Source organism: Scyliorhinus torazame, chromosome 4, assembly GCF_047496885.1.
Source record: "Scyliorhinus torazame isolate Kashiwa2021f chromosome 4, sScyTor2.1, whole genome shotgun sequence".
In the NCBI taxonomy this organism is placed as follows: domain Eukaryota; kingdom Metazoa; phylum Chordata; class Chondrichthyes; order Carcharhiniformes; family Scyliorhinidae; genus Scyliorhinus; species Scyliorhinus torazame.
In genome coordinates, this window is record NC_092710.1 from 68,717,284 (window position 1) to 68,861,462 (window position 144,179).

General features: G+C 47.9%; 1 protein-coding gene across 1 annotated transcript; it reads left to right on the forward strand.

Annotated features, from left to right (window-relative positions):
* The first annotated feature begins 20,849 nt into the window (after positions 1–20,849).
* LOC140410290 (NACHT, LRR and PYD domains-containing protein 3-like) lies at positions 20,850–92,774 on the forward strand. Its single transcript, XM_072498269.1, has 8 exons — positions 20,850–20,940; positions 24,394–24,560; positions 32,500–32,671; positions 32,775–32,840; positions 49,585–51,322; positions 62,801–62,887; positions 85,923–86,090; positions 90,841–92,774. Exons 1-8 carry the CDS (start codon positions 20,925–20,927, stop codon positions 90,926–90,928), a joined length of 2,502 nt encoding a protein of 833 aa, XP_072354370.1. The 5' UTR covers positions 20,850–20,924; the 3' UTR covers positions 90,929–92,774.
* Positions 92,775–144,179: the final 51,405 nt, after the last annotated feature.

A 144,179-nucleotide genomic window follows, 5' to 3' on the forward strand; every position in this document is an offset into this window, starting at 1 on the left:
TGGCCTGGCCTCATTCACCTTACATGTTTCAATTGTACCCGGGGATCGCTCATTAGTATGCAGATGGCTGTGAGTTTCAGTGCTGTCTGGGTTTTTGCAAGTTCTAACACACGATTTTTGCACTTGCTAGTTTTTGCCTGTGTTGGCTGAATTTCCCTGTAGTCTTTGCGGACCTCCATTTTAAGTCGGGAAGTGGCCTACCCAGGTGGCTACACATCCTCCTTGTGATCCTTTACGTGAAGCGTGAAGGATCACATAACTGTGTTGTCTTCACTTCCTGACCCAGCGAACACACTTTCCATGGCCTCGACACTGACCATAACTATGTATGAAATTTTTTTAGCTAACAATTCTAAGTGGCGCTATGTCACAACAGGGACATTCATTACAACATAAATAAACGGTACCTCTAACTATCCTCAATAAACTATCCTCACTCAAACAATCAAAAATAATCTCCAATACTTTCAATGTACAAAAAGCAGCAATACAAGTTTCTCTGGCTTGGCAGTCAACCACAGAGGTTTACATTCTTTATTGAATAAAAACAAACATCAAGAAAGCGGATGCACTTTAATTCACGCGAGGGGTTGGGGGCTGAAAATAGGGGACCTAAATGTGTATACCGGGGTGCGAGAGCGGTAGGCTCCCCTTCACCATTTCCTCATGCGGATAGTCTGCACAATGCTGCAGAATATCGCCAATACTAGGAGGGATTCAATTACGTATGATAGTGAATACCAGGTTAGAAACTTGTTACACCAGGTCGGGGTGTTGGTAACTATCTCGGGGTTAACTATGTCAGGGTGTAGTGTATAGTAGGGGTGGGAATCATTCACGGCCTGTGTGGTAGGGGTCATGGGGGCAGCATCTGCGTGCAACTGAAGGGATCCTGCTTAGATCCAGGTGAACATGAAGGTTGTCTTCATCTTTCCGTCTTTCTGTCTTCTTCTCTTTCTTCCTCTGGAGTTCCTGAGGTTCCGGAATTCTATGGACACAAGCATATCTGTTACTATCTTGTGTAATATCTTGAATGTTAGCATGTGTGTCTTTATAGTGCCAATTTCCCTTTATAATTGGTCACCATGTGTGACTCCCTCATTTAAAAAAAAAAAAAAAAAAATGTTTTTTTAAAAAACCGAATATTCGGACAAGACATCTAAGAACATCCTGCCGTACTGCGAGTCATTTACCATCCTAGTGTTTGAGGATGTAAATAGTAGACGGAAGCAACCAGAGGTTGCCAAAACCAAACAAAAGAATTTTGAACATAATGAGCCAAAAATGGGGTGCGTATGGGCCGCGGGGGGGTAAGATTTGGATGGAATCCACGGGTACGACGGTGATCAATGTCGTATGTGCCCTACCCGAGCGTAGTTGACCAGAGGGGGGTCCTCAGGCAGGGCGGGGATCAATGCCGTTTCTCCACTGCCTGAGCAACCGACAAGAACGGGCAAATATGTAGTCATCGTGGGAGGTTGCTGTAAAGGTTCTACCGTCGAACCAGAAGAGCTGTTCTGAACGGGGGCTGGCAAGCTCTCAGTGATTTCTGCTGATAAGCGTGCTGGCAAGTTTACACAGGTTTCTGCTGTAGCCACCTGAGTTGGCCAACTCCCGATGTAAAATGGAGAACAGCAAAGGCTGCAGGGAAATTCAGCCAACACAGCCAGAAACCAGCAGGTGCAAGTTTACTGTGTATTAAACTCTGCAAAAGCCCAGACAGCATCGATACAAGCAGCCATCTGCATAATAATGTAGCAGCCATCTACATACTAATTTGCGATCCCCGGGAACAATCGCAACATTTGGGACAAACAAAGCTAAGCCAGACTCCTCGGCGCCAGCAGGAGCCAACACAAAAGAGGTTAACGGACACCTCAAAACCGCCCATCGATCAGGGAACCGCTCCAGTATTGGAGAAATCGACCAAGCGATTGGAACGGAGTCCAATCACTTGGAACCAGGTACAGGGTCCACCCCAAAAGGCGGGAAGCCCTTGGGGACTATAAAGTTAAGCCCCCAAGTTCAAATCTATCTTCTTGACAGGGTCACTCAGCAATGCGAACCAACCCTTGAGAGTGAACTGTCCAAGCTGCCGCATCACTGAAGTAAGTCTCAAGTCGATGCTCGCTACGAGATAGGCACTCCTTGCTACCAGTCCATACCGGTTTTGAATCCCGCAGTTTCAGAATCCGAACGAAAGGCCGTTTGTTCCCCTGACCTGGTGGGCCAGTCCAAAGCTAAGTATAGGCCTGTTAGTTATAGAAGTAGCATAGAAGTAGAATTTATGCATGAGTAGCGATTTACTGTGTATAATAAATGTGCTTTGATTTGAATCTTACTAACTGGTGTGTTGAGTTATTGATATTACTTGAACCTGAACCTCGTAGCAGTATCATAAAGATACCTGGCGACTCGAGAGCAAAGGTTATAAAACAGAACCAATTGAACCAACCAAATGTTAGCAACACTGCCGACAAATATGGCGTGTGGCCGTGGAACTTCCGAGTTTACAAACAACACTTAACGATAACATTAACGAACAAACATTGAACATGCTGCAGGTTCCATCAGAAAGAACACCGTTTCTCCCAAGCGGTTCCTTTGTAAAACATCATCTGGACACATCAGTTATCAGTTGCGAACAGGGTCGCAAAGGGGTTCTCGTTGTGGGAGTCAGACTCAAAGTCATCCTCTTCTCCCGGATGCCATACTCTGGAATGGATGAGGGTTGATAAAGCTGCATGGTGTGACTTAGGGTCCATCTCGTCGTTTCGGACGAGCCTGTATGAATTGTCACGGTGCCAAAAAGTTGTATATAATTCTGTGGGGACGGAGTCGTCATCGTAGGGCGGTGGTCTTTGGTGAGGTTTGTTGAGGAATGTGATCAGGAAGGGATCACTCGAATAGTGTTCAGATTCGCTGGGTGTGGGTCCTGTTGCATGGGGATAGTAGGAGGCGTGCTGTGGCTGCTGTCTGTGTCACAGTCACTGTCGCTGCTGTCTGTGGGCGTTCCGGGCGGAGTCTAGAGTTCGGGGGTGGTGTCGAGATCGAGTCCATGGATGGGGTGGACGTGTTGGGGGAGGGTGGGGATACATTGGCTGTGGGCGGGGTGTGATCTGCTGCGTTGAGCATGACGTGGTGTGTGTGGTTAGACTGTGAGCCAGATGCCTTGAGCTGGTTAATATGGAACTACGCGGTCTTCCCGTTGGGAGTACTTAATTTTAAACACGGAAGGGCTTACTTTGTCCGCAACGTAGTACGGACCCGAATACCTGGGTGGCAGGAACGTGCTGGGGTTGTAAAGGAGAGCATGACCTGCTGTCCTACTTCAAACTCAGCCGCGTGCACTGTCTTGTCGAACCAGGCCTTCCTCTGTTTCCTCCTGGTGCCTCATCTTACTGCGGCTGCTAGCTGAGCCGTTTTTACATTTTCCACTAATTGTTTGACTACGTTCTCGTGTGTGAGGGCCGTCACTTCGGGGCTGGTCAAGTCATATCTGAATAAAAATTCTGTGCCTTTCATGGGGCTTCCGGTCATGAGAGTGTGTGGGGTGTATCCTGTGGATGTTGAAACAGTGTTACGTAAAAACATTAAGGCAAAAGGGAGGACTGAATCCCAAGTGGTGCTGTTTTGTTAGACCATTTTTCTGAGGGTTGCCTTTAGGGTCCGATTCATTCGCTCCACGATACCACTTGACTGGGGGTGGTATGCGATGTGGAATTTTTGGGTAATGTCAAATATCGTGAGGACGTTCTTCATGACACATCCCGTAAAATGGGAACTTTGGTCGGATTCAATGCTGCGGGGGAGTCCCCATCTCGTAAAGATGTGGGTTAAAATCTTCGCGGTAGTCTTTGCCATGTTAGTTCTAGGTGGGAATGCTTCTACCCATTTTGTAAATGTGTCTATGACAACTAAGACATACTTGTAACCATTCCTGGAAGGGGGCAATGGTCCTATAAAATCAATCTGGAGGTTAGTCCTGGGGCCATTAACGGGGCGGGTGTGGCTAAGCTGAGCTTTCTTTGCATATCTGTCCAGATTGTTTTGGGCACAGATAAGGCAATTTTCAACGTAGTGCGTGACGCCGTCCTTTAAATTCAGCCACCAACAGAGCTGCCTGAGGTGGGCTGTAGTGGGGTCAATTCCCTGATACCCATGACTATCATGGAACAAACAAATAAGTTGATTCCTGTCCTGTTCAGGAACCACATAAAGGGTGTCTTTTAGGACCACACCGTCATTTGTGGTAGTGCATTTTTAAAACCTATCGTATGGGGCTAGAAAGCTTCCTTTTAAAATCTCCCTGAGATTACTGTCTTGCTTCTGGGCCTGCACTAAATCCTCGATATTAGTCTGTGAGACCTGAACTGAATTCAATGGGGCGCTTTCGGTGGGGTTCCAAAAATGTCCATGTCTGGAACGTGCTTTAGCCAGTGCGTCGGCTTTTACATTTCCAGGTGGGGAGGAATGGTGGTGACTTCGAACTTTAACGCTGCCAAAAATCCTGTCCTGTGCTTTGTCAAAAATGTGCCGGAGCAATGGGGCTGAAGGAGGGGTTTTCCATCTGCGGAAACAAATCCTCTTGCTTTCCACAGGGGTAGGAATTCTGTGAGGCTGTTACAGACATAGAGGCTGTCCGAGTATATGTCTGCTGGGCTGGGGAAGGAATCTGGGTGATCTATGATGTACGCATTGGCTGCTAGTTCTGCCTACGCGCCTAAGTGTCCTGGTAGTTTTAAGGAGATTTCTTTTAGGGCGCGTCCCTGCGCGTCCTCAACATAGATGCCGCATCCTGTAATTCTCTCTCCGTTTAACACTGGTTGAGCCATCCACATAGATCCTTAGGGGGACGCACGTGTCTGTGGGCTGGGGTCTCTGGGGGGAACTACCTATCTTTCTGGGGGGTGTTTTTGCGATAGAGGGGCCTGTGTTGTGGTGCAGTGAGATGATTTCACATTCGTGGGGGGTGCCTGGGTACTGAAGGTTGTCGGCTAGGAAAGTGTGGGTCTTGGTCCTTTTTACAGTGATGTCCCATCCCTGCAAAAGAAGGGTCCATCTGGCTGCTCTAATCTGGCTTACTGTACCATCCTTAAATCGTCCGGCTAGTAAAAGTTGGGTGGGCGTGTGTTCCGTGAGGATTGTGATGGGGTTTAGTCCGGTGATGTATGAAAAGTGTTGGACTGCCCAGAAAACTGCGAGCAGGTGCCTTTCACAGGCCGAAAATCCCTGCTCCACAGGATCTAAAATTCTGGAGGCGTAAGCCACGGGTCTTAATTGCTCATGCGGTTCCTGGAGGAGCACGGTCGAAAGGGTGCGGTCTGTGCTAGCTATCTCTATAGCATAGGGAGAAAGCGGGTCTGGAACCTGTAGTGCGGGGGCTGCAATGAGTGCATGCTTTAAAGTATCTACAGCATCCGTGTGCTGCGCAAGCCATTCCCAAGGGGCTCCTTTCTTTAGGCGTTCCGAGAGGGGTGCTGCTTTGGTGGCAAAACCATCAATATGGTTTTGGCAGTAGCCAACCAGTCCTAAAAATGACCGGAGGGCTGAAACATTCTGGGGAAAGAGCAATTTGACAATTGAGTCAATTATTTTATGCTCGATCTCGCGTTTACCATGTGTGATAATCGTTCCCAAATATACCACTTTGTCTTTCAAAAGTTGGGCTTTCTTGGGGTTTACTTTGCATCCAATCTGCTGTAGGAGTTCCAGGAGTTTGGCCAGAAGCTCGATGTGCTCTGCCTTGGTGTCTGTCTGCAGTAATAGGTCATCCACATACTGGACCAGACATTCGGGGCGAGAAAATTTTGATAAACCATTTGCCAGCTGTCGGTGGAAAATGGAGGGGGAGTTGTGGAATCCTTGTGGAAGGCATGTCCACAGGGACTGCTGACCTTTAAAAGTGAAGGCAAATTTATACTGCCACACTTTTGCCAATGGAATGGACCAGAATCCGTTTCTGATGTCCAAAACTGTATAATATTGTGAGTTGAGTCCCTATTTGAGCATGGTCTCGGGACTTGTGGCTACCGTGGGTGCTGCTGCGGGGGTGACTTTGTTGAGTTCCCAGTAATCGATGGTCAGTCGCCATGATCCATCAGGCTTTCTCACTGGCCAAATCGGGGAACTATTAATAGAGGCGACCGAACACCGTACGCCTTGTTCTAATAAGCTGTCAATAACCTTTGAGATTTCTCCCTCTGCCTCTTGGGGAAATCCATATTGCTTCTGGGGTCTAGGGTCAAGTCCTATAATTTGAACCGAACCAGCCATTCTGCCGCAGTCATGTTTATGACTTGCAAATGCGGTCCTGTTTTTCTGAAGAACTGCCCTAACCTGTTTGGCTGTGCTAATCGTGGTCGGGTCAAACCAAAAATCGCCGACTGCGCTAATCCTGTTTACATACTCACCTACTGTGAGCGTTACGGGGGCTCTTGCTGACTTTGTCATTTTCCAGACACATTGGTTTACTGGGTCAAATGAAAGGTTGTGGGAGTTCATGAAATCAATGCCCAAAATGTGTTCTGCTGTGTGGTCCAGATCGACTAAAACTATGGGGTGTTTTGTCGTAATGTTGCCAATTTGAATGGGTACAGGGGCTGTGATGTGTCCCTGCTGTGAGTGGCCTGTGAAGCCGCTGAGGGTGATTGTGGCTGTAGTGGGCCACGTGTCTTTTTGGAACATGGTGGAGGAGTTAATTGTGGTGCGGGACCCTCCTGTGTCCCCGGAAATTCGATGGGCTGACCCCGTATTTTTGCTGCAACGTTTGGTCGGCCAGACCTATCCCAAAGGGTGTCGCAGACCCAACTGGAGGAGCCCGAACAACGTCAGTCAGTTCCGTTCAGGTCTGTCTGGTCTGAACGGGCGCTCACACTATGTATGGGCTTTGTTCTGTTATTATTCAGAGTGCCTGCCTGCTGGGCTCTCTGTGGCTTTCGTGGGGCATTGCATTCTCGTGCAAAGTGTCCTAAGTGTCCACAGTTGTAACACTCCTGTGGTTTCTGTGGGGGGCTGTTCATGCCTTCGTTCACCCATGCGGCGTTCTGGTGCGTTTTCACTGCTTAGATATCTGCCTCTGATATAGGAGGGATATCAGAGGTAGGTTCTTTACCCAGAGAGTAGTGGGGGCATGGAATGCACTGCCTGTGGAAGTAGTTGAGTCGGAAACATTAGGGACCTGCAAGCAGCTTTTGGATAGGTACATGGATTACGGTAAAATGATATAGTGTAGATTTATTTGTTCTTAAGGGCAGGACGGTAGCATTGTGGATAGCACAATGCTTCACAGCTCCAGGGTCCCAGGTTCGATTCCGGCTTGGGTCACTGTCTGTGCGGAGTCTGCACGTCCCCCCCATGTCTGCGTGGGTTTCCTCCGGGTGCTCCGGTTTCCTCCCACAGTCCAAAGATGTGCAGGTTAGGTGAATTGGCCAATGATAAATTGCCCTTAATGTCCAAAATTGCCCTTGGTGTTGGGTGGAGGTGTTGAGTTCGGGTAGGGTGCTCTTTCCAGGAGCCGGTGCAGACTCAAAGGGCCGAATGGCCTCCTTCTGCACTGTAAATTCAATGATAATCTATGATTAATCTAGGACAAAGGTTCGGCACGACATCGTGGGCCGAAGGGCCTGTTCTGTGCTGTATTTTCTATGTTCTATGTTCTCTGTCTGCTGTTCTTCGGGTTTCCTAAATTGCGGGTTTGTTTTGGACAGATTGCTCCCAGGAGCGGGACAGCCTCTTTAAAAACCATTTTTCATTGTGCGCTTCTTCCGAGGGGTCATAATTTGTACAGGCTGTTTGTCCTGCCTCTGTGGCATGGGAGGTAAGGGTGTGGGTCCATTTGGCCATGTTGTCTTGGGACAAATGTTCGCGGTCTAAGGTTCCAAAAACTGCTGTAAAACGGATCCACAGGCGTCCAGCAAACGCTGTGGGGTGTTCGGTTTTCTTCTGCCTGCACTTATTCAGGCCTTCTACTGGGTCACCTCTGTTGTAACCGATCGCATCTAGGATCGCCGTGTGCATCTCTGCAAGGGTGGCTCCTCCTCCATTCTGTGGGTCAGGAAGAGCTGCTACTACCGAAGGGTCTAAGCTTAAAACTGTGAGCTTCACTTGCTCACGCTCATCAAGGCCGTACATGGTCGCCTGCTGCTTCACTCTCACAAAGAAGTGGTGGGGGTCTGAGGTGGGGAGGAACGGTGTGAATTTTTTGTACGCGTCCCGTAATTGGGTCACGGTTAAGGGGGTGGTGTAAAGGAATTCTGCGTCTCCTTCCGATGTGACTGTGCGGTGAGTAGTGACTGGATTCATGGGTGCCTGATCTATCTGCTCTGTGGGGGTTTGGGGTGGGTTTCTCTTTTGGGGCTTTCCTTGCGCACATGTACCCTGAACATATCTATGCGCAGTTTCATTTAATTCTTGCCAATCAGGGCCATCTTCCTCATCTAATTGGGATCCAAAGGTGCTCTGAAACCCATTTTGCACTTCCTTCTCAAATCTATATTCTCTCTCTCGATCTCACTAACATCGACCTTGCTCATTCGATGTCTCTCTTCTATCTCTTTGTGAAGCATCGGAACGACCTCCTCTGTGCCTCGCAATTGTGCCAAACAGGACACAATTGCCATCGGCTTGCGAGCTTTGCCAAAGCTTTTCTTATGGATTTCTGACAGGTTCTTCCACCAAGTATGTCCTATACTTGCGGGTCCTGTTTCCTCATTATCACAGAATTCACTCCAAAGGGGCCATCCTTTCCCTTTGAGATATTTCCTGATCTCTTCTTCCCAAACAGGACACTGTCCTACTCTACTGCTGGTCGCTGTGACCTCAAATTTCTGGGGGTTCATAAGGCGTTCCATTGTCTTCATTGCCATTTTTCTCTATCTGAATGCTCTTTTAAAATTTGGAACGAGGGGTGCTAAGGCGGTGCTGTAATCATGGGTACGGCAAGCGCTATTTTCCGGAATACAAACTCCCGACAGTTTTTCACAACAAAAATCTTTTTTTTTTAATAAAATATGTTTTATTGAAATTTTTTTCCCAAACAACAATTTTTCCCCTCTTACAAAGCAAACGCAACAATAACAATACAAAACTTTTTAACAATACACAAGTAACAAAACCCCTTTATCTTTGACCTAAACTAAACTAAAGCCCTCCCCCTCCCCCCCCCCCCTTCCCCCTGGGTTGCTGCTTCTGGTCATCTGTCTTCCCTCCAACGTTCCCCGAGGTAGTCGAGAAATGGCTGCCACCGCCTGGTGAACCCTTGAGCCGATCCTCTCAGGGCAAACTTTATCTGCTCCAGTTTAATGAACCCCGCCATATCATTTACCCAGGCCTCCAGTCCGGGGGGTTTCGCCTCCTTCCACATGAGTAGGATCCTGCACCGGGCTACTAGGGACGCAAAGGCCACAACGTCGGCCTCTTTCGCCTCCTGCACTCCCGGCTCTTCCGCAACTCCAAATAGAGCTAACCCCCAGCCTGGTTTGACCCGGGCCTTCACCACCCGCGAAATCACTCCCGTCACTCCCTTCCAATACCCTTCCAGTGCCGGGCACGCTCAAAACATATGTGCGTGGTTTGCCGGGCTCCCGCCACACCTCCCACATTTGTCCTCCACTCCAAAGAACCTGCTCAATCTTGCTCCCGTTATGTGTGCTCTATGTAGCACCTTAAATTGAATCAGGCTAAGCCTGGCGCATGAGGAAGAGGAATTTACCCTGCTTAGGGCATCAGCCCACATACCCTCCTATCTCCTCCCCTAGTTCTTCTTCCCACTTTCCTTTTAGTTCGCCCACCGACTCCTCCCCCTCTTCCCTCATCTCTCGGTAAATCTCTGACACCTTGCCCTCTCCGACCCACACCCCTGAAAGCACCCTGTCCTGTATCCCCTGTGTCGGGAGCAACGGAAATTCCCTCACCTGTTGTCTAGTAAACGCCCTCACCTGCATACATCTCAAGAAATTTCCCCGGGGCAACTTATACTTTTCCTCCAATACTCCCAAGCTCGCAAAAGTCCCATCTATAAATAAGTCTCCCACCCTCCTAATTCCCAACTGGTACCAGCTCTGAAATCCTCCATCCATTCTTCCTGGGGCGAACCTATGGTTGTTGCTGATTGGGGACCCCACCAGGGCTCCCCGCACCCCTCTCTGTCGCCTCCACTGTCCCCAGATATTCAATGTTGCCGCCACCACCGGGTTCGTGGTAAACTTTTTAGGTGAGATCGGTAGCGGCGCCGTCACCAGCGCCTCTAAACTCGTCCCTTTACAGGACTTCCTCTCCAGTCTTTTCCACGCCGCTCCCTCACCCTCCATCATCCATTTACGTATCATTGCTATATTGGCGGCCCAATAGTAATCCCCCAAGTTCGGTAGTGCCAATCCTCCTCTGTCCCTACTACGCTGAAGGAACCCCCTCCTTACTCTCGGAACTTTCCCTGCCCACACGAAGCTCGTGATGCTCCTGTCTATTTTATTAAAAAAGGTCTTGGTGATTAGTATAGGGAGACATTGAAATACAAATAAGAACCTCGGGAGGACCATCATCTTAATTGCTTGCACCCTGCCCGCCACCGATAGAGGCTGCATGTCCCACCTCTTGAAGTCCTCCTCCATTTGTTCTACCAACCGTGTCAGATTAAGTCTGTGCAAGGTTCCCCAGCTCCTAGCGATCTGAATCCCCAGGTATCGAAAGTTTCTTTCCACTTTCCTTAGAGGCAAGCCTTCTATCTCTCTACTCTGGTCCCCTGGATGTATCACAAATAATTCACTCTTCCCCATGTTTAGCCTATACCCCGAGAAATCCCCGAACCCCCTCAAAATTCGCATAACCTCTATCATCCCCCCGCTGGGTCCGACACGTATAACAATAGGTCATCCGCGTATAACGAGACTCTGTGTTCTTCTCCCCCTCTAATCACCCCTCTCCATTTCCTGGGGTCTCTCAACGCCATGGCCAGAGGTTCAATTGCCAACGCGAACAACAATGGAGACAGCGGGCATCCCTGTCTTGTTCCCCTATATAGTCGGAAATACTCCGATCTATGTCGACCTGTAACTACGCTTGCCGTTGGAGCCCCATAAAGAAGTCTAACCCAGCTAATAAACCCGTTCCCAAACCCAAACCTCCTTAACACTTCCCATAGATACTCCCACTCCACCCTATCAAATGCCTTCTCTGCGTCCATTGCCACCACTATCTCTGCCTCCCCCTCCACTGGGGGCATCATTATCACCCCTAATAGTCGTCGCACGTTAACATTCAGTTGTCTCCCTTTTACGAACCCTGTCTGGTCTTCGTGCACCACCCCCGGGACACAGTCCTCTATCCTCGATGCCAGTACCTTTGCCAACAATTTGGCGTCCACGTTCAATAATGAAATGGGTCTATAGGACCCGCACTGCAACAGATCTTTATCCCTCTTCAAAATTAACGATATCGTCGCCTCCGACATCGTCGGGGGTAGAGTCCCCCCTTTCCTGGCCTCATTGAACGTCCTCACCATCAACGGGGCCAACAAATCCACATATTTTCTGTAATATTCCACCGGGAACCCGTCTGGTCCCGGGGCCTTCCCTGCTTGCATGCTTCCCAGTCCCTTAATAACCTCGTCCACCCCAATCGGTGCCCCAAGGCCGACCACCTCCTGCTCCTCCACTTTCGGGAACCTCAATTGGTCCAGGAACTGCCGCATCCCCTCCTCTCCCTCTGGGGGTTGAGACCTATACAGTCCCTCATAAAAGGTCTTGAACACCTCATTTATCTTTCCTGCCCTTCGCACCGTGTCTCCCCTTTCGTCTCTAATTCCTCCTATCTCCCTCGCTGCTGTCCTCTTTCGCAATTGATGAGCCAACAGGCGACTGGCCTTTTCCCCATACTCATACCTCCTCCCCTGTGCCTTCTTCCACAGTACCTCCGCCTTTCTGGTGGTCAGAAGGTCAAACTCCGTCTGGAGTCGTCTCCTCTCCCTGTACAGTTCATCCTCCGGGGTCTCTGCAAATTCCCTATCCACCCTTAAAATCTCCCCCAGTAATCTTTCCCTTTCCTTGGCCTCTGTTTTCCTTTTGTGGGCCCCAATGGAGATCAGCTCTCCTCTGACCACCGCTTTTAGTGCTTCCCATACCACTCCCACAGGGACCTCGCCATCGTCATTGACCTCCAGGTATCTCTCAATACACCCCCGCACTCTTGCACACACTCCCTCATCCGCCATTAGTCCCACATCTAATCGCCAGAGTGTTCCCTGCTCCCTTTCCTCTCCTACTTCCAGGTCCACCCAATGTGGGGCATGATCCGAAACCGCTATGGCTGAGTACTCAGCTTCTTCCACGCTAGAGATCAATGACCTTCCCAAAACAAAAAAATCTATCCGGGAGTACACTTTATGGACATGGGAGAAGAAGGAAAACTCACTAGCCCTAGGTCTAAGAAATCGCCATGGATCCACTCCCCCCATTTGGTCCATAAACCCCTTAAGTACCTTGGCCGCTGCCGGCCTTCTTCCGGTCCTTGAGCTGGATCTATCTAGCCCCGGGTCCAGCACCGTATTAAAGTCCCCTCCTAAAATCAAGTTTCCTACTCCAGGTCCGGTATACGCCCCAGCATCCGTCTCATAAATCCCGCATCGTCCCAGTTTGGGGCATACACATTAACCAACACGACCTACATTCCCTCCAGCCTGCCACTCACCATTACATATCTACCTCCGCTATCTGCTACGATGTTCTTTGCTTCAAATGCTACCCGTTTCCCCACCAAAATGGCCACCCCTCTCTTCTTTGCGTCCAGTCCTGAGTGGAACACCTGTCCCACCCATCCTTTCCTTAGCCTAACTTGGTCCGCCACCTTTAGGTGCGTCTCTTGGAGCATAACCACGTCTGCCCTTAGTCCTTTCAAATGCGCAAGCACTCGGGCCCTTTTTATCGGTCCGTTCAGGCCTCTCACGTTCCACGTGATCAGCCTCACTAGGGGGCTACCTGCCCCCCTCCCGTGTCGACTAGCCATTACCTTCTCTAGGCCAGTCCCATATCCCGCCTCCGCGCTCCCGCTCGCTCCCCCAGCGTCGCACACCATCCCCGCCCACCCACTCTTTAGCCATTTCCTTTTGGATTTCCGCAGCAGCAACCCAGTTGTCCCCCTCCCTCCCCCGCTCCCCGCTAGATCTCTTTCTAGCATGATTGCTCCCCCCATATTACTTCCGTAAGTCAGCTGACTTCAACTGACCCCGGCTACTCCTGCTCACTCCTCGACCCCCCCCCGTGTGGGGAACTCCCATCCGCCTTGCGCCTGTCTACCCGCCTTATTCTTTCTGGCGCGGGAACATCCCTTTACCTGACCCGCCTCTTATGGCGCAGCTCCCTTTCCCCTCCCCCTCCCCTTTCCCATTCTCCAACTATGTCCCGTCTTCCCAATTTACTTCTCAATTAACTTCAACCATAACATTAACAATAACATTTCCTGCAGCATCAGTCCCTCAGTTCCGATCCAATTTCTCTTCTTTGATGAAGGTCCATGCTTCCTCCGCCGTCTCGAAATAATGGTGTCACTCCTGATACGTGACCCATAGTCTTGCCGGCTGCAGCATCCCGAACTTCACCTTCCTTTTATGCAACACCTCTTTGGCTCGGTTGAAGCTCGCCCTCCTTCTCGCCACCTCCGCACTCCAATCCTGGTATACCCGTACCACTGCATTCTCCCATCTGCTACTCCGCACCTTTTTAGCCCATCTCAGGACCCCTTCTCTATCTTTAAGGCGGTGAAATCGCATGATTGTCGCCCTGGGTGGTTCTCCCGCTTTTGGTCTTCTCGCCGGGATCCGATTTGCCCACTCCACCTCCAAGGGGCCCGTAGGGGCCTCAGCACCCATCAGTGAGCTCAGCATCGTACTTGCGTACGCTCCAGAGTCCACTCCTTCCACACCCTCCGGGAGACCCAGTATCCGAAGGTTCTTCCTTCGCGCTCCATTTTCTAGGGCTTCGATCCTTTCAGTACACTTTTTATGAAGTGCCTCGTGCATCTGTGTCTTAACCGCCAGGCCCAGGATCTCGTCCTCAATATCTGTCACCTTATGCTCCACCACGCGGAGCTCTGTCTCCTGGGTGTTTAATGTCTCCTTGAGCCCCTCAATTGCCTGTAGCAATGGGGCCAGCACCTCCCTCTTCAGCAGCTCCACGCACCGTCTCACAATTTCATCCTGCTCAGGCCCCCATGTCGCCTGCGCTTTCTCCGCTGCCATCTTGTACTTCTCTCTTTCTGACCCTTTGGTCGACGATTCCTCGCGCTGCAGCCGCCGCCGCCGGTTTTTTCCTCCTTTGTTTGGGGGGGACTCCCTTCTCACACACCCCACACCGGGTTGCGTCGTCGAAAAATTCCCCGTTGAGGCTCGTAAAAGAGCCCGAAGGTCCGTCGGAGCTGGAGCCACCGAAGCGTGCGGCTAGCTAGGCATCACCGCAACCGGAAGTCCCTTCAGTGGCCTTGATGAGGTCTTTTCACAGTTGTTCCCTCTGCTGCTAGAATTCACCTTTGATACAGGCCCTCAGGTCAGCTTGCAGCTTTAAGCTTGCCCTTCCCCCACCTGCATGCTGGAAGAGGCCCTGTTTATCCTGCAGTTGCAGCCAAATCTTTTACTGTTTCTGCCGTGTCTGGCAACCCAGAGACATACCCTTCCTGGGGGACACTGTCAGGGGAATATTGCAGCCTTCTTCCCACACCGGGAAATGTCAAACAAATGCCGTGGGGGCCCTGTAAAAGAGCCCAAAAGTCCGTTCCAAGCAGGAGCTGCCGAATATGCGACCTAGCTCTGCATAGCCGCACCCGGAAGTCTCCCACAACAAAAATCTTATCAGTTTTACCTTATAGCCCTGTTTGTTACGCATGCATTAATACACTTCCGAATTATGAGGATTGATCAGAACTGCTTGAACACTTGTGGTTTCTCTGTTTCTAATTGGATTCTAATTCATATTTTTGGTTCTCCCAGAGTGGATAGGCCACTTCTAAGTCGGGTCCCGTCAGGATGTCGGCAGTAAATGTTGCTAACTTTGGTTGGCTCTTAATTTGTCGCCCGTTGTGTCTTTACGGAATTTGCTCTGTTTCTATAACCTTTGCTCTAGAGTCGCCAGATATCTTTATGATACCGCCACGAGGTTCAAGTTCAAGTACTGATCAATAACTCAACACACCAATTAGTAAGATTCAAATCAAAACACATTTATTATACACAGTAAATCACTACTCATGCATAAAACTCTACTTTCTAGGCTATCTCTATCACTAAAAGGCCTATACTTAGCTTCGGAACTGGCCCACCAGGTCAGGGGAACAAATGGCCTTTTGTTCGATTCTGAGTCTGCGGGATTCAAAAGCTGGTATGGACTGGTCGCTAGGAGCGCCTATCTCGTAGTGTGCGTTGAATGGAGACTTACCTGGTTGTTGCGGCAGCTTGGCAGTTCACTGTCAAGGGTTGATTCGAGTTGCTGAGTGACCCTGCCAAGAAGACCGATTTGAACTTGGGGGCTCTACTTTATAGTCCCCAGGGGCTTCGCGCCGTTTGGGGCGGACCCCGTATCTGGTTCCAAGTGATTGGACTATGTTCCGATCACTTGGATCGATTTCTCCAATACTGGAGCTATTCCCTGATCGCTGGGCGGTCCCGGAGTGTCAGTTGGCCTTCCTTTGTCTTGGCTTCTGCTGTCGCCGAGGAGTCTGGCTTGGCCTTATTCACCTTACATGTTTCAATTGTACCCGGGGATCGCTCATTAGTATGCAGATGGCTGTGAGTTTCAGTGCTGTCTGGGTTTTTGCAAGTTCGAATACACAGGATTTTTGCACTGCTAGTTTTTGCCTGTGTTGGCTGAATTTCCCTGTAGTCTTTGCGGACCTCTATTTTAAATCGGGAAGTGGCCAACCCAGGTGGCTACACCAGTGAGTTAACAAAGACAGGACATGCACAATGTCAAGTGGACACTGTGTGATTGTGGTAAAGTGAATGTAGTTTCTAAATTGATTATTCTTATTTCTGTGTTGTTTGTTTCTTCCCATTGAAAGCTGTTTTCTCCCAGGGAAATTATGCTCCTCAGCTTCCTGCGGTAAATCCACCCTTTGTGGCTATAGCCATTGTCTCACTGTGAGCCCAGACAGTAACTGGGAAAAAACTTTCTTCAACTCTGGGACCCTCGCGGCTCAACCCATTTGTTTGCCCCCCTACCCCTCTCATTTCGAATAAGAGGTGACAAGATTAACAGGGGCAGGGAGCACAGGGGTTCTACTAATCATAGGCAGCTCAGAGTGATGAGATTGTGAAAGCAGTTACTTGGGGCACAATGTGAGATAATACACTTCAAAATTACAGCTTGAAATAGAGTAGGGAACTAATGACAGATGGTCAAAGTGAGTTTGATGCTTGAAAGAAACCTCAGTAAATGTCACATTCAGTTCAAAATGTTCTTAGTTTAGTACTGGTCCATGCAAATGTGGAGCAGTCATAAAGGCACCTGGGGAGTCTGTCAGGCCACTGGAGACCCCATGGTGGCCATGAACAGAGCAGGGTTACACCATGGAACTCACCCAAGCAGTGCCAACAGGGCAGCTTAGCAGTGCCACTCTGACACTGCCAGAATGTCTGGGTAGCACTTCCAGGGTGCGAGGGGCACTGCCCGGGTGCATGGGCACCAGGTTAGCACTGCCAGAGGTCGGACCCGGGTGGGTTGGGGGGGGGGGGGTAAAGACCTTGCCAGGTAACGAGAGAGTTCACAGAGGCCTCCTCAAGCTTGGGGGGGACAGGGGTCAGAAAAATGGGGGGGATGGGGGGCCCGAAATGAGGCAGGAAGATTATTCGGGGCAGCCTTCCAAAATCGTGGCCCGATCTACGCGGAGCCTTTCCTACTGGCAAGCTTGAGCTCACCATTAGGAAATTCCTCTAAGTCTGGCCTTGGCAGAGACAATTTTCCCAAGGGCAAAAAAACCCGGCAACGTGGTATTGGATAGCGAGGTGTTTCTCGATGCTGCAGCTGCAGAGCAACACTCCTCTAAATGCACCGTTCAGCGGACGTTAACTTGAGTCCGCTGAATCTTCTTTCTTCAGCTTGGCTTTATGATGGAATCACTCTTCTTTTCTTCAATGAATTAATAACCTAAATTCCTCTTTCCTCCGCTGCCACAGTCTGCCCCAGCTTCCGGGTCTGCCTCCCCACTTCTCTGTTGGACCCAAAGGCGCTGTCCTGCCAGTGACTCAATCAATTAGTCCAATGTTCGAGGGCCAGTCACCCTCCACTAATTTATGTCTGCAGAAAACCTACTGACATTTTTAATCATTATGCCTGAACCTATTCTCATGGGATGGTCTGAACCGAGTGTGAATGCTGATTCCGTGGCCTGTGTTTAATTGGCTGCGCAGCCCTGAAGAGGCTCAGCAATTACAACAGAGTTCTGTTAGTATCAGAAAGTACTGATGTGGGATCAGAGTGAGTATAACCAGCACACTGGGAGTGCAGAAGGCTCAGACCATCACACTGCGGGCCTAGACCTGGGATTTGGATGGATGTAGCATGGAACTGAGTGAGTTTGCTCTTCCCTAATCCTCAGCATCAGCCACTGGATTAGCACTGATTGGTGGTGAAATTTCATCAGTTCACAGAAGGTTCACCAGGATGATTCCTGTGAGGTTGTCTAAAGAGCAAAGTTTCAGCAGGTTGGGCATATACTGAGGACTTTAGAAGAATAAGAGGTGATCTTATTGAGAGGTTGAATAAACTCTGTTTGTTCTCTCTGGAATGACGGAGGTTGAGGGGAGACCTGATAGAGGTCTACAAAATTACGAGGGGCATAGACAGGGTGAATAGTCAGAGACTTTTTCCCAGGGTAGAGGGTCAATTATTCGGGGGCATCGGTTTAAGGTGCGAGCGGCAAGGTTGAGAGGAGATGTACTAGGCAAGTCTTTACACAGAGGGTAGTGGGTGTTTGGAACTTGCTGCCGGAGGAAGTGGTGGAAGCAGGGACGATAGTGACGTTTATGGGTCATCTTGACAAATACATGAATAAGATGGGAATAGAGGGACACAGACCCTGGAATTGTAGAAGGTTTTAGTTTAGATGGGCAGCGTGGTCAGAGCAGGCTTGGAGGGCCGAAGGGCCTGTTCCTGTGTTGTACTTTTCTTTGTTCTTTATTGCTCTTTGTTATTAAAACATAAGATTTGAGTCAATTGGTTAAGGTGAGTGCTGAGAGGATGTTTCCCCTTGTGGGAAAACCAGAACTGGGGGCAGAGTTTCAAAGTAAGAGTCTGTCATTGAGAACTGAGATGAGGGCGTATTTCTTCTTTCCGAGGGCCTTTAGTACGTGGAATTCCCTTCTCCAGAGAGCATTGGAGGCTGTGTCAGTAAATATTTACAAGGCGAAGTCAGATAGATTTTTGATATACAACGGAATCAAGAGTTATAGAAAGGAGGTAGGAAAATGGAGTTAAGACCACAATTGTCTGATTGAATCGGGGAGTGGGCTCAATTGACCAAATATCCTACCCCTGCCAATATTTATTGCCAGTGGCCTGGGTTCGATTCCGGCTTGGGTCACGGTTTGTGCTGAGTCTGCATGTTTTCCCTCTGTCTGCGTGGGTTTCCTCCAGGTGCTCCGGTTTCCTCCCACAAGTCCCGAAAGTCATTCTGAATTCTCCCTCAGTGTACCCGAACAGGTGTCAGAATGTAGCGACTAGGGGATTTTCACAGTAACTTCATTGCAGTGTTAATGTAAGCCTACTTGTGACACTAATAAAGATTATTATTATTTCTTATGTTCTTATTGGCCTGGTCCATTGGTTGCTGCCCAATCTTTGTACCTCTGCCGCTCCTCTCCCACTGACTCCTGAAACGCATTCTTACTTCCACCTTCTCCCCAAGCTCACTTCCCCGCCCTACCCCATTAACCCCTTAATCTAACCTACTCATCTTTTTGGATACTGAGGGCCAATTTAGCACAGCCAATCCATGGAATCTGCACATTTTTGGACTGTGGGAGGAAACCAGAGGAAACCCATGCAGGCACGAGGGGAAAGTGCAAACTCCACACAGTCACCCAAGACTAGAATTGAACCAGGGTGCCTGGTGCTGTGAGGCACAGGGCTAACCACTGTGCCACCATGCCACCCATTGTTGGACATGTTGGAAAACTTATACAGACAACTGGTTCAGCTGTTAGCCATCAGATCTGGCTGGTTGACATAAATCAATACCGTGTTTCCTGCTCCAGGATCTCGGAATGCTGAAATAAACCCGGCTTTTCATCTCAGCTGCAGCTGTCTTTTTGCACCCTTTGGGTTAGCACAGTTGCTTCACAGTTCCACGATCCCAAGTTTGATTCCCGGCTTGGGTCACTGTCTGTGCGGAGTCTGCACGTTCTCCCCGTGTCTGCGTGGGTTTCCTCCAGGTGCTCCGGTTTCCTCCCACAGTCCAAAGATGTGCAGATTAGGTGGATTGGCTATGCTAAATTGCCCTTAGTGTCCAAAAAAGGTTTGATGGGGTTACGGGGATGGCGTAGGGACAGGGTGGGGGTGTGGGTTTAGGTAGGGTGCACTTTCCAAGGGATAGTGAAGACTCGATGGGCCGAATGGCCTCCTTCTGCACTGTAATTACTATGATTCTATGATTTACCATTGGCTTCTTCGACCTCATATGAGACAACATGTATGAGGAAGTTTGAATAATAATCTTTATTGTCACAAGTAGAATTACATTAACAGTGCAATAAAGTTACTGTGAAAAGCACCCAGTTGCCACATTCTGGTACATAGAGGGAGAATTTACAATGTTCAAATTACCAAATAGCACGTCATTTGGGAGGAAACCAGAGCACCCGGAGGAAACCCACACAGACACAGGGGGAAATGTGCAGACTCCGCACAGACGGTGACCCAAGCCAGTAATCGAACCTGGACCCTGGCATTGTGAAGCCATAGTGCTAACCACTGTGCTACCATGCCTTAATCACAGAGATTGCTCTGCTTCTTCTACCATATTCCGTTCCCATCAACCCAAACGTTTCAACACCCCCCTCCTCCAAACATCGCCCAAACATTTGTTCTCTAGTTTTTCGCTTCTGTGCAATCAGCACTCTTTAAATTCACCTTTTTACTGAGATTTTAAGATAGCCCCAAACTATTCCACAAATCAATGTTGTGCTTCCTTCACTGTTCAGTTATCTAATGTATAACATTCTACATTAATGGCAAAAGTTCTCACCACCTACATTGTTCATCAATAAGGTTCTGACACCATGAGAAATATAATAATGTACATTGAAATTAAAGCACTAACATATAGGTCAGGTCTCCATGAACACAAGGAAAATGGTGATCACCACCGATGGAGATCAGAGGAACCACACGCATATATATGTTGTGTATATGTGGACATATATCATATTTATAAAATTCTATAATTTCTCAGAAAATCGGAAATAAATAAACACTGACCCGATAAAAATGAATGAAGGCCCATTTAATTAATCAATTATCATCTGTGCAACACCTCCCCTTAAAATATTCTTTGCTTTGCGAATTAGTGTGGTTTCCCCCTGCACAGTGCATGTAAATCTTACCAATGAGTACTCTCCGTGCAGAGCCTGGGCCAACTGGACCCCATCTGGATTGTGGAGATCAGTGGGATTGACTGGATTTCTCTGGATAGCTGTGTGTGCTGCCTCTGATGTGGAGAATTCATCATAACACTCGGGAAATAATCGAGCCCAGAGTTAACAGCTGTGGTACTGACTGAAGAGGGACTGAAACCATTTTTAATGAGGCAAAATTATTCTTCTCATTTGACTATTTTAACTCTTCTATTAATATTACATTTATTACAGAGCATCAAAATCTGAAACCATTGTCGGCACCATAGCTGTAGGTCCCAACAGGAGAGAAGATCAAACATCTTCAATAAGAATGACAATGGACCGAGGTTGGTTCACAATATTTTAAAATATGTTTCTATCCTGAAAAAAGGTCCAATCTTGAGCAAGAACCTACAGCTCACACAGGAAAGACAGGAGCTGAGTAGAACGGAAAGTGAGTGATTATGTACAGGGTCATTACAACTGCAGGTTGAGGGAGCTCCTTAGCACTGGAACTGTCTTATACCTGGTATTAGGAACTGTAAGGCAGATAGAGACAATGGTCTGAATATTTTTTGATGGTGGGGTTTACAGGGATGGCAGTGGACAGAAGGGGAATTCAGAAGGGTCTTTTGGTGAAGACGCTCACACCCCATCCAGTTTCCTAACAAGTCTATTAATGTTTGAGCTACCCTCACCTCAGAAAAATCCTTCAGCCAGTCTAAAATTTGAGATTGGGTGGGAAACGGCCCTTAAATGGCCAATAAATGCCATGAAAGAGCATCAATTGGGGCAAGTGTGGCCAGAAATCCAGAGGAAATTAGATCCTTCAATTTCTAGTTCCTCTCCACCTGGGAACCCACTGGCAGGGGAGCCAGTGAAATTTAGGCTGATAGCATTGAGCAGGGTGTTCCTCAACAGCAAAGTGACAGCAGGAACATGCCCTGAGTGTGGGCTGGGGGTGGGGAAGGGTGAGAGTGAGTGGCAGGTGGTACACAGGAATAAGAGAATGATAGGGCTGGGAAATTCTATAGTCATCAGTAATCAGACTCTTCTACAATCATGAGCAGGTCATGAATGGTAAGTTCCCTCCCTGGTGCCAGAGGGAAGAAAGTTCTAGAACTGATGCTTATGGAGCGAATACTATAGCATCAAACACAAGGGGAGGCATCAGCAATTTTTTTTAAAATTGATGCCTTTTCAAAAGACATTTGCCTAAAATAAATACTATCAGGCGCTGCAAGACAAAAATCCTCTATTCCTCAACCAAATTCTTGACAAATTGCCAGATGTCCCAGGTGGAACCAAAGGTATTATCTCTAGCTGTGGTGTAGTTCTATCACTGGAACCGGTTTCTGTGGAGTACAATTACTTTTTTTCGTTTAAAACTTATAGCATAGCATAATGATTAGCTTCTATCCCCATAATTGTTCTTATTTTTGGTCAATTAATTTTCTTCATGGCTTTTTTTCATGTTAATGTGAAACAGCAAATGAAGATTTAAAGATCTGAATGTTGCACGCCCCTGATCTTGACTATGTTACGACACCCTGGGCAAGTACGCAGTCAATTCCAGCCCCACAGGCCCCGGTGTCCCAACAGAAGTGAATTAACCAATAACTTGTGTAACGTTTCTGAGATCTTTAGCCCTTGACTGTTCCAATGACTTACAGGCATCAGATTTGTAAGAGAAACAAACAACTGTATATTTATAACAACAATAGAAATAAGATATGCAATAATTATACCAGAATAATGACCAGCTAATCTACTCCCCTCTTTTACCGTCCCATCCTCTACCTAAACACACACACAACATGCACACGCATTGTGGGGGGAGGGGGGTGGGGGGGGGGGGGAGTATGAATGTGAAATGGAAGAGGGGTGCCCTTGCTTCGGATGTTGAAGTTGTTTCTTCAGTTGATTATCCTTTCAGGATGCAGAGTGATTGGGAACCATCGGTTGGATGGCTAATGAGGATCTTCTCATTGGAACATTCAGTCCGAATCCCCAGACTGTGGAATTCACTCTGGGGAGTTACTTTCACTTTTAGTAACCTGGGCCCTTCATTCAGAAGATCTGCCTCAGGCTTGTGTAATTATTTTTTGTTTCAAACTCCACCAGTATGTTTCCTAGCTTTACTGAGGAAAAAGCAGAGGGCTGGATTCTCTGCCAGCGGGATTTTCTGTTGCCCCGGCAGCACACCCACACTCGTGGGTTTCCCAGCATTGTGATGTGGCCACGATGGGAAACGACAGGAATGGAGAATCCCGCTGCATATGAAGGCACGCCGCTGAGGAAAACACGGCTGGTGGACTGGGAATCCCGCCCAGGGTTCCACTCACGAGATTTTAAATATTGTTGTTTAAAGAACTGGCCCTGACTGCAGCTGTTGCTGGACTGAACTTCCTTGCAATTCAATCTGATTGTAGAGAAAGAAATGTCTATACTTTGAACCTTTCGGCAGAGTCCATCAGGTAAGAGAGAGAAATCAGGACTGTTGCCCTCCAGCTTCTTGATAAAACCAAAACTAAACCAGTTGAAGCCTCCTGTCCCTGGAAGAACAGTCCGGAATGGTCAACACCAATAAGCATAGACTATCAGCTAAGCACCCGGCAAAGTAAACAGCTCATTGTGCCAATTCCATCAAGGTGTGTCATCACCGATGCCAGAACATCCTGCTGGATTCTTTTTTTTTACATCAAAGGTGAAGTCCATCTTAAATATGGAGGTCCCAATAATTGTCCAAGTACAAAAACTATCAAAGCCAAAACAAAAGAAAATAAAGGGAATAAACAAGGGGCAAACAGGGATTAACATGTGGATCCTTACAACTAGTAAACAAACTTTTGAGGTGGTGATAGATGAGCTGCTTGAAGTGGAAGATATGACACAGGTCTATGTGTTACTGCAAGGCTGGAGCAGGAGGGAAGGGCTCACTTTCTTTGGACATTAGTGAGTTCATGGGGAAGGGAAGGGATAGCCATGATCAGATTTCTCCAAAGATTTTATAAGAAAAATAAATTGGCAGAGAGGAGGGTATCAACCGGGGAGTGAGAAATAAGCATATCTGAAAGTGCAGAATAAAACATTTGGAGCTGAAATTGTCAGGTAAGAAGTTTTATGATTTTTGACCCTGTGATGATGAAGGCATGTGCTATATTTTGACGATGTGAAGGAGTATAGCTTGGAGAGGAAACCTGTAATCCTTCTGCCGTTGTCATTTAAGTGAGGGGTGGTTTATCAATAATATGGAAGGCTTGAGGGAATCCAATGCTGCTCCCTACAGCTCTGGGTTGTGCTGTAGGGGGATGCAGAGGTTGCTGCAAGGCTTAGATTTCCAGAGGTGTATGAGGAAACTGACTTATAACATTTGGAGGAGAGCAAAAACATGTATTTGTGTATTCCAGTATTGTAAAGTATTCAAAAACACAAGTATATTCTCGAATGTTATATTAAGCTAGAATCTACATGTGTACACTTAAGGAATAGTGAGGGCAAGGACATTTTCTTGGCTTGTTTTAAAGTTGTTGAGATATCATTTCATGTAACCAAATTCTTGGTATCTGTATGTTAAATTCTAATTAGTGAACATTTGGAGATGCAGGGGATGATCAGGAGAGGCTGGAATGATGAGCTTAAGTGAAATAGTCGTTGACAAATTTGGCCATTATTTAAGGAGTGACTACCCATGTTGTTGGAATACTGCGCATGTGGTTGTACATGGTTCAATATCAGAGAAATTATAGCTGCCTTGGTCGAAAGTCAATGATGTTTTAAATCTTCATTTGTGTTCACAGATCCAAACTCCACAATCACTGAGTTATTGAAAAAGTATGAGGATTACGATCTGTTCCAGTTGACTAAATTCTACCAGAACAGACTGGAACAGGCAATTGAAGAAGGGGTGGATGGAGCCAGCTCTTTGTTAACATACGAGAGGATTTTCAATGGGCATGAACATCGGGTAAGTGAGAGGGACACAGAGTGACTGTAGATTATTTTTATATCACAAAACTGACATAGCAACAAATGAATTGCGAAATGTAGAAACAAAATGCCTGTCTGAATTGCTTTTTAACCACCTGGCAGTCAGAGCTGCAATGAAATATAGAAACCTTTGACTAATCGTTGTATCATGACCAATTGAAAGGCATTCCCTTAAAGTGGTCTGTTAGCGAAGAATTTGAACGTGTGTTTATGTGTCACCCCCTTTTAATTTATGAGTGGTTAATTTTTTTCAAAAAAACAGACAAGCTTTGACTTTTAAACAAGAAAAAGGTTAGTTCATTTCAAGGATATTGCTGAAAGTGATGTGATATAACCAAGAAAGCAGGTACAAAGTTCAATATCAAATAAAGGAAAAATGGTACTTGGAGAAGAGGGCTGCAATTCTCCAGTCCACCAAGGCGGAGGTGCCAATGGCGTCTTCCAGTCCCGCTGAAATCAATGGCGATTTGTATGGCTTGTCTGTCCTGCCGCTGGGGACCCACAAAGGGGTTCGCCATCGTCAGGAGCAGAAGATTCTCCCCCACCCCCCACTTAAGGAGTACGTGACATCAGTGTTTACTGTGGCCATAATTTTATGTTGATCATGCGAGTGCAATGCCTGTCTCAGAAACACGTGAAATTGAGGTAAAAGATGTTGGGTGCACGTCCTGATGTCATCGCGCACTCATGCAATATTTTGGTCATCAGGTGCATGTGGGAGTCAAAAGCTCACCCGTCTAAAATGTAGCTGCCAATTTGTCCCATTAAGGCACAAATTAAACAACTTTACATAACTTATCTGCTGCTACGTTTGGCAGCTGGGCCGATTGGCTTGGAGGCCTTTACATTTTAGCTGCAACCTCGATTCGGGGCGGGATCAACATTCAGGATTGAAATAAAATTGTCAATATCTCTCTGATTATTTATATTCTCCTTACAACCTGCCTTCTCTCCCACCTTTGCATCATCCACAAACGTGGCCACAGTTCACTGTTCCTTCCTCTAAATCCTTATTACATATTGTGAGGAGCTGCACTCCCAGCATTAATCCCTGTGCTTTCTACTGGTTACTTCTTCACAACCTGAGAAGGACCCCCTTATTGCTACACACTGCTTCCTATTAGTTAGCCAATAGTCTATCCATGACAGAATATTACTTCCAAATCATGAGCTCCTGTCTTGCATAGTTGACTTTCATGTGGCACCTTATCAAATGTCTTTTGAAAATCCAAATATCTTCTATCTACTCTGAATGATGCCTCCTCAAAGACCTTGAGTAAATTTGTGGGACATGATTTCCCCTTCATGAAACCATGCTGACTCTAGTTGATCAGATTATGGGTTCGATTCTCCATAGCCCGATGCCAAAATCAGGATCAGCGATCGAGTGGAGAATGGATTTCGACACCAAAATCGGGGCAGGCACCGGTTTGCGATGCTCCGCCCCACCAAACCGGCATCGCAGGACACACGCAGTGCGCAGTCGCAAGGCCGTTTGTGTCATCGGCCGGCCCACCCGCGATGCTCCGCCTCCGATGGGCTGGGTTCCCGACTGCGCGGGCCACATGTGGCCCCACAAATCTGGAACCCAGTGTGCCACTGGCCAGAGGGCTTCTGCAAGGTCTGGGGGGACTGGTCCGGGGTAGCCAGGCGGTGGGCTGTGGAGTCGGAGTGGTCAGGTTAGGGTTTGGGCACTGCCGGAGCCATGTTTTTCTGCGCGACCGGTGCAGGCTATCAACCCTGTGTATGCGTGGCCTGGGATCTGGCCATTCTCCATCCGTTTTCCGTAGGTGCTTTACGTGGCGCTGGTGCTAGACCCTCATCTGTACCGGAACCGGTGACGGGTTCGTGCTGATTTTCCTGTCGTGAACAACCCACATGTTTTCCGTTCGCACCGGCATTTAGCTGCTGAAACAGTGAATTTCCCCCTATGGCTTTCCAAATGCATTGCTATTCTCTCCTTAATAATTGATTCTGATATTTTTCCAATAATTGAAGGTAAACCAACTGGCCTGCAGCTTCCTGTATTTTGCTTCCCTCCTTTTTTGAACAAGTGTACCAGATTGGCACTTTTCTAATCCTTTGCACAGTTCCAGAATCCATGGACTTATGGAAAATAACTACCAATGTATCCACAATCACTGTAGCTACTTCCTTAAAAATCCTGAGGTGCAAACAATCAGGTCCAGGGGAATCCATCAGCCTTTAACCCAATTAGTTTGCATGAAATAAATTCTCTGAAGTTGACCGTATATTTTTACTATTTCTGGGGTGCTTGTCGTACCCTCTATCGTAAAGACTGAAGCAAAATATCTATTTCACTCCTCTGCATTTCCTTGTTCCCCATAATTAATTCACCAGTTTCGTTCTCCAATGGGCCAGTGCTTGCTTTTACTTCTCTCTTTTTAATGTACTTTTAAAAACCCTCATTGTTGTTTTTTATGTTTCTCACTAGCTTGCCCTTATATTTTATTTTCTCCTTCCTGATTATATTTCTTTGTCCAACTTTGGTGTATTCTGAATGTATCCCACTCTTCTGGCCTACCATTAACCTTTGCCAGTTTCTAAGTTTCTGCTTTCAACTTAATACTCTTAACTTCCTTGGTTATCCATGCTAGGTTCTCCCTCCCCTTAGTCCTTCCTCCCCATTTGGATGTAATTTTGCTCTGAGTGATGAATTTGGCCTCCACAGCCTTCTGCGGCAAAGAGTTCCACAGATTCATCAAACTCTGGCTGAAGAAACTCATCCTCATCTCAGTTTTAAAGGATCGTCTCTTCAGTTTGAGGCTGATTTAAAACTCTATCTCTTTCCCGTGGAGCTACTCCATACAACTAGTGATTGCAATTGCCTTACGCAGCTCAGAGACCCATCTGTCGATTGCTTTAGGCACTTGGTCCCAGATCCGACATTAGGTTTTTACAAAATTCTACCCATTTGGGCCATTTTTTGTTTGGGTAGTGTAGAATCCGACGGGCGAGAAACACATATAGGATGCACGACAGGATACAAAGAAAGAGAGTTATTAAGATACATTACGAAACTCCTACACCCCTACCTGCACCCAAGCCGAGGTTTTTGTACTGTGGAGTCTTCCCTGTTAAAGGAGAACTCCATCACCAAGTACCAGGGGAGTTAATACTCGTTATGAGTTAATGGGAACTGGATGCCACACACTCCCCTACTTCCCAGGGGGCCATAACACCTAACCCCACGCCCCCAACCCAAGTCCGAAGAAATGTCCATGTCAATGTCCTCTAGCCGATCTGGAGGACCCTTTGTCCACTTTGCCTGGTGTCAGCATTCCGGCGTTGAAGGGGTTGGCTCAGGAGGCATATACCTGATCAGTGAGCTCTGCTTCCCTGTTGAGCATCGAGGCTATATCGATGGGGCTGGTGTTGGAGGAAGAGCAGGTGCTGGTATCGGGTTTTTGTTGATGGCCGCAGACCTGTATTTTCCTGCGGTTGGACGTCCATGTCGGAGTCTGAGTCAAGATCTGAGAAAGCGACATCGGGTATCTCGTCCTCCTGGCTGCCGATGGTCAGAGGAGATGCCGGTTGTGGCAGAGGTTGTGGCTGGGGGATCCGTGGAATCTGTGCATCAGTGGTGGGCTGGCAGTTCTTGGCGGCCAAATTCCCAACCCACTGCCGAATAAAATTCCAGCTCTCTTTGGGGTAGCCCGATGCACAGGATCCACGTAGCTCCATCGCCAAAATTCTGGATGTAGATGGCGTCCCCAGGAGTGAAACTGTGGAGCGTCCTCCGACATCCCACATTGTCTTTGGACCACTCTAGACCCTGCTGGACCTTCTTCCCAATCTCAAGAATGATCAAGCTTAACAGCGCCCGGAGGCGTCGACCCATGAGCAATTCAGCTGGTACCACCCCTGTGGTCGCATGCGGTGTCGTCCTGTAACTAAGCAGAAAATGGGCCAATCTGGTTTCCCAGGTTCTGTTGGTCAGCTCCTTCATTCCCCTCTTAAATGTTTGGACCGCTTGTTCGTCCAGTCCAGTCCGTTTGAGGCCGGATGATAAGGGGCACATGGCAGTTCCCATTAACGCCATGAATATCACAAATTCTGCACCAGTGAAAGCGTGTCCGTGATTGGAGACCAGTACTTACGGGATACCATGTGTGCTAAAGGTTTAGTGCAAGTGATCCACAGCTGCCCATGTGGTCATTCTCTGCATCCTTTAGACGTCGAGCCACTTTGAGTGCGCATTTACAATGATCAGGAACATCGACCCCTGAAAAGACCGGCAAAGTGTACGTGAAGGCATGACCATGGTCAGCGCGGCCATTACCAAGCATGCAACGGCACCACTGGTGGAGCTTTCAGGTGATTCTGGGCATGGCTCGGAACATTGGACCAGCTGCTCTATATCCATGTTGATGCCTGGCACCAGACGTAACTGCGGGGAAGCATCTTTATCCCCCGGTGTCCTTAATGGAGGCCCTGTAGTAAGGTAGCTCATCCGTGTTCCGTGACGACCACCCTGGTCCCCCAAAGGACACCATTCTCCATGCTGAGCTCTGGAAGTTCGCAGGTGTTGGCCCTAAAATCATCAAGTAATGCCCTTATGCTGGGCGCCGTACAGCACCACGTGGCGATCCCGGGACAACTGTGGGTCCATCTGGGTCAACCCTTTATTCGGGTTACCAGCAGTGAGCCCATAAGGTGGAGGGCAGCCATCACCACCTCCGCAGAACGGGGGTGTCGGCAGCTTTATCATAGAATTTACAGTGCAGAAGGAGGCCATTCAGCCCATCGAGTCTGCACCGGATCTTGGAAAGAACACCCTACCCAAGGTCAACACCTCCACCCTATCCCCATAAGCCAGTAACCCCACCCACCACTAAGGGCAATTTTGGACACTAAGGGCAATTTATCATGGCCAATCCACCAAACCTGCACATCATTGGACTGTGGGAGGAAACCGGAGCACCCGGAGGTAACCCACGCACACACTGGGAGGATGTGCAGACTCCGCACAGACAGTGACCCAAGCCGGAAACGAACCTGGGACCCTGGAGCTGTGAAGCAAGTGTGCTATCCACAATGCTACCGTGCTGCCCGAGATGAACCCCAGAGTCTATATAAGACTGAGAGGTTGAATTTTTTCTAATGTCTGTAGAAGACTAAGGGACTCGATTTGTTTGAGAAGCTGAATTATTTTGAGGTGCTGCGTTCTCCAAATTCAGTCATTGACAGAGAAAAGATATACGCGTTGACATTTCGAAATCGAATGAACACACGTAAGGAGATTTCATAGGATTTACAGTGCAGAAGGAGGCCATTCGGCCCATCGGGTCTGCACCGGCTCTTGGAAAGAGCACCCGACCCGAGGCCCACACCTCCACCCTATCCCCATAACCCAGTAACCCCACCCTCAACTAAGGGCAATGTATCATGGCCAATCCACCTAACCTGCACATCTTTGGACTGTGGGAGGAAACCGGAGCACCCGGAGAAAACCCACGCACACACGGGGAGGATGTGCAGACTCCGCACAGACAGTGACCCAAGCCGGAATCGAACCTGGGACCCTGGAGCTGTGAAGCAATTGAGCTATCCACAATGCTACCATGCTGCCCTAATAAATTTAGAGTACCCAATTCATTTTTTCCAATGAAGGGGAAATTTAGTGTGGCCAATCCACCTGCTCTGTACATCTTTGGCTTGTGGGGCGAAACCCATGCAAACACAGGGAGAATGTGCAAACTCCACACGGAGGGTGACCCAGAGCCAGGATCGAACCTGGGACCTCGGCGCCGTGAGACAACAGGGCTAACCCACTGCGCCACCGTGCTGTCCAATGGGGAGGGGGAGGTGGTTTAAGGCATCCATGTGTGAGATCTTCACACGGGCTGTGTTACAAGCTGCACTTAGAGGCCCCCAGCAGCAGGGCCCATGCTGGATCCTGGCGATAAGGAGAAGCTTGTTCTTCTTTGAACAGGCCCAATAACGGTTTATGGTCAGTGTAGACCATGAAAGTGTGTCCGTAAATTATTGATGAAACTTATGGACTCCAAAGACTACTACTTATGGACTCCAAAAACCCTTCCTTTTCGATTTGCACATAATTGCGCTCAGCTTCGGCGAGCATGCGAATTGCAATTGGTCGTTCTGCCATGCATTGGGCAAGAATCGTGCCCACCTCATAAGGGGACACGTCACATGTCAGCAGCAGTGGCTTGGCGGGGTCAACGTTTGACAGCTGCCATGAATGTCTGTTGTTGTGACGGTGTCCAGTCCCACGGTTGACCCTTCTTTAGCAAGAGGTAGAGGGGACTAAGGAGGGTTGCCAGGTTCGGGCTGAATTTCCAGTAATAATTCACTAATCTGAGGAAAGAGTATTGTTCTATCTGTAAGCTAGTGATGAAAATCCTGACTACACCGGCCCCACTTCTGGCCATTAATTTTTCACACTGTGTGCTCAGAAACTGCGCTTTCAGCCACAATCAGCCCTAGAAAGCAATTTCATGCTCACCGGCCAATTAACGAGCGGCTAGTGTGAAACGCACACAGGAACGGTTTAGCTTAGGGTTAGCTTAGTTGGGCGTTTTGGTTGGCATGAACCAGTTTGGGCCGAAGGGCCTGTCTACATGTCGCAGGTTCTATGATTCTATGAAAAGGCTGAACACTGCAGGAGGGGGCGGGACGACTGCGAGCATAAGGAAAAGGGAGGATGCGGTCTTGCACTTCTCGTGTGCTTCCTCAGGGGACAGCCGCTGTGGAGCTGTCTCAGACTTACAAAAAATAAATTGCAATGGACAAAGACTGCAACAAGGGTTTGGGCAGCACATTCAAGCCGCAGCCGCAACCCCCAGGCACCTCTTTAATTTTATTTGAGCCCAGACAGTTCATCCCGCCCTGCATCGGGGTTCAGTTAGAATGTAATGGCTTCCTGGCCAATTGGTCTGCCCGAAAACCATAAAAGTAGACGGCCACATCAAACTGCATTCAAATAGCCTGTTTAATCGGCTAAATTGCCTGCTTGAATTTCGGCATGCATGCGTACCTGCTGACTGAAATGTTGCGCGACTGTACCAGGATGTTGATATTCGTGCCTGACATCTTCTCTTCTGATTTCATGTGCTTCCCCATTTTCCAATCAGTGTGAAATTCTGGCCCTCGGTATGTGTCCCTCATTCGCACTAACAGCAGCTCTACAAACAAATGGAAGTTTCAATTATAGAGGGAACAGCAACTGATTTAGTTGGATTTCTATCAATGCTATTACTGTGAGATTGTTGTGACCAATCAGTTAACAGCAATTGCGTTGATTAGTTGATGGAAATTTCTCTGATAATTTGCTCGCTGCTTTTCTCTGTTCACTGCCACCTGGGTTCTGATTTGCGACTGTTTTATTTCTGTGCATCAGTGTTTTATTTCTGAGTGCATCAGTGTAAGAGCAGGAAGAAAATGTGAGAAACAAGTGGGTCATATTTAAATCAGCAATCTAATGTCATGATGGACACTGAAAGAAAGGGAAAACTGATCCCACTACAATGGCTGCAGATCCTCCGTAATTCCTCGCTCTCCAAGCACTTTTCTTTTTTAAAATAAATTTAGAGTACCCAATTCATTTTTTTCCCAATTAAGGGGCAATTTAGCACAGCCAATCCACCTACCCTGCACATCTTTGGGTTGTGGGGGCAAAACCCACGCAAACACAGGGAGAATGTGCAAACTCCACACGGACAGTGACCCAGAGTTGGGATCGATCCTCAAATGTTACTGATTTGATTTAATGTCATCAGATTTATTTACCATTCATGATAGTTGCAAAATATTCACCCATGTTCACCGTGCTCAGGGCCCGATGCAATGACTGCTTTTGTCACTGAGCAGATTGTTTCCTTCTCGTTGTTTGTGTTTATCTTTCACTTTGCTCCTTAATGTTTTCATTACAGAAAGTCACTGAGCTCGTGGAGAAAGGACACCGGGCAGACAGTTCCAAACTTCTCCTGCATCTGGTAATGGAGAAAGGATCTCAAGCCCGAAGGGTGATGTGGGAATCCTTTGTGAAAATGCGCCACGCGGTCCCAAAATTGGACAAAATACTGAAAGAAATACAGGAGCTTGGTACGGTAAAATACACTAAATTCAGTTTCAGATTCAAACACTGCAAATGTTACTGTAGTTTTACAAAGATCTGATTTAATCAAATCTGTATTGATTTAAACAGGTTCTACTCCATTTGTTTATATGAACATGAACAGAGATGCATCTGAAATACCCACTCACCTGAAAGGTAAATGATGAATCAGCAATTTCTTCTTTTTTTAAATATAAATTTAGAGTACCCAATTATTTTTTTCCAATTAAGGGGCAATTTAGCGTCGCCAATCCACCTAACCTGCACATCTTTGGGTTGTGGAGGTGAAACCCACGCAGACACAGGGAGAATGTGCAAACTCCACATGGACAGTGACCCAGGGTCGGGATTCAAACCCGGGTCCTCAGCGCCGTGAGGCAGCAGTGCTAACTAACCTCTGTGCCACCGTGCTGCCCCGAATCAGCAATTACAAACTATTTATTCCACTTGTGGGAAAATTGGATTCTCCACTGGTGGGATTTTCTGTTGCACCGGCAGCATATCCACGGGCTTCCCAGCAGTGTGAGGTGGCGTGAGGAAATCCCATTGGCAGATGGCTGGAATGGAGAATCCCCTACCGGCGAGGGCGCGCCGCCAAGGAAAACTTGGCTGGCGGATGATGAATCCAGCCCTGATTAGCTTTAGCAGCTTGTTTAAAGATTGTCAAAACTTTAGTATCTGAGCAAACAGGGTTGAATGTGGTTTGAATTGGTCATCAATCCTCAACACCTTTGCATTAAGTTACAATTCATACGGTTTTTAATGTTGTGTGTAAATATGCAGATTGCTATGATTTGTGAAGTGCAAAACAATACCCAGCATTGCGAAACCCTGTACATATCTGGCAGGATCCTGATACACGCTGAAACCTGGACACGCCTGACAGTAATCTGATATACTGTGAAACCCCATACACACCTAGCTGGATCCTGATACACTGTGGAACCTGTTATGGGCGAGGCATTTTCAGAACCCCAAAATGTCTCATGGAGTTCAACCAACCTCACCCTTTAATGGATTTGTTGCTTTTCCGAGCACCCGGCTTGTTCCCTAGGTGTGGGATTACAATTATGGACATGTGGGTTTTTAAACACAAAACAATATTTATTCCAAGAACTCAACTTAACATCTTAAATAGACATTGGATCTCTTAACACCCCTTACTTCAAAGATAACTCTGAAAATATTACAACAGTATATAATTCCTCAAAATGTTCCTTCAAACTTCCAAGAGACTTAACACCCTTAAACAGAATCACATCAGGTTAACGGCTTTACTATTATGAGTTTAAATTACCCAAATGATCCAGAGACAGTCTTTCATTGCAGAGATCCAGCTCACTGCGAAACACAGACACTCCCAAACTCTCTTCCAACTGGCTTTCTCCTTCAAGCAACTCACAGCAAACCTGTACTTCTCAAGCTGCTGTCTCAAACTGGATTTCTCCGTTTAATCAGCTCACAGCAAAACAGCCAGGCACTTTGAAGCTGCTCTCAGCAAAACTGAAACCAAAAGCAGAAGTGAGCTCAGCTTCCCCCCCCCCGTGACATCACTTCAGTAATATGATCATTACCATTCCTTAAAGGTACATTGCTTAAACATCCATTTTTTAAAGGGACTCTCACATGACAAACCCCATACACACCTGGCAGGATCCTGATACACTGTGAAACCCTGTACACACCTGGCAGGATCCTGATACACGCTAAAACCGGGACACGCCTGGCAGTAATCTGATACACTGTGAAATCTTGTACACACCTGGCTGGATCCCGATACACTGTGAAACTCATACACATCTGGCAGGATCCTTGTTATACCTTTAAAACCTCAGATATGTTCGACCAGTTTACTTACTCAAACTTTTGAGGTGTCTTTATTTACGAGATGAACAAAGGACAAAACAGGTTCACAGTTTAATGCAATTTGATTCACAATTCTATTCCTGAAGAAAATATAACTCAGACTCACAGCTGAGCTTTGGGTTTTACCCACACTGAGTAAAGGAGGCTGGCAGGCTTCGATCACTCAATGTTGATCTCTGGGTTCAAACCCCAGGGCCCTTTCTTCTTGCGATGGTTGTGCCTGAGGAACTCCCAGGTTTTCGCTCCAGATCTGCTTGATGCTGCTTTATTATACTGGGAAACTTGGATTGAGTCATATGTATACGCCCACCACGGGTCATTGTCCTAGCCAGACCCCTGTTTATCAATGGTGGTCCAATCAAGACCCATAGTCCGCTGAAACTCTCTTTGCCTTACCAGCCATCAGCTCATTATGGAGTCTGATGGCTTCTTTTGTCTGTTCTTCGTCCTACTGCAAAGTTGATCACCTATGTCTGGAAGTTTGTTACATATTCATAGTCTTGGAGTGGGTAATCAAAGTCCATATCACAAAAACAGGCTTATGCTTTGACTTGAGTGCTTTTGCAGCCAGTATTGATGCCAGCCAGAGTTTCATGGAGCAGTTTCTGTTCCTGGCCTCAATCTATCTTTGATGTGGAGATGCCGGCGTTGGACTGGGGTGAGCACAGTAAGAAGTCTTATAACACCAGTCTTACAACACCATGTTAAAGTCCAATAGATTTGTTTCAAATCTCTAGCTTTCGGAGCACTGCTCCTTCCTCAGGTGAATGAAGAGGTAGGTTCCAGAAACATAAATATAGACAAAGTTAAAGATTACCCCTCTCTCTGGATCTGTAAATACTTAATTACCTGCAAATGGTCGCATTCAAAGCATTGTCTTGCATCTTTGACTTTGTCTATATAGATGCTTCTGGAACCTACCTCTTCATTCACCTGAGGAAGGAGCAGTGCTCCGAAAGCTAGTGATTTGAAACAAACCTGTTGGACTTTAACCTGGTGTTGTAAGACTTCTTACTGTGCTCAATGTATCTTCTCAGCTTGTTTTCAGTACCACGTTTCCTTCTGTGATCCCATAAGTATAAACATTAATTTGGGCAACCCTATTCCCAGAGTGAGTCAGATATGCAGACTTTCCTTACAATATTCAAAGTTATTCAGTTACATATTTACATATTTAAAATCCTATTCCTATGTCTCATTACCGATGCCATATTTAATCAAACTTCCATTTGTTCAGCTTTTAACACATCATTGTAAAAGCTTGACATATGGTAATGAGAACAGTAACAAAACTAAGGGTGTATTTCCACTTTAAACCCCAATTCCAAATAGTGTCCCAACCAAGCTATTTCCTTTAAAGTTTTGACTCCCATTCCCTAACCCCAGGTGATTGAGATTGAAGAATCCCACCATCTGCTGCAGCTTCATTGACACTCCCCAAATTTAACATTATCTCCTCACCTGTATATCAGCTCACTCATGATCACATAACAGCCCTTATCATTGTACAGAAGGTCATTAATTTCTAAACTATTTGTCGTTAAATACCCAGGATTAAAACAATGGATTTTACATGTTCAAGTACTCACTACCTGAGTTAGCATTTACTCAGCATTGATAACACACAGAAACGAATATTACTTCTATAAAATATACTAGTTCCAAATGGTGACATTGTAAACGAAGAATGTTTAATTTATCTCCTTTCACACAATGAAAGGGTTTTGAAACTCAGCTCAGCAACCCACCATACCGATGAACTCCTATTATCCTTTATTTGTCAAAATTAGAATTTATTTATTATCTGTTCATATTAGTTACTATTTTAACTTAATTACCATTTAATCAATTGGATCTCAAGAGCAATTATATCCCGGACTGGTAGTTTTAGGAGAAGTCAAATCATCAAACATTGCAATTGGTACAGAAGGTAAGTGCTTCAGAAACTTTAATTTAAATTTTAATTCATAGGGCAACAGTGAATTCTGAATGAGTTAACCACTTACACAAAAGAAAAATGTTCCCATTGTCACTGTTGTATCAGAGCAATCTTGGAATTCTTGCCTCTAGAATCATTGGCTGCATTTAAACAAAAGCACAAAGATACACTTGGCCTGGAGCCAAATGAGTTTATTTGGTTTTGATGTATCTGTCAATTTAAAAGAATATTAAAATCCAGTTTACAACTTCCAATTGATTTAAAACTCAGTTTTGCAGAATATAACATGTAAAAAAAACTAGAAACACCAAAGAAATTCACAAATTCCTGAGTAAACACACACACCCTCATTCATACATGGAGGTCTCCATTCAAGCAAGAGGTATTCAAAACGTTGTACTTTAATTCAATCTCAACAAACTGAAAAATAATTAGAATTTTCAAAGAAAATAAATGAAGCAGATTAGGACAGTTGTCTTCATTTTCTTTCTTCAAAACTGTAATTCAAACTCAAAGAAAAGGTAAATTCTCTCACAAATATATAGAGTAAGTTGAAACTCTTCTGTTCAAACAATTGCACAAATGTTCAGATTGACCTCTTTTAAAACTCAAATTTCCACACGGACTTTTTCTAAGACTCATGTTTCCGTACTGACTTCTTCGAAAACTCATATTTCACTGACTTCGAAAACTCATAATTTCTCAGGATAATCCCAAACTATCCAGAGCACAAATGTTCATACTGACCTCTTCAAAACTCAAATTTCATACTGACTTTTTCTAAAAGTCATGTTTCCATACTGACTTCTTCAAAATGTTATTTCACAATGACTTCTTCGAAAAACTCATATTTTCTTCTTGCGATGATGGTGTCTGTGCAACTCCCAGGTTTTCGCTCCAGATCTGCTTGATGCTGCTTTCTTATACTGGGAAGCTTGGATTGAGTCATATGTATATGCCCACCACTGCTCATTGTTCTAGCCAGACCCCAACTGGTTAATGAGATTCTCCTGTTTATCAATGGTGGTTCAATCAAGACCTATTGTCCGCTGAAACTCAGTTTGTCCGGCCAGCCATCAGCTCATTAAGGAGTCTGATGGCTTCTTGTGTCTGTTCTTCATCCTGCTGCAAAGTTGATCACCTGTGCCTGGAAGTTTGTACATATTCATAGACTTGGAGTGGGTAATCAAAGTCCATATCGCAAGAACAGGTTTCTGCTTTGACTTGAGTGCTTTTGCAGTCAGTATCGATTCCAGCCACCATTTCATGAGGCAGTTTCAGTTCCTGGCCTCTGTGTATTTTCTCAGCCTGTTTTCAGTACTACATCTTGATACACTGTAAAAACCTGTACACACCTAGCAGGATCCTGATACACTGTGGAATCCTGTGCACACCTGGCAGGACCCCGATACACTGTGAAACCCTGTTCATAGTGTATCAGGATCCTGTCAGGTGTGTACTGAGCTTCACAGTGCATCAAGATCCTGCCAGATGTGGACAGGGTTTCACAGTGTACACATTGTACTACTCAAAGTATAACCGTTTAATTCATTAGTTTTTGATCAAAGATCATGACTAATGGAAACAAATGGTACTTTCCTAAACATTCCTTATAGGAAGCTCAAAGCAAAATGAAACAACAGAGCATAACTATTGGTAGATCAGTAAGAATGCAGTGTAAATGTTTTCTTCCCTGAAGGACAATTTGGTGAAGTGGCCTGCAGTTCCAATAACATTATTAGCACTGAAATGTTAGGTCAGTTTTAAAACCAAAGTTGAAAAGAATGCTTTATGAATGATGCAAAGCTAGAAACAATAGATGTTCAAAGATATTTGTTGATCCAGATCCATATATTACTGAAATATCATGAACAGAAAATGATAGAGGAAATAGGGCTAGAAGCTCAATGTGATGCTAGAAGGAAGATATGTTCGTTAACAATCGATCCCTCCCCCAGATCGCCCAATACCCCAGAGAAACTCTCAATCTGATAGCATAATAGGCAAAGTCCTGCCCAGGTACAATCTGTCCTTATCTGTGTACACAATTTCCAGAAAACCCACCCAAAGTCATGTAGGAACAGTGAACCTCCTGAGAACACTTTCACTATCTGGTCATATCCAATGTCCAGTTTTCAAACTCGGCAGAAGATTAATATCATTGCTGTTTCACAGTTTGATACACTAAACAGCAGTTTTTAAACTATTTTCCAAAGTGACAATAGCAGCAATAAAGCAGTATAGTAACATTCAGAACATAATTAAGGTTTTTTTTTGAATATATCAACAGAGAATACATGAGTTAAAGATGAAAATTTGCCTTTTTAAATTACTTGCAAGACTTTTGCAATTTTATGTACTCACCAGTTCATTTCTGGATTTAAACTGCTCCAGCTCAAGTACCTTAGCCAGGTAGCAGTGGACACTACTTATGCTTACATTTGCATTCAGCATTACTGATCTATAGAAACATCATTCTGAGGTTCTATAATGGTGTGGGAGGAGGCCATTTAGCTCTTTGAGCCAGCTCCACCATTTAAGATGATCAGGGCTGATCATCCAACTCAATAGCTTTGATCAATCCTTTAATTCCCCTTTGCCCGAAGTGCTATATCTAACTGCTTCTTCTAAATGTACAATATTATGGACTAAACTACATTTCTGTGAGAATGAATTCCACAGACTCACCATACACTGTGTGAAGAAATTTGTCCTCATCTCTTTCCTAAATGGTCTACCCTGTATCCTCAGACTGTGACCCCTGGTTCTGGACACCCCCACCACCGGGAATATTCTGCATCTACCCTGTCTAGTCCTGTTCGAATTTCAGAGGATTCTATGAGATCCTCCCTCATTCTTGCTGAACACCAGCAAATACAATCCTAACTGACTCAATCTCTCCTCATACATCCATCCTGGTAAACCTTTGCTACACTCCCTCTAGAGCAAGAACATCGTTCCTCAGATAAGGAGGCCAAAACTGCACACAATAATCCAGGTGTGGCCTCACCAAAGCCCTGTGTAATTGTAGCAAGACACCCCTGCTCCTGTGCTTGAATACTCTCGCTCTGAAGGCCAACATTCCATTTGCCTTCTTTACTGCCTGCTAAACCTGCATGTTCACCATGCCAGGTGTACGAGGACACCATGCCATTTAAACATGCCTAACACAAATTCTGTTTCTGTGACTGTTTTTTTCTTTCTCGTCCAAACAAAAGAAAAGGGGGGAAATCATGTGTGTGATTTTGAGTTTCTTGAAATTTTGTTTTCACCTAATTATTTTTTTCTCCAAGGAAGGGAAGACTGTTAAGTAATGGGTTAAGAGACATTGCAATTAGTTGTCTCATTTATGTTAAGTATCCATTAATTGACACTGATATGTAAAGAGGCTTCAGGTGGCTCTGTCAGGTGATGTATAGTTAGAGTTTTGTGCAAAGGAATGAAATAAATGTGTGCTTGTGAAAAAGGAACAGAACTTTAGACTCTTCATATCACAGCAACTAAAACGTCTAACACCCATGCGGTGAACCTACACCAAATCCAAACCATTCAAGCACATCCATGAGGCATTCTACCCATTCTACTACGGCTTTCTCCGTGTCTAGGGAGACGATCACCTCTGGTGTCCTCTCCCTGGATGGGGTCATATTCAGCAGGCTTCTGATTTTCGCTGTTCGTTGTCTGCTCTTAACAAATCCGGTCTTCTCTTCTGCAATCACTTCTGGCAGGCAGCTGCCCAGGCGCCTTGCCAGAGATTTCACCAGGACTTTTGCATCAGTGTTTAAGAGAGAGATGGGTCTGTATGATCCACACTCTTTCGGGTCTTTGTCCTTTTCGAGGATCAGTGAGATCGAGGCTTGGGCTAGCATGGGCGGCAGAGCCCCCATCGACATTGAGTCCTTGAACACCTCCAACAAGCGCGGGGCCAGTGCTATTGTAAATCTTTTGTAGAAGTCTACCGGGAACCCATCCGGTCCTGGCACTTTCCCGAACTGAATGGAATGAATGCATTCCATTATTTCGCCCAGGTCTAGTGGTGCTTCCAGCCCTTGTTTCCTGACTTCCTCCACCACTGGCATATCCAGTCTGGCTAGGAGCTGCTTCATCTCCGAATCTCTCTTCTAGTGTTCGGAGGTGTACAGACCTTCGTATAAGTTTGCAAATATTTCGTCAACCTCGTTTGAGTTTGCCACCACCCCACCATTTCTTCTTTTTTCTCTTTTTATTAATTTAGAGTACCCAATTATTTTTTTTTTCTAATTAAGGGGCAATTTAGCATGGCCAATCCACCTCACCTGCACATCTTTGGGTTGTGGGGATGAAACCCACGCAGACACGGGAAGTATGTGCAAACTCCACATGGACAGTGACCCAGGGCCGGGATTCGAACTCGGGTCCTCAGCACCGTAGTCCCAGTGCTAACCACTGCGCCACATGCCACCCGCATCCCACCATTTCTGTCCCTAACTGGCGCTATCTCTTTTGCGGCTGCTTACTTTCTTAGCTGATGCACCAGCATGCGGCTGGCCTTGTCTCCATGTTCGTAAATGGCCCATTGTGCCAGGCAGAGCTGGTGGACTGCCATCCTCGTAGAGAGCAGATCAAATTCCATGTGCTCTATTTGCTCTCCGTGGTTGGGGCCATGTAGTACTGCCGAACCACATCCCGTCTGGCTCATTTCCCCATCATAAACCCACACTGATTCTATCCGATTATGTCCCTGTATTCTAAGTACTCTGTTAAAAATCTTTGAGAATAGATTTTAGATTTTCCCCATTACCGACATCAGGCTTACTGGTCTATAATTCCCTATTTTTTCTCTATGCCCCCTTTTTAAATAGTGGGGTCACATTGGAGCTACCCCCCCAATCTGTAGGAACTATTCCAGAATCTTGTACGATGAGGCGATTCCTCGATCGGGGGGTGGTCGCTCACCTGTCTTTGTTTCGGCCACTGCAGGCGCCGACAGGTCTGGCCCGGTATTCAATTGCTAATATGTTGCAATTGTTCCCGAGGATAGCCGATTTAACTGTGGATATCTGAGTAGATTAGCTGCAAATAGTCCTGAATGCAACTGTGGATACCTGATTAATCGGAACGCAGCCATTTTACATGGCTACAATCCCACCTTGTGATCCTCACGCGAAGCGTGAAGGATCACATAAATTTTGTCCTCTTTGTTTCCCGACTGGGGGGGGGGGGGGCACTTCCCACATGGCCACTACTCTGATCCTAGCTATGCACAAAAATTTACGTAAACAATTCTTGAGGGCGCTATGTCAGGCAGGGGCATGTGTCTGGAAAAAAATAAACTGGGAACCTCTAATTTTACCTAAACAATTCTTCAAACTTACAGTCTTATCTCTCTATACAATGACATTTACAACATTTAATATATTCTTTCCTGGCTTGGCAGTCAAGCTCAGGATCATACATTTCCACACATTCTCTTTTTATTTACAGGAAAAAAAAACCCGCCAGTGCATGTTTTATTATTCATATGTCGCGGGGGTCTGGGGTCTGGTCATAGCCGAATATCGGGGATCGGATCCGATAGACCGGGGTTCGAGCGCGGTACGCTCTCCTTTTCCACTTGCGGAGGCGCATGGTCTGTACTGCACAACTGAGTATAGCCAATGCTAACAGTGCCTCAATGATGTACGATAGGGAGTACCAAGTTATGAACTTGACACACCAGGATAATGCAGCGTGGTTGGTGACTGGGCCCTCGGTACTACTGGACCGTGAAGTGTTAACAGTAAAGGGGTTTGGAGTGATGGGGTCCGCGTTCCCGCGCAACCAAAGGTCCATAATAAACATGTTGAGCACGAAGAAGGGAGTCCTCATGGCTGTCGTCTTTCTTTTCCTTTTTCTGTTTACTGGTTTTCTCCGGACTTGGAGCTTCTGGAGTTCTGTAAGACAAGCGTAGTGTGTGTAAATACTTCGGTTTAATATCTGGTGTGTTAGTGTGTCTGTCCTTCTTAGGGCCAATTAAACCCTTATAATTGGTCACCGTATGTGACTCTCCCCCCATTTGCTTTTTTCAAAACAAATGTTTGGACACGGCACACTTCCCAATGGTGGACCAGTGCTAACTTTATCATCCAAATGCTCTAGGATGTAAATAGCATGTGGCAGCAAACCAAAGGTTGCCTAAATAAAATAAAACTGTTTTTGAAAGAAAAGTTCGAATGAGGTGCGTGTGGGCCGCGACGGGTACGAGTTGGGTGGAGTCCCCAGGTAGGACGGCTACCAATACCGTATCTTCCCGACCCGAGCGTTTTTGACCAACGGGGGGGGTCCCCAGGCAGGGCGGGTCTCACGCCGTTTCTCCACTGCCTGAGCGACCAAAGATCAGACAAAAATGTAGTCATCATGGTGGGGTTACTGTTCTGATTCTACCATCAAATCAGAAGAGTAGCTACGATCGGGCGTCTGGTCTGGTGACCAGGTATCAGCTGAAAAGCTAGTTCCTCTGAATGGGCGTCTGGTCTCGGTGGGTGTCTGAGGCAAGTCCTCAGAGGTATCGGCCGAATGGGCGTGTGGCCGCGGTGGGTGTCAGTGGGAAAGTTAAAAAGTTCAGGTGAATGGGTGTGGGGCGGTGAGAAAATTCTCCTGTAGGACGAACAACATTTAACAAACAGACAGACAACAAACAACATTTAACGAACAGACAGACAACGTAAAACATTCTGCAGGTTCCATCAGAAAGGACAACACTTTTCACCAAATGTCTCCTTTAAAACATCATGTGGACACCTCAGTTCTCGGTCGCTATGGGCTCTGCCTTTTTCTTATCGAGAGTGCCTGTCGGTTGGGCACTCTGTGGTTTCTTCGGGCCATTGCATTCTCTCGCAAAATGTCCCAATTGGCCGCAATTGTCGCACTCCTGCGGTTTGGCTGGGGGGCTGTTCTTTCCCTCGTTTACCCAGGCGGGGTTGTGAAGAGTGGTTCTTACTGCCTGCACGTCTGCGGCGGCTTGGTTTTCCTTGGGTGTTCTAGTGGCTGATTTACCGTGAGCCGCTTGTTCCCAAACGCGGGACAATCTCTTGACCACCCACTTCTCATTATGAGCCTCCTCCGAGGGGTCATAATTGCTACAGGCATTCTGTCCTGCTTCCATGGCATGGGAGATAAGGGTGCGGGTCCACTTGGCCATATTTTCTGGGGACAAATGGGCACGATCTACGTTGCCGAAAATGGCTTCAAAATGAATCCACAAGCGTCCTGCGAACGCTGTGGGGTGTTCAGACTTTTTCTGTCTGCATTTATTCAGACCGTCTACGGGATCGCCCCGGTTGTACCCGATCGCATCCAGGATCGCGGTATGAATTTCTGCAAGGCTGCCTCCTCCTACATTCTGTGGGTCGGGAAGGGCTGCTGCGACCGATGGGTCTAAGCTGAGGACCGTGAGCTTTACCTGCTCATTCTCATCCAGGCCGTACATTGTCGCCTGGTGTTTGACGGTGGCAAAGAAATGGTGTGGGTCTGAAGTGGGGAGGAACGGTGTGATTTTGGCACACGCGTCCCATAATTGGGTCACTGTGAGGGGGGTGGAATATAAGATCTCCGCCTCGTCTGCTGTGGCGGTGCGGTGGGTTGTTACAGGGTTCATGGGAGCCTGTATTATCTGTTGTGTGGGGGGTGGGGGTGCTTTCCTCCTTTGGGGTTTTCCCTGCACACACGCTCCCTGAACATATCTCTGCGTTGTCTCTTGCAATTCTTCCCAATCAGGGCCGTCTTCCTGGTCTAAACTTTCCCCAAAGGTTTCTTGAAATCCCTTTTGGACAGAAAGCAGTGCTTTCAAGTCTGCAATCTGCTTTCGGCACTTTGCATGGTCCAAAGTACTCTGCCTTTGTTCCGTTGTTGTGGCGTGGAGCGCTCTCAAGGCTGCGTTGAGATCACTGCATTGTTTCTGGAGCTTCCCTAACTGGTTTTCTGTTTCTTTCTTTACCAGGACTGCACGCTGCAGGTCCTGATGAGCCTTCTCATACTGTGACTGGAAACTACTCAAGTGCGCCAGACAAGATTGGTGACCCCGTTTGGCGTCAGCCACCTCTTCGTCTTTTGCTGCTAATTTCCCTTTCAATTCCAGGTTCTCTTTCTCAATTTCGCATATATCGGTTTTACTTATCCAATGTATGCCTTCTATTTCCTTGCGGAGCGTCCTGACGACCTCCTCTGTGCCTCGCAATTGTGCCAGACAGGACACAATTGCCATCGGCTTGCGTGCTTTTGCTAAACTCTTTCTGTGGATCTCACTCAGGTTCCCCCACCAAGTATGCCCTATACCTCCAGGACCTGAGTCGTCATTATTGCAGAAATCCTTCCACATGGGCCATCCTTTGCCCTGCAGAAATTTGCGGATTTCCACTTCCCAAACGGGACACTGACCCGCTCCTACGCTGCTGACTGGTGCGACAGCAAAATCTTCTGGGTTCATGAGGCGCTGCATCGCTTGCATTGCCTGCATGGCTCTCTCTTATCTGCTCGTTACGTTCGAATTTGGAACAGGGGGCCAAGGTGGTGTGGTAGATGAGGGTACGGCTTGCGCTAATTTCCGAAATACCTACTGCCGATAGATTTTTTGTTGAGTCAAAACTATCAGTTTTGCCTTATAACCCTGTTAGTTACGCATGCATATACACACTTCCGAATTGTGAATTATTAACCAGAACCGCTTGAACACTTGTGGGTTTTTTTTTTGTTTCCGATTGGATTCTAATTCAAAATGTTGGGGTTCTCCCGGAGTGGTTTTCCACTTCTAGATCAGGTCCCGTCAGGATGTCGCCAATTATGTTGCTCTTTTTAACCTTAGTCTATTGGCTCTGATTATGTCACCTTTGCTCACGAGTCGCCAGGTATCTTTATGATACCGCCACGTTGTTCAAGTTCAGGTTATGATTAATAATACAGCACACCGCTTAGTAAGGATTAAAACAACGGTCATTTATTATATACAACAAGCAATATTAATACCCTAATACTACTTTCTATAGAATAAAACTATCACTACTGGCCAATACTTAACTTAGGAAGAGCCCACCAGGTCAGGGAAACGAATGGCTTGTCCAATCAGATCTGGCTCGCGGGATTCAAAAAGCTGCTACAGGTCGGTGGCTAGGTGTCTCTACCGGATAGCGATCGCTGGATTCAAACTTACTGTTGCCGGTGGCTGTTCTTGCGAAGGTCTCGAGCAGGCGAAGAGGAGAGAGAGAGAGAGAGATCTGAACTTTGACCTTCTTCACTTTTATAGGGCCCAGGGGCTTCCCGCCTCCCGGGGCGGCCCTTGACCCTGAGTCCCAAGTGATTGGATCTGTCCCCAATCTCTGGGGTCGATGTGTCCAATGGTGAGGCGATTCCTCGATCGGGGGGTGGTCGCTCACCTGTCTTTGTTTCGGCCACTGCAGGCGCCGACAGGTCTGGCCTGGTATTCAATTGCTAATATGTTGTAATTGTTCCCGGGGATAGCCGATTTAACTGTGGATGTCTGAGTAGATTAGCTGCAAACAGTCCTGAATGCAACTGCGGATACCTGGGTTGATGGGCTGTTGATAGCCCTGAGTATCGATCTGGGCTACCTTCCCAGAGCTGAATATGCAAAACTGTCTGCAGCTGCCTGCTTGTGTCTTCTTGGCTGCTTTTCCCAGCAGTCTTTCGGGTTAGCCGTTTTAAACTGGGTTTTGGCCAGATTAATCGGAACGCAGCCATTTTCCATGGCTACACACTTAATCCTGCTTCCCCCAACATTTCTGGTAGGTTGTTTGTATCCTCATTTGTGAAGACCAAACCAAATTATGTATTTAGTTGCTCAGCCATTTCTTTGTCTCCATTGTAAATTCCCCTGTTTCTGACTGTAAGGGCCCTACATTTGCCTTCACCAATCTTTGTCTCTTCGTGTACCTAGAGAAACGTTTACAGTTAATTTGTATGTTACCTGCAAGTTTCCCCTCATTCTCTATTTTCCCCATTTTAATCAATCCCTTGGTCCTCCTTTGCTTAATTCTAAACTGCTCCCAATCCTAAAACCTTGGGTTTTCTTGGCCAATTTAAATGCTTCTTCCTTGAATCTAATACAATCTCTAATTCCCCTTGTAAGCCATTGTTTGGCCACCTTTACCTTTTACCTTTGTGCCAGACAGGAATAAAGAATTATTGCAGCTGCCCCACATGCACTCCTTGAATGTTTACCATTGCCGATCCATGGTCAGCCCTTTAAGTAACATTTCCAAATCGAACATAGCCAGCTCGTGCCTCATATCATCATAGTTTCCTTCATTAAGATTCAGGACCCTAGTCTCAGAATCAACTACTTCACTCTCCATTTTGATGAAAAATTCTATCATATTAAGGTCGCTCATCTCCAATGGATCACTTGGTTGCCAATGATTCGATTCTCATTACACAGTACCCAGTCATGGATGAGCTGTTCTCTAGTTGGTTTCTCAATGTATTGGTCCAACAAATCATCCTGTATGCACTCCATGCATTCCTCCTCTACGGTATTATGACTAATTTGAGTTGCCCAATCTGTATACAGATTGGAGGGGGATATGTGTCCCATCTATCACCCCCTGGACCTGAGGCAAGTAAATCCCTCTGCCCGAGCACCCTGGTGGGCTTGGTCCAGATGGATCTACTTCCAGGATATCATTCTCTCCATACAGTTTTCCTCTGCTCCGAATTGGCACGTGCATTTAAGCTTCCATGCAATCTCTCAGGTTTACTGCCTCACCTACAGAACAGGCTGTATTAAAGTGTCACCAACCTTTGGAGCACCTCAAATGTCTGGCTCCTAACTAGCTGACTTCACCAAGCTATGACTTTAACCTGGAGCCGTTCTCTGACTCTTTTTTTAGTGTTGTGATTCCAGTTATTTGTCCTTTGGCTTCAGTCTTTCTGGGACTCCTCTTTTCATTCCCTGGTTTGTAGAACTACCTGTTCTTCAGCTTCTTGGACTTGCATTATGTCCCTTGTTTTGCCTCTGCTGACAGTTTCTGTGAAAGCTGTTTTCTTCTCAGACATCTATTTCAACTGATTATGCTTTTCGGTTTGGGTCCCTGGTTGTTGAGCAACTGCTGAGTTTTTTTTTTAACCTCTATAATTGCTTTTATATGGCCTTAATTACAACGCAGGCACAGTTTGAAATGAAGCCAAATCCTACAGACATGATGGCACATGAGCTAACTAAAGTTTTAACCCTTTCTGATACAGAAATACAAAATGAATCTTGCTTAAAGCTATACCCTATTTCTAATACCCTCAAATACAAATAGATTATTTAAAACTACCTTTGCCTGAAACTTCTGCTACACACAATGCAGCTTTAAAATAACACAAATATAATCAATGTGATAAATAACCTACTGGAACGTGAAGCCACACTCTTCCCAACCCTGACCAGGTTTTATGTGAGAAGTGAAGTGTTTCCGAAAAGGGACAGTTAATGGGACAGTTAATGGAACAGTTAATGACCAAATAATGTTTTAGCCATGCTCTCCATATTCCCTGCCGAGAGAAAACTAAAATAAAACCCATCTGATTTACTAATGCCCTTTAGGGAAGAAAACCTGTGTTCCTCACCCGGTCTGGCCGACATATGACTTCAGAGCCACAGCAATGTGGTTGACTCTTAATTGCCCTCTGAATGACTGAGAAAGCCACTCGGTTCAAGGGAAATTAAGGATGGGCAACAAATGCTGGCCCAGTCAGAGACACCCACATCCATGAATGAATGAAAAAAAAGTTCCTTTCACCATCCTCCACCAGCTTCTCTGCATACATTGTAATCAACCCCTCTGCCCCACACACTCTTTCATCAACCTCTCTTCACACATGCTGTAATAAACCCTTCTCTCCACACATCACCACACCCTCTTCAAATACTATGATAAGCCACTCTCCCCTTCCCTTTTGCAATCAGCCCTTCTTCCCCCTCCCTTTTAAATGCACATTATAATCGGCCCTCTCCTCTTCCCATCTAACACTGTAATCTGCCCCTCTTTCATTCCCCCACCCTATTCCCAGGTCAAACTGTAATCAGCTCCCCCTCACACCCCCAGCCAATACACAGTGGGTGAGATTCTCTGGCTTCTGTGCTGTGTGTTTCTCGGTGGCACGCTGTTTTCTGGCATCGGGAATCTCTATTGCTGCGCTTGTCATTACCACTTCCCATTGAAGGCATCCCACGCCACTGTGAAAACCACTGGCAAAGGTGCCCTGCCGGCAGGAACGGAGAATCCCAATTACTGGAGAATTCTGGCTAGTGTAATTGGTCCTTTGCTTTTGATCCAGCAGAGTCATGAAGTCATTAGCCTGGAGTAAGAAGCTGTCCAATAGGTAGATTGGAACAGAGATGCAACAAAGTTAAAAGTTGCAACTCGCCTGAGCTACATAACCTCCCAGTCTTATCTGCAACACCGGACATGTCATTCAGTCACTGAGTTATATGTATCTGTATCCACAGCCAAGGTGATGCATAAATAACTAAAATCTGCTCACTAATCATGTTTCGTAAGATTTGAGAGCACTTTGGGTTCAAAATATGGACCTAACTGTTTGACAGCATCGATGCAGAGTGTCCGGGACTGTCCTGCCAATGCCTGCCAGTCCCCTCTCCACTGTCACCCTTGCTGCCCTGCAAGAGGGGAGCTCGTGATCCCAAACATGATGACTCTGACTTCAGGATCCGCAGTTTGGGAACCGCACAATGGAACCTCTATTGCCTTCCAACCAGAATGAGGTGAGGATTTGCAATTATATGTTTATAGCTCAGGGCAGGCTGGATGGTTTACCCATCAAAATATCTTGTGATGAAATATCTTGTGAGAAAGGTGAAACTTTCTCTCTGATGATTAATACAATCCGGCTTCTCATGATGTATAAATAACTCATTACAGATCCTCATTATTTACTTTCAAGCAACAATTCCAATAACTGAGGTTTAACATCTATGCTCACCCCTTTTGAAGCTATCAATTAAATCTTGTGTCATTTTAATGAATGCTGAAACAGATGTTGCTTCCATGTTTCCTGTGATATTGGGCATCAATTTAGCTAACATTGACAACCACGTTCTGTTTGTTCTAATTGAAGCTGTCCAACAGAAACACAAAGATACACTTCGGAGACAAACTAAAACACTGAGAGTGAACACAATCCTAATAAAGGAGAAGGTTAAGATTTTCCAGCTGGTTGATCGATACGCTGAGCTAACGGTCATTTCTACTGTTCGAGATCGGACACTTGTAGAACATGAACTGCTGGCAAGAGGCCGAGACCATGAAGAGTGGAGAGAGAAACATCTCCGGAAAGAGCTGGAAAAAGTCCGAACTGATCAACTGTTTCAGAGCAACTTTTTCTGTAGAAAATCCAATTCTGGAATATCAGCAGTAGTGAGTGGAGTCCCAGGAATTGGAAAAACAACAATGGTACAAAAGATTGTTTATGACTGGGCCTTTGGGAAAATATACCCACACTTTCAATTTGTTTTCAGCTTTAAATTCCGGGATTTGAACACTGTTAACTGTAGAATAAACCTGAGGAATTTGATACTGGACGAGTATCCTTACTTTGGGAATGTTCTGGGAGAGATCTGGAAAAACCCAGCGGGATTGCTGTTTATATTCGATGGGTTGGATGAATTTAAGGACAAGATTGATTTTGCTGACATTCGGAGAAATACGGAACCTGAGTCCGTGTGCACAGATCCTGAATTTCAGTGTGAAGTGTCTGACATTGTGTACAGTTTAATACAGCACAAACTGCTCCCAGGATGTTCAGTGCTGGTGACCAGCCGCCCCATTGCATTACATCTACTGGAAAAGGCTGAGATCAGTGTCTGGACTGAAATCCTGGGATTTGTTGGTGATGAACGGAAGGAATATTTCAACAAGTTTTTTGAAGATCAGGAAGTGGCAACAGCTGTTGTCAACTACGTGGAGGAGAACAAGATCCTGTACACCATGTGCTACAACCCTTCCTACTGCTGGATCCTCGGCCTGTCACTGGGCCCCTTCTTTACACAAAGAAGCAAGAAACAGCAGCAAGTTCCCAAGACCGTCACCCAACTATATTCCTACTATATTTATAACATTCTGAAAAACCATGGCCGAGAGATTGAAAATCCTCGTGATGTGTTACTGAAAATTGGGGAGATGGCCTTCACAGGAGTCTCCGAGAAGAAGATTGTGTTTAGAAATGGAGATTTGATCAAGTACAATCTGCAATCTTCCCAATTCCTGTCTGGGTTCCTGATGGAACTTTTGGAGAGAGATGATTCTGCCCAGAGTGTGGTTTACACATTCCCACACCTCACTATCCAAGAGTTTGTAGCTGCACTCGCACAGTTCCTGACTCCAGATCCCGGGGACATTGGGAAGCTCCTCAGTGAAGCCCATAGCGAGGAAGATGGGCGATTTGAAATATTTCTCCGTTTTGTTGCTGGTCTCTCCTCCTCACAGTCAGCTTGGCCATTGGAGAGGTTTCTGGGCCCATTTTGTCATCAAACAATCAAAAGAGTGATTGACTGGGTAAAGGATAAGTTAGAAAGACAGAGTGGGAACACCATGAGAGAAACTGGTAAAAGAAACCTCCTGAACACATTCCACTTCCTGTTTGAGTCTCAGAATACTGCACTGGCTCAGGAGACAGTGGGATCTGCGAAAACAATTCAATTCTGTGGATTTCGGCTGACTCCGATTGACTGCGTAGTCCTCGCTCATGTTATTGAACTCAGCAATACAGTGCAACATCTCGACCTAGAAGACTGCTACATTGAGTGTGAGGGACTCAAGCGGCTCATGCCCATTCTGCACAGATGCCACGAGTTGAGGTAACTGCTTATTCGGTCCATTGCTTGCATTTTCATTGTTCAGTAACCATTTACTATGTCACTGTCAGTAAAGAAAATGCCTTCTAGTTCAAGTGAAGAGAGGCAGAGTCAGAAAATCTTTATTCAATAAGATGACTAAAATTAAAATTTAATTAAAATTCCGCGGTGGAAAATAAGAATGATGTCTTTGCAAACAAGTTGTTGGTTTGCTTTGTTGCAACTTAATTTGAGCATGGAACTACAATGAAAGAAACAGAAAAGGAAAAGAAACTGAATATTCTAAGCGTAGATAACAAAGTAATTTTAAATGCTAATAATTTTTGATGTCAACAGTAAACTGTACGAATCGTAAGCAAAAATATGTCCAACATCTCATTATAAGTAATCAAATGATTTCTGGCAGGGAGGTTGAGATATCTGAAAGTTAGATAATTGGGAAAGATTATGGCTGGGATTCTCCGAAATCCCGGACAAGTGTTGATGCCAGTGTAAACACCGGAGTGGTGCACGCCGGCGTCAACGGGCCTCCTGGCCCAGCGATTCAGGGGGCCAGCATGGCACCGGAGTGCTCCACGCTGCTCCGGCGGCGATACGTGGCCCTGGACTGGCGGCGCAGGTCGGCGCATGCGCGCGACGGCCATCTCCGCGCCGGCGCATGGTGGCCATTTCTGTGCCAGCGCCGCACAACATGGCGGAGCCCTACAGCGGGCCCACGCAGAAGGAGGTAGGCTCCCTCCAGATCGTGGGTGCCCATCGATCAGTAGCCTCCGATTGCGGGCCAGGACACCGTGGAGGCCCCCCTCCGCCCCCTCCACCAGGAAGGCCACCGTGGGCACGGGTCCGAGCTCCTGCCGGGTGGTACCAGGTTGGAACTACGCCGGCGGGACTCGGCAGGAATTTGGTCGGTCGACCACGGGGAATTGCCGCGGGGGCCCCTTTCAACGGCCCCCGACCAGCGCTGCGTTGACCGTGCGGGCGCGATTGTCTGCGATTTTCCGGTCGCGACAATCGCGACCCGGCATCAGAGTGGTGTGGCGGGAATTTCCCGCAACACTGCCGATTCTCTGACCCGGCGCGGGCTTGGAGAATCCCGGCCTATCTTTTTAAGTCTAATTATTGAAAATCGTTCCCAACTCTGTTCATTACATGAGAAAACCTACTGCTGTTTTAAATGCTCAAATTATTTCGTTAGCCGTTTATACCCAGGATGCAGACACACACTGGACAACTGTGAAGAATTTCTTCGTATCCATATCATCAACTGGTTCCACCAAATAGTGGACAATTTCCATTAAAACTGTCAGTTTTAGGATTTTCCAATAATCTGTTTAATATGCGAGGATTATTTGGGAGTTTATTTTGTTAGCACTGCTGTCTCATGACTCCGAGGGTCCGGGTTCGATCCCGGCCCTGGATCCCTATCTGTGTGGAGTTTGCACATTCTCCCAGTATCTGCGTGGGTCTCAACCCCACAACCCAAAGATGTGCAGCCATTGAAAATTGCCCTTTAATTGGAAAAAAATAATTGGGTACTTTAAATTTATTTTAAAAAATCAAACAGTAACCACACCAATATTTAATGATGCGCCTGTTTAATGGGGGATAAGGTGATTGACACAGCTCCCCAATAAACTCAGCGAATTGGGATATTTCAATTTTTTAAAGGGACAGCATAACTTTTCTTTGTTGCTTAAAATCCAGAGGAGTGGCTTTTACAGCAGCGGTTAGCAGCTTCAGTATAATTCACCCTGAGGTAAATTACAGGATTACGAAGCACAGGGAATCACTGCTTTATCAGTTAATCCTTGGAAAATTGTGTAATTCTCAAAACATCCTGGTGTTAAGAAACAACAGAAATGAGGGCCAGGATTTTGAGGATGGTGGGGTTTCAAAGAAAGAAAGAACAAAGAAAAATTTCAGCAAGGATCAGCCTTTCGGCCCTCCAAGCCTGTGCCGATCCAGATCCTCTATCTAAAACTGTCGCCTATTTTCTAAGGATCTATATCCCTATGCTCCCTGCCCATTCATGTATCTGTCTACATACCTCTTAAATGACGCTATCGTGCCCGCCTCTACCACCTCCGCCGGCAATGCATTCCAGGCACCCACCACCCTCTGCGTAAAGAACTTTCCACGCATATCTCCGTTAAACTTTTCCCCTCTCACCTTGAACTCGTGACCCCTAGTAATTGAGTCCCCCACTCTGGGACAAAGCTTCTTGCTATCCACCTCTCTGTACCTCTCATGATTTTGCACCTTCTCCAAAGCATCCACATCCTTTTGGTAATGTGGCGACCAGAACTGTACACAGTATTCTAAATGTGGCCGAACCAAAATCTTATACAACTGTAACATGACCTGCCAACTCTTGTACTCAATACCCCTTCCGATGAAAGAAAGCATGCCGTATGCCTTCTTGACCATTCTATCGACCTGCGCAGCCACCTTCAGGGTACAATGGACCTGAACACCCAGATCTCTCTGTACATCAATTTTCCCCAGGGCATTTTCATTTACCGTACAGTTCGCTCTTGAATTGGATCTTCCAAAATGCATCACCTCGCATTTGCCCGGATTGAACTCCATCTGCCATTTCTCCGCCCAACTCTCCAATCTATCTATATTCTGCTGTATTCTCTGACAGTCCCCTTCACTATCTGCTACTCCAACCAATCTTAGTGTCATCTGCAAACTTGCTAATCAGACCACTTGTACCTTTCTCCAGATCATTTATGTATATCACAAACAACAGTGGTCCCAGCACGGATCCCTGTGGAACACCACTGGTCACAGTTCTCCATTTTGAGAAACTCCCTTCCCATCATCTGACCTGTTTGTGTAGAACACATCACCGTTGATGCTGCCTGTCCCACAATCATTTGACACTCCATGTATCAATTTGCTGAAGGTGGGACTGCCATCCCTCACTCAGGATGAAGTTCCACATAAAAGAGATACTGACCAATCAGACTGTAGTGACAAATGCTGCAATGGACAAACCTATGCCCTCAGAGTCCAGGACCAGGTGTAAGCTTTGGTGAACTTCGGGAGTTGTGGGGAAGTTAGGTTGGGGGTGGGGGGGTTGGGGAGGGGAGGTTAGCCAGCAGACTAGGTTGGGGCCTTTGTAGAGTAGCAGGGTGTGGGGGACGGGGATGGGGAGGGAAGCGGTGCAGGAGGGCTTGTAGGGACCAGACCTATTTTGGGATGGTGGTTAAAAGGCAGCTGCTGCCCCCCCCCACCCCCAATTTCCTGCCAGAGAACTGATCAGGCTTACATTTACTGCTGCCCCTGGCCAGCCTGAAAATTGATGTTGAGTGGGGAACAAGCAGAAGTGGTCAATAATTGGCCACTTAAGGACCTCAGCTGATGAAAAGGCAGATGGACCAAAGCCTGCCCCTTTGCGGCCTTGTGGAGTACGTGGACCATGTCTATATAGGTTGATTTAGACTGCACCCCATTTTCAGTTCCTTACAAAACTTTGTATTATAGTTTTGTTTAACTTCAGCCCCACACGCCTGATCTGCGTGTACCTGGTGCAGAGAAGGGTGGGAAGGAGGAGGACCTCCTCATGATCTTTCTCCTGGACCTGGCCAAACTTGCTATCAACAGGTCCAGGCAGCTGGTGACTGAATGGGTCATCCGATCCAACTGTCTGCCGCTTTGTCTTGTAACCTGGTGTCTCTCTTGTGGGAGCACATGGAGTCCACCATGTGGTCCACCATCAAGGTCTTCCATGCGTACTGTGTGGATTGGGGTGCCTTAACGACCCACTTAATCACATTTTGATTTTATATTTTAGGTTTCATTTGTGATTTTCTGTTTGTTTCAGGCAGTATCCTTTGAAAGGACTGCCCCTTTTATTTGTCCCTAAGTTCATTTGATTTTTAGTTGGTTTTAACCCAAAATAAGGTAAGGCCAGATAGGCTGATCTAGGCTTTGGCCAAACCAACTTAAAATTGCTGAGAGTTTTGGGTGGGCTGAGGCGAGTGGGAAGGCGATCCCTGCCTATAAACCCATTCTAAAAGTTTGCCCAAGATTAGTTTCCCAATACCTGGTGGGGCCAGTCACTGATCTTCAGAAGGGTAATTCTGCGAATCAGAGAATCAGACCAGACTGAATGACATTTACAGCAGCAGCAACTTCCCTTGCTGCACACTCCTTCCTCTTGGTTCCTGAACTGACCAGCTTTATTTATACTAGGAGTTTACTAATGGTTTCTCCGCCCCCCTCATTGGGGAAGCTCATACTCCCACAGGATTGTGGGATTGTCATTAGTCCCCAGCCAATGGTAAGTAGGCAGGTTATAACACTAAGAAAAGGGATGAGGATCTAAAAAGTGATTTTAGGGAGTTAGGTTGGAAGCTAAAGAGCAGGACAAGCAGAGTAGTGATCTCAGGATTGCTCCCGGTGCCACGTGCAAGTGAGGCATGGAACAGAGAGCGAGTGCAGCTGAACACGTGGCTACAGGGTTGGTGCAGGAGGGAAGGCTTCAGATATGTGGATCATTGGGATGTCTTCTAGGGAAGGTGGGACCTGTACATGAAGGACGGATTGCACCTAAACTGGAGGTGCACCAATATCCTGGGTGGGAGGTTTGCCAGAGCTCTTCGGGAGGATTTAAACTAGTTTGGCAGGGGGATGGGAACCAGAGCTATGGATCAGAGGATAGAGCAGCTGTTGAACAGGTAGAAATAGTATGCAGCGAGTCTGTGAGGAAGGATAGACAGTTCATAGGGCAAAGTTGCACTCAGTGAAAGGGTTAAAGTGTGTCTGTTTCAATGCAAGGAGTGTCAGGAATAAGGGAGATGACCTTCGAGCATGGATCAGTACTTGGAACAACAATGTTGTGGCCATTACGGAGACGTGGATTTCACAGGGGCAGGAATGGTTGTTCGATGTTCTGGGGTTTATGTGTTGTCAGAAGAATAGAGAGGGAGGTAAAAGGGGGGGGGGTGTCACTGTTAATTAGGGAGTGCATCACAGCTACAGAAAAGGAGGTAGTTGAGGAGGGTTTGTCTACTGAGTCAGTATGGGTGGAAGTCAGAAACAAGAAAGGAGCAGTCATTTTATTGGGAGTTTTCTGTAGACCCCCCCAATAGCAGCAGAGAGACAGAGGAACAGATTGGGCGGCAGATCTTGGAAAAGTGCAGAAGTAACAGAGTTGTTGTCATGGGTGACTTCAACTTCCCTAATATTAACTGGAACATCCTTACTGCAAATGGTTTGGATGGTGCAGATTTTGTCAGGTGTGTACAGGAAGGTTTCCTGACTCAATATGTAGATAGGCCGACTGGTGGGGGGGGGGGGGGGGAGGGGGGGGCATATTGGACTTGGTGCTCGGCAACGAACCAGACCAGGTGTCAGATGTCTCACTGGGAGAGCATTTTGGTGACAGTGACCACAACTCCTTGACCTTGACCATAGTCATGGAGAGGAATAGGAACAGACAGTGTGGGAAGGAATTTAATTGGGGGAGGGAAAATTATACTATTATTTGGCAGGAGCTGAGGAGCATAAAGTGGGAACAATTGTTCTTGGGGGAATGCACAACAGTAATGTGGGGGTTGTTAAAGGAGCACTTGCTGCGAGTGCTGGATAGTTTAGTCCCACTGAGACGTGGGAGAAATGGTAAGGTGATGGAGCCTTGGATTACAAGAGAAGTTGAGCTTCTAGTCAAGAGGAAGAAGGAAGCTTGCATAAGGTTGAGGAAGCAAGGATCTGGCACGGATCCATAGGGTTACAAGTTAGCCAGGAAGGAACTCAAAAATGGACTTTGGAGAGCTCAAATGGGGCATGAAAAAGCCCTGGTGGGAAGGATTAGGGAAAGCCCCAAGGCGTTCTACACTTACGTGAGAAATAAGAGGATGATCAGAGTGAGAGAAGGGCCGATCAGGGATAGTGGAAGGAACTTGTGCCTAGAGTCTGAGGACATAAGGGAGGCCCTAAATGAATATTTTGCTTCAGTATTCACGAGAGAGAGGGACCTTGTTGCTCATGAGAACAGTGTGAACCAGGTTAATAGACTGGAACAGGTTGATATTAAGAAAGAGGATGTGCTGGAAATTGTGAAAAGCTTCAGGATAGATACGTCCCCTGGGCCTGACGGGATCTCCCCAAGGTTACTACGGGAAGCGAGGGAGGAGATTGCTGCGCCATTGGCGATGATCTTTGCGTCCTCACTCTCCACTGGAGTAGTACCGGATGATTGGAGGGAGGCAAATGTTGTTCCTCTGTTCAAGAAAAGGAATAGGAAAATCCCTGGGAATTACAGACCCAGCAGTCTTACGTCTGTGGTGAGCAAAATATCGGAAAGGATTCTGAGAGATAGGATTTATGATTATTGAGAAAAACATAGTTTTATTAAAGATAGTCAGCATGATTTTGTGAGGGGCAGGTCATGCTTCACAAGCCTCATTGAATTCTTTGAGGATGTGACGGGGCATATTGATGAAAGTGAGGCAGTGGATGTGGTGTATATGGAGTTCAATAAGGCATTTGATAAGGTTCCCCATGGTAGGTTCATTCAGAAATTGAGGGGCATGGGATACAGGGAATTTTAGCTGTCTGGTTACAGAACTGGCTGGCCGAAAGAAGACAGCGAGTGGTAGTGGATGGAAAGTATTCCGCCTGGAGGTCGGTGACCAGTGGTGTCCCGCAGGGATGTGTTCTGGGACCTCTGCTATTTGTGGTTTTTATAAATGACTTGTATGAGGAAGTGGAAGGGTGGGTAAGTAAGTTTGCCGATGACACGAAGGTTGGGGGAGTTGTAGATAATATTGAGGGTTGTTGCCGGTTACAACAGGGCATTGACAGGATGCAGAGCTGGGCTGAGAAGTGGCAGATTGAGTTCAACCTGGATAAATGTGAAGTGATTCATTTTGGAAGGTCGAATTTAAATGCTGAATACAGGGTTAAAGGCAGGATTCTTGGAAGTGTGGAGGAATAGAGGGATCTTGGGGTCCACGTACATAGATCCCTCAAAGTTGCCACCCAGGTTGACAGGGTTGTTAAGAAGGCGTATGGTGAGTTGGCTTTCATTAACAGGGGGATTGAGTTTAAGAGCTGCGAGGTTTTGCTGCAGCTTTATAAAACCCTAGTTATACCACACTTGGAATATTGTATCCAGTTCTGGTTGCCTCATTATAGGAAGGATGTGGATGCTTGGGAGAGGGTACAGAGGAGATTTACCAGGATGCTGCCTGGAATGGAGGGCATGTCTTATGAAGAAAGATTGAGGGAGCTGGGGCTTTTCTCACTGGAGTGAAGAAGGAAGAGAGGTGACTTGATAGAGGTGTATAAGTTGATGAGAGGCATGGATAGAGTGGATAGCCAGAGACTTTTCCCCAGGGCGGAAATGGCTGTCAAGAGGGGACATTGTTTTAAGGTGATTAAAAGAAGGTATAGGGGAGATGTCAGAGGTAGGTTCTTTACACCGAGAGTGCTGGGTGCGTGGAATGCACTGCCAGCAGAGGTGGTGGAGTCTGAGTCATTAGGGACATTTAAGTGATTCTTGGGCAGGCACATGGACAGAAGTAAATTGAAGGGGTGTAGGTTAGATTAGGATAAATGGTCGGCACAACACCGTGTGCCGAAGGGCCTATCCTGTGCTGTACTGTTCTATTAATCCCAAATAAATTTAATTTTCAGTGACAGTAAAATCTACACAGTGGTTTCTTACGTTGCTTCCATGTTTCCTGTAATATTGGGCACAACATTTGACTCAGATCAGAGTTTTTACTCAATGAGGGAAACAAGGACAAGAGCAAAATACAGAATGAGGAATAAGCAAAATGACAAGCAGAGAAATCAAGGGCCAGAATAAAACAGGGTCACCGTGATAAATTAAGGGAAGGCGATAAGTATTGTTAAAAAGACAAGCCGAAAGGCTTTGTGCCTTCATGTGCGGAGCATTTGCAATGAGGTGGATGAATTAATCGCACAAATAGTTGTAAACGAGTATGATATAGTAGGATTGCAGCTACAGGGTGGCCAGGGGTGGGAACTGTACATTGAGGGGTATTCAATATTTTGGAAGAACAGGCTAAGAGGAAAAAGCGGTGGGGTTGTATTGCTGGTTAAAGAGGAAATTAATACAACAGTGAGGAAATGTATTAGCTCTGATAATGTGGAAGCGGTGTGGGTAGAGTTGAGAAACACGAAGGGGCAAAAAAATGTTAGTGGGGGTTGATAAAACTGAAGTGGTGATGTTGGGGATGGCACTAATCAGGACATTAGAGACACATGCGTTAAAGAAATATCTGTAATTATGGGTAACATTAAGCTCCATATAGGTTGGGCAAATCAAATTAGTAACAATACCAGAGGAGGTATTCCTGGAGTGTGTACAGGATGATTTTCTGGACCAATGCATTGAGAAACCAACTCGAGAACAGGCCATCCAAGACCAGGTATTGTCTAATAAGACAGGAATAATTAACTCTGGCGGCACGGTGGCACAGTGATTAGCACTGATGCCTCGTGACGCTGAGGACCCGTGTTGGATCCCGGCCCTAGGTCACTGTCCGTGTGGAGTTTACACACTCTCCTCGTGTCTGCGTGGATCTCACCCCCACAACCCAAAGATGTGCACGGTAGGTGGATTGCCCTTTAATTGGAAAAGAAAGAATTGGGTACTCTAAATTTATATTTAAGAAAAAGGAATACTTGGAAATCTAATTGTGCGAGGCCCCTTGGGGATGAACAACAAGAATATGACAGAATTCATCATCAAGATGGAGAGTGGCATAGTTGATTCTGAGACAAGGGTCTTGAATATAAATAAAGGAAACTATAATGTATGAGGCACAAGTTGGCAATGATGGATTGGGGAAAGTTACTTAAAGGGATACTGTTGGATAGGAAATGGCAAATATTCAAGGTGCATTGGTGAATTGCAATGATTATGTATTCCTTTCTGGTGCAGAAGTAAAATGAGAAATGTGGCCAAACCATGGCTTACAAGGGAAATTAGGGATAACATTAAATCCAAGGAACAGGCATACAAAATTGGTCAAAAAAACCCAGTAGACTTGAGGATTGGGAGCAGTTTAAAATTCAGCAAAGGAGGACAAAGGGATTGATTAGGGAGGGGGAAATAGAGTACAAGAATAAGCTTGCGGGAAATATAAAACTGACTGTTAAAGCTTCTATAGGTATGTTAAGAGAACGAGTGATGAAGACAATGAAGGCTGATAAATCCCCAGGGCCTGGTAATCTACATCCCAGAGTACTAAAGGAAGTGGCCCTAAAAATAATGGATGCATTGGTGGTCATCTTCCAAAGTCGATAGAATCCTGGAACAGTTCCTGCAGATTGGAGGGTGCCTAATGTAACTCCACTAAAAAAGCGAGGTCGAGAGAAAACTGTGACTTGGGAACCAATCAGCCAGATGCTGGTAGTGGGCAAAATGAACTCCAGTCCATTATAAAAGGTTTAAATGTACAGCACTTGGAAAACAGTGGCAGGATCAGACAGAATCAGCATGGATTTGTGGAAATCATGCTTGACAAATCTACTGGAATTACTCGAAAATGGGTTTATTTAGATTTTCAAAAGGCTTTCGACAAGTTCCACATAGAGGTTAGCATGTAAAAGTAAAGGTCATGGGATTAGGGGCATTGAGATGTATTGAAAACTTGTTGGCAGACAAGAAACAAATAGGAATAAATAGATATTTTTCCAAGTAGCAGGCATAGACTATTGGGGTACTGCAGGGATCTGTGCTGGGACCCCTCCCTGTTGTTCACAATGGGGAGGGAACTTAATGCAATATTTCCAATTTGCAGATGTCACAAAGCTGGATGGAAGGATGAGCTGTCAGGAGGATGCAGAGATGGTTCAGTGTGATTTGGACAGGTTGAGTAAGTGGGCAAATGCAGTGCAAGGTGGATAAATGTGGGATTTTCCACATTAGTAGAAAAACAGGAAGGCAGATTATTATCTGAATGTCTATAGATTAGGAGAGGGGAATGAGCAATGAGACCTGGGTGTCCTGTACACCAGTCATTGAATGTAAACATGCAGCTACAGCAGGCGGTAAAGAATGCAAATGGTATGTTGGCCTTCATTGCGAGAGGATTCAAGTACAGGAGCAAGGATGTCTTGCTGCAATTATACAGGGCTCTGGTAACACTACAGCTGGATATTGTGTGCAGTTTTGATGTCCTTATCTGAGGAAGGATGTTCTTGCTATAGAGGGTGTGCAGCAAATGTTTACCAGACTGATTACTAGGATGACATGACTGACATACGAGGTAGATTGAGCCAGTTTGGATTATATTCGCTGGAGTTCAGAAAACTGAGGGGTAATCTAGATACCTATAGAATTCCAACATTTGGAAGATCGAATACAGGTAGGGAATATACAATGAATGTATAGAACCTTAGTTACGCCACACTGGAGTATAGTGTTCAATTCTGGTCGCCACACTACCAGAAAGATGTGGAGGCTTTGGAGAGGGTGCAGAAGAGATTTACCAGGATGTTGCCTGATATGGAGGGCATTAGCTATAAAGAGAGGTTGAATAAACTCGGTTTGTTCTCAGTGGAACGTCGGAGGTTGAGGGGCGACTTGATAGAGGACTACAAAATTATGAGGGGCATAGACAGAGTGGTTAGTCAGAGGCTTTTTCGCAGGGTAGAGGTGTCAATTACTAGGGGGCATAGGTTTACGGTGCGAGGGGCAACATTTATAGGAGATGTACAAGGAAAGTCTTTCACACAGAGGTTAGCGGGTGCCTGGAACCCGCTGTCAGAGGGGGTGTTGGAAGCAGGGACGATAATGACGTTTGATGCGTGTCTTCACAAATACATGAATAGGATGCGAATAGAGGGATATGGACCCCAGAGGAGTAGAAGATTTTAGTTTAGACGGGCAGCATGGTTGGCGCATGCTTGGAGGGGCGAAGGGCCTGTTCCTGTGCTGTACTTGTCTTTGTTCTTTGTTCTTTTTGTAGGACTAGACAAGGTAGAAGCAGGGTAAACATTTAGGACTGAGATGAAGAGATATTTCTTCACCCAGAGCATGATCAGCCTGTGGAATTCACTATCACAGAAAGCAGTTGAGGCCAAAATGTTGTATCTGAAGGACCTGGACATAGCTCTTGGACTGAAAGGATCAAAGTATATGGGTGGGAAGCCGGGAACGGATTACTGAGTTGGATGATCAGCCATCATCATGATGGCGGAGCCAGCTTGAAAGGCCGAATGGCCTACTGCTCCTATTTTCTATGTTCCTCCCTCAGGACAACCAGCAGCCTCAGTGATGGCTGCCAGGCGAGTTCAATGAGTTCACACTTCATCTGACTCCCTCTGGCTCTAAGAGAACAGGAAACCATAACAAGTAATGGTTTGTCCATGCAAAAATAATAACTTTAATCAGTTTCTCACCAGCATCTGAAAATAAACCCAGCTCCTGTTTCTCACCTCCGTGGTGAAAATGGAGACCATTGTAATGTGTTTCTTACTCTCTATGTTTAGACTGAGTCGCAATAATCTGGGAGATTCAGGAGTGAAACTACTCTCTGCGGCTCTGAGGAATCCGGACTGCAAAATACAGGAACTGCGGTAAGTACCAGACTGTGTGAGATTATGTTCATGACAACTGGATGTCTTGACAATGTATGTAAATTATCAGTATCAGAAGTAATGGGGGCAGTGTTCACCCTTGTTCATTGGCAGAGAGAATGGTGATGTGGGTGTAAAATCCGGAGAGAATCGGGAAATGCGATCATCTCTGGAGAGATCATAATGCGGCGGGATTCTCCACTGCCCGACGCCGATATCCTAATTGCCGATTGGACGGAGAATCCTTTCCGACGCCAAAATCGGGGGTGGCAGCGGTGTGACGCCGGTTTTTGAGTCTCCGCCTCTTCCTAAATGCCATCATTGCGTTGCATTGAAATGGCATTGACGTGTCATCGGAAGGTCCTCCTGCAATGCTCCGCCCCCGATGGGCTGAGTTCCTGACCGCGCGGTTGGCGTGTGGTCTGAGCGGTTAGGAACCCGGCGTGGCAGCTGCGGACTGTGTCCAGCGCCGCCACACTTGGCTGGGATCCGTGCCACTGGCCCGGGGTGGCTTACCCGAGGGCTGCGGGGACTGGTGGGGGGTGGCCAGGGGGTAACCTGTGGGGTCGCATTTGTCGGATCGGGTCCGCGCATGGCTGGCACCATGTTGCATGGCGTGGCCGCTGCAGGTCGTCGCCGTGCGCATGCGTGGCCAGGGACCCGACCATTCTCCAGCCATTTTTGGTGCATGAGCCGGGAGTTTCACTCGCCACTGCTGCTAGCCTCTCACTGGTCCCTGAATCGGTGAGAGTTTTGCGCCGGTTTTGACGTCCTAAAACGCCCGCAATTCTTCATTTCAGCCGGCACTTAACCGCTGAAACGGAGAATCCAGCTCCTTGCTTTCCGATTTTCCATGTCCCTTGCCGATGACAAGGGGCTGGATTCTCTGCTGGCGGGATACTCTGTTGTGCCAGCAGCGCCCCACGCCCAGGGATTTCCTGTTGGCGTGGGGTTTCCCATAATGGGAAACCCCTTTTGCTGGTTGGCAGGATGGAAAATTCCGCTGTGGGCAGGGACGCGCTGGCGGGGAGGAGAATCCCACCCCATTTTAATTGACTTGAATACATATTAATATGATTACTCAGCTCTCCCCAACACTCCACCACGTGATCCACCATCACTGAATATTTAAACCTCGCTAACGTGATGTCACTTCCGCGAGGTTTACAGCAGCTTTTTAAAACCAAGGTTCAGTCGAGGAGATCCATCTGGGGTCACAAAGTTAAGTTTTACCGCTGGGGGGAGGAGGGACATGCCCAAGGTAATGCCAACTTGTTCCAGCGGGAAGTACTGGGGCGGGCCCTAATGGGAGCACCATGGAGAGGTTTCTAGTTTTGTGTGGCAGGTGGGGGGGGGGGGGGGGGGGAGGAGGGGACTGGGGGGTGGCGGTAGGGGAGAGCGGGCAGTGAGGGGGAACTTGCAGGCATGGGAGAGAGTGGGCAATGTTCCGTTGGTGCCTCGGTGGAGGGGGTTGGTTGGGGATACCCCTGAGTACTGTGCTGGGGGTGTGGGAGCTCCTGATACCATACAGAATTGAGATAAGGGTGTTATTTTTAATTGTAATTGGGGTGCCCATTAAGACGGCGCCTTTATCTCTGTGGAGCAGGGTGCCGGCTCTATCAGGTCCCGCTCCACCAGGGTGATGACATAATCCCCACCCAATCTCTTTTTTAGTCAGAGAGGCTCAAGATCTGGAGAGAAAACTGATCCATGCAGCCGCAGAGCTTCATGCTGGTTTTCAGTCTGAGCCTGGCACTTTGAAAAGGCTTTGGTAAGATTCCACCCACTATTATTAATAACACGGAGTATCAGTAATAATAATATTAAACAGTGGGGTGAAACACAGACATGGGCGGAGATGCAAAACAGGACAAGTCATATATGCTGGTTGTCATTGTAGCACCTGACTTTGTGCTTTGATAACTATATGTTAGTGCCTTTGCAGTGAGATTTCTGCTCCTACTGCTGCATCAAAAGGATATGCTTCAAAGCTACAAATGCTGATCATGGTCAACCTTCTCAAACTACCTGCAGGTTTGACACAGTTGACCACATCATCCTCTTCCAACACATCTCCTTCATCATCCAGTTGGGTGGGATTGCACTCGTCTGGTTCATCCGCTAGTAGCCAGAGAATTTCCTGTAATGGCTTCCTTTTGTGCGCATAATCATTATTACCTTTTGTATCCCCCAAGAATCTATCCTTGGCTCCATCCTATTTTGATCAACAAGCTGTTGATTAGCAACATCATCTGAGAACGTAATCTGAAATTCCACCTGTACACTGATGCCATCCAGCTCTACTTTTCCCCCATGTCTCTTGACCTCTCCACCACATCGGCTTTTCTTTTGGCTTCAGCCTTTGCCAAATAATTCACTCCAGTCTCCAGAGTTTCTGTTTCCATGTTCTTCACTAATGATTAGCTGCTTCTGACCAAGACCGATACCAACCTCAGTGGCCAATTGACACTGGCATGAATTCTAAATTCCAAACCCATCACTAAGCCAACATCGTTCCACCTTGTCGCATCCTCTTACCTCTGCCTCAGCCAATCTCATCACTGCCTTTGATAACTCAGTCTTGACTATTACAAAGTTCTCTTGAACATTCACTCACCTTGCTCCGTCCGCAAACTGGAGCTCATGTAAAAGTCTGCAATGTTCATCCTAATTCCCACCAAATCACGTTCACCTATCACCCGTGTATTCAATGACTGGCATTGGCTCCTGGTCCATTTATGCCACAGATTTGAAATTCTCACTTTTGCTTTCAAAAACCTCCAAGAGCTAACCCTTCCCAACTCTCCGTCTCCTCCAGTCTGCAACCCTCAAGAGATACTGCAAACCTCCAGTTCTGACCTTTTGTTCATCTCTAATTTCCTTGCTCCATCATTCTTGGCCAATCCTTTAGCTGACTGTATGCCACACTCTGAAATTTCCTCACAAAATCTCTCCATCTCGCTACTTGAGATTTTCCTGCACATGCACCTCCGTGCTGTGGTTTAATGCCTCCTTATGTGGATCACTCTCATACTTGGTGCATTGTTCACTCAAATTACTCAATTTGGGACACTTTATGGCTTTAAATAAGAATATAAATCTAATTTGAACAAAAGACTGTATTGGGAAATAACATTTTTTTTTGTTTTTTCTACAATTAAGGGGAAAATCAGCATGGCCAATCCACCTACCCTGCACATCTTTGGCTTGTGAGGGTGAGACCCATGCAGACATGGGGAGAATGTGCAAACTCCACATGGGCAGGGACCCAGGGCCAGGATTGAATCCGGGTCCTCGGTGCCGTGAGGCAGCAGTGCTAAGCACTGCGCTATCATTCCGCCCATATTAGGGAATAACAACATTGTTTTAAAATAGATTAATTTTGAAATCCTGGTTACTTACGAAGAGAATAAATCCACAATAACCCATATATTGTTTAAATAAAGAGGACATTTCCCTATACAAGAGTCAGCAAACTAAATATTCCATCTGTGTTACGCTCGAACATTCAGAATTGACATGAGGTGAACAAGAATTAACATATAATCTGTGGCTGAATACCCTGCAAACTACACCTTAAATTACCAACTCCAACAGGACGCATCCCTCATATTTCTCAGCAAACCTCCCAGATATCAGTGATCACTCTGAGTCACATCAATTCTTTAATACCCCAATATCCTGACAAGGTATTTCAGCTCTCTTTTGAGGTTATAGCTTCTTTTTTCCCTCAGCACAGCTCTAACTCAGTCTGGAAGCCATCTTACCTCTCCTGGCTGCAAAGTCTTGTCAGCCAATTGAACAACAGCTCAGATAGCCCAATATCTGCTCACTTCCCAGCCCTCAATCACTTCATTCAGTGTCCAACTGGATTGACAGTCTGCTCCTCAGCATCTAACCTGCTGCACGATCCTAGATGTACTGCTTGCTACAGGCTTTTCTTAACTCAAAATGCCATATTCACATATCAGAAAGTTTCACTTCAGTTTTAATGAGCTGAGAACTGCTCGAAGGCTTCTCTGAAACCCAACTCCGCAGGAATATGGAGCTGTCACTACTCCAGGGCTTCACGGAATCCCACTCCCCAGCAGCATGGAGCTATCACTGCTCTAGGACATCTCTAATGGCCAACGTCCCAGCACCATAGAGCTTTCACTTCTCCAGGGTGTCACTGGGACCCCACACCCCAGCAGCATGTAGCTATGACTGCTTCAGGGCTTATCTGAGCCCCAGCTGCAAGGAATTGTCAATATTGTGCTGTGGACTAACCTTCTCACACATGGGCTTGTTTTCTCTCAGGCAAGAAAAATAACCCAGTAGCGTGCTTGCTCCTTTCGCCTTCAAACTCTGAACCGATGTTTGCTTTCTCACTAAATGAAAGTTTTAAGCCATCTTTGCGCCGTTTTGCTCTCTGTGCTTGCGCCACAGCCCCAGGCATGCTGGGTAATCTAATGCTCAGCCTCTGTCCACCCATCTCCCAGTTGTACATCACTATCACTTCCCACTCCACCCACAGCACAACCCAGAGTGGTAGACAGCAGTGTCAGATTCCTTTATAACAAACAGAAAATAATCAGCAGGTCAGCGAGCAACTTTGGGAGCACTGGTGAAATGGCAGCAAAAGCTGTCTGGTGGAGATTCTGACGTGTTCATGTTGCAAGCAGATCTTAGCTGAGGTGACTGGTCTGCAGGGAAGAGATTGTGCTTTAAAGGGAGGAAGTGGTGCAATGGTATTGTTGCTGGGCTGGTAATCCAGAGACTCAGGGTAATGTTTTGGGAGTCCAAATCTGACCACAGAAGATGGTGGAATTTGGATTCAAAAGACAATATAACATAGAATAGTATGTCTCCCAGGTGGGCATCTGCCAGACTCATCCATTAAATAACCCATGATGATCATGGGAACATGTTGGCCCGATCCTCTCTTTCAGTTTTAAGTAAATTCCACTGCTCTGATGTCGATTTTAAAAAAAAATTTAGAGTACCCAATTCATTTTTTCCAATTAAGGGGTAATTTAGCGTATTCAGCGAAACCCACACAAACACGGAGCGAATGTGCAAACTACACACGGACAGTGACCCAGAGCCGGGATCGAACATGGGATCTCGGTGCTGTGAGACTGCAGTGCTAACCACTGAGCCACCGTGCTGCCCAAGATTTTTAGTTAACTTTGGACATATTCTGTCTTATTTTATTAGAATAGGCCCTTCCTCAATGAAGAACCTTAATTTCCGGTCTATCTTTGTCCCTTTCCATAACTACCTTAAATTGTACTGAGTTATGGTCGCTGTTTCCAAAATGGTCCCCATTGAAACTTCATCCACTCGCACGGTCTCATTTCCCAAAACTAGATCTAGCACCACCCTCTTCCTTGTAGGACTTTCTTTGTCTTGGCATAAAAAGCTCCCCTGGATGCATTTTAAGATTTCCGCCCTCTCTAAGCCTTTCACACTTTGACTATCGCAGTAATAATTGGGGAAGTTGAAATGCCCTATAATTTTTACCTGATTTTTCTTTCAATTCTCAGAGATTTGCCCACATATCTTGAGCAAATTATCATAGGAAGGTATTGGCAGGCTGAAAAGTCGCCAAGTCCGGAGGAATTGCGCCCAGGATGCTGTGGGTGGCAAGGGAGGAGATTGCAGGGGCTCTGACCCAAATTTTTAATTCCTCTTTGGTCGCGGGAGGTGCCAGAGGACTGGAGAACAACTAGTGTGATCCCACTATTCACGAAAGGCTGTAGACATAAGCCGGGAAACTACAGTCCAGTGAGTCTCATGTGAGTGGTGGGGAAACTATTGGAGAAAATTCTGAAGGAGAGAATCTATCTCCACTTGGGAGAGGCAAGGTTTGATCAAGAATAGTCAGCATGTAGGCGTGCCATGGGAGTGCAGTGGTTAGCACTGCTGCCTCACGACACTGAGGACCCGGGTTCGATGCCAGTTGCTGGGTCACTATCCATGTGGAGTTTGCACATTCTCCCGTATCTGCGTGGGTCTCGCCCCACAACCCAAAGATGTGCAGGGTAGGTGGATTGGCCACGCTAAATTGATAAATAAAAAAAGAAGGAATAGTCAGCATGGCTTTGTCAGAGGGAGGTCATGCCTGCCAAATTTGATTGAATATTTTGAGCATGTGACCAGGTGTGTAGGTGAGGGTAGTGCAGTTGATGTAGTTTACATGGATTTCAGCAAAGCTTTTGTCAAGGCCTCACCTGGAAGGGTTATCAAGAGTTATCAAGGAGCGTGATCTTCCGGCCTCAATACACCCTCGCTCAAGCGAAACGAGGCCGGTGAATAGCGGGAGAGGCCAAAAACGAGATCCGTGCCAGGTGCCAGGTTGTGTGATGCAACCAGCCCGTTCCCCTCGGCGAAATCGAGATCTTGCCATTGCAGAACGAGAAACCAATTATCACCATAAAAGCCCCGTTTCCATACAATTAATGAGAGCAACCCCTTATCCAATGTCCCCCTATCATTCAGCAGCCTTCCCAGCAAGTGCTCATGTTGGTGCTGATTAAAAACTTTTTAAAAACGTGATCCTGGCGGAAGGGCTTCTGTGGGGAGCTGAGGAGGTGAGTAGCCATCTTTGCTCACCGGCAAAGAGCCGGGAGTGCTGGGCTTGCTGCCCCTGTGCTCGGTGGGAGGTTGGGGACCCTCGGCTGAGGGTGGGAGACACTCATCAGGACTGGGCCGCCATGGGGGTGGCTCTGGGGGGGCAATCGGAGGGCAACTGCTCGCAGCACCACAATGTCAACCCCTGGATCGTGTGTACCCATTCAAGGGGCAACACTTGTCCCTGCCCACCTGCTCTCCCAACCACCCATAACCCCCACCGACAGCCGAAGCCTCTGGCTGTGCAGCTGAAGGCTATAGACTCTCGGGAATTGGCAATCATGGTTAAGTGAGCACTCCACACAACTCAAGTGGATTCCCATGGGTGGACGGGCCATGTAGAATGTGGGAGTCATAGCCTAGCATCCCAATCAGACCGCGATGCCTGGACACTGCGGGGGGGCAACATCACACATGTAGCAGCCAACATCCGAACACCAAGGGAATGGGACACACCAACGGGGGACAAGTCCACAGCTGGAGGGTGAGTGTCACGGGGAGGGGACCAGCGGCCGGTTTGGTTGATGTTGCAAACAGATGTCCGGGGTGCAGGGTCTGGGACCTGATGAGGGGGGCCCGCTGCAGCGGGGGTACGTGGGCAGGACATGCCGGGTAGGGGGGTGGGAGGATTAGTGGGGAAATAGAGGATACGGGGTGGGAGCCACCACTGTTTGTCAGTCTAACACCCTCCCCAATTCCTTCCCAATATTGAATGCTACGGCTCCACGATGCAGCCAGACGCCGGAGAAGGCGGCACCAGCAGTGTCTGCAGATGCTCGAGGCAGCGGCCCCACACCCTGAGGACCCGGCCACCCATCAGGCCAGGGAGGGACCCTGAAGGTCAATCCTGCGACAGCCCAGGTTGTACGGGCATCGCTGGTCCTTTGCTGCAGGAGACTGCGCCTCAACAAGGAGATGGTGCAACACCTGTGCCATATCCTCGCGGACTTGGCACCACATGGAGGAGGAGAGCACCCGCTCCCGGTGGCTGGCAAGGTCACTGCAGCCGTGAACGTTTACGCCACTGGATCATTCCAGGGCTCAAGTGGGATCTGTGTGGCATTTCACAGGCTACAGCCCACAAGTGCATCCGGCAGGTCACGAATGCCCTGTATTCCCGGGCAGCAGACTACATTATCTTTGTCATGGTCGGCAAGATGGCAGGGCTACAGGATTCTCCACCATCAGATGAAGATGATGCACGTGTGTGCACGCTTCCCGGGGGGTGTTCACAACAGCTACATCGTGGGGCAGTCGGACATCCCTGCCCTCTTCTAGGAGCACTCCAGGATGGGCAGCTGGCTCTTGGGGGAATAAGGGGTATATGCTGAGGACCTGGCTAATGACGCCAGCACGGAGACCGGAGACCAAAGGGGAGACCCGGTACAATGAGGCCCATGCAGCCACCCAGGGTGTCATTGATCAGTGCATCCGACTCCTCAAGATGCGCTTCCGATGCCTCAACCGCTCCGGTGGTGCCCTGCAGTACACCCCACGGCGGGTCGCCCGCTCTGTTGTGTTCTGCTGTGTTCCCCACAAACTGGCATAGCAGCAGGGCGACGAGCTGGAGGTTGGTGATGAGGAACATGTGTCCGTCTCCAAGGAGGGGGACAAGGAAGAGGATGAGGAGGAGGCACCAGACCAGGGCTGGAGGATGAGGCCAGGGAGGAGGCAGCAGTGAGGGTCTGGCAAGGCCAGGGGGTCCTCATCTTCCCCCGCTTCACCTAGGACATGGCCTGGTCTGCCATCGCAACCTTACCCACCCACCACCCCCAATTTCCACCCTCCCAGGGTATGTGTCATATCACTCCATGGTGCTGGGACAGTGTCGGCACTGTCAGCAGATCACTGTCGAGCGGGGAGGTGATGATAACCCGCAGAGAGCTGGGCGCTGGTGCACCTCAATCTATGCCATAGTCTGACCCCTGCCTGTCTGCTGAGTGCTCAGTCACATGGGCAGCAAGGTAGCACAGGGGCTTTTCACAGTAACTTCATACTTGTGACAATAAAAATTATTATTACAGTGGATAGCACTGTTGCTTCACAGCTCCAGGGTCCCAGGTTCGATTCCTGGCTTGGGTGTGTGGAGTCTGTGTGGAGGCTGCACGTTCTCCCTGTGTCTGCGTGGGTTTCTTCTGGGTTCTCCAGTTTCCCCCCACATGTCTCGATAGACGTGCTGTTAGGTAATTTGGACATTTTGAATTCTTCCTCTGTGTACCCGAACAGGCGCCAGAGTGTGGCGACTAGTGGCTTTTCACAGTAACTTCATTGCAGTGTTAATGTATGCCTACTTGTGACAATAAAGATTATTATTATTATTCCCCATCACCTGCATGTGGTGATGCATTGCGGAAGAACGTGACCGAGGCATCCTCCTGGTTGTGCCCAAGCGTGTTTATTTTCAATACAGATCCCCAATCTCCCGATGGTGCCGACCTCACATCTCTACACCCCCCTCACCTCCGACCCTCCCCTCACCACCTACCTACCCTGTCCCCCTCCCTCGGTGCCTTCCGTGATCCTCGACGCGCCTCGCCCTCCTAGTTCTACTACTACGTCTAGGTGTGTCCCCAGGAGGCACATCTGAGGTGCAGGCAGCCGACTGCTTACCTCGCCCTGTGGCATTCGATGTCCCTGGTGGGTGTCCTCTGGGGGCTCTGGAGCCGGAGGGCCCTGCCTCCATGTCCCATGTGCTGACCCCGACACATGGCCTCATCTGATGGGGTGGAATTCAGAGGAGCTGGTGGCCACCTTCGCCGCCCCATGGGATGGTCCTGGGTTTGCAGCCCCTCCTCCTGGTTGGTGCCCGTAGGGCCCTGAGGTCCACCTTTGGATGGAGGGGCAGCTTGTTTGAGCTCCAGCTGCCCCTGCATTATCTGGCTCTGCCAGCCCTGGCGGTTCCCCAATGTCTGCACCATCGTGCCGACGCCCTCGGCGATGCTCCTCAATGACTGGGACATACTCTGCAATGCCTCGGCACTACAACTTGGACAAGCTCTGCAGTGCTTCAGCCATTCTCATCTGAGAGCAGGTCATGTCCCGTAGAACCTCATCAAGAGCAGCCTGGTAGTGATGATATCCGCCAGTGAGGTTGACAGTCTGTCGAGAAGGGTGGTTTCGGGTGGAGGTAGGGTTGAAGTGGTGTGTGGAGTGGAATCAAGGGTGAGGGGGTGGAGGGAGGATTGGGGGACACCTGGGGGTTGGAGAGGGGTGGATGCTCCCTTGGGGGGTCAGGGGTTGAGGGCATTGGTGTCAACTCACTCTGGCTGCCCGGTGGAGGTCGTAGACCTTCTTCCGGCACTGGCGGCCAGTCCTCCTGGTCACACTCCCCCAGCTGACTGCGTCGATACAGACTCAATGGACTGAAGGGCCTCTTCATTATTCTGTGATTATTCTGTGCGATTTCTGCCCTTCTATCTCTCCCTTACTCTTTGGTGGCTACAAAGTACACTCCCCGCAATGTGATCACCCCCTTTTTGTTACCACGTTCTACCCATATGGCTTCTTTTGAGGAACCATATAAGACATTGATTTTCAAAGTGGAGGTCGCGACCCGAGGATGGCTTGCAGAATGGTGTAGAATGGGTCACCAAAAGGTCAACAAAAATGGAGCCCAATGATCGCCTGACCATTTTTTCCGTTTTCTCTCTAGGTAATTCTCACTGCAGTACAATGTATGACCACACGAGGCTAATGTAGAAGCTAGTATCGTGGACTTCCTTGCCTCTCTGGGCCACAGTGTAGTTGGGCAGTTTGCTGTCAGAGACGTGTAAAATTCTCTTTGGGTGGCAGTTCGTTGATTTGATTTGATTTGATTTATTATTGTCACATTTATTAGTATGCAGTGAAAAGTATTGTTTCTTGCATGCTACACAGACAACGCATACTGTACATGGGGAAGGAAGGAGAGACTGCAGAATGTAATGTTACAGTCATAGCTAGGGTGCAGAGAAAAGATCAACTTAAGACGAGGTAGGTCCATTCAAAAGTCTGATGGCAGCAGAGAAGAAGCTGTTCTTGAGTCAATGGGTACGTGACCTCAAACCTTTGTATCCTTTTCCTGATGTAAGAAGGTGGAAGAGAGTATGTCCGGGGTGCCTGGGGTCCTTAATTATGAAATAAAATGCAAATCACTTATTGTCACAAGTATGTGTTTCCAGGCGGCGTGAATTGTAGACAGAGTCAATGGATGGGAGGCTAGCTTGCGTGATGAATTGGGCTACATTCCCGACCTTTAGTAGTTTCCTGCGGTCTTGTGCAGAGCAGGATCCATACCAAGCTGTGATACAACCAGAAAGAATGCTTTCTGTGGTGCATCTGTAAAAGTTGGTGAGAGTCGCAGCTGACATGCCAAATCTCCTTGGTGTTCTGAGAAAGTAGAGTCTTTGGTGGGCTTTCTTAACTATAGTGTCGGCATGGGGGGACCAGGATATCTTGTTGGTGATCTGTACACCTAAAAACTTGAAGCTTTCGACCCTTTCTACTTCGTTCCCATTGATGTAGACAGGGGCATGTTCTCCACTATGCTTCCTGGTCGATGACAAATCTCCTTTGTTTTGTTGACATTGAGGGAGAGATTATTGTCGTTGCACCAGTTCACCAGATTCTCTACCTCATTCCTGGACTCTGATTTGTCATTGTTTGAGATCAGACTCCTATGGTGGTGCCATCAGCAAATTTGAAAATCGAGTTGGAGGGGAATTTGGCTACAGTCATAGGTACATAAAGAGTATAATCGGGGGCTGAGGACACAGCCTTATGGGGCACCGGTGTTGAGGATGATCGTGGAGGAGGTGCTATTGCCTATCCTTACTGATTGTGGCCAGTGGATTTGGAAGTTCAGGATCCAGTGGCAGAGGGAGGAGTCGAGGCCCAGGCCACGGAGTTTGGAGATGAGTTTTGTAGGAATAATGGTGTTGAAGGCTGTCATCAATAAATAGGAATCTGACATGGGTGTCTTTGTTATCTAAGTGTTCCAGGGTTAAGTGCAGGGCCAGGGAGATTGTGTCTGCTGTGGAACTGTTGCAGCGGTAGGCGAACTGTAGTGGATCAAGGCAATCCGGGAGGCTGGAATTGATTTGTTCCATGACTAACCTTTCGAAGCACTTAATAATGATGGATGTTGCAATACTGGTGGGGAAGCGGGTGTCGTTCGAGGCACTAAATATTGTAGCGGATAATGGAGGTCGATATGTGATGGTGTGTGGTAGGTTGCAGGGGATGCGGGTGGTACTGGTGAATGTATATGCCCCGAATATGGATGATGCCGGATTTATGAAATGCATGCTGGGTCGGATTCCGGATCTGGAGGTAGGAAGCTTGATAATGGGGGGGGGGACTTCAACACGGTGCTGGACCCAGCACTGGACCGTTCTAGGTCCAGGACGGGTAAGAGGCTGGCTGCGGCCAAGGTGCTCAGGGGGTTTATGGACCAGATGGGGGGAGTGGATACATGGAGGTTTGTCAGGCTGCTGGCCAGGGAATTTTCCTTTTTTTCCCACCTCCATAGAGCCTACTCCCGGATAGATTTTTTCATCTTGAGTAGGGCGTTAATCCCGAAAGTGGAGGGAACGGAATATTCGGCCATAGCCATCTTGGACCACACCCCGCATTGGGTGGAGCTGGAGTTGCGGGAGGAGAGGGACCAGCGCCTGCTGTGGATCCTCGATGTGGGACTGTTGGCGGATGAGGGGGGTGCGGGCGGGTGTGGGAGTGTATTGAAAGATACTTGGAGGCCAATGACAATGGGGAGGTGCAGGTGGGGTAGTCTGGGAGGCGTTGAAGACGGTGGTCAGGGGAGAGCTAATCTCCATTAGGGCCCACAGGGAGAAGAGAGAGGGAGAGGTTGGTGCGGGAGATTTTAAGGGTGGGCAGGAGTTATGCATAGGCCCCCGAGGAGGGGCTACTTAGGGAGCGACGGAACCTCCAGACGGAATTTGACCTGATGACCATGGGGAAAGCAGAGGCACAGTGGAGGAAAGCACAAGTGGCAGCGTATGAGTATGGGGAGAAGGCGAGTCGGATGCTGGCACATCAGCTTCGTAAGAGGGAGGCAGCGAGGGAGATTGGTGGAGTTAGGGATAGAGGGGGGAATACGGTGCGGAGTGCGGTGAGAATAAAGCAGGTATTTAGGAACTTTTATGGGGATCTGTACAGGTCAGAGCCCCCAGCGGGGGAGGAGGGGATGCGACGATTCCTAGATCAGCTGAGGTTCCCGAGGGTGGAGGAGGAGCAGGTGGCTGGTTTGGGGGCACCGATTGGGCTGGAGGAGCTGGTTAAAGGATTGCGGAGCATGCAGGCGGGGAAGGCCCCGGGGCAGGATGGGTTCCCGGTTGAATTTTACAGGAAATACGTGGACCTGCTGGGCCCGTTGCTATTGAGGACCTTTAATAAGGCGAGGGAGGAGGGGACCTTGCCCCCGACAATGTGCAGGGCGCGGATTTCTTTGATTTTGAAGCAAGACAAGGATCCATTGCAATGTGTATAGACCGATCTCGCTCCTCAATGTTGACGTAATGTTGCTGGCGAAGGTGCTGGCTACGAGAGTTGAGGACTGTGTCCCGGGGGTGATTCATGAGGACCAGACGGGATTTGTGAAGGATAGGCAGCTAAATACTAATGTGTGAATGCTCCTCAATGTGATTATGATGCCCTCGGTGGAGGTGGAAGTGGAGGTAGTGGCAGCTATGGACGCGGAGAAGGCCTTTGATCGGGTGGAATGGGAGTATCTTTGGGAAGTGTTGCGGAGGTTTGGATTCGGGGAGGGGTTCATCAGTTGGGTCAAGCTGCTATATAGAGCCCCTGTGGCGAGTGTGGCTACTAACCAGCGGAGGTCGGAGTACTTTCGGCTGTACCGGGGGACGAGGCAGGGGTGTCCCTTTCCCCCTTGTTGTTTGCACTGGCAATTGAGCCGCTGGCCATGGCACTGAGGAAGTCCAGGAAATGGAGGGGATTGGTTCGGGGGGGGGGGAGAGGAACACCGAGTGTCATTGTATGCCGATGACCTGTTGTTGTATATTGCGGATCCAGTGGAGGGGATGGCGTAGGTCATGCGGATTTTTAGGGAGTTTGGGGACTTTTCGGCATACAATCTCAACGTAGGGAAGAGTGAGCTCTTTGTGGTGCATTCAGGGGACCAGGGAAGGGGGATCGATGAGCTATCACTGAAGAGGGCGGAAAGGAGCTTTCGGTACCTGGGAATCCAAGTAGCTAGGAGTTGGGGGGCCCTGCATAAGCTCAATTTGACGAGGTTCATGGAGCAGATGTAGGAGGATTTTTAAAAATGGGATATGCTGCCACTCTCACTAACGGGTAGGGTGCAGTCGATCAAAATGACGGTCCATCCGAGGTTTCTCTTTGTGTTCCAGTGCCTTCCCATTTTGATCCCCAAGGCCTTTTTCAAACGGGTAAGCAGGAGCATAATGGGATTTGTGTGGGCGAATAAGACCCCGAGGGTGAAGAGGGTGTTTCTGGAGTGTAGCATGGACAGGTGGGGGCTGGCGCTGCCGAATCTATGTGGCTATTATTGGGCAGCCAATGTGGCGATAATCCGTAAGTGGGTAATGGAGGGAGAGGGGGCGGCGTGGAAGAGGCTAGAGATGGCGTCCTGTGTGGGCACGAGCCTGAGGGCGCTGGTGACGGCACCGCTGCCACTCTTGCCAACAAGGTACACCACGAGTCCGGTGGTGGCGGCGATGCTGAAGATCTGGGGGCAGTGGAGGCAACATAGGGGCGAGGTGGGAGCCTCAGTTTGGTCCCCGATTCGGGAGAATCATCGGTTTGTCCCGGGAAGGATGGATGGGGGGTTTCGGAGTTGGCATCGGGCAGGGATCAGAAGAATGGGGGACCTGTTCATCGATGGGACGTTTGCGAGCCTCGGGGCGCTGGAGGAGAAGTGTGGGCTCCCCCGGGAAACGCTTTCAGGTACATGCAAGTGAGGGCGTTTGTGAGGCGGCAGGTGAGGGAATTCCCACTGCTTCCAACACGTGGGATTCAGGACAGGGTGATTTCGGGTGTATGGGTTGGAGAAAGCAAGGTTTCGGCGATTTACCAGGAGCTGCAGGAAGAGGAGGAGGCCTCGGTGGAGGAGTTGAAGGGCAAGTGGGAGTAGGTGCTTGGGGAGGAGATAGATGAGGGTCTGTGGGCTGATGCCCTGAGTAGGGTTAACTCTTCCTCCTCTTGCGCCAGGCTCAGAATAATACAGTTTAAAGTTACTCACAGAGCGCATATGACAGGGGCAAGGTTGAGTAGGTTCTTTGGGGTGGAGGACAGATGTGGGAGGTGCTCGGGGAGCCCAGCAAATCACGTCCATATGGTCTGGTCGTGCCCGGCGCTGGATGGGATTTGGAGGGGTTTTGCGAGGACTATGTCCAAGGTGGTGAATGCCCGGGTCAAGCCGAGCTGGGGATTAGCATTATTTGGGGTATCGGACAAGCCGGGGGTGCAAGAAGCGAAAGAGGCTGGTATTCTGGCCTTTGCGTCCCTGGTAGCCCGGTGGAGGATTTTGTTACTGTGGAAAGATGCAAAGCCCCCTAGTGTGGAAGCATGGATCAATGACATGGCAGGATTCATCAAGCTGGAGAGGATAAAGTTTTACTTGCGAGGGTCTGTGCAAGGGTTTTCCAGGCAGTAGCAACCGTTCCTAGACTATCTCGCGGAGCGTTAGGAGGCGGTCAGCAGCAGCAGCCCAGGGGCGGCGGGGTTTCTTTTGGGGTGGCGTTTGCGTTAAGTTGTTTTTTCCCAGTTATGTTTTCTACTGTTATATGGGGGGTTATTGTATTTGGGGGAAATCCAATGTATAATTTCTGCTTGTTGTGTTTTTGTTTCTTTTTCTTGTTGTGGGGGGGGGGGGTGGGGGGGTTTGTTGAACATTTGTTGAAAAATTTGAATAAATATATTTTCCAAAAAAAAATAATCATGGATGTAAAATCCACTGGACGATAGTCATTAAGGCACACTGCTTGGCTTTTCTTTGGTACATAGGTGATGGTCGTCTTCTTGAATCAGATCGCGACCTCAGATTGTTGTCAAGAGAGGTTGAAGATGTCTGTGAATACACCCGCCAGCTGATCCGCGCAACACCTGAGTGCTCGTCCGGGTATGCCATCCAGGCCAGTGGCTTTCCGTGGGTTGACCTTAGAGGGCTGCTCTGACATCTGCAATGGTGACCTCAGATACAAGTTCATCCGAGGCTTGCAGGGTGGAGGGCGTGCTCTTGCTCACCTCTTGCTCAAAGTGGGCATAGAATGCATTGAGCTCATCAGGAAGGGCTGCGTTGGAGCTCGCAAATTTACATGCCTTCATCTTGTAGCCCGTTATGACTTGCAGATCTTGCCATAGTCGACGGGGTTCCATGTGGCTAGCCAGGGACTCAAGCTTGCTCCGGTACTGTCTTTTGGCATCTTTGATGGATCTCCTTAGATCATATATGGCTTTCTTTTATAGGTCAGGGTCGCCTGACTTCAACTCCTCAGACCGAGACTTCAGCAGTAGTGGATATCTCCGTTCATCCAAGTTTCCGGTGGGAAACACATGGATTTGCTTCTTTGGCACACAGCCTTCTACACACTTACTAATGAAGTCAGTAGCGGCATACTCGTTCAGGATGGTTGCAGAATTTTTAAATACTGACCAGTCCTCTGACTCTTAGCAGTCTCGTAGTTCCTAAGCGGTTCCTCAGACCAACATTGCACCACTTTCTTAGATGGATTCTCCAACATCAGTTTTTGTTTATAACCCGGGAGCAGGAGCTCAGCCTTGTGGTCAGATTTGCCAAAGTGTGAGCGGGGAATAGAGTGGTAGACATGTTTGATATTTGTGTAGCGGTGGTCTAGGATGTGGGCCTCTGGTGGAACAGGTCACGTGTTGATGGTGACTTGGTAATATGCTCTTGAGCTTTGCCCGAATGAAGTCCCCTGACATGATGAACAAGGCCTTGGGATGTTTTGTTTCAAGACTATTTGTGGTGGCATATATTTCGTTCAGCGCGATTTTCACGTCCGCATGGGGTGGGATGTAAACTGCCGTCAAGATAACGGAGCTGAACTCCCGGAAGGTAGTAGGGGTGGCATTTTAGTGTCAGGTACTCTAGGTGCGGGCAGCAGAAACTCGCCAATGTTCTACTTCTAGGCACCAGTAGGTGTTGATTAGGAGGCAGATCCCACCTCCCCTCACCTTGCATGGTCCATTCGATGGATTGAGAACCCCTCTGGTTGTTGGGCACAGTCCGGTGAAGCAGGAATGAGCCCTGTCTCCGTAAAACAGAGCACATAGCAGTCCCTCCGTTCTCTTTGTAAAGTGAGTCTGGCTTTAAGTTTGTCTAGCTTGTTTTCCAGTGATTGGACATGTGCTAGGAGTAAGCTTGGCAGAGGGACTTTGGGCTGCATTGTTTCACTCGCACCTGCAGGACTGCACATTTTCCACGCTTCCCGGAGTAACTGCTTCTTTTCGAGCCTGGGAGACAGTGTGAGTATGTGGTGTTAAGGGTACTGTTGTGTCCAATGAGGTTATTCACTCTGGTTGGCCTGTGGATGTAGGATTTCTTGCCTTGCTTGTGGTTCCTGCGTCGGTAGATGGGTCTGCATGGTCGAGCATTCCAGGTCGCTGTCGGGCTGCGGTTTGGCTTCACAGGTTGGTGGATGTCCAGACCATGCTCCGGTGTGGATGGATCGAAGGCCTGTAAGTGGATGATGTCTATGAGGTCACAGATACGGATGAGGCAATGGCCGCGTCCGTGTGTTGGAGTCCGCAGGGTTCTTTCCAGATCATGGTCTTCCTTTGGATGTCTGAGGATCTCCAGACCTGCAAATAAATTTAAACACGCTACTGTGTTCAGCGTCAGGTTCTGTATTATTTCTTCTGTTCAGCGTGTCACTACCAAACCCCATGCGTCTTTTATCATTCTCTCAGTTAACCTAGACATAAAGCCTCCTCCACCCCTACAAGCCACTACGTCCACTTCTTCCACTTCTGACTTGTCTCTTCACACTGGAGTTCTTCTTCAAAAATGCTTCTTTTATACATCATCTCCCCCCGGCCGCTATCCACCCCCTCTTACCAGGTCTCCAAGCATCTGTCTCTGCCATGTACCTACCCAAGCATCTGTCTCTGCCATGTACCTACATGGAATCAATCAGCTGCCGTGGTTCACGAACCGCAAGGACTTTTGCATCTACCTTTATCGGGAATTCGATTGCTCGCCAAGGATGGCATTAACTGGAGGCTAAACTACGCTCACGTATACAGGAGCCGATTACAGGTGTATGGAATGGAATGTATCTGTACGTTTTGCATATTGGTAAGCTGAGTTGTGCCCAGCATTGTTATTTTTCAGCATGTTTTCTACCTGATACATAGTTACCTGGGAAACAGTACTGACAGACATCCAGTGACATTCAGTCTGAACCGTGTTTTTAGTTCAGCCGTTAGGGCTCCTGTTGCTGAAGTTTTGAGTTTAATTTCATATCCGAGCTCGTGCTAAGTTTTGAACGAGTGAACATGCCGTTATTAAAACTGTGCAATATTGAGCCTGTTACTCTTTCCAGCGCTTGCAGGCAATTCTCCAAATGCTAATAGTGGGTGTGAAGATATAAAATATTCACATAATCCTGAGTTACACCCTTTAACAAGGTGTTAGGGTGGAGCGTCGTTTAAGGTGAAATAGCAGCTCAATTTACAATTTTATATGAATAATACAGAGGGGCCAACAATGGATGTGGTGTTTGTAAAAGTAACTATGGAGAATCTTTTGTGAATGTGATGTGGGTCGTTAGAGTTCACCATTCAATAAACATGGGTCACCGGAGAAAAAGTTTGAAAAACACTGATATAAGGTATCAGCCCTGTGTACTGTTGTGATGTTCTCCTTCATCAATATGCAATTCTTCTTCATCTTTTATTTCCCCCTCTTATCATGCCTGAAAATTCTATACCCTAGGACATTCAGCTGCCAGTCTTGCCCTTCTTTTAACCAAGTTTCTGTGTTTGCAATAATGTAATAATTCCATGTGCTACACACCACACTGTGAGATCATCAGTCTTGCCAGTTAGGCTCCTTGCATTGAAATAAATGCAGTTTAGCCTACCAATTCTTCCATGTGCCTTATCATACCCCTGTCTGCTCTACACACTGGACTTGCCTGGTATATCCTCTATATTTGACTCCACCTTTAATAGATTGATTTTCAACAGGAATGAGGCACTGCCTATCCTATCGATGCAATCCTCCAACCTTGGAATAGGATACGAATGGATCCCATCCCTTGTCCGGCTGGCATTCTCAATTTAAAATCCGGTTGCGTCTGTTGGGGGATTCTCCCCTGATCGAGAACACCGCGACCGATCGCTCCGTGACTCCCCCCGACACCAGCCCGAAACCCCCCCATGACAATATTAATTTCTTTACCAGTCACTCTGGCCTCAATAAAACTCTAAATGGATTTGTAGGCATAGTATTATTTACTTTTAACCAACTTGCAAGTCTGACTCGCTTCACAAAGACCCAGACCACAAGCTGCCTCCTGGGGTCTCCCGAACCGAGTGCTATTGGAGACAAAGGAGTCTCTACAAATACATTCAAACGGCATCACGTTTCACATACAAGATTCCCATAGGCCATCCTATACCCCTCCTGACCTGGCCATACATCCTGATTGGCTCACTTCGCATTCTTTAACCCTGGGTCTCTTGTTACCCAGCATCCTTTTCCCCATCCTCCACCAGACACCCCTCCCCCCTTGCCATGTTTCTGAAATCCTTTGTCTGTGAACTCACTACTATTAGACTGATCACGTCCACATTACTGTAACTAATATTTGAACTAACTATTTTATATCACATTCGTTTGTTCAATTCCTCACCCACAGGTCACAACTCGCACTTTGAAAAACCCTGTTATAGACTAAGCTTTGTTTATTGTCATGCTGGACATACACTTCAAAATGTTGAAGGGCGAGTGGAAATGCTCAGGCTTCCTTCTCAATGATCGAATGCTTTCTTTGGCACGGAGTGAGTTTCTTCCAAAAGTATCCCATCAACCTACCTATTGCTGCTTCCTCATCCTATATTAGCACTGCCCCCGCCCCCAGGTCGCTGGCATCCCTGCCAATTTTAAAGTGTTTTGAAGACTCGGGCAGCCAACACTGGTTCACTGATGAATATAGCCCTCAATTTCTCAAAAGCTGTTTGGCATTCTGCAGACAATACCATTTTTTTTCTTGTTTCTGCATTACGTTGGACAAAGATACCGCTATGGTACTAAAGTTAGGTGCAAATTTCCTCCCAACTTGCAGATGCCGGGAACCTCCAAATCTCCGGATTGGTTTTTGGAATGGGGAAATCTAGTAATGCCCTTACTTAGGCTGTTCTGGATACCACTCATCCCTGTCCCACAAGGTGTCCTAGGTTGGCCATTTTTATTTTGGCAAGCTCGTTTTTGGCCAAATGGATAACTAAATTGGCTAACTACATTTGTTTGAATTGTTCCAATTGTTCCACATGCTCCTTTCATGTATTACTGTAAATGACGGGCAGCACGGTGGCGCAGTGGGTTAGCCCTGCAGCTTCACGACGCCGAGGTCGCAGGTTCGATCCCGGCTCTGGGTCACTGTCCGTGTGGAGTTTACACATTCTCCCCGTGTTTGCATGAGTTTCGACCCCACAACCCAAAGATGTGCAGGCTCGGCAGATTGGCCACACTAAATTGCCCCTTAATTGGAAAAAATGAATTGCGTGCACTAAATTTATAAAAAAACAAAATTACTGTAAATTACCACATCGTCCAAATAGACCACACAGTTAGGCACTCGAGCCATTACTTGGTACATGAGTCACCGGAATGTAGCTCATACGTTTTTGAATCCAATCGGCATCATCTTACCCTGATACACTGAGATACATAGGCAGATATCTCCTTAGCCCTGGGCATCAAAGGAACCTGTCAATATCCCTTTAATAGATCGATTTTCAACAGGATGAGGCACTGCCTGTCTTATTGATACAATCCTCCAACCTTCGAATCGGATACAAATCTGTTTTACTGATGGTATTGACTATGCAGAACCAGGTTGCCCCATGCTGTTTGGGTAATAGTGACTGGCAAACTCCAGCCACTTTTACTCGGCTCAATTAACTAATGCTCCAACATGTATTAGATTTCGGCTTCTAGCTCAGATAATTTCTGTGGGTTCAGTCGATATGGATGTTGTTTTATCAAGTTGGAGTCACCTACCTCCACATCATGAACAGTTAGTGTAGCGCACCCGGTGTGTCCCGACAAATCTGCTTATGCTTTTGTAGTATCCTTCTATAATCTTTTCATTATTCTTCATTTAAATAGGTAAACTCAGAATCAAAATATTCTAGTATTACCATATTTGCTAGTCATACCACAGGAGAGTCACTCTATGAATTGTCAACCTCTTCCCCTACCTCACTCTTACCATCTCTGTCCTCTTCCACAACCTCTACCACCTGACATACTTGTTCCTTCCTATCTTCTTCCCTGCATTTATATTTTTTCAGCATATTTATGTGGCATAATTGGGCCTTCTTCCTACGATTTCAGAGGTTCACCCTGCAAAGGCAACAATACCAGTACCTCATCTGCATCTTGGAATGGTCTGGACCTAACATGTCTGTCTGTCCACATTTTCATCCCTGCTCCTGAAACCTTTAAATGCTCTCGGGCTACCTGACAAGCTCCTATGAGTCTTTCCAGAAACATGCTCATGTAATCCAACATTGAGGATTCATCCTTTTGTTTTAGAAACGTCTCTTTCATCAACTTTAATAGACACCGTATTTCATGGCCATAAACCAATTCAAATGACCAATCCCAGTAGATTTCTTTGGAGAATCTCTGCTGGCAAACAGTAAAAATCCCTTGTCCCAATCTCTTGAATATTCATGGCAATAGGCCCTAATCATGGTTTTGAGAGTCTGATGATATCTCTCCAAAGCTCTCTGAGTATGTGAGTAATAGGCACTCGACTTTAGTTGCTTGATAACAAATGCCGAATTATGTCCTGGAAACGTTTCGACATAAAGTTAGAACCCTGGTCAGATTGTATTTCTAAGAGCAGGCCATAGAGTGAGAAAAACTGCCTCAGCTTTTCCACTACTACTTTAGCTGTAATTGTTCTGAAAGGTATAACTTCTGGAAATTGGGTGGCCATATCCATGACTGGAATAATGTACTGATTTCCTGCCTTCGTCTCAGGCAAAGGTTCAATGCAAATTATCAATACCCGGTAGATAATCAGGAGAGAGTTGTCCTGGGAGTTCTGAAGATTGAATCAAGACGTGAAGTTTCATGGCATCAACTCAAAAATGGGCAAGCAACCTCGTACTCATTGACACCAACAACCTTCCCTCAGCCAATGAATCAGTACTCCTCCATGTTGAACACTACTTGAATCACTGAAAATACAATGCAGAAGAGGCCCTTTGGCCATTGGGTCTGCACCGCCATATTAAAAATACCTGACCATCCGAACTAATCTGTTTGTCAGCACTTCGTCCATAGCCTTCAATTTATGATGTGCCAAGTGCTCACCCAGGTACTTTTTAAAGGAAGTGAGGCAACCGACCTCTACCACTCTCCCAGGCTGTGCATTCTGCACCATCAGCACTGTTGTGTCTGTAAAACCTCAGACACTTTGACCAGTTTATTAATCAGATATTTTACCGAGGTATCTTTACTGCCGAGGCAAACAAAGAACAGCTTTCTGTATGAATCAAATAACTTTATTCAACAAACAGTAAAACTGTTACCCTTAAATTATTGTACTAATAATACTTCGCTAGCCGATGGACTTAGTCAAGCTGTGGGTCTGATTCTCAGGGTCTTCTTACGCGAACATGGTCTCGCCTGTTGCTTCCTTCTGTTTCTGGTCACTCATTTCAATTGCCTCTGCATGGAGTCTCAATGGACTGATCTGATCTCTTCACACATCTTCTCTACTGAGGAGTACTACACTCCTGTTGGCTTCCCTTGATTCCTGTGTCTATGTATTTACATTGTGTATTTTATATTTACCCTATGTATTTTCTTTTCATGTATGGAATGATCTGTTTGAACTGTACGCAAAAAAATACTTTTCACTGTACCTCGGTACACATGACAATATGGAAATCCAATCCAATACAAAAAAGATCTCTCCTGCATTTCCATTTTGTTCATTCTCTGGCCTCCTGTGCCCCATTTCCTGGTCGCTTAAATCCTGTCAAGTCACCGCATTTTCCCAATTCTAAAGAAACCTCATTGAACTGAAATGTAGCTTAATATTATATCAATATTATTTCTCCTTCTATAGTTATGTTCTTGAATGTCTCACAATGCACATTATTATTGTTATGAATAATAATCTTAAAAACACTGGGAATTTATCCTGATCGCTATTTTTTTCTCTCTGGTCCCCAGCCTATGCCAGGTTGGTCTCTCAGATTCTTGTGTCGAGGATCTCGCCTCCGCTCTAAGCAAAAACCAATCACTGACGGATCTGTACCTGGATTCAAACATCTTGACAGACCAGTCTTCCCCCACTCTCAGCAGCCTCATACGATCTTGCAAGTGTCTGATGGTCATCGAGTGAGTGTTTATTTGCATTAATTTTTAATGGAATTATTCAATCTGCGGTAGGCAGAACGCCTAGTCGAAAATAGAAATTACAGAACGAGATTGATTTCCTAACAATTACAGTGCTCCTCCACTCCCCTCAGGGTCTCCATCCTCGACATGCAGCTAGGCCGGGGTTTTTATACAACTGCACTCTCCTTGTAAAGGTAAAGCCCCGCCCCCTTAAAGGGTTAGGCCTGCCTGTCTTAAAGGGGAAGTTCATATTCTGGGAGGTCACGGGAAATCATATAGTCCTGAACCTGGGACCTTGATTGACGTTATAATACTACTCCCCTCCCCTCCTATGTCTGGAGCAACATCCATATCCATGGGGAAGTGCTTTTTGACCGTTTTGCCTGTGGATGGCGTGCGGGCGCCGACCTCGCGGCGTCAGGAGGCGTATATTGCACCGGAGAGTGGCGTTTACGTGACAAGCGTCTGGGCAATGGCGGCAATGCCCGCGTGCCTGAGGGAGCCAGCAGGGGCACCTCCTGCGGCGGCAGAATATCCATCACTGTTTCCGAGTCGAAGCTAGGCGAAATTTCGTCCGGCATCTCCGTGTCCTCAAAAACTACCGCTAAATCCTCAGCAACCTGCGGAGCCAGGAGTGTTAGTGTTCACAGGGGTGGCTGGGACAGTTGTGAAGATGCGACGTCGGAATCAACAGCCGGTATGACGGGATAATCCAGCACCCGGCTTCGGAGGGGGTTGGCGATTCAACCCGCAACCCTGTGCCCATATTTGCTTACAAATGGACCTGTGTTAACAACATGACACCTGAGTTCCAAGCAACATCTCCTCCAATGTTCCAGACTTGTACTGTGACTCCTGGTGCGAACTCAAACAGTGGCCTATGGCAACCTGTGTCTGCCTTGGTTGGGTCCTCAGCGTAGTGGCACATTCTGGCAATATTTGGAAGAACGAGATTCAAACAGGTGCGGTGTCGGTGACCCATCAACATTTCAGCTGGCGCGATGCCCACCGTGGCATGCGGGGTTGTCAGGGAGCAGAATAAGTATCTTGCTAAGTGGGTCTCCCAGGATCCCAATGTTTTTTTTTCATGCCAACCTTAAAGGTTTGCACAGCCTGCTCGGCCAACCCATTTGAGCTGGGTGGTATGGGGAGGTCCTCGCATGACTGATCCCATTGGCAGACATGAATGCCGCAAATTCCATACTCGTAAACGTCATACCATTGTCCGATCCGAGCACCTTGGACATGCCGTGTGTGCTGAAAATGTGCCGGAGTTTCTCGATGGTGTTCTGGGCCATATTGTTGCCTGAATCTTGAGGACCTCCATGCAGCTTGAGTGGGCATCGACGAGGATGAGGAACATTGCCCCTTGAAAGGGGCCCTTAAAATCTATATGGAGGCAAGACCATGGACGACCTGGCCATTCCTACGGATGGAGCGGGTCCGCAGGAGACACATACTGGTGTCCCTGACACTGGATGCAGTGCTTGGACACCTGCTCAATGTCCGCATCGATGTCGGGACACCAAATGTAGCTTTGAGCTAACATTTCCATCTCGGACACACCAGGGTGACCATTGTGGCGGTCCTTCAGGAGCAGGTCTTGTCCATGTTGGGGGACAACCATGCAGGTACCCCAAAGGAGCATGCTAAGCTCCTGCATCTTTGTGGCGTAGGCCTTTAGGTACTGGGGTACAACCCTGTGCTGAGCCCTATCCTGCACCATGTGACGGATGTGGGATAGCTGAGGATCAGTCTGTGTCCACCTGCGGATGTGGGTTTCCGTGACCGGTCGCGAGTCCATAAAATGGAGGGTGGCAATGACCTCGCTGGCTGTCACTAGTTTAGGTGGCCTAGTCAGCAGGGTCAGATGGCTTAGCGCCTCAGCATGGGAAATCATGGTCGCGGAGCAGTGCTCCAGTACATAGTCGCACGCTGCGAGCAGCAATGCCCATTGCTGGATGCGGGCAGAAAGAGTGGGGGGGAATCCCGATTCTTCTTGAGCCCTAGGCGGGGCTCGCGGTCCGTGAGAACGGTGATGCGATGCCCGTAAACATATTGATGGAATTTCTTGACCCGAATATGACAGCCAAACCCTCCTTCTCGATCTGGGCATACCGCTTCTCTGTGTCTGCCAACGTTTCTGAGGCGGAGACGATGGGAAGTTCAGATCCGTCGTCCATTTCATGGGCAAGGATGGCCCCGATGCCATATGGATAAGCGTTGCAGGTTAACAGGATTGGTCGGGATGGGTCGAAGCGAGTTAGCGGTCTTGATGAGGAGAGTTGTTGTTTCACCTTGACGAAAGACGCTTGCTGCTCTCGGCCTCACTCCTAGTGTTGCCCCTTCTTCAACAAAAGGTGGAGGGGGGCAAATGTGGTGGCTAGGTTTGGGAGGAACTTGCCATGGAGGTTTACCATTCCCAGGAACGAACAGTGTTCCTTTGAGCCACCTGGTACAAAAGCCTGCCAAATTGCTTGTACCTTCACTTCCACCGGTCATGGCAGTCTACGTGGTAGCCGAGGTACATTGCTTTGGCGGAGTTGATTACACATTTCTCCCACTGGAGGCAGACACTGACAGCCTCAAAACGCTCCAGCCAAATGCTCCTGGTCGATGAACTCATGATCTCGACGTCGTCGGGATCGACTGCCACATGGGCAGGCCTCGCAGCATGTTCTCCATTACTTGCTGGAATACCGCACGTGCGGAGGAAACTCCAAAGGGCAGGCGGATGGGTTCATATAGCCCCCTGTGTGTGTTCACGGTTACAAAGCGTCTGGACTTGGGGACCAGGACCAACTGGAGGTGAGCATGACTCATGTTCAGTTTCGTAAATGTGCACCCTCTGCTGAGCTTTGCGTAAAGGTTATCGATCCAGTGAACTGGGTAATGGTCCAGTCGCGGCACCCGGTTGACCGTCATTTTATAGTCGCCACATATGCGTACCGTTCCATGTGGTTTCATGACTCGGACAACTCGCGCTGCCCAGTCGAAGAACCGTACCAGGTGGATGATGCCCAAGTTCTCCAACCGGTCCAAGTCAGCATCCACCTTGGTTCGTAAGGCCTATGGGACAGGTCAGGTGCAGAAGTAGCACGGTCGAACCTGGGATCCACACTTATTCGGACCACAGCTCGGTTTATGGTGCCTAAGCCATCCTGGAATACCGATGGAAACCTCGTCAGAACTCCCTCAGTGCCATGTGGGTGCATGCGCCACATCCGCTGCCAATCTAACCGCAAGTGGCGTAGCCGTCATGCCCCAACAAGCAAGGACCACCACCAGTGGATGGTTTGCAGGCTATTGACCATACTCGACCAGAAGTGGCCGCTATTGCCAACGGTTCCCAGAAGCCGACCTCGCATTGGTACCCGACAGGGTAAGCGATAGAAGGCCAGACCAAATGCGGTTGAATGTACAGCGACTGACCACCGATACTGCTGCCCCAGTGTTGAGTTCCATGCAGATTGGGTGTCCATTAATCAGCCGGGAGATCTGATGGGCATTAGTTTTGGTACAGCCATGCAGGGTAACTGCTGGTCAGTGCTGCCTGCATCTTCCACGTAGTAAGCCCTGCCACCTGGAGGTGGTCGGGCCTGGTGGGTCGGCAGACGAGTACATCCTCGCGGCGCCTCCTGTCTCTCTGGTTCCTGTGTCGCGTTGCGGGCTGGTGGTCATATTCCTGTTACTCCTGCTCAGGGGAGAACATCAGGCGTTGTCTCCGGCCTCTATTGTGGCAGTCCGTGCCCCTCCGATATGTGTCCCGTTGTCGGGGACCGGTCTCCTCAAGTCTCGCCGAGTGCGATTGGCGCTTGCTATGGCATCTCAGAATGAGCGCTGTCAGTCCCTGGAGTTGCTGGACCCCTTGTTTGGTGCTTTCTCAAAAGATAGCTATTACCACCGTGCATTGCAGGTCCTGGTGGGCCTCAGCTAGTAGTTTCCATTGCGTGGCCGCATTGCAGAGTCCACACACCAAACAATCCCCGAGTGTCTTATTCAATGTCACTCTGAATTTGCAAGTCGCAGCCAGTTTTTGGAGGTGAGCCAGGAAGTCAGTCATGAGCAACTGTGAGGAACCGGAAACGGCGTATGATGAGTGGTGGTTTGGGGTCAAAATACTCCCCCACCAGGGTCACCAGGGCAGCGAACGGCCAGGACTCTGGGGCGTCCAGGTGAGCCAAGCTCTTTATCACACTGTAGGTGGGCCCTCCACAAGCAGTCAGTAATATAACAGTTTTTTGTGCTTCGCCAGTAATGTGCATTTTTGTGTATTCATTCAAAGAAAATAGCCCATGCGTTCAACATATTACCCCCAATTATCTGTACCTGCATCAAACGGTTCCAGCTTTCCTATGAGTGGCATTTCAGTGGTTTGTAGTGGGGCCTGCAGAAGCCGAGATGTGGTGTGCTGGGCGTATAGCAACCGTTGTCGACGGGAGCTCCACTGACTCCTCATCTCCAGTATTGAATATGCAGTCGGCAGAACGCATCGATGAAAGCTAGGCCGGGACTCTCCTTGTCAAGGGGAAACCCGACCATTAAAGGGGAAGGCTTGCCTGTCTTAAAGGGGAAGTTCATATTCCAGGGAGGTATGGGTAATCATATGGTCCTGATCCCATGACAATACAAAACAGAAATCGGATTCAGTCACATTTATGGTTAACAGTCTTTGACTGTTATATTCTCCCTGTTATTTACACTAATGTTCAATCTGTTTCTTTCATGCTTAATCTTTAATCTGTTTCAGGTTGCGGTGGAATAAATTCAGTCCAAATGTGAAAAGACTCTTGAAATCACTGCAGGCATTCAGAGTGGGACTGATTGTGACAGTGTGAAAATTACAATTTACAACCAATCCTGCTCTCATTCTCTGAACATTTTACTCTGATTTCCTGTCCCTCCCCTTTAACCGGCTGGGCACCAGGTTGAAATCCTATTGGCCGTTTCCCAGTTTCCAGCTCGAGCTCAGTGAGTGTCATCTCCCATTGTGACATCAGAGGACCAGCAACAGGGTCAACAGACTCCGCCTCCCGGCCCCACAGCGCTGCCTCTGCAGGATATCCGGGGATGAATGTTCCCCAATGGGGCATGAGGGAAATAAATGTACAAAGATGAAGGACCCAGGGTGGGAATCAGTCTGGGCTGCAGAGGGACATTGACAATTGCACTCAGTATTCCTGGGTTTGGGGGTAAAGTACCCAGGATTCCTGCTCAGTATCAGTGCCCAGAAGTCATCCCAAGTCCAGGCAATAATTGTAAATACGTATGTAAAGTTGTGTAAAATGCTTATTGCTGATTGTTAAAAGTCCCATTAAGTACACTTCTCAAAAAAGACTGTGTGATACCCACTAATGTAAATAATGTATGTGTGGTATCAGGTATTACAGTATCCGAGAGGCTAAGACCATTGGTTAAACCTAGGAGTTTACCATTGGCTGTTTGGTATGTAGCTCTGCCTGACAGGCGGGGTATAAGAACCGGTGCCATCCCAGCAGCCCACCGAAGCTGCTGGGGAACAGTTCTAGTCTATTAAAGCCTTCAGTTATGTTACTACCTCATCTTTAATAGTAATTGATCGTACATCAATTTAATAGACTATACTTAAGCTGAAAGGATGGATCTCCGAATCAAGCCGGAGTGTCTACAACTCAGCCCTCACACGGAGAACTCGGCGGCGATCTTTAAGCACTGGCTGGCGTGCTTTAAAGACTACCACGAGACGGCCGGAGGCACACCCTCAGGAGAACAGAAACTGCATCTCCTGCACTCAAGGGTAAGCCCTGGGATCTACACCCTCTTCGAGGAGGCGGAGGACTTCGATGCTGCGATTGAACTGTTAAAAGGACATTATATCTGCCCTGTAAATCAGGTCTATGCACGTCACCTGCTTGCAACTAGATGGCAAAGCCCCGGGGAATCGTTGGAGGAGTTCTACCGTGCGCTACTGGTGCTGGGCAGAAACTGTAGCTGCCCGCAAGTTTCGGGGAGCGAGCACATGGAACTTGGAATCCGGGATGCCTTCGTAGCAGGTATTAGCTCCTCAGAGATCCGCCAAAGACTCTTAGAAAAAGACACCCTGGGACTTAGAGAGGAACGGGCCCTGGCAGGGTCCATGGGCGTTGTCTTCAGAAATGCGCAATCCTATGCGTCCAACCGCGCAGCAGCCCCCTGGGCTGCGTGGCATCCCGCAGCGGCAGCCCCACAGACCTTCCCCGTGTCCCCGCAGGCCTGCGCTGTAAGACGGCCCACTAACTCCGTCGGGCCCCACTGTTTCCTCTGTGGGCAGGTGAAGCACCCACGCAGCGCTGCCCGGCCCGCACCTCCACCTGCAAAGGGTGCAGCAAGAAGGGCCATTTTGTGGGGGTCTGCCAGGCACAAGCCGTGGCTGCGGTCTCCAGCGACTCCGGACCGCTCCGTCCACCTTCTCTTCGGGCCCCAGGTGGCCAGCACTCACCGCCATCCCCCTATCCTAGGGCCACGTGCGACCATCTTGCCCCTCGGACACCACGCTGGACGGATGGGCACCGTCATTTTGTCCATCCCTGCCGCCATTTTCCATCCCCTATCACCATGTGAGACCCATGGGAGACGCCATCTTGGATGGGGCCCCGGGACCCCAGCACGGCCGACTACACGCTGCCTGATCAAAACCCGCAACTACTTCATCTGGCCTCGGTGACTCTGGACCAAAATCGACCTCGGACACTCGCAACAGCAACAACGACGGTCTTCATCAACGGCCACAAGACGTCCTGCCTGATTCACTCTGGGTGCACGGAAAGCTTTATACACCCCGACACGATAAGGCGCTGTTCACTTGTTACCCACCCTGTAAACCAAAGAATCTCCCTGGCCTCCAGGTCACACTCGGTGGAGATAAAGGGGTTCAGCCTAGCAAACCTCACTGTCCAAGGCAGGAAATTCAAGCAGTTCCGCCTTTATGTCCTGCCACACCTCTGGCAATCCAAACCCAGAAGTGTAGCTGCGCAATGTAACTTGCAAAGCCTGACCTTCAAATTCGGCGGCCCTATGCCCCCCCCCCCCCCCCCCTTACTGTCTGCGGCCTTGTGACCCTTAAGGTTGACCTGCCTTCCCTGTTTGCGAACCTCACCCCGGATTGCAAGCCCGTCGCCACCAGGAGCAGACCTTCATCAGGTCAGAGGTCCAAAGGCTACTGAGGGAAGGGGTCATTGAAGCTAGCAACAGTCCCTGGAGAGCTCAAGTAGTGGTGGTAAAGAACGGGGGGAAACATGGGATGGTCCTTGACTACAGTCAGACCATCAACAGGTTTACGCAGCTGGATGCGTACCCTCTCCCCCGCATATCCGACCTGGTAAACAGGATCGCGCAATATATGGTCTTCTCCATGGTGGATCTCAAGTCCGCCTACCATCAGCTACCCCTCCGTACTAGTGACTGCAAATACACTGCCTTCGAAGCAGACGGGCGGCTCTATCATTTTTTAAGGGTTCCCTTTGGTGTCACTAATGGGGTCTCGGTCTTCCAACGCGAGCTGGACCGAATGGTTGACCAGTAGGGCTTACGCGCAACATTCCCGTATCTTGATAATGTCACCATCTGCAGCCATGACCAGCAGGACCATGACATCAACCTCCGAAAATTTCACTAGACCGCGAAAATCCTTAACTTAAGGTATAATGAGGATAAATGCCTATTTAGCACCGACCGTCTAGCCATTCTAGGCTACGTAGTGCGAAATGGAGTTTTAGGCCCCGACCCTGAGCGCATGCGCCCCCTTGTTCCCCCTCCCTCACTGCCCCAAGGCCCTGAAGCACTGCCTCGGGTTTTTCAGTTATTACGCCCAGTGGGTCCCTAACTACGCAAACAAAGCCCGACCCCTAATCCAGTCCACAACCTTCCCCCTGTCGATGTAGGCCCGCCAGGCCTTCAGCCGCATCAAAGCAGACATTGCAAAGGCCACGATGCGCACTGTCGACGAGTCGTTTCCCTTCCAGGTCGAGAGCGATGCGTCCGACGTAGCTCTGTCCGCCACCCTCAACCAAGCGGGCCGACCCGTGGCCTCCTCCCGTACCCTCCATGCTTCCGAAATTCGCCATTCCTCGGTTGAAAAAGAGGCATAAGCCATAGTAGAAGCTGTGCAACATTGGAGGCATTACCTGGCCGGCAGGAGATTCACTCTCCTCACGGCCCAACGGTCGGTGGCGTTCATGTTCGATAATACACAGCGGGGCAAGATAAAAAACGACACGATCTTGCGGTGGAGGATAGAACACTCCACCTACAACTACGAGATCTTGTATCGTCCCGGGAAGCCTCCTGATGCCCTGTCCTGTGGCACATGTGCCACCGCACAAGTGGACCGCCTCCGAGACCTTCATGAGGACCTCTGCCACCCGGGGGTTGGTCACTCGTTGTTTCCACTTCATGAAGACCCACAACCTGCCCCTACTCCATCGAGGAGGTCAAGACAGCCACCAGGGACTGTCAAATCTGCGCGGAGTGCAAACCGCACTTCTACCGGCCAGAGAGGGCACACCTGATAAAGGCTTTGCTTCCCTTTGAACACCTCAGCATGGACTTCAAAGGCCCCTTCCCCTCCACCGACCGCAACACGTACTTCCTGAACGTGATTGATGAGTACTCCCGGTTCCCATTCGCCATCCCCTGCCCAGACATGACCACAACCACCGTCATCAAGGCCCTCCAGGGTATCTTTACACTGTTCGGTTTCCTCGCGTACATACACAGTGATAGGGGGTCCTCCTTTATGAGCGATGAACTGCATCAATTCCTGCTCAACAGGTGCATTGACTCAAGCAGGACGACCAGTTACAACCCCTGGGGAAGGGGGCAGGTAGAGAGGGAGAACGGAACAATCTGGAAGACCATTCTACTAGCCCTACGATCCAGGAATCTCCCAGTCTCCCGCTGACGAGAAGTCTCCCGGAAGCCCTCCACACCACCCGGTCACTGCTCTGTACAACTACCAACCAGACACCTCATGAATGCCTCCTTGTCTTCCTCAGGAAGTCCTCCTCCGGAACGTCACTCCCAACCTGGCTAGCAATACCCGGACCCATCCTGCTCCGGAAGCACGTGCGGGTGCACAAGTCGGACCCGTTGCTCGAGAGGGTCCACCTGCTGCACGCTAACCCCCAGTACGCCTACGTGGTGTTCCCTGACGACTGGCAAGATACAGTCTCCCTTCGGGACCTGGCAACCGCCGCAACCCCACACGCACCCGAACCATTAACCCCCCCCCCCCCCCTCCAGAGAACCTCACAGGAGGATCTGCCTTCCCACTGCTCCTGCCTAGGCCCTCCCACCCACCGACACCCCCGACAGGCGTCCCCCTCTCGTGTCAACCGTTTGCCCCGCCAGCGCCGTCTAGGGGTGACGAAGCTGCCATGGAGGCCGAAGCCACTGTCCCGGAGTCGCAGACGCCCGGACCCCCACCAGCATCACCACCGAAGCTCAGATGATCCAGGAGGATGACCAGGCCACCCGACCGACTGATTGCTTCACTGTAACTGTAAATGAACAGTGAATGTGTATATCTTCCACGCTTGTAAATATTCTCAACTACCCTGTAAGGAGGTATCACGGTACCTCCATATCTGATCATACCATGTTAGATGTAATTGTAACCACTGGCCACCACCCCCGCCGAACTCTTTTTTTAACAGGGGGTACATGTGGTATTATCAGGTATTGCAGTACCCGAGAGGCTGAAGACCATTGGTTCAACCTAGGAGTTTACCATTGGCTGTTTGGTATGTAACTCCGCCCTGACAGGTGGGGTATAAGAACCGGTGCTGTCCCAACAGCCCTCATTCTGTACCGAAGCTGCTGGGGAACAGTTCTAGTCTATTAAAGCCTTCAGTTATGTTACTACCTCATCTTTAATAGTAATTGATCGTGCATCAGTATGGAAATTTTAGAACTGGGACTACTGTCACAGACGCGGTGGCAGCTTGTGATACTTGGGTTGGTGTTATTCTTTTTTTTTCATAGAATTTACAGTGCAGAAGGAGGCCATTCGGCCCATCGAGTCTGCACCGGCTCTTGGAAAGAGCACCCTGCCCAAGGTCAACACCTCCACCCTATCCCCATAACCCAGCAACCCCACCCAACACTAAGGGAAATTTTGGACACTAAGGGCAATTTATCATGGCCAATCCACCTAACCTGCACATCTTTGGACGGTGGGAGGAAACCAGAGCACCCGGAGGAAACCCACGCAGACACGGGGAGGATGTGCAGACTCCGCACAGACAGTGACCCAAGCCGGAATCGAACCTGGGACCCTGGAGCTGTGAAGCAATTGTGCTATCCGCAATGCTACCGGGCTGCCCTGTTACTATTGTTTCTTTATTGTTTGCAAAGTTTTGATATTAAGTGCAAAAATTCCAATAGAAATATTTTCAAGAAGTGAACCTCTGTGGGTTCAGAATGGGGACAGGGTCTGTTCAGCTGAAATAGATCCTACCATCCAATAGGGACAAACATCCATTGCACGGGGTGACCCAGGGAGAGTATGCTGTGGGGGACGTACCATTGGATGGTGTAAATGTCTACCTCCAATATGGAGTCGAGGTTGTTGCCTAGCCACCCTCGCTTCTCTATCTCTTCGAACTTTGCAAGCAATAATTTCACCCCTAATCACTGCCTTCAGCGCCTCCCAGAATGTGGAGGGTGAGACCTCCTCATTCTGGTTATTAGAAATGCACTCGTCTATGGCCTGTGATATTTTCTCGCAGAAAGCCTTTTCGGCCAGGAGGGCCATGTCCAACCTCCATGGGGGGGAGTCATGGGTACAGCCTGTCTCCAACCTCACATAGTGTGGACATGGTCGGAGATTGTAATCGTGGAATACTCCACTCTTATTAGCTCTGGTAGCACCGATTTCCCCAGTACAAAGAAGTCGATCCGGGTATATACATTGTGTTCCTGTTAGAAGAAGGAGAACTCCTTCTCCCATGGGTGGTTGAACCGCCATAGGTCGACCATCCCCATCTGCTCCATGAATATGCCGAGTTATTTTGCTGTGTTGGAGGTCTTCCCTGATTTAGGGTTCAACCTGTCTGTCTGAGGGTCCTATACACAGTTAAAGTCTCTCCCCCCCCCCCCCCCCCATGATAAGTCGGTGCGTGTTAATGTCAGGGATTTTTTATAAATTACGTGTCATCCCAGTTGGGAACAATAATGTTCACATGATGCCCAGTGCCCTATCCAGGACACTGCTGACTATGACAAACCTTCCCCCTGTCCATGACCGTTTTTCTCAATTTTTATTTGTCTGCATGTATTCGCATATTTCCAATATTTGCATATTTTCACATAAATACAGAAAAAGAAACCAGGCAAATTTGTGAGTTTACTTCCTGTTCCTCTCTCCCTTTGTCTAAGTCACTGTATGTTCAATTATAAATCTGTCTGTCTGTGTGTGTGGGCGCATTTGTACATGTTTGGGTGTGAGGTTATGCTTGTACATGTGCGCCTTTTTTTTGCTCCTGCGTTGCTTGTATATTGTGTGTTTGCAAGATCCTCTTCAAATACCTTTCCAATTCCCTTTAAAATTATTCATGTATACCACATTTTCAGGTTGAGCATTGCAGGTCCCACCAACTCCAAATGAACATGAGCCGCTGCTCCCGTCCTCTCCATATCTCTATATGTTTTGGCAATTACTTCAATGGGTGGTGAATTTGTGGAATTCAGTACCCCAGAATACAGTGTATTCTGGGACTTGTGAGTAAACTTAAGGAGGAAGTAGACATATTTTTAATTAGTAATTGGCTGAACAGTTATGGAGAATGGACAGAAAGTGTAGTTGAGGCTGAGAGGAGATCAGCCATGATTGTCTTGAATTGCAGAGGAACATGAGAGGCTGAATTGCCTACTCCCGCTCCTCATTCTTGTTAATCCAAGATCCCGGACTCTTGGCCTACAGACAGAGGGAAATCCACGCACACTGCCCATTATTCCCATTGTAGTTTCATGGGGAGTGGACACCTTGTGCCAAAAGCGACGCCTGAAGAGGGACTTGCATCCTGGACCGTCAGATTTTACAAACCACCCGATGCTTTACTGACTAAGCTGTTTAGCCTCGATAACTGTATAAGGCTCTGATCAGACCCCATTTGGTTTATTATTGTGAGCAGTTTTGGGCACTGTATCTAAGGGAGGAAGTTCTGGCTTTGGAAAGGGGCCAGAGGAGGGAATGAACAGCTTGTCGTATGTGAAACGGTTGATGACTCTGGGTCTGTACTCGTTGGGGTTTAGTAAGATGAGGGTGGGGGGCAGAATCTTATTGAACCTTACAGGATACTGCGAGGCCTGGATAAAGTGGACATGGAGAAGATGTTTCTACGAGTAAGAAAACTAGAACTAGAGGACACAATCTCAGACTAAAGGGATGATCCTTTAAAACAGAGATGAGGAGGAATGTCTTCAATCATAGGGCGGTGAATCTGTGGAAGTCTTTGCTGCAGAAGTCTGTAGAGGCCAAATCACTGAGTGTCTTTAAGACAGCGATAGGATCTTGATTAATTAGGGGATCAGGGGTTATGGGGAGAAGGCAGGAGAATGGGGATGAGAAACATATCAGCCATGATTGAATAGGGGAGCAAACTCGATGGGCCGAGTGGCCTAATTCTGCTCCTATGTCTTATGGTCTCATAGCTGTCTTCGCTGTCTGATAAGGGGCGGCACAGTCTTTTACATTTACATCATTTGTAATTTCCCCTCTCCGGCGCATTTCCCTCACAGCCTCCTATTCGCTTAATTTCACAAATCTTCGAACTTAATCCACTCGCTCCTTACCAGTGACGGGTGATGTGACAACTGTTATTACCGAGGTATCTGCACTGGGCTTTCAAAGCTTGGAAGATTCGATTCATTTCGGGAAATGTTGCCAAAATTAGAGTGGGTAGCTGCAACTGCACGGAAATGTATTTTACGAGTTGTAGGCTTATTTGAATGGCGTTTTAACCAAATAAACCACGGTGTCAATTCAAAGCCGAAGCTTGGAAAACAACGTTTTGAATTGTATCGCACTGTTTTGCTGCAAACATAATTGTTTGCATCTTCAGGGGCTGTCAGTGGGAATTGAGAACTTTCGTTTGTGACCGGAACATGTAAATTCGTTTTATGTAACTGTATTCCCCCCTGCTCGGTTGCATCTATTTTCCTTCCTTGCGTCTTTCCACAGTGCTGTCTATTGTTTTGACAAACCCGGTCTTCTTTCCACACTTCTGTGACCTGTCAGAAACATGTGATCAAACCTTGAGTGTTGTACAGCGGGACACTTGCAGACGAGCAGTGGGCTTGTTTCTCGTTCGCTGCAACATTTCAGGTAAATTGACTCGGGTATCTCCAGTGTCAAATGCCAGGAATTATCCACTACTCTAATTAATTATATCTTCATGAACAAACCGAGTGGAGATGTCCTGAATTCACTTTTGGCATTGACCCATCCAGATATCTCGCTGACCTCACTTGCACCTCACATGCTATTAAAGCTAACAATCTTCTTCGCAGAGACATTACAAGCCAAACATGGCAAGGCACCGAAGGAGCTATTAAACGGGAAGATTACAGGTTTGGTCACATATCTGGCTTTAAATAATGTTTTCAGAAGTTGATCAGGAGACGCGCGGGAATTTATGAGCTCAGAGTCTGGGCTGATGAAGGTATGGACAGCAATTGCACTGTGATTAAAACAAGTTGTGATTACAATGGAATAAAAGAGGCCAGAATTTACGGAAACACGGAGGAATGTGAAATAAGGATGAGAATTTCTTGTAACAAAACGCTGCTTGTCCGATGACCAATGCAATTCAGGGAAGACAGGGGTGAAAGTTTGGAGGGGTTTGCGAGAAAAGACACAGGAAGCAGTGTTTTGGGAGGCTTCACTTTTCTGGATGGTTGAAGTAAGAAGTCCAGCCCGTGGTTTGGAGAAAAATAAGGTAAGTTTACAATTTTAGCAGTGGAAGAGCGAAGACAAAGAGATGGCGGAATCTCATAAATGCGGAAATATACATTCTTCGTGAAGCACATTTAGGTCGAAGGATATCCAAGAGTCAAATGTCAAACCCCTTTTTACCACGTATTGATTTGGAGGCAGCAAAATTGTCAGGGACACACTTTAAGTAGGTAGTAAGTGTCAATCTTCCAACACATAATAATGTTTAGAGACTGTAATGTGAATTGTTGATGTGGGGTTTGGTGTGCAAATCACGATATGAATGATCCAGCCGAGCTTCAAGCTGTGGATCCGATATAGGGATGACAAGGGTTTATACAGGAATGGCCGTATCAAAGATTAATGATGATTCCCTGTGTACAATTTGACTGATATGGATGGACCCGAGCAGGGGACGGAAAAGGCAGCTTTACATTGCTGTTGTCACGTAGGTTGCCATTTGTGCTGTCGTTTAGAATCCATTCGTTATTGCGAAGGGAACGGACAATTGATTGTCGGGATAGGCAGAAATATTTCCGGGTTGGGCGGAAGGATTTCTGGAAACAGTTTGGGAAGCCACATTCGAGGACATTGGATAAAAAGGGAACTCGACATTGGGCGAAAGTTATGAAGGATAGAGCAGTTGAGGATTTATTTTTAAAGAACAACTGTTATGTCACTAACTTGAAAGAATTAGAGATTTTTTTAAAATATTGTGGACAGAGACCGATAACAATATCAGCTCACATGGGAATCATGTCCGGTCCTGGCTCTGTCCACATGAGCATCAACAAGATGAAGAAACCGTCAACTAAACTCCGACCAGGACCCACTAACGCAACGACATCGTGGCTTCCTGTCCTAACCGTTTGGGTAGGACTACTCAATTGTTTTTTTTATTTATTAATTAAAAACATGATTCCATTGGCTATTTCACCTGCCTTCTGAACTTGGACTGTCACCCCATAAATAAATGTGTTTGTGCAGCTACTTAGGTTCCGCAGCATAGACCCAACTTGTCAAAATAGTAACAAATAATCATTCATAATCACGATTTGCTCCTGAAACTTCATAATATTAAAACTCTATAACATTCACTGACCACAGGAGTAGGAAACTGTCCGATACGGCAAATAGCAAAATCATAGACTTCCTTCTGCTCTCGATCTCTGGGTCACTCTGATTCACTCCCTGGCTCTGACACTTCAGTCCCTTCTGGACTCGACTGGCGAATAAAATGTGTCTGACCGTTGTTGCTAACTTTTGCCTTAGTTTAATTGCTCTGTTTTATCACCTTTACTCTTGACTCGCCAGGTAACTTTATGATATCGCCACGTGGTTCAAGTCCGAGTAATGATCAATAATCCAATACACCGCTTAGTAAGATTTAAATCAAAGCACATTTATTATACACAGTAATCACTACTCATGCATAAATTCTACTTCTATGCTACTTCTACAGCTAACAGGCCAATACTTAACTTGGAACTGGCCCACCAGGTCAGGGAAATGAATGGCCTTTCGTTCGGGTTCTGAGCCCTGCGGGATTCGAAGTTGGTACAGATTGGTAGCTAGGAGCGTCGATCGCGTAGCGAGCGTTGAAGTAAGACTTACTGGATATCGGCGGCGGCTGAACCGGTCACTGTCAAGGGTTGGTTCGCCTTGCTGAGTGACCTGGTCAAGAAGAACGATTTGAACTTGGGCTTAATTCTAATAGTCCCCAGGGGCTTCCCGCCTTTCGGGGCGGACCCTGTAACTGGTTCCAAGTGATTGGACTTCGTCCCAATCACTTGGTTCGATTTTCTCCAATGCTGGAGCGGTTCCCTGATCGATGGGCGGCCCTGAGGTGGGCGGTCCTGAGGTGGTCGTTCACCTCCCTTTGTGTAGGCTTCTGCTGGCGCCAAAGAGTCTGGTTTTGCTTTATGTGTCTAAATGTTGCTCATTGTTCCCAGGGATTGCTCATTAGTATGCAGATGGCTGGTGTTTTGTTATGCTGATGGTTGCTGGTATCGATGTTGTCTGGCCTTTCCAGAGGTAAATATACACTCGACCTGCAACTGCTCGTTTGTGTCCTGTTGGCTGACTTTCCCATCAGCCTTTGCCATTTTAAATCGGGAGTTAGCCAAATTAACTCGGGAGTTAGCCATTTTAACTGGCTACACTGTCAGAGCATTGAACAGGAGAATTAAAGCGAATGGCATCAACGGCGTTAAAAAATTATCAAACCAGTCAAATGCAACCCATCCAGGTTCAGTATAATAACTTGCCTTTGGAAAGCAGAAGTATGGCACACTCAAGGTTACCAATGCAGAGTCAAGTACAAAGTAATAGGGGGCATTTTTTTACTGAGAGCAGAATGAGGGTTGTTGTTAGAACCAAGTTCGCAATTTTCATGGTGCAACATTTAGTTTTCAGTTTCTGTCAACAAATAGCGACAGATCTGTCAAAGGAGAAAGTTACGGTGAACCACATAGAACAGTCTCTGGTTGCACGAGCTACAGCAAAATTCACACAACACACAGGTGTGATGTCCAGAAAAGATCCCCGGAAATAATAACGATTCAGCTGCCTCAATATGACCCCAGTGATAATGACCAAGAGAACTGCTGCTGCCATGGCCAGAAGGTAGCGAGTGGTGCAGGAAGAGAGGCTACAGTTCCCCAGGATCATAATCGCCATGACATTAACTGTGAAAGAAAGATTGGCAAATATTAATCAACAATCTTTATGTATGTGCCCAGGCAGGAAGCTGGATAGAGCATGAAAACACATGACTTCACACTTTGTCATAGGCGAACAAAAATCTTAACCAGCACCACAACGTTTGCCCGACATCCTGCTTACGAAATTTTAAACATATGAAAGAAGGGATCAGCAGCACTTCCTGGCATTTGGTCCACATTCTTGACCCACAATATGCTACAGGATAGATCAACATTCACCGGGGTTAGGGAGCTGACATACAAAATCCCAACCTTCCCTGGATAAAAGCAAATTACTGTGGATGCTGGAATGTGAAACCAAAAAGAAAATGCTGGAAAATCTCAGCAGGTCTGGCAGCATCTGCAGGGAGAGCAAGGAGCTAACGTTTCGAGTCCAGATGACCCTTTGTCAAAGCTAAAGACAGAGAAAGTGTGAAATATTTATACTGTGGAGTGAGAATGAAAGATGAGTCATAGCCACAGAACCCCAGGGAAACGGGGTGCTGAGAGCCACAGAAAGCAAGGGGAAAGAATACTAATGGCAGTCCTCAGAGAGAACAAAAGGTGTGAAAGGCTAATCTGCAGAGAAACTGTAAACTGTAACAATTCTGAATGGATTGCTCAGACTTGAAAGTAGATGAAGCAACTTGGTCCACTTCTGTTAGTCACGCACGTGCAGTAAAATTCTAGAACGATAGATTCTCCCAGGATTCTTTTCTATTCTCTCTCTTCAGGAAGGCTTATTCATCGGCTCAGAATATTCCTGAAAATGCAAAATCCTGACATGTTCGAAATCCTATGAGTTACGGAACCACATTTTCAAACAAAAGAATGGTTTCAACCCAAATGAATCTTCGACATTTCGATGTCACTATTTGTATGATAATCATCGCAGACTCAAATCAGACCCCAGTTAAAGCACAATTTTGCTCACATCTTCACTGATTTCAGGCACTTACCAGAAACACCGTCGAGAGAGGATGTATAGGACACTTTTACGCTATTTTGAATTGCGATATACATTCTCTCGGTAAAATAAAATATATATGCCTGTAGCCGATTAAAATGGCTAACTCCCGATTAGAATGGCCAAAGCCCGATTTAAAATGGCAAACGGAAGAGGCTGATGGAAAAATCAGCCAACAGGACTCAAACAGGCAGCTGCAGGCAAAACTGTGTATTCGCCTCTGGGGAGGCCAGACAGAATCGATACTTGCAGCCATCAGTACACCACACCAGCCATCTGCATACTAATTAGCAACCCCCGGGAACAATATGCTACAAAATAGGCACACAAAGCCAACCCAGACTTTTCAGCGCCAGCTGGAGCTTACACAAAGAGAGGTGAATGACCACCTCGAAACCACCCATCGATCAAGGAATCACTCCAGCATTGGAGAAAATTGAACCAAGTGATTGGGACGAAGTCCAATCACTTGGAACCAGGTACAAGGTCCGCCCCGAGAGGCGGGAAGCCCCTGGGGACTATATGAATAGGGGCCAAGTTCAAATCACCCCTTCTTCTCCTCTCCGCACCCTTCGAGACCGTTCTGCTGACCCTCTACAACAGCTGCAAGAAACAGTAAGTCATACTCCACCGCTCGCTACGAAATAGGCACTCCTGACTATCGACCTGTACCAGCTTTGAATCCCGCAGGCTCAGAACCCATACGAAAGGCCATTTGTTTCCCTGACCTGGCGGGCCATTTCCAAAGTTAAGTATTGGCCTGGTAGTTGTAGGAAGTAGCTTGGAAGTAGAATTAATGTACAAGTATTGATTACTGTATAGAATAAATGTGCATTGATTTAACTCTTACTCAGCGGTGTGTTGGATTATTGATCATTACTCGGACTTGAACCACGTATCAGAAAGATACCTGTCAACTCAAGAGCAAAGGTGATAGAACAAGAGCAATTAAACTGAGGCTAAAACGAGCAACGTTTTGGCGACATCCTGACGGGACCCGATCTAGAAGTGGAAAACCACTCCGGGAGAACCCAAGAAATTTGAATTAGAAACCCAATTGGAAACAGAAAACCACAAGTGTTCAAGCAGTTCTGATCAATAGTCATAATTCGTAAGTGTGTGTATGCATGTGTAACTAACAGGGCTATAAGGTAAGGCTGATAGATTTTTGTTGCCTCAAAACTGTCGAAGTCTGTATTTTCGGAAAGTAGCGAAAGCCATACCCGCATTTACAACACCGCCTTAGCCCTCTGTTCCAAATTTAGAAGAAGCAGTGCGATCGGAAAGATAGCCATGCAGGTAATGCAGCACCTCATGAACCCTGAGGAATTTGCAGTCGCAGCGACCAGCAGTAGTAGAGTGGGGCAGTGTCCCATTTGGGAAGAAGAAATCCAGAAATATCTCAAAGGGAAAGGATGGCCCCTGTGGAATGATTTCTGCGATAATGAGGAATCAGGTCCCGGAAGTATAGGGCATACTTGGTGGGAGAACCTGAGCGAGATACACAAAAAGAGCTTGGGAAAAGCTCGCAAGCCGATGGCAATCGTGTCCTGTTTGGCACAATTGCGAGGCACAGAGGAGGTCGTCAAGAAACTCCGCAAAGAAGTTGAGGGCATACATCGGATGAGTAAAGTCGATGTAAGCGAAGTTGAAAAAGATAATTTAGAATTAAGGAGGAAATTGGCAGCAAAAGATGGAGAGGTGGCTAACGCCAAACGGGCTCACCAGTCTTGTGTGGCGCATTTAAGCAGTTTCCAGTCACAATATGAAAAGGCCTATCAGGACATACAACGTGCAGTCCTGGTAATAGAAGAGACGGAAAAACAGGTAGAGACATTACAGAAACAGTGTAGTGATCTCAAGGCAGCATTAAGAGCACTCCACGCTGCCACCACAGAACAAAGACAGAGCACCTTAGATCACGCAAAGTGCCGGAAGCAGATTGCAGAGCTGCAATCATTGCTTTCTGCTCAGAAAGATTTTCAGGAAACCTTTGGGGAAAAGTTTGACCAGGAAGACGGCCCTGATTGGGAAGAGTTACACGAAACAGCGCAGAGATATGTTTAGGGAACATGTGCGCAGGGAAAGCCCCAAAAGAGAAAAGCACCCCAACCCCCCACACAGCAGATAGTTCAAGCTCCAATGAACCCTGTACCCACCCACCGCACAGCCACATCGGATGATGCAGAATATCTATATTCCACCCCCTTAACAGTGACCCACGTACGGGATGCGGCGAGAAGATCACACCATTCCTCCCCGCCTCAGACCCCCACCATTTCTTTTTAAAAAAAATATATTTTATTGAAGTTTTTCAAACAAAAATTTTCCATTTTTACAACTTAATAATAAAATGTACATTAACCGTTATTTAAATAAAATATTAAACTAACAACAAATGAGAAAAAAGTATTACACAAGAAGCAATTATCCACAACTAGCATAAAGAGAAATAGAAAAAGAAAAAACAAAACACGAAATAACACCCCCCACCCCCCGGGTTGCTGCTGCTGTCTGTTCTGTTTTTCCATTATCGTTCCGCGAGATAGTCAAGAAACGGTTTCCACCGCCTGGTGAACCCCTGAGCCGATCCTCTTAATGCATATTTTATTCGCTCCAGTCTTATGAACCCTGCCATGTCGTTTATCCAGGCCTCCACGCCCGGGGGCTTCGCTTCTTTCCACATAAGTAGAATCCTTTGCCGGGCTACTAGGGACGCAAAGGCCAAAACGTCAGCCTCTTTCGCCTCCTGCACTCCCGGTTCTTCTGCAACCCCAAATGTAGCTAACCCCCAGCTTGGTTTGACCCGGACACCCACTACCTTTGAGACCACTCTTGCCACACCCTCCCAGAACTCATGCAGTGCCGGACACGACCAGAACATGTGGGTGTGGTTCGCCAAGCTTCCCGAGCACCTCCCACACCTATCCTCCACCCCAAAATACCTGCTCAGTCTTGCTCCCGTCATATGCGCCCTGTGTAGAACCTTAAATTAAATCAGGCTAAGCCTGGCACATGAGGACGAGGAATTTACCCTGCTTAGGGCATCTGCCCACAGCCCCTCCTCAATCTCTTCCCCCAGCTCCTCTTCCCATTTTCCCTTCAGCTCCTCTACCATCGTCTCCCTCTCGTCCCTCATCTCCCTGTATATTTCCAACATTTTACCTTCTCCAACCCATGCCCCCGAAATCACTCTATCCTGGATCCCTTGCGTCGGGAGCTGCGGAAATTCCCTCACCTGTTGCCTCGTAAATGCCCTCACTTGCATGTATCGGAAAGCATTCCCTAGTGGCAACTTATATTTTTCTTCCAATGCTCCCAAACTCGCAAACGTCCCGTCCACAAACAGGTCCTTCAGCTTCCTAATTCCTGCTCGCTGCCAACATTGAAATCCCCCATCTATCCTCCCTGGGACGAACCTGTGGTTATTCCTCATCGGGGACCACACCGAGGCAACCGTCACTCCCCTGTGTCGCCTCCACTGCTCCCAGATCTTCAAGGTCGCCACCATCACTGGGTTTGTGGTGTACCTTTCCGGGGCGAATGGTAGCGGCGCCGTCGCCAGCGCTTTTAGGCTTGCTCCCTTTCAGGACGCCATCTCCAGCCTTTTCCACGCCGCACCATCTTCTTCCCTCATCCACTTACGGACCATCGACACATTGGCGGCCCAATAGTAGTCACTCAGACTCGGCAGTGCCAATCCCCCTCTGTCCCTACTGCGCTGCAGGAACCCCCTCTTTACCCTCGGGGTCTTTCCCGCCCATACAAAGCTCGTAATGCTCCTATCTATTTTGAAAAAAAAAGGCCTTTGTAATCAGGATGGGGAGGCACTGAAACACGAAAAGAAACCTCGGGAGGACCACCATCTTGACCGCCTGTACTCTGCCCGCCAATGACAGGGGCACCATATCCCACCTCTTAAAGTCCTCCTCCATCTGCTCTACCAGTCGCGTCAGGTTAAGTTTGTGTAGGGTTCCCCAGTTCCTGGCCACCTGAATCCCCAGGTATCGAAAATTCCTTGTTACTCTCCTCAGCGGCAGAGCATCTATCGCCCTGCCCTGTTCCCCGGGGTGCATCACAAAAAGTTTGCTCTTTCCCATATTTAATTTATAACCCGAGAATTCTCCAAACTCCCTGAGTATCTGCATTACCTCTGGCATCCCCTCTACTGGGTCCGCCACAAATAGCAGTAAATCGTCTGCATATAGTGACACTTGATGTCCCTCTCCCCCTCTAAGCACCCCCCTCCACTTCTTAGAGTCCCTCAGCGCTATGGCCAATGGCTCAATTGCCAACGCGAACAGTAACGGGGACAGGGGGCACTCCTGCCTTGTACCCCTATGTAATCGGAAGTAACCCGATCTTTGCCTATTTGTAACAACGCTTGCCACAGGGGCCCCGTACAGGAGTCTAACCCATCTAATGAACCCCTCCCTGAACCCAAATCTCTTCAGCACCTCCCACAAATAGTCCCACTCCACTCTATCGAGTGCCTTCTCTGCATCCATCGCCACCACTATCTCTGCCTCCCCCTCCGGTGGGGGCATCATCATCACCCCCAACAACCTTCTCATATTGGCGTTCAATTGTCTCCCTTTAACAAAACCTGTCTGGTCGTCATGTACCACCCCTGGGACACAATCCTCTATCCTTGTCGCCATCACTTTGGCCAGCAGCTTGGAGTCTACGTTTAGGAGGGAGATAGGCCTGTATGACCCGCACTGCAGCGGGTCTTTGTCTTGCTTCAGAATTGACGATATCATGGCCTCCGACATTGTCGGGGGTAGTGTCCCCCTTTCCTTAGCCTCATTGAAGGTTCTCACCAGAAGCGGGGCCAGCAGGTCTATATACTTCCTATAAAATTCCACCGGGAACCCATCTGGTCCCGGGGCCTTCCCTGTTTGCATGTTCCCAATTCCTTTGATCACCTCCTCCACCTCAATCTGCGCCCCAAGACCTGCCACCTCCTGCTCCTCCACCCCCGGGAACTCCAGCTGGTCCAAAAAGTGTATCATTCCCTCTTTCCCCTCCGGGGGTTGGGACTTATACAGCCTCTCATAACATGTCTTGAACACCTCGTTCACTTTCCCTGCTCTCTGCTCCACCTTTCCCGTTTCGTCCCTAACTCCTCCGATCTCTCTCACCGCCCCCCTCTTTCTAAATTGTTGGGCCAGCAGCTGGCTCGCCTTTTCCCCATATTCATATTGTATTCCCTGTGCCTTCCTCCACCTCGTCTCCGCCTTTCCCGTGGTCAGCAGGTCAAACTCCGTCTGTAGTCTTCGTCATTCCCTGTATAGCCCTTCATCCTGGGCCTCCGCATACTGCCTATCTACCCTCAGAATTTCCCCAACCAATCTCTCTCTTTCTTTACCCTCTTGTTTCCCCTTGTGGGCTCTGATGGAAATCAGCTCTCCTCTAACCACCGCCTTCAGCGCTTCCCATACTACCCCCACATGGACCTCCCCACCATCATTGACCTCCAGGTATCTTTCGATGCATCCCCTCACCCTTCCGCATACCCCCTCGTCCGCCAGTAGTCCCATGTCTAATCTCCAAAGTGGGCGCTGCTCCTTTTCCTCACCTAGATCCAGATCCACCCAATGTGGGGCGTGATCTGAAACGGCTATAGCCGAGTACTCCGTTCCTGCCACTTTCGGGATCAGCGCCCTTCCCAAGACAAAAAAGTCTATCCGGGAGTATACTTTATGAATGTGGGAGAAGAAGGAAAACTCTTTACCCATCGGTCTGGCAAATCTCCACGGATCTACCCCTCCCATCTGCTCCATAAATCCCTTAAGCACCTTGGCCGCTGCTGGCCTTCTCCCGGTCCTGGATCTGGACCGGTCCAGCCCTGCGTCCAGCACTGTGTTAAAGTCCCCCCCCCCCCCCCCCATTAACAAGTTTCCCACCTCCAGGTCCGGGACACGTCCCAGCATTCGCATCATGAATCCCGCGTCATCCCAGTTCGGGGCGTATACGTTCACCAGCACCACCGCCTTACCTTGCAATCTGCCACTCACCATCACGTACCTGCCCCCACTATCCACCACTATGGTCTTAGCCTCGAACGATACCCATTTCCCCACCAGTATTGCCACCCCTCTGTTTTTCGCATCTAACCCTGAGTGGAATACCTGTCCCACCCATCCTTTCCTTAGTCTAACCTGATCCGCCAATTTCAGGTGTGTCTCCTGGAGCATAACCATGTCCGCCTTCAGTCTCTTTAAGTGCGCAAACACCCTTGCCCTCTTAATCGGCCCATTTAAACCTCTCACATTCCACGTAATCAGCCGGGTTGGGGGGCCATTTACACCCCCCCCCCTCGTCGACTAGACATCCCCTTTTTTAAGCCAGCTCCTCACCCAGGTCCCACGCACCCATCTGTCCCCCAGACGGCGCCCTCCCGTCCCGACCACCTCGTCTCGTATCAGCTCCCCCTTACCCTCAGCAGCAGCAACCCAGTCAATCCCCCCCCCCCCATGCCCCCCCCCCCGCTAGATTCCCCTCTAGCTTGATTGCTCCCCCATATTGCTTCCGGGAGTCAGCTAACTGTGGCTGACCTCTGCTTCCCCCGTTTATCCTTTGACCTCGCCTCAATTTCCATAGCGCGGGAAAAAACACGCGCTTCCCTCTCGGCCCCGCCCCTAATGCCGCAGTTCCCTCATTCCCCTTCCCTGTCCCCTTTTCCACCGGCACCCACATTTCTTCGTGTCCCCCCTCTCGGGGGGGGGGGGGGGGGGAGAAAAAATTCCCGGTCCAACATTATTACATATTAGCCCTCCCCTCTCCCCACTTTACATTTCTGTGCCACCACCTCACTACCTCACTACCACTACAGACATCAATTTCTCAAGTCTAGTCCAATTTCTCTTCCTGAATGAATGTCCATGCCTCCTCCGCCGTCTCGAAGTAGTGGTGTTTGCCCTGGTGTGTGACCCACAATCTTGCCGGCTGCAGCACCCCAAATTTGACTTTCTTCCTATGGAGCACCGCCTTGGCCCGATTGAAGCTCGCCCTCCTTCTCGCCACCTCCGCACTCCAATCTTGATATATGCATATCACCGCGTTCTCCCACTTGCTGCTCCGTGTCCTCTTAGCCCAACTCCCTGTAGCGATGGAACCTCACCACTATTGCTCGTGGTGTTTCCCCTGCCTTTGGTCTTCTCACGAGGACCCGGTATGCTCCCTCCACTTCCAGGGGGCCCGTTGGGGCCTCATCTCCCATTAGAGTATGGAGCATCGTACTCACATACGCCCCAGCATCAGCCCCCCCTGTCCCTTCGGGGAGATCTAATATCCTTAGATTCTTCCTCCTCGAGCTGTTCTCCAGGGCTTCCAGCCTTTCTATGCACCTCTTATGTAGTGCCTCGTGCGTCTCCGTTTTTACCACCAGGCCCTGTATCTCGGCTTCGTTCTCGGCTGCCTTTGCCTTCACTCCACGGAGTTCCATCGCCTGGACCTTTTGTGTTTCCTTCAATCCCTCGATTGCCAGTAGCATCGGCGCCAGCACCTCTTTCTTGAGCTCCTCCACACATCGTCGGAGGAACTCCTGCTGTTCCGGGCCCCTCGGCCGCCATCTTGCTTCTCCCTTCTCTTCCCTGCCGCTGCTCCAGAGGATCCTCCGCAATCTGGCCACTGCTGTCGCTCCTTTCCATCCACACACGGGGGGACTTCTTCCTTTGTCACCTCACACTTGGTGTGGCCGTAAAAAATTTCTGTTAGGGCTCCCGATAAGAGCCCAAAAGTCCATTGAAACGGGAGGTGCCGAAATGTGCGGCTTAGCTGGTCATCGCCGCAACCGGAAGTCCCACCCACCATTTCTTTGCCACAGTTAGACATCAGGCGAACATGTACGGCCTGGATGAGCGAGAGCATGTAAAGCTCATGGTTTTAAGTTTAGATCCGTCAGTAGCAGAAGCCCTTCCCGACCCACAGAATGTAGGAGGAGGCACCCTTGCAGAAATGCATACCGCGATCCTGGATGCGATCGGGTATAACCGGGGTGACCCCGTAGATGGCCTCAATAAATGTAGGCAGAAGAAATCTGAGCACCCCACAGCGTTCGCTGGATGCCTGTGGATTCACTTCGCAGCAGTCTTTGGAGACGTAGACCGTGCCCATTTGTCCCCAGACATCATGGCCAAATGGACCCGTACCCTTATCTCCCATGCCACAGATGCAGGGCAGAAAGCCTGTACGAGTTATGATCCCTCAGAGGAGGCCCATAACGAGAAGTGGGTGGTGAAAAGATTGTCCCGCATTTGGGAGCAATCTGTTCAGAGCAAACCCACCATTAAAAATAGCGAGGAAAAGCAGGCCGCCGCAGACATGCAGGCAGTAAAAACAACACACCAGAATGGTGTGAATGAGGGAAAGAACAGCCCCCCACCCGAGTCATAGAGTGTTACAACTGTGGACAGTTGCGACATTTCGCAAAAGAGTGCAATGCCCCTAAAAAGCCACAGAGAGCCCAGCAGACAGGCACTCTGAGTAAGAAAAAGACAGAGCCCATTCATAGCGTTAGCGCCCGTTCGGATCAGATGGACTTGACATGAATGGACTGACGGTGTACGGGCTCCCCCAGTTGGATCTGCGACACCGTTTGGGATACGTCAGGACGACACGTAGTTGCAGCGAAAATTCGGGGACAGCCTATCGAATTTCTCTGGGACACAGGAGGGTCCCGCACCACCGTAAATTCCACCACCCTATTTCAAAAAGACACGTGGCCCACTACAGCCACTATTACCCTCAGCGGCTTTACAGGCCACTCACAGCAGGGACACATCACAGCCCCTGTACCCATTCAAATTGGTAACAACACCACCAAACACCCCGTGGTTTTAGTAGACCTGCCCCACACAGCAGAACACATTCTGGGAATTGATTTCATGAATTCCCACAACCTATCATTCGATCCAGTCAACCAGTGTGTCTGGAAGATGGCAAAATCCGCAAGGGCCCCCGCAACGCTCAACATAGGCGAATATATGAACAAAATTAGCGCAGTAGGTAAATTTTAGTTCAACCCGACCACGCTTAGCACGGACAAGCACGTTAGGGCTGTCCTGCAAAAGAACAGGGCAGCATTCGCGACCCACAAGCACGACTGTGGACGGATGACTGGCTCCGTACAAGTAACAGGACCTGACCCTAGACCCCAGAAGCAGTACGGATTTCCTCAAGAGGCAGAGGGAGAAATCTCCAAAGTAATAGAGAGCTTATTAGAGCAGGGCGTACTTAGATCAGTAGCCTCCACTAATAATGCCCCGCTTTGGCCAGTGAGAAATCCCGATGGATCATGGCGACTGACCATTGATTATCGGGAACTCAACAAAGTCACCCCCGCAGCAGCCCCCACCGGAGCAACAAGTCCCGAGACCATGCTCAAGCAAGGACTCAATTCCCGCTACTTCACGGTTTTGGACATCAGTAATGGATTCTGGTCCATGTGCCAATACAAATTTGCCTTCACCTTTAAAGCACAGCAGTACACGTAGACATGCCTGCCACAAGGATTCCACAACTCCCCCTCCATTTTCCACCGACAGCTGGCAAATGGATTAGCAAAATGTTCTCGCCCCGAATGTCTGGTACAGTACGTAGACGACCTACTACTGCAGACAGACACCAAGGAAGAGCACATTGAGCTTCTGTCCGAACTCCTGGCACTATTACATTCAATTGGATGTGAAGTCAAACCCAAAAAGGCCCAGATTTTGGAAGAAAAAGTGGTATATTTGGGAACAACTATCACGCACGGTAAACGCGAGATCGAGCATAAAAGGATTGACTCGATCGCTAAATTGCCCCTTCCTCAGAACGTTTCAGCCCTCCGGTCGTTTTTAGGACTGGTTGGCTACTGCCAAAACCACATTGACGGTTTTGGAGCAAGGCAGCGCCCCTCTCAGACCTCCTAAAGAAGGGAGCCACCTGGGAATGGCTTCCCCAGCATACAGATGCTGTGGACTCTATAAAACAGGCACTCATAGCAGCCCCCGCACTACAAGTTCCAGACCCGCTTTCCCCTTATGCCATGGAGGTAGCGACCACAGACCGCACTCTTTCAGCCGTGCTCCTCCAGGAACGGCACGACCAATTAAGACCCGTAGCTTATGCCTCCCGAATTTTAGATGCTGTGGAGCAGGGATTTTCAGCCTGTGAGAGGCACCTGCTGGCAGTTTTCTGGGCAGTCCAGTACTTTTCATATATATTACCAGACTGAACCCCATCACAATTCTGACCGAACACACCCCCACGCAACTTTTACTGGACGGAGGACTCAAGGACGGTACAGTCAGCCAAATAAGAGCAGCCAGATGGATCCTTCTCTTGCAGGGACGGAACATCACTGTGAAAAGGACAAAGCCACACACCTACTTAGCCAACAATTTACAGTACCCCGGAACACCCCATGAATGTGAGATTATCTCTCCACACCACACCACAGGCCCCTATATTGCCAAAACACCCCCAGAAAGATAGATAATTCAACTCAGAGCCCCCCGCACATGGACACGTATGAGCCCATAAAGATTTATGCGGATGGACTTCCGGTTGTGGCAGTGATGAGCTAGCCGCACGTTTCGGCGGCTCTAGCTCCGACGGAACTTCGGGCTCTTTTAAGAGCCCCAACGGGGACTTGGACGGCCGTAAAACCCGGTGCAAGGCGCGAGGGAAGGGAGTCCCCCCCGAACGACGGAGGGAAAAACCGGCGGCGGCGGCTGCAGCCCGAAGAATCTGCAGCCAGAAGGTCAGAGGGAGTGGAACAAAATGGCGGCGGAGAAACCACAGGTGACATGGGGGCCTGAGCAGGACGAGGTGGTGAGACGGTGCGTGGACCTGCTGAAGAAGGTGGTAATGACCCCGTTGTTACAGACAATTGAGGGGCTTAAGGAGACCTTAAAGACCCAGGAGTCTGAACTTCGCGTGGTGGAGCAGAAGGTATCAGGTATTGAGGACGAGGTCCTGGGCCTGGCGGTCAAGACTCAGACGCACGAGGCACTTCATAAAAAGTGTGCTGATAGGATTGACGCCCTTGAAAATGGAGCGCGAAGGAAGAACCTTAGGATACTAGGTCTCCCGGAGGGTGTGGAAGTAGTGGACTGTGGAGCGTACGCAAGTAAGATGCTGAGCTCACTGATGGGTGCTGAGGCCCCTGCGGGCCCCATGGAGGTGGAGTGGGCAAATCGGATCCCGGCGAGAAGACCAAAAGCGGGAGAACCACCGAGGGCGATAATCGTGCGATTCTACCGCCTTAAGGACAGAGAAGAGGTCCTGAGATGGGGTAAAAAGGTGCGGAGTAGCAGATGGGAGAATGCGGTGGTAAGGATCTACCAGGATTGGAGTGCGGAGGTGGCGAGAAGGAGGGCGAGCTTCAACCGAGCCAAAGAGGTTTTGCACAAAAGGAAGGTGAAGTTTGGGATGCTGCAGCCGGCAAGACTATGGGTCACGCATCAGGAGAGACACTATTATTTCGAGACAGCGGAGGAAGCATGGTCCTTCATCAATGAAGAAAAACTGGACCGGAACTGAGGGACTGATGCCGCAGGGAACTGTTATTGTTGTTATTATTGTTTTTGTTAATGGGATGGTGAAAGTTAATCGAGAAGTAAACAGGGAAGGGGGGGGGACACTGGGGAAATGTGGGCGCCGGTGAGGGGGGAGAGGCGGGACATAGTCAGAGAATGGGGAAGGAGAGGGGAGGGGAAAGGGAGCTGCACCATAAGAGGCGGGTCAGGTAAAGGGATGTTCCCGCGCCAGAAAGAATAAGGCGGGAAAACAGGTGCAAGGCGGATGGGAGTTCCCTCACACCGGGGGGGCCGAGGAGCGAGCAGGAGTAGCCGGGGTCAGTTGAAGTCAGCTGACTTACGGAAGTGATATGGGGGGAGCAATCAAGCTAGATAGGGATCTAGCGAGGGTGGGGGCGGGGGGGGGGGGAAGGGGACAACTGGGTTGCTGCTGCGGAAATCCAAAAGGAAATGGCTAAAGAGAGGGTGGTCGGGGGCGGAATGCGACGCTGGGGGAGCGAGCGGTAGCGCGGAGGCGGGATATGGTACTGGCCTAGAGAAGGTAATGGCTAGTCGACACGGGAGGGGGGCAGGTAGCCCCCCAGTGAGGCTGATCACGTGGAACGTGAGAGGCCTGAATGGACCGATAAAAAAGGCCCGAGCGCTCGCGCATTTGAAAGGACTAAGGGCAGACGTGGTTATGCTCCAAGAGATGCACCTAAAGGTGGCGGACCAAGTTAGGCTAATGAAAGGATGGGTGGGACAGGTGTTCCAGTCAGGACTGGACGCAAAGAACAGAGGGGTGGCCATTTTGGTGCGGAAACGGGTAGCATTTGAAGCAAAGAACATCGTAGCAGATAGTGGAGGTAGATATGTAATGGTGAGTGGTAGGCTGGAGGGAATGGATGTCGTGTTGGTTAATGTGTATGCCCCAAATTGGGACGATGCAGTGTTCATGAGACGGATGCTGGGGCGTATTCTGGACCTGGAGGCAGGAAATTTGATTTTAGGAGGGGACTTCAATACGGTGCTGGACCCGGGGCTAGATAGATCCAGCTCAAGGACTGGAAGAAGGCCGCCAGCGGCCAAGGTACTTAAGGGGTTTATGGACCAAATGGGGGGAGTGGATCCATGGCGATTTCTTAGACCCAGTGCTAGGGAGTATTCCTTCTTCTCCCACGTCCATAAAGTGTACTCCTGGATAGATTTTTTTGTTTTAGGAAGGTCGTTGATCTCTAGGGTGGAAGAAGCTGAATACTCAGCCATAGCGGTTTCAGATCATGCCCCACATTGGGTGGACCTGGAAGTAGGAGAGGACAGGGAGCAGAGAACACTCTTGCGATTAGATGTGGGGCTGATGGCGGATGAGGAAGCGTGTGCAAGAGTGAGGGGGTGTATCGAGAGATACCTGGAGGTCAATGACGACGGCGAGGTCCCTGTGGGAGTGGTCTGGGAAGTACTAAAAGCGGTGGTCAGAGGAGAGCTGATTTCTATTGGGGCCCACAAAAGGAAAACAGAGGCCAAGGAAAGGGATAGATTACTGGGGGAGATTTTAAGGGTGGACAGGGAATTTGCAGAGACCCCGGAGGAGGAGCTGTACAGGGAGAGGAGACGACTCCAGACCGAGTTTGACCTTCTGACCACCAGAAAGGCGGAGGTACTGTGGAGGAAGGCACAGGGGAGGAGGTATGAATATGGGGAAAAGGCTAGTCACCTGTTGGCGCACCAACTGCGAAAGAGGGCAGCAGCGAGGGAGATAGGAGGAATTAGGGATGAAAGGGGAGACACTGTGCGAAGGGCAGGAAAGATAAATGAGGTGTTTAAGACCTTTTATGAAGGACTGTATAGGTCTCAGCCCCCAGAGGGAGAGGGGGGGATGCGGCAGTTCCTGGACCAGTTGAGGTTCCCGAAAGTGGAGGAGCAGGTGGTGGCAGGCCTGGGGGCGCCGATTGAGGTTGACGAGGTTATTAAGGGACTGGGAAGCATGCAAGCAGGGAAGGCCCCGGGGCCGGACGGGTTCCCGGTGGAATTCTACAGAAAATATGTGGACTTATTGGCCCCGTTGTTGGCGAGGACGTTCAATGAGGCCAGGGAAGGGGGGACACTACCCCCGACAATGTCGGAGGCGACGATATCGCTAATTTTGAAGAGGGACAAAGATCCGATGCAGTGTGGGTGTTATAGACCTATTTCACAATTGAACATGGACGCCAAACTGCTAGCAAAGGTGCTGGCATCGAGGATAGAGGACTGTGTCCCAGGAGTGGTGCACGAAGACCAGACAGGGTTCGTAAAAGGGAAACAATTGAATGTTAACGTGCGACGGCTATTAGGGGTGATAATGATGCCCTCAGTGGAGGGGGAGGCAGAGATAGTGGCGGCAATGGACGCAGAGAAGGCATTTGATAGGGTGGAGTGGGAGTATTTATGGGAAGTGTTAAGGAGGTTTTGATTTGGGAACGGATTTATTCGCTGGGTTAGACTACCTTATGGGGCACCGACGGCAAGCATAGTTACAGGTCGACATAGATCGGAGTATTTCCGATTATATAGGGGAACAAGACAGGGATGCCCGCTGTCTCCATTGTTGTTTGCGCTGGCAATTGAACCTCTGGCCATGGCGCTGAGAGACTCCAGGAAATGGAGAGGGGTGACTAGAGGGGGAGAAGAACACCGAGTCTCGTTATACGCGGATGACCTATTGCTATACGTTTCGGACCCAGCGGGGGGGATGATAGAGGTTATGCGAATCTTGAGGAGGTTCGGGGAATTTTCGGGGTATAGGTTAAACATGGGGAAGAGTGAATTATATGTGATACATCCAGGGGACCAGAGTAGAGAGATAGAAGGCTTACCGCTAAGGAAAGTGGAAAGAAGCTTCCGATACTTGGGGATTCAGATCGCTAGGAGCTGGGAACCTTGCACAGACTTAATCTGGCACGGCTGGTAGAACAAATGGAGGAGGACTTTAAGAGGTGGGACATGCAGCCTTTATCGCTGGCGGGCAGAGTGCAAGCAATTAAGATGATGGTCCTCCCGAGGTTCTTATTTGTATTTCAATGTCTCCCTATTTTAATCACCAGGACCTTTTTTAATAAAATAGATAGGAGCATTACGAGCTTTGTGTGGGCAGGGAATGTTCCGAGAGTAAGGAGGGGGTTCCTTCAGCGCAGTAGGGACAGAGGAGGACTGGCACTACCGAACTTGGGAGATTATTATTGGGCCGCCAATGTGGCAATGATACGTAGATGGATGATGGAGGGTGAGGGAGCGGCGTGGAAAAGGCTGGAGAGAAGGTCCTGTAAAGGGACGAGTCTAGAGGCGCTGGTGACGGCGCCGCTACCGTTCTCACCGAAAGAGTACACCACGAACCCGGTGGTGGCGGCAACACTGAACATATGGGGACAGTGGAGGCGACAGAGAGGGGTGCGGGGAGCCCTGGTGGGGTCCCCTATCAGGAACAGCCATAGGTTCACCCCAGGAAGAATGGATGGAGGATTTCAAAGCTGGTACCAGTTGGGAATTAGGAAGGTGGGAGATTTATTCATAGATGGGACTTTTGCGAGCTTGGGAGCACTGGAGGAAAAGTATAAGTTACCCCGGGGGAATTTCTTGAGATATATGCAGGTGAGGGCGTTTACTAGACAACAGGTGAGGGAATTTCCGCGGCTCCCGACACAGGGGATACAGGACAGGGTGCTTTCAGGGGTGTGGGTCGGAGAGGGCAAGGTGTCAGAGATTTATAGTGAGATGAGGGAAGAGGGGGAGGAGTCGGTGGGCGAACTAAAAAGAAAGTGGGAAGAAGAATTAGGGGAGGAGATAGAGGAGGGTATGTGGGCTGATGCCCTAAGCAGGGTAAATTCCTCTTCCTCATGCGCCAGGCTTAGCCTGATTCAATTTAAGGTGCTACATAGAGCACACATAATGGGGGCAAGATTGAGCAGGTTCTTTGGAGTGGAGGACAAATGTGGGAGGTGTGGCGGGTGCCCGGCAAACCACGCACATATGTTTTGAGCGTGCCCGGCACTGGAAGGGTATTGGAAGGGAGTGACGGGAGTGATTTCGCAGGTGGTGAAGGCCCGGGTCAAATCAGGCTGGGGGTTAGCTCTATTTGGAGTTGCGGAAGAGCCGGGAGTGCAGGAGGCGAAAGAGGCCGATGTCGTGGCCTTTGCGTCCCTCGTAGCCCGGCGCAGGATCCTACTCATGTGGAAGGAGGCGAAACCCCCCGGACTGGAGGCCTGGGTAAACGATATGGCGGTGTTTATTAAACTGGAGCAGATAAAGTTTGCCCTGAGAGGATCGGCTCAAGGGTTCACCAGGCGGTGGCAGCCATTTCTCGACTACCTAGGGGAACGTTAGAGGGAAGACGGATGACCAGCAGCAGCAACCCAGGGGGGAGGGGGGGGAGGGGGGGGAGGAGGCTCAGTTGAGTATAGGTCAATAGAGTACGAGGTTTTATTACTTGTATATTATTATTATTATTATTGTTAAAAAGTTTAAAAATTTCTGTTTTGTTACTGTTATCGTTTCGCTTGTTTTGTAAGCGGGAAAAATGTTGCTCAGGGAAAAAAATTTCAATAAAATATATTAAAAAAAAAAAAGATTTATGTGGATGGAACTTCCACAGTCTTGGATGGGAATTGCATAACAGGTTGCGGGATCTATGTCGAGGACGTGCAGGGATGCGCCCTTGAGGAAATATCGTTGAAACTACCCGGACACTTAGGGGCGCAGGCAGCAGAGCTTGCGGCCATTGCATATATAGTTGAGCACCCAGATTCCTTCTCCAGCCCAGCAGACATATACTCGGACAGCCTCTATGTCTGTAACAGCCTGACGGAATTTCTGCCCATGTGCGAAGCAAGAGGACTTGTTTCCGCAGACGGAAAACTGCTCCCCTCAGCCCCATTGCTCTGTCATATTTTAGAAAAAGCCCAGAACAGGACTTTTGGGATCATCAAAGTCCGCAGCCACCATCGTTCCTCCCCCCCCTGGAAATGTAAAAGACGACGCACTGGCTAAGGCAGGTTCCAGACATGGGTATTTTTGGAAACCTCGCGAAAGCGTGCCAGTGAGTGCAGTTCAGGTCACACAGACTAGAATCGAGGATCTAGTAGAGGACCAGAAGCAGGACAGCAATCTCACGGAGATAGTAAAAGGGAAGTATCCCGCCTCCTACGAGAGGTTTAAAAATACACTGACCACACATGACGGTGTGGCGTTAAAGGACACCCTTTATGTTGTTCCTGAACAGGACAGAAACCAATTGATTTGTTTGTTCCATGACGGTCATGGACATCAGGGAATCGATCCCACTACAGCCCATCTCAAGCAGCTTTGTTGGTGGCCAAATTTAAAGGAAGATGTAAGCCATTACATAGAAAATTGTCTTATCTGTGCGCAGAATAATTCTAACCCACCACATCTTTACAAGATGGGGACTCCTCCGCAGCAATGAATCGGACCCTAAAAACCACACTCAGAAAAATGGTCAGGCAGAACAACACCACTTGGGACACAGTCCTCCCTTTTGCGCTGATGTTTTTGGTTAACACTATTTCTTCATCCACAGGTTACACCCCACACACTCTCATGACCGGACGCCCCATGAAAGGCACAGAATACTTGTTAGGTTTACTCCTGACCAGCCCCGAAGTCACGGCCCTCACACACAAGAAAGCCATGGAGCAATTAGTTGCAAATATTAAAGCGGCTCAGTTAGCAGCCGCAGTAAAATTGGGCACCAGAAAGAAACAGAGCAAGGCTTGTTTCGACAAGACAGTGCATGCGATTGAGTATGATATCGGAAAGCAAGTGATGCTTTCTGTATATAACCCCAGCACATTCCTGTCACCTAAATACTCGGGTCGGTATTCCATTGCGGATAAAGCAAGCCCTTCCGTTTACAAAATAAAGTACCCCAATGGTAAGACTGCGTGCTTTCATATAAACCAGCTGAAGGGTTATGGAACACAGTCGAACCACGCACACCACGTCATGCTTGATGCAGCACACCACACCCCGCCCACAGCCAACGTAACCCTACCAACCCCCACCACGTCCAGCCCAGCCACGGACTCGACCTCGACTCCACCCCCGAAATATACACTCCGCCCCGGAACGCCCACAGACTGCAGCAGCAGAGACACCGACTGTGACTCAGACGATAGCCACAGCACGCCTCCCTACTATCCCCATGCAACTGGACCCACACCCAGCGACTCCGACGACGATCCAAGGTGTCCAGATGATGTTTTAAAAGGAACTGCTTGGGAGAAGTGTTGTCCTTTCTGATGGAACCTGCAGAATGTTTTATGTTGTTTGTACGTTTGTTAAATGTTGTATGTCCGACAGGAGAATTTTTCTCACTGCCACACGCCCATTCGGCCGAAACCTCTGAGTACTTGGCCTCAGAAACCCACCGTTGCCACATGCTTGTTCAGAGGAACTAGCTTTTCAGCTGATACTTGTTCGAGTATCAGACGCCCGCTCATAACTGCCCTTCTGGTTCGAAGGATAGAACCACTGCGGCAGCCCCACCACGATGACTACATTTTTGCCCATTCTTGTTGGTTGCTCAGGCAGTGGAGAAACGGCGTGTGACCCACCCTGCCTGGGGACCCCCCGCTGGTCAATCACGCTCGGGTAGGGGAGATACGGCATTCGTAGCTGTCCTACCCGGGGACTCCATCCACCTCTTACCCGTCGCGGCACATACGCACCTGATTTGGCATTTTTCATTTCAAAAAGTTCTGTTTGTTTAGGTAAATGTTTACATCCTGGAACATTTGGATGGTAAATCAGCACTGGTTCATGATTGGGAAGTGTGCTGTGTCCTAAAATTTGTTTATTGAAAAAAAATGAGGGAGTCTCACATAGTGACCAATTATAAAGGGTATAATTGGCACCAAAGGACAGACACACTAGCATACCAGATATTAAACAAAGATAGTTACAGATACTATGCTTGTTTCTACAGAACTCCAGAAGCTCCAGGACCGGAGAAAATAAAAAAAGAGAAGGAAAGAGAACAGCCATGAGGACTTCCTTCATATTGATCAACATACTGTATATGAACTTTTGGTTGAGCGTGAATGCGAACCCCATGACTTCAAACCCCCCCCCGCCGCTAATGTTTCACTGCCCCTCAGTACTCAGAACCCAGTCACCAGCGACACTACATCTTCTTGGTGTGCCAGGTTCATAACCTGGTACTCCCTGTCCTATGTGATCGAAACACTATTAGCGTTGGCGATACTCTGCTGTGTAGTGCAGACTATGCGTCTACGAAAATGGAGAAGGAGAGCCTACCACGCTCGAAGCCCGGTATATAGGATCAGATCCCCTATGTTTGGTTACGACCAGACCCCCGACCCCCGCGATCTATTACAAAATAATAAAGTGCATTCACTTGCGTTTACTGTTGTTGTAAATAAAGAGATGTAAAAAGCTTTTTCATGAGCAAAAAAAAATTGTATGATCCTGAGCTTCACTGCCAAGCCAGGAAAGACTGTATGAAATGCTATGATTTTGTTGTATGATTGAGGAAGGTAGGCTGATGGAATGTTTAGCGAGTGTAGTCTACTGAGGATAAGTTAGAGGTTCCAAGTTTGTTGTTTTGTAATGCATGCCCCTGTCTGACATAGCGCCCTTAGAATTGTAAGTTAAAATTTTTGTGCATAGCTGTGATCAGTGCAGAGGCCATGTAGGAGGTATCCCCCTCCGGGTCAGGGAATGGAAAGTAACAATAATGATGTGATCCTTCATGCTTCGCATTAGGATCACAAGGAGGGAGTATAGCCGGTTAAAATGGCTAACTCCCGATTAGAATGGCCAAACCCCGATTTAAAATGGCAAACGGAAGAGGCTGATGGGAAAATCAGCCAACAGGACTCAAACAGGCAGCTGCAGGCAAAACTGTGTATTCACCTCTGGGGAGGCCAGACAGAATCGATACCTGCAGCCATCAACAGAACAACACACCAGCCATCTGCATACTAATTAGCAATCCCCGGGAACAATATGCTACAAAATAGACACACAAAGCCAACACTGACTTTTCGGCGCCAGCAGGAGCTTACACAAAGAGAGGTGAATGACCACCTCGAAACCACCCATCGATCAAGAAATCGCTCCAGCGTTGGAGAATATCGAACCAAGTGATTGGGACGAAGTCCAATCACTTGGAACCAGGTACAAGGTCCGCCCCGAGAGGCGGGAAGCCCCTGGGGACTATAAGAATAGGGGCCAAGTTCAAATCGACCCTTCTTCTCCTCTCCGCACCCTTCAAGACCCTTCTACTGACCCTCTACAACAGCCACAAGAAACAGTAAGTCTTACTCCACCGCTCGCTACGAGATAGGCACTCCTGACTATCGACCTGTACCAGCTTTGAATCCCGCAGGCTCAGAACCCATACGAAAGGCCATTCATTTCCCTGACCTGGTGGGCCATTTCCAAAGTTAAGTATTGGCCTGTTAGTTGTAGGAAGTAGCTTAGAAGTAGAATTAATGTATAAGTATTGATTACTGAATATAATAAATGTGCGTTGATTTAACTCTTACTAACCGGTGTGTTGGATTATTGATCATTACTCGGACTTGAACCACGTGGCGGTATCAGAAAGATACCTGGCGACTCAAGAGCAAAGGTGATAGAACAAGAGCAATTAAACTAAGGCTAAAACGAGCAACATGCCCCCTCGTGTTGCGGCGAACCCTTCTGAACAAACTCTGAAGTCATTCTTTCGCAGAACAGTCATTTTATAAATTGTAGGATTTCCATGGGGACACTGATGTTGCAACATTAAAAAAAAATTCACATTTTGAACAAACACGTTACAAAAGCTCAGTTTATTCCCATTGATGAATTAGATATAGCTCTGACATTAACCAAGACAACGCCCAAAACTAGAAAATTCTAATCACAGTAAGGAACTAATGCAAACTGAAAATCTCACATGGCAACATTCCATTCAGCACCATCAGGCAACTCTTTAAGTCGTCTATTGGATCAGTGACACCCTTCGCCCTGCTGTAACTCTTAGAAAAAAAAAGTCGAAATTTTAGACTCTTTCATGAGCTGTTCTACTTCAATGGGCGATGTTGCTGCTTTATTTAAATGAAACAATACAATTCCAGAAGTGTGATTGTACAGCCTGGTGATTCTCTATTGTACATTTTTTATTTGCTTCGATTAGTCAGGAATTAATCATTAACTGTTACAATTTCCCCATCAACGCTGTAAGGCAGCACTCTGGGGTTCACCTCGGGCAGCACGGTAGCATTGTGGATAGCACACTTGCTTCACAGCTCCAGGGTCCCAGGTTCGTTTCCGGCTTGGGTCACTGTCTGTGCGGAGTCTGCACATCCTCCCTGTGTGTGCGTGGGTTTTCTCCGGGTGCTCCGGTTTCCTCCCACAGTCCAAAGATGTGCAGGTTCGGTGGATTGGCCATGATACATTGCCCTTAGTGTCCAAAATTGCCCTTAGTTGAGGGTGGGGTTACTGGGTTATGGGGATAGGGTGGAGGTGTGGGCCTCGGGTAGGGTGCTCTTTCCAAGAGCCGGTGCAGACCCGATGGGCCGAATGGCCTCCTTCTGCACTGTAAATCCTATGAAATCTCCTTACGTGTGTTCATTCGATTTCGAAATGTCAACGTGTATATCTTTTCTCTGTCAATGACTGAATTTGGAGAACGCAGCACCTCAAAATAATTCAGCTTCTCAAACAAATCGAGTCCCTTAGTCTTCTACAGACATTAGAAAAAATTCAACCTCTCAGTCTTATATAGACTCTGGAAAAGTTGCAGTCCCTCATTCTAATACAGACAATGGATCAAATGCAACCCCTCAGTTTGATTCAGTATCTCGATTAAGTGTTTCTTTCATTCTAAGAAACGAATATGCACATATACAGGCCCCTCAGTCTAATACAGGCTCTGGATGCAGTCCCTCAATCTTTAAAAAAAAATTATATGTCCTCACGTTTTTTTGTCCAATGAAAGGACAATTTGGCCTGGCCAATTCAAAAACCCTGCACATCTTTGGGTTGTGGGGGCGAGACCCACGCAAACACGGGGAGTGTGCAAATTCCTTTTGGACAGTGACCCGGGGCCTGGTCGAACCCAGATTTTCAGCGCTGTGAGGCAGCAGTACTAGCCACTGCGCCGCATGCCGCCGCAGTCCCTCAGTCTAATACACACACAGATAAAATGCAGTCCCTCAGTCTAATACTGACACTAGAAGAAATGCAGTCGCTCAGTTCAATAAAGACACTGTAACAAATACAGACCCTCAGTCTAATATAGACTTCCGAATAAATGCAGCCTCTCAGTCTCATACAGGCACTCGGAGTAATGCAGTCTCTCAATCTTATACAGTCCCTAAGTCTAATACCGATACTGGAACAAATGAAGCCCTTCAGTTCAATGCAGGCCCTGGAACAGATACAGTCTCTCAATCTAATACAGCCACAGACCCTCAGTCTTATGGTAGTCAAGGAGTGGTCCAGAAAGGAGACTCAAAACTTTTATATGTATATGCAACAACTGTTGAAGCACCAGCTGGGATTATTTGGGAACTCTGGCTCCTACCTGGGCCGGGTTTTATCCAGTGCAATTAATTGCATCGGGGACTGGGAAGACATTGATGTATTTTGGTTGGGCCTTGGGGTCTACCTTGATCTTGACCACGGCCCACGAATTTTTCCCCCAGGCCCTATTGGACCTCCCGGTACTTCTCCAAGACTTTGTGAAGGCCTCTGGTGCCCACCCGGAAGATCCTTTGCCAATGCAACCAGACACATTTTTGCCAATCGAGGCGACCGGTAGCGTAACGCACTCCTGCCCATCGGCTATAGACATGCCTACTATGGCTAGGGGTTCCCCCATGTGGCTGATAATCTTGACGTAGTGACCCGCAACCTCAGATGTTGAAACACCGACCTGATTTTCTAGCCTGGCCTGTCCAGCTGCATATCCAACGGGTGGCCGTTTTCCCAGACAGTTACTCGGATGGGTTCCCCATTATCCTCGTCACAAATATGATAGTTAAAGAGGATTCTGGAAAGGAGAGTCAAAGAAAGGGTTATTTGCAACCCTTGGTTCAGGAGCTCTTTATACAAGCAGCAGTCCATGGCGCTACCGGTACGATTTTGGAAGCCCAGCTCCTACCTGGGCGGGGGTTGATCCTGTGGAATTAACGCGGCCGCTGATGTCCCTCCGCCCCTCAGCGGGAGAGCTCGTACTCCACCATGTTCACCGTGATTACTCGGGTCTCGTAGGGGGGCGGGGGAAGGGTGGGGGTTGGTGTGTGTGTGTGTGGCGGGGGGGGGGGGGGGGGGAAGGGGTATAACAAGTCTAACACATTCTGGAATAAATGCAGTCCCACAGTCTAATGCAAACATGCGAGCAAATGTAGCATCACTAATTAACACAGTTTCTGAAATCAACGTCGTCTTTGAAACATCAAAATTCATCAAATTTGTTCAGCCCTTAAAGGCGATGGAGCCCCTCGTATCTGAGACTAATACAACATCCCAAATTCACACAGGGTCACACTGGCACAGACTTCTATGAATGTATTGGGAGTAATGCAGAATTAGGCTATTGAGTTGGATGATCAGCCATGATCGCGATAAATGGCGGAGCCGACTCGAAGGGCCAAAAAGCCTCTTCCTGCTCCTATATTCTATGTTTCTATGTATCTACATTCCAGATCCAACCCAGCAGCTCAGCCTCATGCAGCGTCTGAAACCCGTGTGCATCTCAAGGAACAAAGCATTTCGAATCCACACAGCACCACGAAATAGTACAGCATTTTAAAGTAACGAAACTATTAAAATTATTGCAGGTGTATGTTAACACTGTAAGATAATTCAATAAAAATAATTATAACCATTAAAAGTAATCTAAATCACAAACGATATAATCCTTTTAAAGAATAAAGCTCCACAAAATAACAAAGCACCACAAGGTTTCATGTGACTCTTGTACAATCAAAGGCCATTCGCTGTTAACACTACTCTGAAATGATGTAGGGCATCAGTCATAGAAACTGCCAAAGTATATGTGAATAATATTTAATCTGGGCAACACAGAAGTATGGACCTAAGCACCGGAAGTGAGAAAAACCCACAGACGCTGTCCATGCGCCAGTGAAAATTGTTCCTCAGGCACATTTATCGACTCGCATTACAATTGGGATAGCTTTCTCATAGCTAAATTCAGCATTGTCACATTCGCCGAATTATCTTATAGGCAATGTTCGATGCTCCTTTTTACAGTCCCTGGTTTGTTATTCCATTTGAAAAAAAACACGGACCTGATGTGGCCCCATTGTTTTGTACATTTGAAATCACATTTACTACCACTGCTGAGAGAACGCAGCATGGCCGGGAAAGTTGCAGGTGGAAAGGGAAGCAGCACGAGAGAAAAAGCTACTTACTTCACCCTCAACAGTCGTTCTATCGCAGATGTATCAGTAACAAGGAGCGTTGCTGGGAATGGCTGCCAACCTTCCCCGTCGTGACAAATTCTCGACTCCCGACTCCACATTGACGCCAAAGTTATCGTGTTATGCGGCACGATCGCCAATTGCGATAAGCTGTGCTCACATCCGACAGTTCGACATGGCGGTAACTGAAGCATTGGGGGCATTTAGCTGGCGACGAATTTTAGTCACACGGTCTTGGTACCTCATCTACCTTGACGATCATAATTTATCCAATATGGCGACCAGTAGATCATTATAGTGGCAACAACAGGAATTTTCTTAATGTTTTCAACCTGGTGAAGTCACAGCGTGGGACTGATACAATAAGAAGCTTGGCATAATCAAAGACATAGCAGCCCACTCTATTAGCGAGCTATCCATAACAATACACTTTCCGCACCACAGATCCACAGTGGCAGAAGTGCGTAACATGCAATATGTCCCTAAGCAAAGGTCCTTCGACAGCATCATCCAAACCCATGATGCACTGGAACCCCTAGACAAGTTCCCATCAAAATCTCATGCTCTCCTTCACTGTGACTGGGTCAAAATCCAAGCACTCGCTTATTAAAAGTACTGTCGATGGTGTGCGTGCAGAAGATAGAGTGGAGCTGTTGAACACTGGTACTTTTTTGAGGTCAATTATGAATGAAAAGTACATTTTGGTGTTGCCTGTGGCTTTCAAAGCCCATGAAAAGGAATGAAAAAAATGTAGAATCACGAGTACCTACAGTGGATAAGGAGGATATGAAGTTCCAGGATGGTCCTTTGCTCGTCCTCAGTAAGAACAGGCTTGTTTATTTTCACAGCCCACTTTTTGTCAACAGCACTACAAGCTCTCTGTTTTAAAGTACCTGTCAAACTTCGTATTAAATGTATTTTTAGAATTGACTTCAGTTAAAGCTTTTCAGATCAGCTATACTTCAATATTCTGCTCACCTCAGTTTCCTATGTTCTGCCAATGACGTTGAATATATGATTTAGTTTTATTGAATAACTCACCACAGGAAAATGTTTTCCGTAGCTTCAGTTGAATAACTTGCCACTCTTTAAACCTCTTAACTTTAAATATTCCAAACAAGTCAGTCCTTACTTTTCCGACCTCTCCACCTAACATAGGGACGGGATTCTCTGTCTCTGAGATGGAATTGACGCGGACGCAGAATTCGTGGACTATAACGCCAGAAAAACTGGTGCGGCACTTGGACCGATTCTGCTACTGTTAAGGGGCTAATGCCGTTCAGACACAGGAGGTGGTGCCGCCAATGACTGCCATCCAGGCCAACACCTCAGGTGTGGCGTCCACAGTCGACGCAGTGGGGGATGTGTTTGGCTATGGGTCAGCATGTCCAAGGCCTGCAGCAGTTTGTGCAGGCACACTACGAGCCCCGCAGGCAACCATGTGCCAGGGCCACCTGAGTATCGCATTGGCGCTCCTGAGCGTGGCACAGTCACAGCAGGCTATGACGGGGAACGTTGGTGGCATTGCCGAAACGCTGGCCAACGTGGACTGATGCACATGGACATGGCTCAGTACCAGAGGGAGATTGTGCAGTCACTGGCTGATGTGACACAAACACAGAAAGTGGTGGCACAGTCACAGCGTGATGTGGTGTAGACGCAGATGTAGAGGGGCCACTCCCTGTGCTACATGGCTGCGATCGTGCAGGCCCTGGTCGAGACCAGCGTTGGACTCCAGGACTGGCAGCACCTGGTGGCGGGGGAGCCTCAGGGGTTAGCTCTGCTTGCACCCCCATCCCATGCAGTAGTCTGGGGGCCATCGGGCACCCCGAGGAGGGGGTTATGGGGCCAGTGCCGGTGACTCCGGAACACCGCAGCTCCTCACCCCACACCTCCCCACCCCGTCATGTGCCTGTTGCATCTGCTGGGGAGCGGGCAGAACGGGGAACAACACATCAACTGGGGCAGCCATGCAGCAGCCGGGCCCATCCGGGCCCAGTTGCCCAAGAAGACACCCGCAAACGGGAACTGAAGTTGCAGGGCGGGAATCACATCAGACCCCCTCCACTCCTGCAGTACCGTCTGTGGAGCCACCTAGGCTTAGTGCTAGGGCCCTTAAGGTCAGAAAGTTAACACTAGTTAAGTTGGGTGCAGAGCAGTTAAGTTATAGGGCAGGGGCAGAAATCAGTAAATATCTGTTGACATTAAACACCAGTTACCATTGTCACAACCTGCCTCGATGCTTTGTCAGATGGCATGAGGGTTGCGCTGGTCTGGGTTGGCATGGGGGGGGGGGTGAGCAGACGTTGTGGGTGGGCTGGGTTCCCCTCACCCGCTACCGGCCCCACTACCACCACCCCAGGGATTCGATGGCACCAGATTCAATTCTGGTGAGCACACAACCCGAAGGATGTGGAGGCTTTGTAAAGGGCACAGAGGCGGTTTACATGGATGCTTCCTGGTATGGAGGGTAATAGTTATGAGGAAAGGTTGGATAAAATTCGTTTGTTCTCACGGTTGAGGTTGAGGGGCGAACTGATAGAAATCTGCAAAATTATGAAGGCATGGACAGAGTGGATAGTGGGAAACTTTCTCTCAGGATCGAAAAGTCAATTTCTAGGGGACATATGTTTAAGGTGCGAGGGGCAAGGTTTAGAGAAGAAGTGTGAGTGAAGACTTGTACACAGATAGTAGTGGGTGCCTTGAACTTGCTGCCAGAGGAGGTGGTGAAGCAGGTACGATAGTGACTGATAAGGGGCGTCTTCACAAGTCATGAAAAGGATGGTACCAGAAGGACATGGACGGTCTCAGTGTAGAAGGGTTCAGGTTAGACGGGCAGCATTGTCGGCACAGGCTTAGAGGGCCGCAGGGCCTGTTCCGGTGCCATACATTTCTTTGTTCTTTGTTCTCAGTTAGGCCAATAAGGCATGAATAAAAATAAAATAAACTCTGAAACAGGTCAGACCACAATATTAAGAAACTTACTGGCTGCATGATTTCAAATTAAATGCAAGTTAATATTAACCCAGTAAGAGTTGCACTCTCATGAGTCTCTCTGAAAGTATTTGTGTGAGATGTCACTGAGAACCATGGCAGCTGAGCAGTCTATCACCGTGAATAATGTCAAGTGTTCAGATGCTTTATAGTGTACATTTTCGGATGGCATGATGGCACAGTTGTTCGCACTGATGCCTCACAGCGCCAGGGGCCCGGGCTGAATTCCAACCTTGTGTGACACTGTGTGGCGTTTGTATATTCTCCCGTGTCTGCTTGGGTTTCCTCCGGTGCTCCGGCTTCCTCATACAGTCCAGAGATGCGCAGATTAGGTTGATTGGCCATTCCAAATTGTCCCTTAGTAGCCAAAGGTTGGATGGGGTTACAGCGATATGGTGGGCGAGTGGGTCGAGGCGCGGTGCTCTTTCAGAGGTTCAGTATAGACTCGATAGGCCGAATAGCCTCCTTCTACACTTTTGGGGTTCTCTTATTCCTGTCAGCTGCTCATATGGGGCATACACCAACTATCGATAATTTAAACAAAGCAAACGGCGCCTTCTTTTCTGAGTTTCCTTCTCTCCGTACCTTGCATTTCTCCCTCGTCCCCTCGATATTCAGATGCCCAGAGAAGTCTTCACGCCAAAGGTTTGCGGGGCCCAGCGCGAAAATGGCTGATCACACATCAAGCATAACTGAAAACAGAAGAATCAATACCAACAGCACATGTCCTGAAGACCGAATGCTAACTCAGTTTTTCTCCCCAGAACGTCTGTCAAATCTGCTCATTATTATCAGCAGTTCCTTCTGTCAAACAATAATAATCTTTATTATTGTCACAACTAGGCTTACACTAATGCAATGAAGTTGCTGCCGCCACAGTCCGGGTACACAGAAGGAGAATTCAGAATGTCAAATTCACCTATCAGTACATCTTTTGGGACTTGTGGGAAGAAACCGGAGCACCCAGAGGAAACCCACGCAGACAGGGGAACAACATAGATGGTGACCCAAGCGGGAATTGAACGTGGGACCCTGGCGCTGTGAAGCAACAGGGATATCCACTGTGCTACCGTGTTTCCAAATATCGACAGCACTTTGGTTCTTCGTCACATGCTCTGAATCCAGTTATTACGAAAATGAACCGGGAATATTCATCCCGTTCGTATCGTTTAATTCTGAAACCACCATTCTGATTATTGATTTTCTCCAAGGCTGGACCTGACTTACTGAGATATACTGGTCATAAAGCAGTTCCACAGCTTTTAGCAATACAATTAGCTTTGTTACGAATAAATCGCATCCGCATTGAAAACCTGACTGTTTTAAGCCACCCGAATGCCTCAGTGTTGAAGAAAGACCGAAAGCTGTTCCCACCTCAGGTTGACGGACAATCGCTTGGGTTTTACAGGCGGAGGCCAATAATGAGGCCGAGCATTGACGCTCGGGGGCCGCTGAGTGGGTCACCGAGAGGCCAGAAATAAACCAAAACCACCACTGCCCACAACCCACGCAGCATTTTCTATTTATATTTTATTGTTTCCCTGTTTGATCCCTTTTCCCATTACATGTAATGAGAAAAGGGATCAAACAGGGAAAGAATAAACTTACAGCGTTGCCTTCGGTGAATGTTTTCTTTTCATGTAATGTAGATTATCCTGAGAAATCAAACAGAATTGCTGCTTTCACAATAACAGAAAATACTTGGAAAAGGAACAATATCTGCGGAGAGAGAAATAGAGTTAACATATCGATTCCAATATGGCACTACTTCAGAGCTGAAAGACTGGGATACATGTGTTGGATTATATATCGGATAATGGGCGTGGAACAGGTGACAAAAAGTGGAGGGCCAGAGACTGGTCCGATCACAGGAGAGATTTTCAAAGATGTCATGGTTACCAAACAAAAGGAGTGTTAGTTGTAATGTCAAAGACTAAAGAAGGTGCTGACAGCATAAATATAAGATAGCAGGATGTATTAATAGGAGAACAATTTTCAGCACTCTGTGAAAGCAGAGCACAAGAGCCAGTGACATATATCCATGTGGGGGAAGGGGGAGAGTTGAGCCAAAAATACTAGTTTGAAAAAATGGGTCAAGATGGAAGAGCGATTTCATGATGTAAAGTTGTTGAACTCAGTGTTAAGTCCAGAAGGCTTCAAAGTGCCCAATCGGAAGATCAGGATTTGAAGTAAGGGGCAGAAAATCTAGATGGTATTTGAGGAAAAAGCCAGAACATGGTAGGAATTGGGGTACCACTGCCTGAAAGGCTGGTAGAGTCGGATGCCTGACAACATTTAAGAAGCATTTAGATGAACACGTAGCATACACGGGTATGGACCAACTGCAAGAAAATGGGATTGAAATAGAGAGGTGATTGATAGCCAGCGCTACCTCCGTGGGCCGACGGCCCTCTTGCTGTGATTTAAAACTCTGTGACTCCTCCAATTTGAGCTTGGCTTCACTGGATCATCGGAGCAAGCAAAGGACAGACATGTGGTCATGAAAACATGGTGTTGAGTTGAAATGGCAAGCAACAGGAAGGTTAGGGACATGCTTGTAGACTGAGCGAAGGGCTCCGCAAAGCATTCATACAGTCTGCATTTATTCTCCATAATGTATAAGAGGCCACATTGGGAGCAACAAATACAGTAGACCAAACTGATGGACGCGCAAGGGTCATGTTGCTTCACTTGAAAGGAATGTTTAGGACCTTGTACTGTGAGGAGGAAGGAGGTAAATTATCATGAATGGCACCTTCTGAAATTGCATTGAACAAGAACAAAGGACAGAGAAAATTACAGCACAGGAACAGGCCCTTCGGCCCTCCCAGCCTGCACCGATCCAGATCCTTTATCTAAACCTGTCACCTATTTTCCAAGGATCTACTTCCCTCTGGTCCCCGCTCGTTCATATATCTGCCTACATGCATCTTAAATGATGCTATTGTGCCCGCCTCTACCACCTCCACTGGCAAAGCGTTCCAGCCACCCACCACCCTCTGCGTAAAAAACTTTCCATGCACATCTCCCTTAAACTTTCCCCCTCTCACCTTGAAATCGTGACCCCTTGTAATTGACACCGCCACGATTGGAAAAAGCTTGTTCTATCCACCCTGTCCATACCTCTCATAATTTTATAGACCTCAATCAGGTCCCCCCTCAACCTCCGTCTTTCCAACGAAAACAATCCTAATCTACTCAACCTTTCTTCATAGCTAACACCCTCCATACCAGGCAACATCCTGGTGAACCTCCTCTGCACCCTCTCTAAAGCATCCACATCCTTCTGGTAATGTGGCGACCAGAACTACACGCAGTATTCCAAATGTAGCCTAACCAAAGTCTTATACAACTGTAACATGACCTGCCGACTCTTGTACTCAATACCCGTCCGATGAAGGCAAGCATGCTGTATGCCTTCTTGACCACTCTATCGACCTGCGTTGCCACCTTCAGCGTACAATGGACCTGAACTCCCAGATCTCTCTGTACATCAATATTCCCCAGGACTCTTCCATTGACTGTATAGTCCGCTCTTGAATTAGATCTTCCAAAATGCATCACTTCGCATTTGCCTGGATTGAACTCCAACTCTCCAATCTATTTATATTATGCTGTATTCTCTGACAGTCCTCCTCGCTATCTGCAACTCCACCAATCTTAGTATCATCTGAAAACTTGCTAATCAGACCACCTATACCTTCGTCCAGATCATTTATATATATCACAAACAACAATGGTCCGAGCACGGATCCCTGTGGAACACCACTCGTCACCTTTCTCCATTTTGAGACACTCCCTTCCACCACTACTCTCTGTTTTCTGTTGCCCAGCCACTTCATTATCCATCTAGCTAGTACACCCTGAACCCCATACGACTTCACTTTTTCCATCAACCTGCCATGGGAAACTTTTTCAAACTCCTTACTGAAGTCCATGTAGGTGGCATCTACAGCCCTTCCCTCATCAATTAACTTTGTCACTTCCTCAAAGAATTCTATCAGGTTTGCAAGACATGACCTTCCCTGCATAAACCATGCTGCCTATCACTGATAAGACTATTTTCTTCCAAATGTGAATAGATCCTATCCCTCAGTATCTTCACCAACAGTTTGCCTACCACTGACATCAAGCTCACAGGTCTATAATTCCCTGGATTATCCCTGCTACCCTTCTTAAACAGGGACAACATAAGCAATTCTCCAGTCCTCCGGGACCTCACCCATGCTCAAGGATGCTGCAAAGATACCTGTTAAGGCCCCCAGCTATTTCTTCCCTCGTTTCCCTCAGAAACCTGGGATAGATACCATCCGGACCTGGGGACTTGTCCACCTTAATGCCTTTTAGAATACCCAAAAGTTCCCCCTTCCTTATGCCGAATTGTTCTAGAGTAAGCAAACATCCATCCGTAGCCTCAACACCCGTCATGTCCCTCTCCTTGGTGAATACCGATGCAAAGCACTCATTAAGAATCTCACCCATTTCCTCTGACTCCACGCATAAATTCCCTCTTTTGTCTTTGAGTGGGCCAATCCTTTCGCTACTTATCCTCTTGCTCCTTATATACGAATAAAAGGCTTTGGGATTTTCCTTAACCCTGTTAGCCAAAGATATTTCATGACCCCCTTTTAGCCTTCTTTATTGCGCGTTTGAGATTTGTCCTACTTTCCTGATATTCCTCTAAAGCTTCATCAGATTTAAGTCGCCGAGATCTTATGTATGCTTCCTTTTTCATCGTAGCTAGTCTCACAATTCCACCCGTTATCCATGGTTCCCACATCTTGCCATTTCTATCCCTCATTTCCACAGGGACATGTCTGTCCTGCACTCTAATCAACCTTTCCTGAAAAGACTCCGACATTTCAAATGTGGATTTACCCTTAAAGAGCTGCTCCCAATCCACATTCCCTAGCTCCTGCCGAATTTTGTTGTACTTGGCCTTTCCCCAATTTAGCACGCTTTCTTTAGGACCACTCTCGTCTTTGTCCATGAGTATTCTAAAACTTACGGAATTGTGATCGCTATTCCCAAAGTAATCACCGACTGAAACTATAACCACCTGGCCGGGATCATTCCCCAATACCAGGTCCAGTATGGCCCCTTTCCGAGTTGGATTATTTACATAGTGCTCTAAAAAACTCTCCTGGATGCTCCTTACAAATTCTGCTCCATCTACGCCTCCAACACTACATGAGTCCCATCCAATGTTGGGGATGTTAAAATCTCCCATCACGCCCACCCTATTGCTCCTACATTTTTCTGTAATCTGTCTACATATTTGTACCTCTACTTCACGCTCGCTTTTGGGAGGCCTGTAGTAAAGTCCCAACAATGTTAGTGCACCCTTCCTATTTCTTAGTTCTACCCATATTGCCTCAGTGCTCGAATCCTCCATCGTGCCCTCCTTAATCATAGCTGTGATATCATCGCTGACCAGTAATGCAACTCCTCCACATCTTTTACCTCCCTCTCGATCCCTCCTGAAGCATCTATACCCTGGGATATTTAGTTGCCAGTGTTGCCCTTCCCGTAACCAAATACCAATATCATCATATTCCCAGGTACTAATCCAAGCCCTAAGTTCATCTGCCTTACCTGCTACACTTCTCGCATTGAAAAAAATGCACCTCAGACCACCTGTCCCCTTGCGTTCATCATCTCTTCCCTGTCTACTCTTCCCCTTAGTCACATTGATTTTATTATCTGGTATCTTACTGGCTTTAGTTGCTGCCTCTTTACTGACCTCTGACTTCCTAATCTGGTTCCCACCCCCCTGCCACATTAGTTTAAAACCTCCCCAACAGTGTTAGCAAAAGCACCCCGTAGGACAGTGGTTCCAGTCCTTCCCAGGTGTAGACCATCCGATTTGTAATGGTCCCACCGTCCCCAGAACCGGTTCCAATGTCCCAAAAATCTGAACCCCTCCCTCCTTCACCATCTCTCAAGCCACGTATTCATTCTGACTATTCTCGATTTTCTACTCTGTTGTCTCGTGGCACTGGTAGCAATCCTGAGATTACTACCTTTGAGGTCCTCCTTTTTAACATTTCTCCTAACTCCCTAAATTCTGATTGTAGGACCTCATCCCGTTTTTTACCTATATCGTTGGTGCCTATATGCACCACGACAACTGGCTGTTCACCCTCCCCCTTCATTATGTCCTGCAGCCGATCTGAAACATCCATGACCCGTGCACCCGGGAGGCAACATGCCATTCTGGAGTCTCGTTTTCGACCACAGAAACGCCTGTCTTATCCCCTTACGATTGAATCCCCTACAACTATAGCCCTGCCAGTCTTTTCCCCGCACTTCTGTGCAGCAGAGCCAGCCACGGTGCAATGAGCCTGGCTACTACTGCCTTCCCCTGGTGAGTCATCTCCCCCAACAGTATCCAAAACGCTATACCTGTTTTGTAGGGAGATGACCGCAGGGGACACCTACACTGCCTTCCTGCTCTTTATCTCCCTTTTGGTCACCCATTCCCTGTCTCCCTCACCAACCCTAATCTGCGGTGTGACCAACTCACTGAACGTGCTATCCACGACCTCCTCAGCATCACGGATGCTCCAAAGTGAGTCCATCTGCAGCTCCAGTGCCATCATGCGTTCTAACAGGAGCTGCAGCTGGACACACTTCGCACACATGAAAGAGTCAGGGGCATCGGCCGCGTCCCTGAACTCCCACATTTAGCACGAGGAGCATAACACGGGTTTGGGCTCTCCTGCCATTTTTACACTTTACCTTAACTGATTACAAATATAACATCAAATAATGAATAAGTGAAAGGAAAAAGGATTTTACTTACCAATCACAATACTTACCAACCCACGAAGAGTTAAATTTCTCCCAGCTACTTACTTTCCCAGCAGACCCCTGGCCACTGCTCCCGCCGAAAATATGAAGCTATAATTTGCGGATTAAAGAAAAAGAAAAGAGAGAGCTTACCTGATATTCAATCACCCCCTTAGGTTAGAGGAGGTGGAAGGGTGGGAGACATTACAAGTGTAGTGTCTCGGGTTTAGCTACCGCCCAACTTAAATAGAGGTATAAATCAACACTTGAGCACCTACCTGATTCCTAAACTGCACTCCGGCTCACTCTATCTCCCGCTCCCGAAAATGAAGGCCGCTGGAACCTTGGGGCAAGTTTAAACACCTACTTGAATCCCAAACTGCAGTCGCTGGTCTCCGGCGCCCCCTCCCGCTCCCAGAAATGAAGGCCGATGGAACCCGGGGGCAAGTTTAAACACCTACACGAATCCCAAGCTGCACTCGCTGCGTCCGGCTCCCTCTCTCTCTCCCGCTCCCGAAAATGAAGGCCGCTGGAACCTGGGGGCAAGTTTAAACACCTACCTGAATCCCAACCTGCATTCGCTGCGCTCCGGCTCCCTCTGAGAGGAATTCCTGGACTGTGTATGGGATGGTTTTCTTGACCAATTATGTGGGGGAACCAACTAGAGAGCCGGCCATTTTAGACTGGATACTGTGCAATGAGAAGGGAATCATTGCCAATCTGGTTGTACGAGACCCCTTGGGGATGAGCGACCATAACATGATAGAGTTTTTCAAATCAAAATGGAGAGTGAAGTAGTTGATGAGGAGACGAGTGTGCTGACTCTTAATAAAGGGAACTATGAGGATATGAGCCGTGAATTAGCCTTGATAGATTGGGGAGAGTTACTTAAAGGGATGACAGTGGATAGACAATGACAAACATTCAAGGAACGCATGGAGGAACTACAGCAACTGTTCATTCCTGTCTGGCACAAAAACAAAGGGGGTAAGAGGGCCAATCCATGGCTTATAAAGGAAATTAGAAATAGCACCCGATACAAGGAAGAAGCATACAGATTGGACAAGAAAATTAATAGGTCTGAGGATTGGGAGCAGTTTAGAATTCAGCAAAGAAGGACGAAGGGATTGATTCTGAAGGGGAAAGTACAGTACGAAAAGAAGTTTGCAGTGAACATAACGACTGACAATAAGGGTTTCTCCAGATATGTGAAGAGAAAGAGATTGGTAAAGAGAAATGCCGACCCCCCTACAGATATAAACAGGGGAATGCATAATAAGGGACAAAGAAATGGCTGAGCAATTGATAACATACTTTGGTTATGTCTTCACAAATGAGGACAGAAATAAGATCCCAGAAATGTTGGATAATGAAAGGTTTAGTGAGAGGGAAGAACTGAGAGAGATCAACATTAGTAGAGAAATGGTGCTGGGAAAACTGATGGGATTGAAGGTGGATACACCCCCAGGGCCTGAGAATCTGCATCCCAGAGTGCTGAAGGCCGTGGCTCTGGAAATACTGGATGCATTGGTGGTCATCTTCCGGGATTCTACAGACTCTGGAACTGTCCCTGCAGATTAGAGGGTCGTTCACGTCACTCCGATATGCAAAAAGGGAGGTAGAGAGAAAGCAGGGAATTATAGACCAGTAAGCCTCTTGGGAGCTAAAACAGTAAGCTAAATTGGGAGAGGAGAGTGTGTAGCGGAACCTGGATGGCCTTGTGCGCCATTCGCTGAAGGTAAGCACGCAGATGCAACAGACGATAAAGAAGGCTAATGGTATGTTGGTCTTCATTGCAAGAGGTTTCGAGGATAGAAGCAGGGATGTATTGCTGCAATTGTACAGAGCATTGGTGAGGCCACACTTAGAGTATTGTGTGCAATTTTGGTCTCCTTCTCGAGGACGGATATCCTTGCTCTCGAGGGAGTGAAGCAAAGATTTACCAGACTGACTCCAGGGATGGCGGAACTGTCATATGAGGAGAGATTGATTAGTTTGGGATTGCTGTTGCTGGAGTTCCGACGAATGAGGGGGGATCTCATAGAGCCTTATAAAATTCTAACAGGACTAGACAGGGTGGATGCAGGGAAGATGTTACCAATGATGGGTGTGTCCAGAATTAGGGGTCACAGCCTGAGGATTCAGGGTAAATCATTTCGGACAGAGATAAGGAGACATTTCTTCACACAAAGAGTGGTGAGCCTGTGGAATTCATTACCACGGGATGTATTTGATGCTAAAACTTTGAATGTATTCAAGAGGGGCAGAATATGGGGCAGCACGGTGGCACAGTGGGTTAGCCCTGCTGCCTCACGGCGCTGAGGTCCCAGGTTCGATCCCGCCTCTGGGTCACTCCATGTGGAGTTTGCACATTCTCCCAGTGTTTGCGTGGGTTTCGCCCCCCAACCCAAAGATGTGCAGGCTAGGTGGATTGGCCATGCTAAATTGTCCATTAATTGGAAAAAATGAATTGAGCACTCTAAATTTATAAAAAGAAGAAAAAAAGAGGGGCTGGATATAGCACTTGGGGAGAATGGGATCAAAGGCTACGGGGAGAAAGTAGGATTAGGCTATTGCGTTGGATGATCAGCCATGATCGTGATGAAGGGCGGAGCAGGCTCGAAGGGCCAAAAGGCCCCTCCTGCTCTTATCGTCTGTGTATCTATGTATCTATGCAACGAAGGGACAGAAGAGGCTGATATAATGGCTGGTACAGAAGAGGCTGCTATAATCGATCTAACAAGACAGTCCTGTCTGTGGATTTTTGGAAGGAGACAGAAGTGAGCTGTGCGGTGCTAGGGGACTATGAGTTTGGAAGATGGAGAAGAAAGACCGTCAGAGAAGGTGGGATCAGTGACAGTCCTGAAATGGCTTGATTTTCGGTGATGTGTTCATGATCCAGTGGGAGTTGGGATCAATGGACTGGGAATTGGCATCCAGCTTCTGTAAGGTAGAGGTCAACACCCCAAACAACAGCAGCACTACTCTAGCCAGTAGGATGGATCATAAGGTAATTGTTGACCCGGCAGAACGTAGGGCAGCAAATACAATTCAATCGGGCATCACTTCGCTGAAGGAGCAGTTCACCTTGTGTCACTCTCCAGCATCGTCCACGGCTTCCTGCACATTCTTCCTTGTCACAAATCCGCCTTGTTTCTTCCCTTGGATATCAAAGAATCACGGATGATCTGGTGAATATTTCTATCCTGTTAAAATGTATTCGCTGACAGGGTTAAAGTGATTCTATCTGTTAATTCAACAATTACGTTACTTCACATCTTTAGATGGAAAAATAAAACAACCGACACTCAATGCTAAAAAAACATTTTACTTTGTTTGGCTGCTTATGAATTTGCTATGTTAAGCGGCATTTAGAAGATCACCTGAAAAACCATAGCATACAAGGCTACGGACAAAGGGCTCAGAAATCAGATTAGAGCACACATTCCTGATAGCAGCTGCAGCTACGATGGGCTGAAGGGCCTCTTTCTATAATAGTAACATTTATTGTCACAAGTAGGCTTACATTAATAATGCAATGAAGTTACGTGCAAATCCACTAGTCGCCACACTCCGGCACCTGTTCGGGTACACAGAGGGAGAATTCAGAATGTTCAATTCACTTAACAGCACATCTTTCGGGATTTGTGGGAGGAAACCGGAGCACCCGGAGGAAACTCACGCAGCCACGGGGAGAACGTGCAGACTCCGCACAGAAAGTGACCGAAGCCGGGAATCGAACCTGGGGCCCTGGCACTGTGAAGCAACAGTACTTGTCACTGTGCTCCGTACTGCAAAGCTCAATGACTATCACATTCCACTGGAGAATGAGTAGGATTACACTCAAATTTTTCGACATTTCTACCACGTCACTTACATCAAGAATACATGCACAGGAAAGTGAACGCAACGTTGTAACTTCATTTAACACATTGAAATTGCATCAGAGTGAATAACAGAAAGTTTTAATCTCAAATGAAAATAAAAATTACTGGCAAGAACCTGGCATCTCTGACAGATGTAATGTTCTGGTTTGGAAGTTTATTCGCTAAACCTTCTATACTTCTGCAATGTTAATCCTCTCTTTCTCGCCTCACAGATGGTGCTGGACCTGCAGAGTGTTTCCCGAAAGGCCTTATTCTTTCAGATTCCCAGAGTGAGCAGTATCACACTTTTTGAACAATTAAATAATTCCTGTGCGGGAATTAATATTCAAATAAGAAATGGAAGCAGCAGAGTGAAACAATTCAGAGAATAAGTGAATTTCACTGAACCCCTGAATTCAATCCCGGCTCCACATTACAGTTCAGAAAAAAAACTATCATGAGGAGCAATAAGGAAACAAATCTCAGTCACACTTTAAATGGAAGCGAAGCGGAGGTTGGAAATCATTTTATTTGAATTACCTCCCTATGTGTTTTCGAAACATAATTTCACCGAAAAGGATCAAATTCAATTCGAAGCTTGGAGTTTCCGATTTGAAAAGTTTAAAAATCAACAAACTGTGATGGAACGGAATTGAACCCAAGTCAACTGCTGACAAAGCTGCTATGCTCGCCAATATACCACCCTCGCTGATGGGAAAGATTTCAATGTTCCAAAACGTTCTAAAGTATCTGACAAGTTAGCATTAAAAGTAGAAAGAAACGGATGCTGAACCACCGGAGATATTTGGTCAAGTGATGCAGAGCAGTGATTTGGTCAAAGAGACAGATTTTAGGAGCATCTTAAAGACATGAGGGAGCTGGTGAGCTGGAGAGGTTTAGGGAGTGAGTCCGGGATTTTGCATCAGATCATCTGAAAGCCCGGCTGTCAATGCTGTTGAAGTTAAAAACGGGAAAGTACAAGATGGCAGAAGAACAGAAATTATTTGTCGGGCTTAGGAGGTTCCAGAGAAAGGAAGGGGCGAAGCATTGGAGGGATTTGTAGAATCATAGAATTTACAGTGCAGAAGGCCATTCGGCCCATCAGGTCTGAACCGGCCCTTGGAAAGAGCACCCTACCCAAGCCCAAACGTCCACCCTATCCCCGTATCTCAGTCACCCCACCACACCTTTTTGGACACTTAGGACAATTTAGCACGGCCAATGCACCTAACCTGCATATCTTTGGACTGTGGGAGGAAACCGAAGCACTCGGAGAAAACCCACACAGGCACGGGGAGACTGTGCAGACTCCGCACAGGCAGTGGTCCAAGGCGGGAATCGAACCTGGGACCCTGGAGCTGTGAAGCAACTATGCTAACCACTGTGCTCGCGTGCAGCCCGATGTAAGTGAGGATGAGGATTTTAAAATTGAGGCATTGCCTGTCCAGGCGCCAGTGTGGGCCAGCATCACAGGGGAGGGTGTTGGCTATCCGCAAAACTCATAGAATAATATAACGATGCAGCACAGAAGTAGACCATTTGGCACATCTGGCCTGTGCGGTCTCTCTGGAAGAACTCTTCAATTGGTTCTACTCCTTTCTCTATAACCCTCTCATAACCTCCCAACATCACAGGTTTAGTGAAATCCTTTCTGAAAGTTATTATTGAATCTGTCTCCACCACCCTTTCAAGCAGTGAGTTCCAGATCAAACAATCCGCTGCATCAAATACGCTCTTCTTTTTTCCCCGCTCTGATTCTTTTGTACGTTTTCCATCCTCTGGTTAAAGCCTCTTGTCTCAATGGATACAAATTATTCTCGTTTGCTTTAACAGGTTTTCAGCATTTTGAACAACCTCCTCTTAACTTCTCTGTTGGAAGAACATTCCAGCTTTCTACTCTCTCCACATAACTGTGTTACCGCATCTGTGGTATTATTCTAGTAAATCTCCTCTGCACTATCTCGAGAACCTTATCATCTTTCCGAAAGTGTGGTGCCGGGAATGGGTGATAATATTTCAGCTGGTCGCTGATAGGCCATTCAGAAAGGTTCAGTATATCTTCTCTGCTTTCCTACTTCACGGCACCGAGAGCACGAATGGAGGACAGTGGGACAGATAGTCAGCAGCGGCTAGAGAAGGATGCAGGAGAAGATTGAAAACAGCATGAGAGAGCAGTGCGCATTCTGAGTATTGACGTCAGGCTTCAAGAGTAAGGCGGGGCAAATGGAAGCGGCCGACTGGGCCAGCATGGCCAGACAAGTATTTACTATATTTATTGCTTATGCTTTGTAATATCTTCATCTTGTGAATAATAGGTTGTAAGAGCTATATTCTGTGGTGACAAAGATCAGGGAAGAACGGCCCGAGAAGGCTGTTGACATGATTTGATTTTAAGTATCCATCACAATGTTTAATTTAAAGGGGTAAGTCATGGCAGCAGGGCTTAATGCTATGGTTCGCTCCTCCTGTTCTATATGGGAAGCCAGGAACAATTCAGGTGACTGAGGCCAGCATGCGTGCGGGATATGTCCCAGCTGCAGCTCCTGAAAGAGTGGTTTTCATAGCTGGATCAGCAGCTGGGGACACTGTGATGCATCCATGATATGGATAGTTTTGTGGATGAAGACGTGGCCACACCGCAGACGAAGAATTCACAGGCAGAAAAAGAATGGGTGACCACCAGGTCGTGCAAGCGGACTATGTAGGCAATGCAGGAATCCGCCGGGGCCTTTCACCTGCAAAACAGATAAAGCACTTTGGATACAGTTGGGGCAATGGCCTCGTGCGGAAAGCAGCATCACCCAAATCCGTTGTACCTAAGTTGGCTCTGCTGCATGGGAGAGGAGTTAAAAGTG

Bases quoted from the DNA above. Each gene is read 5' to 3' on its own strand.
- LOC140410290 (XM_072498269.1), top strand. The intron at 24,561-32,499 runs GTAAGTGAGAGG...TTTTCATTACAG, and splicing joins TCAATGGGCATGAACATCGG to AAAGTCACTGAGCTCGTGGA. The intron at 32,672-32,774 runs GTACGGTAAAAT...TGATTTAAACAG, and splicing joins GAAAGAAATACAGGAGCTTG to GTTCTACTCCATTTGTTTAT.